The sequence below is a fragment of the Pongo pygmaeus genome, chromosome 21 (assembly GCF_028885625.2).
Source record: "Pongo pygmaeus isolate AG05252 chromosome 21, NHGRI_mPonPyg2-v2.0_pri, whole genome shotgun sequence".
NCBI classification, from domain to species: domain Eukaryota; kingdom Metazoa; phylum Chordata; class Mammalia; order Primates; family Hominidae; genus Pongo; species Pongo pygmaeus.
The window spans coordinates 62,698,691-62,801,284 of record NC_072394.2 but is presented as its reverse complement, the minus strand read 5'-3'; the positions used below and the strand labels follow the sequence as shown (position 1 = coordinate 62,801,284).

Below are 102,594 nucleotides of genomic sequence, written 5' to 3'. Positions count from 1 at the left end.
TTCCCAACAGAATACTAAAGCTGTCATTGCACAGGGAACACATAGGGGAGCTGGGCATTTGCATCAGAGCATGCATGCCAATCATTTATTCAGGTTTCATCCCAAATCCATATATTGAAGACCTACTTAGGAAAGATGTTGGGAATGAATGTTTGTTCGTGTTTCTGGGGACACTGGTTATTAATTAACTTGGAAACTTGTGAGAGCTCAGATCAAGTTTTTGGAGTGCATCATTAGAAAACTCTCTAACTCCCTGAGATGGTAGCATATGTCACTTGCCTGCCTGGTGATGACAAGAATATTTGCCATGGCAGCCGATGCTTCTGTAAAATCCTGACTTCAGATAAACAAGCAGGGGCAGCTGACTTGGGACTGACCATACTTTTTATCCAGTTGGCAGCCAAGGGTGTCTGAAGTAAGCAAACTTAAGAGAGGAGGATGGCTTTGGGTAGGCAAGGTGTTCTGAAGCTCGGGACAGATGAAGCCTGCAGTGCACTGTTAGCATTTTGGCTCACAGCATCCCTTCCCGCATCCTAACAACATCTGGGTGTACTTGGAGAGCTCACCTCTGCCCCACTGTGTACAAGTTTCATGCATTTTAGTCTAAGTGCTCTGTCCTCCCTTAAGAACCAGGCTTGTGACCCAAACAAAGTTAGAAGGAGTCAGATCAGGGAAGAAAGAAAAACTAAAGGGCATCAGCTTATTTCCATTGGAAATGCCCAACAAACTCGCCCATCTGTTCTGCTCTTTGAAGGGGGCTGCCCTGGTTTCTCTCTGGGTCGAGAGCCTGATCCTACAGCATTCCTGTCCACTCCAGCCACCCAGCAGACTTTAGGCAAATTCATTTTTGCTTAAAATAGACAGAGCTCATTTCTGTTGCTTGCTACCAAAGAACTCTAAATGATTCCAGGCTTAGAAAGGTCAGTAGGGACCTGCTGTAGGGGAACCAAGACCTCCATTCACCAACTGCCATCATTACCCACCTCTTTGTTTAAGCAGACCGGTTGTTTGGACCCTCTGCCACAACTGCCATCAGAGGGAGCTGTGGGTGTCATTCTCTATGACCTCCCAGTGCCCACTGAAAGTATGAATTACTATCCCCACGTTAAAGGCAAGGAAACTAAGAATCAGCAGGAATGAGGTCATAGGACTAGTAAGTGGCACATAGATTTTGACCAAGGTCTGATCAATAGCAAAGCCCATTTACTTTCCACTCTGCCAAGACTCTTCAGCACTCAAAAGTAAACAAATTATTTTTTTCTCTTAAAACAGTTCACATCAATGTTTTAATTAACCATACCTCACCTTTTGAATTAAAGACAGAGTCCTTTTTTGTTTTCTCCACGGAAATCGTATTTGGAATCTCAAATTACAAGATAGAAGACGAAAGGTGAAAAAAGGACAGAGCCCAGCTGCTTCCCCGACCTCTGCAAAGGGTCCGCAAAACCCAGTGGTCTGACACTCAGCACAAAAACCAGCACTCTGAGGAGCAATTTGGCTTTTCATTAATTCAAATAGGACCACATACCCTGACCTCGATCTATTTCTAATCATGGTGTCTTAGGAAGCTTAGAGATCCAGCTAACTTCATGGGGCCACTCACAGTATGTCTCTCCCGTGTCCTCTCAAATATTCCATTTCAAGCTCCTATCCGACCCTTGCTGCTTAACTGAGAGCCGTTCATTTTCTTCATGTTTAGGAAACTGCAAGCTCCGTATAAATGTGCCATCCTCTGGTGTCTCTTAAATTCTGTCTGGAAGAATGCCACGGGGAAAGGGTTTAGCATATCTCCTTCGGCATTTGGGAGCTCAGAATTCACAGGGAGATTAACGCATATGCTGTAAGTCACGACGGGGAGAGCTATAAATAGAGGAGCCTCTTTCCGCACAGTTGAGGATCTTCTGATATAACCACAATACTTTATAACCCTGATCCTCACACAAGGGGAAGCATGAAAATGACCGTGCTCTGAGAGAAGATATTTTATGCATGAACTGGTTTCATTTCTGGAATCTGTAAGCTTTTAAGAGGCAGGAGTCACGGCACATTCCACACTTCTTCCACGTTACACCTAAAGGTTCATTGGGAGCACCTGTGAGCATACTTTGGGGTCATAAATCCCAAGGGTTTCTGGAAGGCTACTTCCAAATGCACTGGGCAATTTTTTTAAAGAGTGTGCTTAAAAAAAAAAAAAAAAATGAAGCTTCCAAGTTGCATTTCTTTCAATAGACAACTGAAGCAGGTCATTGGGGCTCATTTCTTTCTTCTCCCAAATCTGCCCACATATTCAGTTCTTGTGTCTCCTGTCTCCTAAAAACACCAGGTGCTTTTGCTTTTCACTATGTTACCTCCATCAGGCAGGGGCTAGAGACTGGTCTGCCGCGCTCCCCACATCAGGCAGGGGTTGGAGGCTGCCGGGCCAACCCCTCCAACTTTATCCAGTGATTTTATTTACAGGAGGTCTATCACTTTCAACAACTCAACAAAACCATGACTCAAAAAGGAAAGAGAAGGAAATCAGGCAACCGCTTCTGAACGCCAAGGCCTTGCTTAGTAAGCTATCACTTAGATCAGGATTTCTCAGCCTCCGTCATGTTGAGATTCGGGGTTGCATCTTTCTCTGTGGTGGAGCTGCCCTGTGCATGTTACGTGTCAGCAGCATCCCACCTGCACCCGCTAGATGAATGGGCACACACTAGTCTCAGCACTGCCCCCAGGCGTGACAACCAAAAATGTCTCCACACACTGACCCATGGTGGCCCTCAGTGGAGAACCTCTGAGCCAGATGTTTATTTCACACCTATAGGACTGTAATGGAAGTCATCTAAGCTGAGTGCCAAGGCCTAATTTCCTAAGGACCCAAAACTATCCCACGAGGAAGCCTGACGGTCTCTGAGGTTTCTTCAGCTCTTACTTCTGTAGCTCACACCCAGAGCCCACAACAGAGACATACATGTCCAGCCATTTCCCAGGCCTCCTTTTCAGAAAGTGCTGGATGCTTTTGAGTACTAGAAGGGGAACCTGACAGAGAAAACAAAACCCGCAGGAGGTGGCTGCAGTCACAACTGCCCCCACAAACCCGCTCCTCCAATACCCTGCTTTCCTGTTGCTAAACGCAGAGTCAGCTGTCCAGCTAGAGATAAAAGGTTTATGTTGGGTTGCCATATAGATTCTTATGGCAATAACATTTGGAGCCTTTTACTGGGACATAAACTGTAAGCTAAAATGTCACCAGATTTTATTAGACAATCTAAACTTAATTGCAAATAAGTTGATGTACTCATAAAAGATGATGTAAGACTGCCATCCCAGCAGCTGCATGGGGACTGGCCAGGAGCGCAGGGCAACGGCAAAGTGCTGATCTGCCCTCCACAACCAAAACCGTCCCCAGATTCCTGAAGTACAAAGAGGGAAGAGTTATGTTGGCAGGAAGCAACATTATTACTTAATAATAATAACACAGGGAACCAGAGGTTAAAAGAGGTCGGTGCAAACCATGTCCCAAGACCATTTTCTCTGGAATAAAATTTTCATAACGAGCTCTAAGTCTTTTTTATGAGCAGGCAGAACGTCATTGGGAAATTAATGATGGATCTGAATTATAAATCTGCTTTCATATAGAAGCGTTGGTTTTTTGAAAATATGCTTTTATGCCTCAAAGGTTGTAAATGAGAACAAGACAAGGATATATCCAGAGGGATCATTATTCCAAGCTGGGCCAGCTGTCCCACCACCTGATTTCATCAAATTTATTCTAAATAAAAATATAGATCAACAAAAATCTACTTTTTTGTGCAAGGATGGGTAATTTACTTTTTTAAAAGATAAAATATCCTTGATATTGTGAAGACATCATGGTTTACATAGGAATCTTGTGTGTTTAACATACGGCTTCAGAAGATTCACCCAGAATAACAAATGCAAGAACAAATTTTTGTGAATTTCAAAATGCTCATCAGCTTACCATCTTGGGCCATTTTTCTTAATTATTAATTGGTCAATTTGCAAAAGTCATGATTTGACTTTCCTGGGCTGCCAACAAAGCACGCAAACCAGGTGGCTTAAATCAACTGGAATTTATTCTCTCTCACTTCCGAAGGCCAGAAATCTGAAATTGAGGTGTCTATGAGGCATCTTCTATCTGGAGACTCTAGGGAGGGTCCTTCCTTGCCTCTTCCAGCTTCTGGTGGTTGCTGGAAATCCCTGGTATTACTTGGCCTTGTAAAATAACAACAGAGAGAGACTTTCCAAAGAGTTGATTCGGGAATAGCAGAGGATTGCAATCCAGGATAGCATTCTCTGGTGAGCCATAGGCACATCCAAAGAGGCTGGGACTAGCAGAAGCTTTTAAAGACAAAAGGGAGAAATCCACATTAAGTTGTTTTGAAATGAAGACCATTGATCACGGGGGCTTGTTCCAGGAGTCGGTGTTAGTTGATGGGTGGAAGCAGCCAGTGTTGGTCAAGTGTACGTGCATCCGTAAGTGGCTTACCTGGAATCCTGTGTTTTTGAGGAGTTCCTTGCATAGTTCCTGTCATAGGCATACAAGCAGGGATGTCTTGTGATAAGTCAGGCATGTGGTGGGGGGGGGGTGCATCCCATTTTACTAGGGCTGATGTAGCGACTCTATTTTTATATCAATGACTTGCAGCTATTCCTCTCCAGTCCTTCTTCTCACGGCCTTCTTCTCAGTCCATCTCTGCATCCAAATTTTCCTCTTCTTATAAGGACATTGGCCAATTAAGATCCACCCTAATCTAGTACAACCTCATCTTAACCAGTTATATCTGCAAAGACTCCATTTCCAAATAAGGTCACATTCTGAGGTTCTGAGTGAACGTGGATTGTAGGGGCGACACTGTTCGACCCAGTAGAGTGGTGAGGAGCCTATCAGTGCACATATGGGCTCAGCTTGCATTAACTTCTCTCAGGATCCTTCCCCATCTGCTGCCCGGTCAGGCACACTTCCCTGTGCTGATGCTTCCTTGCCATGCACAGCTCCACCAGAGAATCAACCTGCTTCATGTAACTTCCTGCTGACTTCATCTCCAGCCCCATTTGTCATGAAACACGGGTTCCAGGAAAGCCCGGTATTACTATGCACAGAGGCAGATACTGGGCAGGTGGGGGCAGGGGCATCTCTCCCAACCCGGAGGAGGCGCTTCCTGTTCTGCATTCAGAACACTCCTTAGGCACAGAAGTCATTGTCACTTGGTGTCATGCCCATAGGCTACTGAAAAGCATCACCCAAACACTTCTGCACTTTGGGACCCACTGTGAGAGTGACATAACTCATGCTTCAAATTCAGGCTGACCTGTGTCCAGTTGAGCAGCCTGGGTCTCCACTGGGTCAAGTGGGGATTAGACCATGTGAAAAATTTGCCAGCCAACCCTGGAGAGCCCCCACCCTCACTGTGTCTGCTTCTGCCTTTAACACTTTCTTCTCTGCACTGCGGTCAGGCCTGGGCTACCTGGCCCCCAGCACAGCCTCCTTGTTCCAGTGAGTAGCCATGCTTCTCCTGCTCCTTCTTGCCTGCTGAGCACCAGGTCACGTAGTTGACTGTGCCCTTGGCTCACTCTCTCTCCTTGCACTGGGTCTGAGGGCTTCTCTTCCTCTGCCCCATGCCTGTTCCTGGAGTTCCTTGGCGGTCTGTCCTCACTGCGCAGATGCTCCAGGGAGATCGCGCCTCCCCCACAGCCATCACTCGCTACACACAGGCACAGACTACCAGGGTATGAGCTCAGCTTGCACTCAGTCCTCTCAGGAGCCCTCCCCATCTGCCACCCAGTTAGGCACACTTCCCTGTGCTGCTTCCTCACCATGCACAGCCCCACCAGAGAGTCAACCTGTTTCGTGCAACTTCCCGTGACTTCATTTCTAGCCCCAATATATGGCAACCATTTTAAGGACAAATGTGGTTCGTGTCCTAGCACAGTGCCTAGTGCACAGTGGGGGCTCCAAGTGGCTTCTGCATATCATCCACTCATTCATTCACTTCTTTATTCAAAAAATATTTAGAGAGCATCTACCAGGAATCAGGCACTGTATGAAGCACTGGGAATTCAAATGAACAAAACAACTACCCACACCATCCCCTGGCTCCACTGGCATCACATTCAAGGAGGGGAGATGGACAATTAATAGCAAACATAAAATACATCACATGGTGTCAGGAGATATGAAGCAAGCACCAGCCAGGGAGGGGAGATGACAGGAGCAGGGGCCCCGCTGGACGCCGTGGTAAGAGGAGGTGAGCAGGCGCACTCCGGCATCAGCTGGGGAGCAAGCAGTGTGTGGTTATTTGGGGATGGGGCACTCCAGGTGGAGGGAAAGGCCACTGTGCTGCTGCTGATGCAGCCAGAGCAGGGAGCGAGGCTGAGATCAAGAGATGGGGTCAACCCAGGTCAGCAAGGGAAAGGATGGCCCATTTCTGCAACGCCCACCTGCGGCCATGATCTGGGTCTTTGCCTTCCAACCTTCCCAGCCCAGCTGTTAAATGAAGAGTCTGAAGCCCACCTTTTAGCAACGAAGCTTTGACCATTCAAATGAGCCAGATCCTAAGGGTAGCAGTGGGTGGGGAGGCTGGGTCCAAGGCCTCATCTGCAGCCCACCTGGACCTCCAAAACCACAGCAATTCTAGGTTTGAAGTCAGCCAAGAACTCACCGAAATCTGCAAGCAGAGAAGAGGGGACCCTGAGAAGGAACTTCAAACTCCACACAGCAGATTAAAGCCAAAATGGCTCTGTGGCCCATGGCACGTGTTCTACATTCACAAGAAGGAAAATTCAGGAAATGGAGCAAGAAAAGTGGAAAAGCTCCTCGCCACCCAGCCGCAAGATACAATAAATTGCTTATTTAAAATGCCTGTTTTTAGGCAGGTAAGGGGTTTTTGTCCTACAGCTGTCATCAGTATAAATGAATGGCTTCTTTCAACAGGGCTTATTTACTTAGCAAGTAAATTGGGTTAGATCATTGCTAAATTTTGCCATTTGGCACATATGATATTTATGCACTTAATAGCTTCATTAAGGAGGTTTCTGGGAGTCTATTACTGAGCAAGCCTATAGATCACTGGGCAATAAATTCAGAGAACATTCCTTAGCATTCATCTAATTTGGCCATAGTTTTAATTAAGTGTTTCAGCTAATGATTTCCATTTATGTTTAATAAAATTTATTGCGTAAAAATAAGTTATCAGACCCCAATTTAATTCAAGTTCTTCTACCTGATGTGGCTGCCCCCAGCAGGGTGCAGTGTGTGTTAATGGTTGGCCATTTCCATTTGGAGGTTTCCACTGGGCTCTGAGTCACTAGTCAAGGACACACGAAAAGGGTCCAGCTTCCTAGGATTACCTTAAAAATCATTTGCATGGAAAAAACAATGTCATAAAGTGACCCTTGACTAGGTGATACACAGAATGAGATCAACTGTAGGCAGCTACAAATAAAGGTTGCTTTTGGAAATGGTTCCAAAAACGCAGGTATGCATCCCAAATGCCACAGAACTTGCCTCGGATTATCTGGCACTGTCTTCTTACTCTAAAAGCAAGCAATCCATCTCCTGACAGCGCCCACTCTTCAAGTGCATGGGCCCCATAAAGGCAATTGTGCATTGCTCACTGCATGTGCAGACCTCACGGGCCCTGCTCTATGCACACTCCCTCCCTCAGAACCAGACCTCTGGGGCCTCAGGCTGCCCGGTGCTCATGGCCAACAGCCACAGCCAGGTTCCTACCACACACCCCTGCCTGCCCATCCCCGGGATTGCTCAAGGTCGTCAAGGTCATGCCCCCTCCCCAGGGCAACCCACATCCAGTGACTGACACATGTGGGGGTGCAGGCATCCTACCCTGTGGCCCCAACTCAGAACAGCTCCGGGCAGCCGTCCCTGCTCCAGGACACAACCCCAACCCTGGGGGCAGCTGAGGCCTTCCTTTGCCCAACCTCACTGCCTCCACTTCCCTGGCACTGTGACCCTGAGAACAGCCCCATAAACCCTGTCACAGTCGGCCTCACAGAGATGCCCTCTGGCCTCTACCCCTCCTCAGCACCCTCACTGAGGCAGACGGTGGCACCTTGCCCCCACGGGCACACACAAGGGTGTTCATCACAGCACTTCTTTGTGAAAACCATAAATCAACCTACAGACCCATCGAGGCTGTATAAAATGAGGAATATTTCCACAGCACAAACTCTCCTGCAGGTCTGCACGGAATTACCGGATAATTCACAAAGCTGTGTTGAGGGGGGAAAGAGAGGGCCACCATGAGGCCTTTTAGGTCAAAACAAAACCACTTGATCGATATTCTGTGGGAATCTAGCTGGCTAGCTATATCTATAATACAAACTCATGGAAGCATTCTGGAAGGAGACACAGAACTGATGGAGATGGTCACCTAAGAAGGGGTGAGGGCTGAGAAGGGATGACAGAGAACAGGAGGTGGGAGACGTTTGATCAAAAGGGACTTTGCCTTCATCTGGAATGCTTCCATTTCCTTTTTTTTTTTTTTTTTACAAGAGAGTGTATTCATGTATTGATAACTAAATTAAATGTTAATTACTTTTTTGGAATGTGAGCCATAATATACTTAGGTTGGTGCAAAAGTAATTGTGGTTGTTGCCATTGAAAGTAATGGCCAAAACCGTAATTACTTTCGCACCAACCTAATAATTTTCTCCAAAATGTATGGATCGGATCATTTATCAGGATGAAAAGGAAAGAAGCACGTCAGAAACACTTAGATGTCATTACGTGTCTGCTGTGTTCCTCAATTAGACGAAAATAATTGGGTTACTTGTAAAAAAGAAAGCAAACTATGAAAACATGTCTAATCCATGACACCAAGCTGTTACCAATTTACAAAAATCTTCAAAAAGCATTTCCCAAAACCTTGGGATTTTCTTATTGGAAATTTTCCATGACACTGGTGATTGTTAAGAGATGAATCAAGTTGAGACCCATCAGTGCAGGTTCCTGATTCTTGAAGCTGGGTTCTTTTCTTTTACAGTCATACATCCCTTAATGACTGGGATACCTTCTGAGAAATGCATCCTTAGGCGGTTTCCTCCTGTGGGAGCCTCATAGAGAGAACTGAATGAACCTGGAGGGTACTGCCTGCTACACACCTGAGCTATGTGGGCAGCCCCTTGTTCCTGGGCTGTAAACCTGCACAGCCTGTGACTGTACTGAGTACTGTACAGCACGACTGTACTGAGTACTGTAAGCAACTGTAACACAACAGTATTTGTGTATCTAAACATAGAAAACGTACAGTAAACATATGGTATAAAAGAAAATGGCCCACCTGTATAGGGCACTTACTATGAACAGAGCTTGCAGGACTGAAAGTTGCTCTGGGTGAGTCAGTGAGTGAGTGGTGAGCGAATGTGAAAGTCCAGGACATCACTGTTCACTGTATATACTCTATAAACACTGTACACTTAGGTTTTACTGAATCCATTTAAATTCATTTTTCTTTCTTCAGGCCAGGCACGGTGGCTCACACCTGTAATCCCAGCACTTTGGGAGGCAGAGGTAGGCAGATCACTTGAGTTTAGGAATTTGAGACCAGCCCGGCCGACATAGTGAAACCCCGTCTCTAATAAAACTACAAAAATTAGCCAGGTGTGGTGTCACACTCCTGTAATCCCAGCTACTTGGGAAGCTGAGGCATGAGAATTGCTTGAACCCAGGAGGCGGAGGTTGCAGTGAGCCAAGATCATGCCACTGCACTCCAGCCTGGGCAACAGAGACTCCTTTTCAAAAAAAAAAATGGTTTTTCTTCAATAAAAAATTAACATTAGCTTACTGTAAATGTTTTACTTTATAAACTTTTTATTTTTTTAACTTTTTGTAATAACACTTAGCTTAAAACACATTTTAACTGTATAAAAATAATTTCTTCATATCCTTATTCTATAAACTTTCTTTTGTAAAAGACAAGGTTGTTTTTGTTTTTGTTTTCGCTGTTAGTTCGTTAAAAACTAAGGCACAAACACACATATTAGCCTAGGTCTGCTCAGGGTCAGGATCGTCAATATCACCGCCTTCCACCTCCACACCTTGTCCCACTGGAACGTCTTCAGAGGCTAAACAGGCTTCGAGCTGTCATCTCCCATGGGAACAATGCCTTCTTCTAGAAATCCTCCCCAAAATACCTGCCTGAGGTTGTTTTACAGTTAAATTGTTTTTTTTTTAATAAGTAGAGGGAATACACTCTAAATTAATGATTAAAAGTATAGTATAGTAAACATATAAACCAGTAACACAGTCATTTATTATCATTATCTAGTATTATGTACTGTACACAATTGTATGTGCTAGACTTTTCTCCAACTGGCAGTGCAGTAGGTTTGAACCAGCTCACCACAAACACCTGAGGAATGTGCTGTGCTATGATGTTACGGCAGCTTCCATGTCACTAGGCGATAGACATTTTTCAGCTCCATTATAATCCTATGGGACAACTGTGGTATACAGGGTCTGTCAATGACTCAAACATCACTGTGCAGCACTTGACTGTAATTCATGGTCACTTTTTAATACTGATACAATTGAGGCAACTTATATTGAAGAATATCACCATGTCCGTAAACTTGGTGCAAGGTTGGGATTTTCATAGCATAAGTGAGGCAGACGTCATAAATCAGAGAAGAGCACAGCCGAAACATCCTTGGAGGCCACCTCACCCAACCCTGCCATTTAATGTAGAGGGAAAAGAACTAAAAGGACTAGAGAGGGCAAGTGACAAAACCACTCAAGGAGAAACTCCATCTGAATCATGTTAGCACAGACCATTGCAGAGGACATTCACATTTTCCCAGCTCAGCTATCTTCCCCTGTTTCTAGAAATAGCCCAACTGTCATCTAGCAACTAGGCTGTACGATTTGTGGGTCCTGGTGCAAAATGAAAATGTGGGGCCCCTTGTTCAACAATTATTAAGAATTTGTAAGATGGTGACAGCAGAAAATTAAACTAAGAACAGGGCCCTTCTGAGAACAGGGACCCCATGCAGCCACCCAGGCCACACACTCAAGAAGCCGGGCCAGTCTCCCCATCTCCTCCACAAGGTGTGAACAGACGCAACACCCAACCCCAAGGGCAAGATCATGTGACCCTGAGCTCACCCAACCCCTACGTTACAATTCTCAGCCATATTGATTGGTTCAGTGGTGAGCATGTGACCCAAAGACGTCCAATCAGAGTGACTCCCAGGGCTTGTGCCAGGAGTGCTGGGAAGCTGTATTCTCCTCATGTGGACTTTGGAGCCTGTGGCCCAGCTTCTGCTGGCAGCCCTCGTGTGACCGTGAGGGAAGAACTTGCCTGGAAGGAAGACAGACACAGCAGGCAGAAGAGCTAAGCAGGGAGCCAGAGAGAACCAGGCTCTGATCACATCCTTTATGCCCTTATAGCAAACTTCCCCATTATGTGATCCAATACAATTTTGTTTGTTTAAACTGGTTTGATTTAGATTTTCTGCCACTTCCACCCAAAAGCATCCTCCCTGGTAGAAGTTTCCACAGATCATTAAAAGTGTACATTTTGCCCAAGTTTGTGTGGATGGCAATTTGGCAATGTCAATTAATATTTAAAATGTTTGTGCCATTTGCCCATGAATTCCATTTCCAGGAAGTAATTTACCCTGCAGAATCCCTCACTCAATTATGCGAAAACTTTTTTAATGGTCTTTGCAGCATGGTTTATAATAATGAAAAATTGGAAACAACCATATCTCCATCAACAGAGGACTGGTTAAGTAAACAATGGTCATTTCATTGTCCTGAGTAACAGAGAAAACTTAAAAAGAATGAGGTTGGTAGGTACTCCCATAGGAAGGAATCCATGATTCATTGATAAGTTTAAAAAGCAAGCTGTACGAGAATGTTATAGTTTGATCTCATTTTGTAAAATATGTTAACAACCTGCTGCTAGCATAGATCTATGGTGAAAATGTTGCTGGAGGATTGCAGGGATTATTGGAGGGGCTTTCAGTTTTACAGGATATATAAAAATTCAAATGCTGCAGAACTCTAATGAGGATGTATTGGTTTTACACTGGGAAAAAAAAGGTATTTTAAATTCCAAAGTGCATAATTTGTCTTGAGGTATTTGGCCATAAGTAACTCTGTGACACCAGCATTAAATAAAACACAATGAGACTCATGCCTGCTGCTACCAGTGGTTCCTGAAGGTTTGAGAATGTGTGCGATGGCCATTCCAGGCACCCTGGGTTCCCTGTCGCCAATGATGCTAACAGGCTCAGAGTGGTTGATTTTCTGCCTCAGGGTCCCCTGGTGAGTGGAGGTATCCATTTTCATACGATCACCATAACATGTCTTTTTTTTTTTTTTTTGAGATGGAGTCTCCCTTTGTCACCCAGGCTGGAGTGCAGTGGCACAATCTCAGCTCACTGCAACCTCCACTTCGTGGGTTCAAGCAATTCTCCTGCCTCAGCCTCCTGAGTAGCTGGGATTACAGGTGCGCCATCACACCCAGCTAATTTTTGTATTTTTAGTAGGGACGGGGTTTCACACGTTAGCCAGGCTGATCTCAAACTCCTGACCTAAAGTGATCCGCCTGCCTCGGCCTCCCACAGTGCTGGGATTACAAGCATGAGCCACTACGCCCAGCCTCATAACATGTCTCGAATGTGCCCTTTAACTGAAAGTTGAATGTTTAAAAACATGATGAGTTGGCTAAGCACAGTGGCTCAGGCTTGTAGTCCCAAAACTGTGGGAGAGCAAGGCAGGAGGACTGCTAGAAGCCAGGAGTTTAACACCACCTTGGACAACATACTGAGACACTGTTTCTACAAAAAATTTAAAAATCAACCAAGGGTGGTGGCATGCACCTGTAGACCCAACTACTTGGGAGGCTGAGGTGGGAGGATCGCTTGAATCTTGGAGGTTGAGGTTACAGCCAGTTATGATCATGCCACTGTACTCCAGCCTGGGCAACAGAGCAAGACTCTCTCAAAAAAAAAAAAAATGACATAGTGGATAGCTCCTACATTACTGAGATCTCAAGCCATCGTTTCTCAGTGACGAAATAAATGTTTATTGAGCAGCTATTATGTGCCAAGCACTGAGGAAGCAGCACTGGAGGGTTTAGCCCCATGGATCTGTCTTCCTGGAGCCCTGTAGGGAAGACAGATATGAGGAGTGGTGGAGAGAAAGATGCAGAGGGTTGTGGCCGTGTGTCGGAGGCTAAATGCAGCTTCTGAGCAGAGACTTCTGAAAAGAGAGCAGTTTCAGAAGAAGCCTTAGATGAAGTGAGAGTCATCAAAGATAGACATGCATGAATGCCCTGGGCAAGGAAGGCAACAAAAGGAAACCCAGTCTGTCTGGAACACACAGAGTTAGGGAGAGAGACACGAGTGTGGAGAAGGAGGCACCTTGGGTTGGGCTTTACAAACCATGTTTAAAATGATGTCATTTCTCTTACGCAGGAGGCCGAGGCAAGGCAATCACTTGAACCCAGGAGGTGGAAGTTGCCGTGAGCAGAGATCACCCCACTGCACTCCAGCCTGGGTGACAGAGAGAGACTTTGTCACCAAAAAAAAAAAAAAAAAAAAAGTTGTCATTTCTCTTGAGGAAAACTTAAAGTCCCAGGGAGTTTTAAGACCCAAGGAGCTTGTGATCACATTTGCACAACAAAGGAGATCGTCTGTTGTGCAAATGTTGCCAGTGAGTGGTAGAGACCCTGAAAAATCCCCAGGCGGAGGATAGAGGCTGCAGTGGCATTCTGGAGGTGGGAGTGGGTAAAGCAATCAGAGTCCTTCAGGGCCAGAGGGAGAATCAGCCTGGCTGAGCTGGGGCCGGGTTTGGGCTGGTGAGGAGTCTGGCATGGGGAGCCCATCTGACATGGTTTGGATGTGTGTCCTTTCCAAATCTCCTGTTGAAACGTGATCCCCAATGTTGGCAGTGGGGCCTCATGGGAGGTGTTTGGGTCATGACGGCAGATCCCTCATGAATGGCTTGGTGACCTCCCTATGGTAAAGAATGAATTCTCCCTCTGTTAGTTCACGTGAGAGAGAGCTGTTTGTTTCAGGGAGCCTGGCATCTCCTTCTCTCTCTCCTGCTCTCCCTCTCACATGGGACACACCTGCTCCCCTTTTCCTTTCACCGTGATTGTAACCCTCCTGAGGCCTCACCAGAAGCAAATGCCGGCACCATGCTTCCTGTACAGCCTGCAGAACTGTGAGCCCAATAAACCTCTTCTTTTTATAAATTACCCTGCCTCAGGTTTGCCTTTATAGCAGTGAAAACCAGACTAACACAGCATCTCAGCCCAGCTCCACCTTCAGTGCCATACTCCAAGGCGGACCATGTGTCATCATGCCCTCACCACTTCCCAGCTGTTTGCTGTGCACTGAGGACCACACCAAGCCCTTCCTGTCACTTCCACAGGTGCTCACAACACCCCAGCACTGTGTGGTTCTCATCGGAGGCGTGACAAGCTGGACACGGTGCCCAAAGTGACCCCACCAGTGAGGGGCAGCAGGACAGACTGGTTGAAGGACCTGCTGCAGAACTTGCCATCCCAGAGCAGAATGAAAATGTGGGTCCTTGTTGAAAAGGTGCTGAGCATCTCAGGTCAGAACTGCAGAGAATTCAGTGGAGTGCAGGGCCCTTCTGAGCCCAGGGCTGTGCAACCCACCCGGACTAGACCAATGTGTCCAGCTCCCAGTTCAGGGTCAGTGCTGACCATGGGTGGATTCTGCAACCATATGGGTTACTTGATGAGCACTAACTCACACTGGCTGTCAGACAGAGGAATGGTGAGAGTACAACATGCCTGCTACGGTGGCTCACACACATGTTTTTTCCCAGCATATTAATGGTTTGAAGCAATCGGGGGTAAGCATTCTCCCACTTGAAAAGTAAACCTTAGTGATTTAGAAAATGCTTTCAATCCATCGAAATACCTTCCTTTAATGCAAGTAGCGGCTGGTTTAGTGGCTTGAAGAGCCACTCCACTCTGCTAGTTAAGCCACCTGCAGCATCTGTGAGTGAACATGAAGAGGCCACAGCTTGTTTCTCCCTGCTTTCAAACAATGATGAGTGCATGAAGGCACACCGTGGATGCAATTTGCTTTTTATTTTCATTTTTCAAATGATCTGTATGCAAAGTGAATATGCTCCAGGACCTACGACTTCAAGAAGGAAGCCCAGGCTGCATGTTTTATGGCTGGAAAGAATGATGTCACTACCCCGGAGGCCTCCCCACCTCCTCAAGCTGGGTCCCAGCTCCCTTTCTATGCCCCCCAGCTGGCCCCTGCTTCTCCTGGGACGGGCTCTTAAACCTCTTTACGCCTCTGTTTCCTCATGAGAAAATCAGAAGGACACTCGTCCCCACTCCATGGAATTCCAGGGCGATAAGTACCTGGTGCCGGGCCCACTCTAGGCTCTCAGTATGTGTCCAGGTTCTTCACTGGGGGTCCCATGTGTGCAGTGATTTATATAATGGCCCTGCTCTGAGCTCTGCCCTGGCAGAAACCCACCACATGTGCCACTGCGTTCTTTAAATGGGACTTATCCCAACTGAGATCGACTTTAAGTGTAAAATCCACATGAGATTTCTAAGAGTTTGTTTACAATAAAAGCAAAATCACTCATTTATATTCTTATATTGATGACATGTTGAAATGATAATATTTTGGACTTATCGGGTTACATAAATATTAATGAAACTAGCATTACTGGTTTCATTTTTTTTTTTAATGTGGCTACTAGAAAACATTAACTTAAGCACATAACTCACTTTATATTTCTTTTGGACAGGGGAGGTTTAGACCAGGGGCCAGCAAACTTTTTCTGTAAAGGACCAGAGAGTAATTGTTTCCGGCTTTGTGGGCCAGATGATCACTGTTAGACCTGCTAAACTCTGCCACTGCAGCCTGAAAGCTGCCACACAAACTATATAAGCAAGTGGGTGTGGCCGTGTGCCAATAAAACTTTATTCACAGTATCAGGAGGTGGGCCAGATTTGGCCTGCAAGCTGGAGTTTGCACTGTGAGCCCCATGAGGGCAGCAGGGACTCGCTTCCTCCCCACTCTCCTCTCTGCACCTCATAGAGGACCCAGCACAAAGGAAGTGTTCTGTAAATATCTGATGAGTCAGCAGATGAAGTTTGTCTAAATCTGGTAAAAAGTATTATTGTTTAATTGAGAAAGGGATAGACTCTGTATTAAAAGGATAAATGTTGCCCTATGTGACAGCAAATATATGATTTACAGGGTCAGAAATGTACATCCCTGCCCTTAGCTCACTAAGCCATGACTCCAGCAGACAGAGTAATGCAGTGTGGGGAGGGCAGGCCACTGTGTGCAGGAGGCTGTGTCCACCTGTGCTTGTCAGGGGCCACCTTTCCCTTCTCAGCAAGGTCCTTGCAACCTGAGAGTGGTGTGGGATGCTTCTGTCTCCCAAGCGCCCTCTCTGAGGGCCCCTGCATGGCAGCACACATAGGAGAGATGCTGTTTCTCTCCCCTTCCTGCTCTCCTCCACACAGCGTGTCCCACAGCCAGGGCCTCAGGCCAACTTCAGGCCTGTAGCCTGCTACCCTGAGGGTCTCCAGGGGAGAAAAGACTGACAGTCCAGCCTGATTCTCTCCTCTCACCCCTGCTTGTCCTCTCTCTCCTCCTTGGAAGGGCAGGACACACAGATATACACACACAGAAAGGGAAAAAACTCCAGCTATTTAGCTCCATTTTATCTGCTTCCTCTCGACAAGCAACTCTTTATCATCTCACTCTTTCTCCCCTACTGACCCTTCAAGCAGGGCTCACAGGAGCCCCCAGCCTCCTGCTTTCTCACCACTGCCTCTCACGTGCCTTCCCGCTTGCTCACTAGGCCACCAGGCTCAGCTCTATAGGCACCGTGCACAAAGGACCCAGCCACACAACACCTGCATTCCGTGGGGCTGATGCCCTGTGCAGTTATGTTAGGAGCTAGACTCCTATCCAACCTCCCCTGAGAGAGAATGCACACCTCCGCATTTCTCAGTGAGGTCCCAGGCCCCCTCTAGCATCTGCCACCAATGAAGCCCTCAGTAATTGCCTGCTTGTTTCCATCCTAATAATGAGGAACAATCGTAAGTATCAGAGCGGCCATTCCCCAGAGCTTATTCGGAGCTGGGCACTGAACTGAGCCCCCCACAGGCAACACCTCACTTACCTCTCACCGAGGAGGGGGGCAGAGTTTGCGTCTGTCTTTGGAGGTGAGTGGCCTGAGACGCGGAGGTGAAGTGGCTTCTCCAGGGTCTGCTTGTAGGAGCCGGCCATGCTGGAATGGAAACTTAGTCTGACTGACTCACAAGCCCAAGCTCTTACTTTGTTTGTAGAACTCTGAGTGTCCATGCCACTCTCACTCTTGCAAGTTCAAGATCACCGAAACGAGTGTTTCGTGGAATGCCTGAGCTTCCCGTTGAAGAAGTCCTGTGCCCATTGGCAGAGATCATCATGGCTGTTCAAGACCCATTCCCATTCTCTGTGGACAGGGCTTTACTCCTCCCGGCTCTCCATTGGACTCTGCTATCTGAATCATTCTGCTCCCCTCCCCCTGCCATAGATGTGCCACAAAAACCACTGCTAATTCCAAGAGTTTACTTTCAAAAGAATTTCATTTGGGTTTACAAGAAGGTAACAGAAGCCCTTTGATCTCAACAAGGCACGTCCTGTTTCATTCCATGGTTTATGAAACAATTTTAGACTAATTATTTTTGACAACTTGCAAATGTTTGTAAACTTCTTCAAGAAGGAAATGGCACAATTATGTCTTCCTCTGACATACAGAGAAGGAAGTTTCCTTTGTGCTGAGTGGCTGACGTCTGTTCCCCCAGGAGAATTTGGAAGCCTTGATCTTCTGAGGTGCTCTGGTTTCTGCTGAGATACAGAATTAATCAAATTGTCCTCTGAGCCGGTGTGAGTTAAATTTAACGAAGCAGGTGAAAAGCCACTGTGGTCAGAACTGTTGGCTGTGGTGACATCTTTTGTCACATGGGCGTGATGGTCTCGGTCAGATGCTGGCCTTCTTGTGAGTCTGGATGCCAGCCCTCTCTCAGCATCTGTGCTGTTTACCTGTGTCTGTGCCCATAGCCGTATAGCTGCTGATAAACAAGGCTTGCCACTAAAAAGAACCTGGATTCTTCATCTGCTTCAGCATTAAAGAAAATCATCTCAAATCACGGCTATTTGCAATGTGCCTGAGCAAGTCTGGGAGCTTGAAAAAAAACCCCAGATCCTGGAAATCATAAATTAAAAACCACAGAATTGCAGCGAGGCAAAGTGAGGCCCCTGGATTCAATACTACATAGAAGTAGATTTGGGGCGGTCCCTCCATAGCCCAACTCACGTTTTAATGCCCTTTTGATTATTGACCGTTGTTAATTCAAGGATATGCACAGCAAGCAGGTAGAAATATTGCCACACCAACCGATTCCTAATCCCTAGCTAATTCCTGGTCAACTAACTATATCCTTCCTTTATTAAAAAGAAAAGAAAAAGGCATTCCAAATCTTTTGTTGAAAACAAATTGCCAACTGAAGAAAAGAACTTTTTCTTCCCTTGAGACCAATGAGCTGACTTTTACACTCTGGCCCAATAAAAGGAATCACTCTCTGCTTCTCTCAAATATTTTTCCGGGGCACCAACAAAGTTCTCATTATTTTCAACATAAATCTGTTTTGTAATTTTTGGATGAAAAGTTCCTTTTCACTGCTGCGACTATAAGAAGAAATTCTCAATACTCACCATTAGAAGACAGTCACAAAAGCAGAAGCTTCATCAAGCTGGTCCCTTTCTAGAAAGGTAATAAAGATAAACTTCAGATTTTTAATTTTTAAAATGGGACCAGTAGAAGTGGAAACGATGGGCAGGTATATCTAGCATCACCCACTGAGGGTGCTTCCACCTAGGGAGAATCAGCGAGTGTCTCAGGGCAGGCTGATCTTTAGAAGGGAGGAAGCCCACTCACACTGGCCCAAGAAGGGGCTTAATATCAGGAATCTCATGGAATCGAAGAAGACAAAGTGGCCGGCCTCCAGCATGACAAGCAGGAAACAGAAGTCCCCTGGAGACGTGGCCAGCCCCACCTGAGCACCTGGGACTCTTCACACCCATTAAGGCTTGCAAGATGCAGCCCCTGAAACCCAACCCCAGCCCCACTCCCATGTACCAACTTGGGGGCAAATGAGGGCATCTGTCATCTCTCCCGGAGTATAGACATACATGTCCCTCCTTTCCACTTCTACTGGTCCATTTAAAAATTAAACATCTGAAGTTTGTCTTTGTTACCTTTCTAGAAAGATATCAGCTTGGCCAAGTTTCTGCTTTTGTGATTGGCTCACAATGGTGAGTTAGTTGCATGCCAGCATCACAGCTTTGACCCATCCCCTGCACAGCACTGCACAGATCACCTGCACCATCATTGACTCATTTCTTCTCTGTTGATCTGCAAATAATAAGACCATTTAACAATTAAAAAACTATGACTCCCTTAGGGAGGGCAATTTGACAATGTCTGCCAAAATTAGAAGTTAATGTTCTCTTTCACTTAGCAACGCCACTTCCCAGATATGCTCCTGTGCATGTGGGTCGATGTAAGTACAAGCTATTCCCAGCTACTCTGTTCACGACATCAAAGACCACAAGCACCTTAACTGTTCATTAGTAGGGAATGGTTGAATGAACTGTGGTACATCCAGAAAATGGAATTCTATGCAGTGGAAAAAAAGAATGAGGAAATATACAGACAGGGTACGATCACCAGGGTATACTGTTATGCCAAAAAAGATACAGAACAGTTCATAAAGTATGCTACCATTTGTGTAGAAACTGTTGAGGGAGAACATATATTTATAACAGGTTGTATTTGCATAAACTCTTTGGAAGGATGAACAGAAGTCAGTGGTAACACTGTGTGGGTAGGAGCTGGGTGGCAGGAGACAGATGGCAGGCAGAGTTTTCAATACAAACCTTTTGATTTACATTGATTTTTGAGCTGAGTGAGTGTCCTATCTGGCCAAAAATAAAGCAATTATATATTTAAAGGAAGTTAATTGTCAAATCAAAGAACATGAAAACTATATATCACTCCTGTACACGGAAAACTAATACCACTTAACTGGCGCATAACCTTAAAAATAGATGAAACAAAGATTAGCTATCAAATCACGAAAAGACAGTGGAGAAGACTGAAACTCACATTGCTAAGTGAAAGAAGCCAATCTGAAGAGGCTTTGTATTGTGTGATTCCAACTGTATGACATTTTGAAAAAGGCAAAATTATGGGGACAATAAAAAGACCAGTGATTGCCAGGGACTATGGGGATGGAAGGATGAATGGCAGAGTTCAGAGGATTTTTAGGTCAGTGAGAGTGTTCTGTAGGATCCTGTAATAGGGGATATATGTAATTTTGCATTTGTCCAAACCCATAGAATGTATGACACCAAGGGTGAGCCCTAATGCAAACTATATGTCATCCATCTGTTAATGTCAGGTCATCGATTACAACAAATGTACCACCCTAGGGGGAATCTTGATAATGCGGGAGGTTGTGTGTAGGTGGGGGCAGGAGGTAAATGAGAAATCTTTTCGCTTCCCACCCAATTTTACTGTGTACCTAAAACTACTCTAAAAATTAAAGTTTATTTTTTAAATGGATGAAACACCACTATACAGTGTTAGTAACCTCTTAGCACGTCACCTGCAGAAGCTCCCATCCTGAGGCCCACTCTGTTTGCATTAGGAAAGGGTGTCAAAGAGAAGCTTAAGACACCTAGCACCAGCAGAGACTTCCTATGTCGTCTTCAAAGGCCAAGCAAGAGCTGAAGTGCATGGTTTTCTCACCCTGTGATTCAATGTCATTTTATGCCATAACACCACACTTCAGGAAACACAGGCAATCAATGCCGCTAGTTCCTTTTTCTTCTCCTCTCCCCAGAGGTCAAGTTGCCTTAATGAATTGCAGTACTGACTTGCTCCTTGTGGCTTCTTGTCTTTGATGAACGCTGTAGCAGTTGGACACGGCTCTTGAGCTGGGTAACAAGCAGCTCCGTAAATGCCCAGCAATCTATTAAGTGTGTCACGGTCCGCTCTTCACTCTGCACCTTTCCAAGGTGAACAGAAGAGGTGTCAGCTCCAGTTTGTGATGGTGTCTCAAAGCTGTGACAGGTAAATAATTCTTATTTTATCTTATTTTTTGCAGATGTTAACAGGCCATGTAATCAGATGCATCAATCTGATTTTCACAGACAGCTGCCCCTGAGCCTGTCCAAGCCTCAGTCCTGGGGTTGAAGATGACCAGGAGCACAGGCTGAACAAGGGATCAGAGCCCCAGAGCTCTCTGGGGCCAGAGATTATGTTTTAGTTGTGGAGATCACAGAGCACTTCAGAGAGATTCCTGCGTGGGGAGCCATCTCGGATGCTGACTGCCGAGGGCTTTCTGGCAGGTGACAGCATAGGACATTTGACAAGGACATCCTTACCTCCTTTGTCACTTACCTTGTTATTCTTGATGAGCAGCTGAGTGAGCATAGACTTGGAGCTGCCCATCTTACAAACGGAATATTAAACAGAGGCACTACAGCAAGGCTGCCTGGCAAAGGGACACGTGAGTGAAAAAAAAAACAGTGGAAGATTGAATTATTTCTGGAATTTGATCTGCTAATTCATCAGCAGCTTAGGGAAGGCAAGGTATAACCAGAGTGCTTTGATTCTCTGTGATTGTTCTGGGCTTTGTCCCTCTCTGTGCATCTCTCTAACCCACAGGTTGGCCTCTGCGTAGAACAAGAGTGGTTGCAGGATCCAAAACCATGGGAATGCAGCACACCATCTGGAAGGAGTCAGAGCTTTTCTTTCCCAGCTGCTTACCAAAGACGTGGGTGTCACTCAGATTGGACCGACTGGAGGCATCTTTCCACCCCTGAACAAGGACTACAGCCTTAAGCTTATGAAAGCTTCTCCTGGCATTGTAGATGTCACAATTCCAAGCCCCCTCCCCCACACGCGCGCGCACACACACACACACACACACACACACACACACACACACACACACACACACACACACACACACTTCACCATGGGGAAGGGGGCAACAGCATTCGCATGGGAATTACATTTCATTATAATTGAGGTTTTATTTTAATCACCATCATTATCAGCAGCAGCTGACATCCACCGGGAGTGTCTATGCCGGCATTTTACTAAGAGCTTAGCATGGATTCCCTCATTTCACCCTCCCATCAACCGGAGAAATGATTTGCTCAAGGTCCTGTGGCCCATACGTGGCTGAGCTGCAATGGGAGCCCAGGTCCCAACTCCAGTGCCTGTTTCTCTGACTGCGGAGCTATGGCTACAGCCATGCAGAGCACAAGAGAGTCTCCACGTAGGTCAGTAGGTACATGTGACTTGGAGTGGCTCATAACAAAAACTCAACTCAAAGCAGTTTCAGAGAATAAGATGGGAATGCAAGGGACTCACTGGCTCACGCAAACGAGGGCTCTTGTCCCAGTTGTACCCAGAAGCTCCAAGGAGGTGCCTGGGACTCAACCTTTCTCCTTCTGTCAGTTCCTCCTTCCTAGGTTGCGGCTTCAATCTCAGGACCTTCTGTTCACAGAGAGCTCCTCACCTGCCCCCACTAGCTTAGCAACCCTGGCAGGAAGCCATCCAGCATTGCTGACTTTATCCTCATGGGACCCTGTTGGGCAAGGAGCCCAGCCTTACACCAATTACAGAGGCCAAGGGTTTAGAATATGTGAGCTTGCCTGAGCTGGGTGATGTGTGCACCACATGGACTGAGTGGAGAAGGGATATTCCCCTGAGATAAAACAGAGGATCACCCTCCAGAAATTGGGGAATGCGTCCCAGACAGAATAGAATCACAGATACCTGTACGAAAGACTTTGTCTCCCTCGGGAGAGTGTGAGCCTCTTCCTACCCAGTCTGTTTTCCACAAGACAGCAAAGCCAGCAGTCTGTCTGCCACTGTCACCTGCCCAGTCCACCCCCTGCCCTGGCTTGTGTCCTTCCTCTTCTCTCACCTCAGCAGATAGTCTGCAGAAAGGGTCAACTCCCAGAAAGTGCATAAAACTGATGGAGTTTTCCCACCTATCTGTGGACAGCATTCTCGTGCCCATTTGCCCACAGTCTTCCCATCTACCTTGTGAGCTTGTTCTCAGGGAGAGCCCTGCTATGAGTCATTCACATGTTAGTTCAATGTTTGCCAAACTTAAATCGTCTAGGGAACCCCTCCATGAATCATACCCTACCCGCATATCACCAGGACCACATTGTTTACTTCATATTTTTCTTCAAATTATCTCAGCTTTCAAATGAAAATAAATACACTTTAAAATGAAACTTGCCACACATAGAAAACAATCAAAAAAAGGAATACCATGAAAATCAATGAATATTATTATATTCTGCCGAGGTACTGCAGCTGTCAACACCTCTGGGCCTCTGGTCCATTCTCCCTGTTAAGAAAGAGAAAATGGCAAGAGCCACAGAGGCGGCTGAGCCCCAATCTGAGACACTCTCTGAGGCTCTCAGGACTGAATGGAACTGAAGAGGAAGAATGTTTACTATGTGGATGGTTACTTAATGCCGAGTCTCTGAACACCTCCTGGTGGTAAGTGCCCCTCACTCACCAGGGCATCCCTGGTAAGCACCCCAGAAAAGCCATCGAGGACCTCAACCCTTCTTCTGGAATGAACAAGAACCCCCCACAGGGAGCCATTTCTGGTCTAGGAAAAAGATGATGCCCCACACTCTTGGAAGCAAACCAATCAATACCTGCCCTGCAGTTTATGTAATGCACAAATCTTAGAATCCTTAATGTACACTTTCATGAATCCCTTCCCTCAAATCCAGACAGCATCAGCCAAGAACCTCAATGAATTAAAACAGAGAATGGCAAGCTCTCTCGGGGGTTGTTGGCCCCAATCTCCTGTGGCTCCTTCCCAAGCTGACCCCTGCTTATCAAAAAGCATGGGGACACACAGAGGACGAGGGGTTGCCCCTCTGTTGTCAGAGGGAGAACAGAGGGCAAGACTCTCAGGAAATGGGGTTTCCAAGGCAACAGAGAAAATAAGCGACTTCATGTCCATGCAACAACGTCACCTGGAGCCATCCCAGAGAGTAAGAGAATCTTATCTACTAATGTGGAGAGATGGCCAAGACAAAGCAGAGGGAGACAAGAGCAACGATCTGTGGTTTTATCGCAGTAAGCAATGTCTGTCTCCATACCCAGAAATGAGCATGTGCTCTCTCTAGGTATAGATCAGATGACATGGAGACATTTATTAGGCAACTACAATGTGCCTTGGCTCCTCTCACCCTCAGAACTTCCTTGAGGGGCAGGCATTATGATTTCCACTTTACATCAGTGGGAATTTGGACTTGGTGAAGTTAGGTTGTTTGCCAAAGTTACAGGCGCTGAATCAGGAACCTGCCCTTCTGGTGTTTACAGCCCGCACCCCTGACCATCAGAGGCCAGACTGCTTCCCGCAAGGATGCCAGCATGTGCATGAGAGAAAAGTCTGGAAGATCATACAAAAGCATCGACAGACCCTATCCTTAGGGGGCAAGATGGCAAAAAAGGACCTCTCTTTTTCCTGTTACTCTACGTACTTCTGTGTCATTTGGGCTTGACTTTACATTGAGCATGGATAGGTTTTGTATTAAAAGTGAACCAGGCAAGAACCCTGGGTAAGGCAGGGCTCCACCCTGTTTCTCCCAGTGAGTGTAACAATAAAAGCTGGGCAAAATTGCATGGAGCACTATTTGTGAGCTCTGAAAGTAGACAGTGGCAGGCAAATCCAGAAGACCAGAATGTGAAGTGCCACTGAGTGGGCAGCAGGCTCGCCATTCTTCTCCTTCTGGACCCCCAAGCCTGATATCAGCACAGCCTGAGACCTGGACATGGGCATCAGGACTCAGACAGAGAACTCAGGGGGAGGCCTCTGGTCTGGCTTGGGGAGTGAGAAAGCAAACTCCTAGGACTCTGAGGGAGTGCAGAAATCCCCACATTTTTCTTTTTTCCATTCTCTCAGCCCCCAAGCAATAATCAGTGGCAGAAATAGGTTCCCACAGGAGCCAAAATTCTGAAGGAGGAGATGCTTCCTTTCTAGTCATTGGAGTTTCAGAAATAGAGGAGAAAGAGTGCAGGGCTGAAAAAATATGTAATGAAATGATGGCCAAAAACTTCCCAAATTTCAGAAAAGATACAAGCCTGCAAATTAAGAAGCTCAGCAAACTCCAAAGGTAATAAACCCAAAGAAATCCACACCCAGACTATTTTGTATTCAAATTGTAATTAAATATTTCACTATTTTGTAATCAAAATGGTGAAAATTAAAGTAAATAATAATAGTAATCTTGAAACTGACAGGGAAATGCAATCTATTTAACCTGTAGGAGAACAATGATCTGAATGACTACAGATTTCTCATCAGAAAGTATGGAGGTCAGAAGGAAATGGCACACCACCTTTGAAGTGCTGAAAGGAAAGGATGTTCAAACCAGGATTTATCCAGAGAAAATACACTTCAAGAATAAAGGCAAAATAAAGATGTTTTCAGATGAAGGAAAACTAAGAGAATTTATTGCCAGCAAACACGTACTTCAAGAAGTACTAAAGGAAGTTCTTCAAAAAGAAGGAAACTTGAAGAATCAGGAATGAAGAAGCAACAGAAATGGTAACAATCTGAGTAAGTACAACAGATTGTTCTTCTCCTGAGGTTTATTTGTTTGTTTGTTTGCTTGTTTTGAGACAGGGTCTCACTCTGTCACCCACGCTTGAATGCTGTAGCACCATCATGGCTCACTGCAGCCTCAACCTCCCAGGATCAAATGATCCTTCCACCTCAGCCTCCTGAGTAGCTGGGACTAGAGGTGCGTGCCACCACACTGGGATAATTTTTGTATTTTTTGTGGAGATGTGGGTTTCGCCATGTTGCCCAGGCTGATCTTGAACTCCTGAGTTCAAGTGATCCACCGACTTCGGCCTCCCAAAGTGCTGGGATTACAGGCATGAGCCATGGTGCCCAGCCCAGTTCTCCTCCTGAGTTTTAAAAAATCTGCTGGATGTTGGAAAATAACAATTATAACCTCTGATGGGTCTTCACCCTATGTAGATATCATACGTAAGACAAGTATAACATACAGAACATACAGGGGGACAGTGAAGGGACCTACAACATTTTCTGAATTCTGAATACAGCACTTGTTCAATAATGACTCACAAAAATTACTCAGTAAATACTTTCTACTGGAATGCGCTATGTGTTGTCCCAAGCCCCATGATCACCAATAGGAATAGGGAGACTTTGATGAAGAGAATGGGCTTGGTCTATGAAGACTCCACGTTCTCTCAGTGACTCAATGGCCAGATCCTACCAGGAAATAAAGCAAGGAACCTCCTGCGATAGGCCCCTTGGAGCTTGGAGGAGAACAGTTTTGCTTCCCCTAAGATATCTTCCCCTACAAGCAAACTAGGAGAGCCCAGAAGGTCACACATACTGCAGAAAGCCTGGGGCCTTTTCATATACTTCAGTCATTTTTGTTTGTTTGGCAAATTGCATTTTATTTTTGAAGACTATTGGTCAGAGAGCCTCCCCATCTCACACATACATTGATGGATGAGCAAAATATATAGAGATACAACAGAGAGAGAGAAGAGAGAGCAAGCTTCTGTGGGTCATCATTTACTGCCCTCCTCAGCCAATATCGCTAGCATTGCCCCGTATGATCCTCAGGAGCCCTGGGACCAAACTGTTACACTCATGGCCAGAGCCTCCACCTCTCTCCCCTTGGGAATGTTCTCCTCGCTGAGCTAGCAGCAGCAATAAATGATCTGATTTGTGATCTGTCCCTTTGCTCTTGGAACTGTAAATGCAGCTTTAGTATGTGATGCACAGGGCCGGGCTGTTCCTGGCCTCCCAAGTAAGCAGCTACCCAAGGCTGTAATTTCACTTTATCTCTCTCCCATTAAAAGGCAATTGAAAGTGAACCAAAGAGAATGAGGGCTGCTTGCAACTCCTGGAACCCTTGAGCAGTGCTTGCTGAAGGGCAGCTGGTGGCCCAAAGTCACCTGGTGCTAAAGGAATGGAAAAAAGGCAACTATTTGCAGGATGGCAAACTCTTAATAATAGTCACAGTAATAATCATCACAATAACTGCTGCTGCTTATGGAACACTTCTGGATGTCAGGCTCTGTGCTAGGGGCACAGGTAAATGCCTTTGTTGATATCACAAGACAAATTTGCAGTAGAAGAATCTAAGTGAGGTCTAGCAAAGGTCTCAGCTTATAAGTCAGGGAGCCAGGAGCTGAACTTGGCTCTGCCAGATTCCAAAATGTCTGCTCAAAACTGCCATGTGCTCCTCCTCCTAGAAACTGGAGGAGTTAGCAGAGTCCCTCCCTTAAATTTCTGTTTTAAATGGCAGAAGAAGTTTCCTCTGAAATTACATTTCATCAATAAGCATTTGGTAGCCAATGAGCAATAGGACTCAAGATTCAGACCCCACCTCCAAATCACGTGTTCTTCTCAGCACTCCAAGGCTTTCCACTCAGGTTCTGCTGAAGCAGCTCCCGGGAAGTTTACCACTCAAAATGACCCACCAGGGGATGGGTGGGATTCCAGAGCCCAGGACACACAAACTATTTTACTCACGGCAAGAGCCTCCACCTCTCTCCCCTTGGGAATGTTCTCCTCGCTGAGCTAGCAGCAGCAATAAATGATCTGATTTGCGATCTGTCCCTTTGCTCTTGGGACTGTAAATGCAGCTTTAGTAAGTGATGCACAGGACTGGGCTATTCCCAGCCTCCCAAGTAAGCAGCTACCCAAGGCTGTAATTTCACTTTATCTCTCTCCCATTAAAAGGCAATTGAAAGTGAACCGAGGAGAATGCGCGGTGGCAGAGGGGCCACACTGGAACTGCAGGCTTGACAGACAGTATTGGCATCTTTGATGAAGATTCAGCAAATGTTAGGAGAATTGCCAATACACACCCATTCTGATAAACTCAGGCCATCCTCAGGAGCAGAGGACAATGTTTCCAAGTCAGTGAAAATCCCCAAGAAGAGGTGGAGGATGAAGGGCAGGGACTCTGCCTTCAGGGTCGATTTGCTGGGGCACCTGGCTTCTTCCTTTGTGACCTTGAGTAATTAATTAATACCTGACTGGGGCTCTGTTTTCTCATCTGTGACTTGAGGATAAAGACAGTGCCCATGTACCCTTTTGGGAGGAGCAAATTTAAAATGCACTTAAGATGCTTCACACAGTCAACGGAAATTGTTAATTGCATAGTAAACATTAGCGATACATAAGTCCATTCTTACTGATGATAACAGTGTGTGTCTTCTATCAGGCAGTGAGCACTTTCTTTTTGTTCAGTCTAGTTTTTGTGAAAACTGTGAGGCTGGTCAAGTCTAGTGGCCCTTTTTGCACCTTTTTTGCACATCTTTTTCACCTTTTTGCATTTTTCCCCCTTTCCTCGGATTCCAGGCCTATGACACACTGTTGTCCAGTCCCTAAGAAATGCAACCGTCAATGAATTTGTTCCTCGTAAGATATGTGTGGCTAAGTGCAAGCATTTCATTTTAAAAAGGGAATCTAAGAAGAGCTGTGTGGTGGACAACGGGGCACCATCGAAGCTGAGCAGGGGTGGCAAGAGCACTCACACCACAGAAGCTGAGCAGGGTGGCAACAGGAGCACTCACACCATCGAAGCTGAGCGGGGAGGCAGCAGGAGCACTCACACCATCGAAGCTGAGTGGGGAGGCAACAGGAGCACTCACACCATTGAAGCTGAGCAGGGAGGCAGCAGGAGCACTCACACCATCGAAGCTGAGTGGGGTGGCAGCAGGAGCACTCACACCATCGAAGCTGAGCGGGGAGGCAGCAGGAGCACTCACACCATCGAAGCTGAGCGGGGTGGCAGCAGGAGCACTCACACCATCGAAGCTGAGTGGGGTGGCAGCAGGAGCACTCACACCATCGAAGCTGAGCGGGGAGGCAACAGGAGCACTCACACCATCGAAGCTGAGCGGGGAGGCAACAGGAGCACTCACACGTTCTTGCCATTGTAGATTGCAGGGCTGCTGACTGGGGAAGGAAGGAGAGCCCCCCTCTCATTTTACGGGAGAGGGTGGGAGATGAGGTCCACAGAAGGAAGTGGATTGCTCAAGGTCAGTTAACAAATTAATGCGAGATGTGGGCACAGGACCAGTTTCACCTGAGAGCATCGCATGCCCTTCCCACGTCATCCCATTGCCTGGGTGACTCCTACTGTGAGGAAGTGAACAATATCTGTTAAGACTCTTCTGCTGAGCGCGGTGTCTCAGGCCTGTAATCCCAGCACTTTAGGAGGCTGAGGTGGGCGGATCACGAGGTCAGGAGCTCAAGACCAGTCTGGCCAACATGGTGAAACCCCGTCTCTACTAAAAATACAAAAATTAGCTGGGCATGGTGGCACGTGCCTGTAATCCCAGCTACTCAGGAGGCTGAGGCAGGAGAATTGCTCGAACCAGGACCTGGAAGGCGGAGGTTGCAGTGAGATGAAATTGCACCACTGCGCTCCAGCCTGGGCTACAGAGCAAGACTCCATCTCAAAAAAAAAAAAACAAAAAAAAAACCGACTCTTCTGTTACAGGTGATAAAATCCCACGCAAACTGGCTACTGGCTTCTGTTTAAAAAGGAAGTTATTGGCTTGCATATCAGCAAAGCTAGGGAGAGGAGCTCTGCCTTCAGAACCAGCCTTGCTCTGGTGGCGTTGCGGGGACGCCGCTCTGCCTCAGCATCTTGTCACCGTGTCACAACATGGAAGTGGACAGAGAGAGGCAGCCCCTACTCAATTCGAGCAAAACACTCAAAACACTCAGAGCTCAGTCCCATTGCTCATGATTGGCTTCATTAACCCACACGCCCTACCCTGAATCAGTGGCTGCGAAGAAGGCAGTGCAGGCCTTTGATTAACAGGCCTGGGTCACCTTCTGGCCATCTGGAGGGTCCACGCGTCAAGGTCTATTCAGGGAAACAGAACCCACCTAGGTCTTCCTTGCCTTCCAGCCTTTGAGTTGGTCAAGCTGGGGTGGGGGAGACCTTTTGTTTCCAACCTCCGCACCTTGCTGTCCTCTCTGCTCTTCCATGGCTGGTGTCATAACCTCTAGAACTAAAGAAGAAATGACAGGAGGGTGACATTGCCAGAACACAGACGCCAAGGCCATCCTGCTGAAGGTGGAGTCAAGTCAGGGGTGTGCTGGCTGGAGTGGGGAAGAAACGGGGAGGGGCTGTGCTACGGGAGTGGTGAGGGAAACACACCAGTGCACGAGACCCCCATCCCAGGCCACAGGAGAGAGGAGCAAACACCCTGGCTTCTGCCCTCCTCCCTCCTTCCATCAGCGCTCCACGTCTTCCCAGAGGCCTGTCCTGGCAGCACCCACCCACCCAACACAGAGGGCTTGCCCAGGGCGAGAACTGCACGCAGAGGTCTGGTAGCCGCGGCAGGACCCAAGCCTCTCCTTGCTCCTCCACGGCTGTGAGCTCCCCTCTCTAGGCATACTCAGGTCAGAAAAGCAGTGACAGCTAAACCTGCTGCCCTGTGGGAGCCCCCCATCCCGGCTGGGCTGGCCGTAGCCCCGAGCTTTATTCCTCCTTTAATCCCTGCTGCCAAGAGCAAGGCTGTCACCACAGGAAGCTGTCCCTGTCCCAGGAGAAGAGACAGACTCAGCGGTTCAGAGCAGGGCTCCACAGCCTGATACCTGGGTTTGTCTCAGCTCTGTCACTTTCTCATCAAGTGAACATGAGTAAGATATTAAACAGCACTGGGCCTCAGCTTCCCCACGGGTAAAATGGGTAGCAGAATATCTGCGACGCTGCTGCAAGGCCCAATGAGATAACCAATATCAGCTCCTACCTTGGCACCCTAGCAAAGAGGGTGCCCACAGCAAGAAAGGGCCATTGTCATCTGAATACACTTGGTCTAGGAGGAAGCATGCAGCCATCCAGGGAAGTCCTAAAAACCAGGTGTGCCCTAATTTATTCAATCTCATCATAAAATCCCATTAAATCAGTCAACAAATATCAACTGAGGACCTACCTACTAGGTGCCACCGCCTGCCCCAGGCTACACACTAGGTTACATAGGTGACCACCAGGACAACAGAGATAACACTCCAGCATCACAGCTCTTCATGACTGATCCGTTTTTATGAGTCAAAACAAGCCTGGGGGGATGGTTGAGGTACTGTGAAAATGCATTATTACTGCCCCAGGCATCCAATTACATATATAAGTTGCATGTTCTAATTAAATTTTCCTAATGTCATGTCGGCTTTGCCCGCTGCTATTAATTATTGAAGCCACGTTCAGCTTAGGTGGATTTTCCTCTCCTACCTCACCTCCCATTCCCTCTTCTTCACTCCTGGCTGCCCTTCAGCTGGCTGCAAACTCCCTGAGGATGGGTCCCCTTTGAGCAAAGGCACCCACCGTGAGGCTCTCCTGTTGGACAGAGGAGGAGTCACCCATAGGAGGAGAAACAAGCATCACCAGGCTGCTTCATAAGGAACATGTTAAGCACAATGATGGTAACGGAAGGTACTCCAAAACATCAGCGCGCTTCCCTGCACCCTTCTCCCAAGAGGCTTGTTTGCTCTCTTCTCACCATCACCCACCCCCTGACCTAAAAAGGTGGTAACTACTCCCTCAGAAGGTTAAAGACTGTGGTCAGATCCCAAGACGCAAGCATGCAGGTGGATCTGGCAGAGGGAAGTTCCCAAGCCCCTGAAATCAGACTTTAAAATGTGCTGTGGATGAAGGAAAGGTAGGGACCAGAGAAAGAACATGGAAAGGTAGGGAACAGAGAAAGAACATGGAGCCAGGCCTGGAGCTTTTTCTGCTGGTGGCCATCCTGGGAGCTGCCCCAAAGCAGCAAGCCTAGCCCTTCGCAAAGGCTCATCCTGCAGCAATGCACCCGCCATGCCCCAGACTCTGCCATTGCTCTCACCCACAACCAGCCCTCCTTTTGTGCTAAGCATCCAAGATGTGCATAAGCCCTATATGTTCCTGAGCCCTGGACCGTGCTTGAGGTGTGCCAACAAGCATAGCTGGAATGAATTCCTATTCACAACATTAGGAAGAAAGACATGCCACATTCCTTATTTTCTTTAAGCCAAAGTTCATCTGCAAATAACCGCCACTATCCAAGAGACAGCAAATTCAACTGCATTCATTATTACTCCCCGGCCCCCATGGTATCTTTAAGGGCCTGGACTCATACGTAGTGGACACCCCACAGAGATGGGGCCACGAGGGCGGGGATCTCAGCCCAAGTCTGCTGCTCTACATGCCGGTCCCCTGAGCTCAAGCAGTCACTCAGCTCCAGGGAAAGGGCTCAGGGCACCCCTAGCTGCAGTCCATTCTAGTACAGAGTGACCCGCAGGACCCTCTCAGCTGCTCTCCAGGCCATGGGAAATAGTGCCCAACTGCCCAACCACCCACAGCAGCTTCTCATCAGGCATGCTGCAGCCTAACCCCATTCCTGTCCTCAGCAAGAGAGGACGCCCACTGCCATGGTGTCTGCCAATTCTTACTTTTGCAAAAGACAAGTCACTAAAACCTCCGTTTTCTAGACACAGAGGCTTAGACCTGCACAATGAAAGCTCGGCGGCCATCCATATTGGGAGTGGAAGTAGGGAAACAACAACCAAGAGGTAAAGTCTTCTTCAACATACGACTGTATCCAAACACCTCATACGGGGGCATCTCACCTGCCACATGCAGACACTTTTGCTCTCTGCCCCCAAATGAATCTGAAACACACTGGGGAACAAGAGTGGCTCCAACAGCTGATGTGCTCAGGGAGAATTTTAATCTTTTATTCATTCAGCCAGAAAACATCTTCATGAGTGCCTGTGACATGCTAGGCATTGTGTAGGCACTGTGGACACACCCGTGGACAAGACAGACACAGTTCCTGTCCATGTGATGCTGTAACTACAGAAGGGAGAATAATGCCGCATAAGCATTAGGGGTGCAGTGGAAGTGAATTCCAGGCTACAGCAGGTACAACTCAGCATAGTCTGGAGTCAGGGTGTAGTGATTAAAACACAGACTGGGGAACCAAGATGCTTGCATTTGAATCCCAGCTCTTCTACCTTGCATGTAACCTTGGACAAGTTCATTTATCTCTTAGTGCCTCAGTTTCTCCATCTGCTAACTGTAGACCATATGTTATCTATGTCATAGGGTTATTGTGAGGATTGAACAGGTTAATCTATGTAAAGGCAAGTATCTGGCACATAGCAAGAACTTTATTAATATTTGCTTATACAGTTATTCAGGGAAGTCCCCACTGAAGAACTGAAACTGAGACCTGGAAAATAAGCAAGATTTGGCTAGGCAAGATGAGGGAAGGATGTTCTTGGCAGAAGGAATAGCATGAGTGGACGCTAGGCGTGGGGAGGCGTGGCATTAGAGGAACTGGAAGAAGATAAGGAGGCAGGGAGCAGGATGGGAGACAGATGGAGAAATTCGTTGGGATCATACCCCAAAAAGCTTTAGGCCATGTAATGAGTTTGAATGTTGACCTCAAGAGCCATGGAGGTTTTAAGTAAAGGTTAAGTAGATGTCATTCCAGCTACTACATGGAGAATGGATTAATGAAGGTGATAGCAGGAAGACCAATTAGGAGATTGCTGAAACTGCAGATGCAAGAAATGGTGTTGGCATGGTCCAAGGAGGTGTTGGTAGAGACGGAGGGAAGTGGACAAATTCAAGAGATCGTGAGAAAATAGAAGAAGCAGTGCTTGGTGAATGATCTGGTATGTGGGGCAAAGGAAAATGGAAATTTAAAAATGATGCCAAGCTGTCACACTTACTTGGAAGACTGGGTAGACAGTGACACCATTCACTGGACTTCACATAAGATAAAAAATTCTTGAAGGGGACATTATGTGTCCTGTTCTGGTCATTTGGCATCCAAAGGGAGAAATTGATCAGGTAGTTGGATATGGAGATTTTGAACTGAGAGGAGTGGTCATCACAGTGCCTGAGATGCCAAAATTCTACACAGACAAGGTCCTTTATAGAGTGTATTTGGAATCAGCTCTCACTGGACCAGCTCCAGCTAAGTGTCCTGTGAAGGGCACTAGGATTTCAGAGATGAATAAACATTGTCCCTGCTGCGGGGGGTGACAATCTCATTGACCCTGCAGTCATTCTCAATCTGCCTTTATGGTACGGCATCTCTGTTCACCAAAAACCCCATGGTTTGAGCCCTGTGATTTTGCCTGTAGAATGCTAAAAGACTTTCTCTACTTCCTTATTGTGACGGACAGATTCCATTAAAGCATCCACAACCCTGAAGCTCTGTTTCTCCCCCACTGCCTCCCCCCAGGAAGTAAAAGAGGATGATTATTAAAAATTACAAGTGCCACCTTCCACACTCCATCTCCCAAACTTCATTTCACAATGGCTGCTGACATCAATAATGTCAGACAGGATAATCAAGTTTGCATAATGTAACAGTTGTCCAAGGGTCCCTCTGCACAAAGACCCCTCCCAGCCTGCATATAGGGAAACAGACCTTAGATTAGGCAGAAAAGGCCCTTAGACTGTCAAACACAAGAGTCCTTCCTCCACATGCGATTTTACAGGAGTTAGCCTCCATCAGAAAAGCTGACTTCTGATTCCAGTTTGACTCTTTATTGGCAGGAGGACAGGGGCAAATCATTGAATCATCCTGTGCCTCAATTTTCTCTGCTTTAAAGTGGAAATAACTCTGTAGTATTCTAAAAGAATGTCGATGTTGAATGTCATATATGTACCATGTAATTGATGAAGTTTATTAAGAATAAAAATATGGTGATAGTTCAATAAGTTACTTTGTCAACTTAATGATATTTGTTAACATACATTGCCAATAATTTATTTGGAAAATAACTAATATTTAATAAAATAGAACAACAGAATTGCTGGCTTCTGGTATGTCTTAACATGAACTCTAGAAAAAATATTAAAAATTCAAAAATCAATGACACACTTGGGAAAATCGGGTTAAAATGAACAATAAATTAAAACAACTTCTTGTGGCCTCTTGGTAAATTTTACTTATAACATGTAATTATTTGCAATTTATTGCAGATAGATAGGGTGGGCTGTATGCCATTTACATTCAGTTTAAGATATGAAACACAAAAGGACACTTGATAACAAAACAATACATGTGAGAAGATCTCCACAAACTTGCCATGTTTTTCTGAGCCAGGCTTTGACATACTGGGTGCTTCTGCCTTGCATGCCTCCCTCCACCTGCCTCCTGACTGTCCTCGTAACTACTTCCTGTTCATCCTTCCATAATCTTCTTACATATTATTTCATCTGGAAACTATGTCTGACCGTGCATGCTGTACCTCCACTGCCCAACACAGTGCATGGCACAGGGGAGTGCTTATGTACATTCCCTAAATGGATAAATGAAATGATTGAGGCAATCATAAAGCTTAACAGTTAGTGAATGGCTGAGGCTTAACATGCATGACCAAGGCCTCAGAATCCTACTCTAACAGCAAGCAGGAAAGGTGAACCCTTAGGACCAAGACATTATAAAATTTCCTTTGGGAGGCCGAGGTAGGTGGATTACTTGAGGTCAGGAGTTCAAGACCACCCTGGCCAACATGATGAAACCCTGTCTCTACTAAAAATACAAAAATTAGCCGGGCATGGTGGTGTGCACCTGTAGTCCCAGCTACTCAGGAGGCTGAGGTGGAGGATCACTTGAGCCCAGGAGGCAGAAGTTGCAGTGAGCCGAAATCATGCCACTGCACTCCAGCCTGGGTGACAGAGGGAGGCACTGTCAAAATAATAATAATAATAATAACAATAATAATAATAATAATAATTCGTGCCATATCTTTTTCAGAGGGCTTGGAAGAGACTCAAAGGGAAAAATACTTGCAAAAACACTCTGTGGACTACAAAACACTGTCTGCCCTGTGATGAAATATTTCATTTTGCAGAGGATGTTTAAAACACATTTGCAATTTGCACATATGCACACCAGTGCCCCATGTGGCCCAGTCTTTGCATGGAACAACATTCAAAGACACACATTCCAACAGCTAAAAATGATTAGCAATAAATTACCATCTTTTCTTGCTTCTCTCCACAGACATTAATGGGAAACCTATTCATAACCCAAAGCATCACTTCTCCAAATTTCCTTTCTTCCCCAATTACCTTATATCTTCCTGATGTCCCACCTGCCAAACCCCAAAATCAATCTCCTGATATCCAAAGTGATCCTCTCTTCCCCTCCTCCTCCTCCACCCACCCCTTCAGTATGTCAACTGCCTGGGCCTCTCCCAGCTTCCTCTTCATGCCACCCATAACCCAGATGTTATAAAGAAGAGAGAGCCTGGATGCTATTCCAGCCAGTATGAATCCCTCCATCGTCTTTCCAGTGGGCCCTGACTTTTCATCTCTGAATCTCAAATCTTAGACAGAGGAAGAACTGGGGACAGCAAAGTCAAGGTCTTCTTAATGGTTTGAGGGTCCTGCGAGGAGGTGCCTGACAATGCCCAGCCATTTATCAGTCCTGTCTCTCTGGAATCTCTGCTTCTATTTTCACAGCATTTTGCAGTTTACAAAAATGTTTCCTTTCCATCATCTCCACCTTTCTTTGCCAAACTGGGAAGTGATTCTCCCTCTGCCTCGACCTTTTTTGTTTTTATGTTTTCCATATGAGGAAACTGAGGCTTAGGTAATCAAAGGGACCAAAGAAAAGTCACACATCAAGTAGGGAACACAACGGAGCTGAAACAACACAACCTCTGACTGTGAGTGCACAGATCCCAGCTCTCCTTAATGCTCTGTGTACTAGCTATCAGGCATCACACTCTAGTGAATGGATATGATTGCAATCATCCTCACTTTACAGATGCATTAACTGAGGCTTGGAAAGGCAGAGTAACTTGACCAAAGTCTCACAACCAAAAACTGGCAAATTTGGCACTTGATCCCAATCTGATTAACTCTAAGATCCGTGTTCTTAACCACTATGACATCTGCCCCTTAGATGTTTGTCCCATTAAATATCATAAAAAATGCTAATAGTTCCTCACTTCTTTTTTCTCTGCTTGGGGCATAGAGCTCACCCTTCAAATATTAATGAAGTCAAATAAGCATGTCTTTTGTGACCTTTCTCAGCACCCCCTTCCACCGGTGCCCCAGGACAGCAGCCTCTCACCTCCGGCTGCACAACTTGCCCATTCCTACTTTGGAGGCTGCATCACCTGGATCCTGTCAGTGAAGGGCTCTCTGCAGCAAGCTGTCAGAGAAGGAGCTTGAGTCCACAAGTGGAAACTGTGGGCACCTCCACCAGCAATAACACCAGCTCAAGTTCAAGACCAGGACTGTTCCCAAAGGGCTGTCTTTTACTTTATTTTTATAACCTCAGATAATTCTCTAGGTCTTTGGGGGCTTTTATTTGGTCAGGGAAGAAAACCGAGCAAGAAGGATTTTTCCCTTAACCTCAGTACCAGAAAACTGTAATGAGCTTGGCCCTCGGGTCAGACAGACTTGGGTTCAAATTCCTGCTCTTTCCCTTGCACCCTGGGGAACCCAGGGCAGCTGTTTAGCCTCTGAGGTTGAGGTTGGGTCTGTCTGCAGTGAAATGGAGATGAAGCATATTGAAGACCCAGGTGAGCCTCCCTGTGTGCTGTACCCCTATCCACAGAAGCCAGCACACACAGTACTTACCTGGGGGACAGAGAAGGGCTGAGTTACATCAGATCCTTTCTGTGCACCATGAGCCACATGCTCTCCCTCCCACTCCCACACCTTCGCTCAAGCCTAGACCCAGGGGCATTGTACATCTCGGGTCTCTGCCCTTCCACCCCTTCCCTCTCTCCGGTTCCCATTGTGCTATGATGTCTCTGAAGTGTCAAGAAAGTCTATTTTTTTCAATTGAAAAAGGAGAATTCTTACATCTTAAGTCTGGGTGCTGCCTTGAAAGGTCGCCTGGTACATACCCTTGACTTTAGATGGGGTCACTTTTAACTAAGCCAGACAAAGAAGAGCTTTTTCCCCACATTTGCTTAAAAAGGACACTCCTTTCTCTTTTTGTGGTTTGGGAAGAAGCTAATTTTAACACATCAGAAGAGATATTTAAAGGGCCGAGCAATATGCAGTTAAATGTGCCAATTATACCTTTGAGCCATTTGGGCGACTGCATAATGAGTGGGCCATTTTTATGGGCAGCCGTCTGGGCCAAGGCCTCATAGGGGCTGTACGGTCAACCTTTCTTGTTCTTGGTTTTGTAAAAATCGAACAGGGATAGCGTAGACATGCAGATAAAGACCTAAAGTCATGATGAGTAAATCGGGACAGATTAGTTCACTTGATCTATAAGTGATAATTCTGGAAAAAATCAGAGCATGATAGCTTCCTAATCAAAAGCCCTCACCTGCTCAGCCTCCTGAATAGAGGACTGCCAGTCCCTGCAGCTGACAGCCTAGGCTTTGACATATTTTTTATCTTATCATTTGAATACCTCAAGAAAGATAATCCAATAAAATAAGGAAAATAATATTGGAGCTTCCAGCCAAAAGAAACAGGCATTCGTTGAGACCCAACACCAGCTTTAAAGGGAGCCAAGGGCCTGGGTGTTCCCGGTGAGTGATGAGACTTAGAGGGGACAGTGCTGATCATGACAGAGGGGGAGCCCTGTCCCCGTAGTCAGAGCCTCCACCTGTGCAAAACGCAACCCTGCAGAGGAGGAGGCACCTCAGAGACGCAGGCGGGATGGATTCTGCATGCAGAGCACCCCGAGGCTGAGAGCAAGGCCTGGGCAGAGCTCACACGGAAGGGTCAGGGGTCAGGTGAGCAGGGTCTTTGATAGGCTCCATCAAGGCCTCTCAGGGGCTGACCACCTGCTCTTCAGTCACACCCTGACAGTCTGAGCCTCGTCTGCACCTTCCCGTTTCTCAATGGGTCTCAACTGGCAGCGATTTTGACTTCCAGGGAACATTTAGCCTTGTCAAGAGATGCTTCTGGTTATCATATCTGGGGAGGGAGTGCTACCGGCATCGAGCGGGTAGGGGCCAGGGTACCGTGCACAGCACAGCCCCACGACACAGAAGGATCCTGCACAAAATGTCAACAGTGCCGAGGCTAAGAAACCCTGCCCTAGAGCCTGGGTGGACATTTCGGAAACGATCATGCCGGCTCTGCAAAGTGCTGAGACGCTGCCACTTTGGGAGACTGTGCTTGCGGAGTGAGCCCTTCCCTGGTTCCCTGTCGCAACTCACAAATCAGATGACGGTGATGGGGAGGGTGGCTGGGAGGCTGCTGCCTGCTGTGTGTGGAAGAACAGTGAGATGAGACAGGAAGGGAGCCAGGCCCTCTTGCTCCCCGACGCAGGGCCCAAGACGACACAGGTGGTAGCAAGGACACGGCCAAGTGGAAGAAAAATTGCTCCTGTGCTTGGACAAGATGTTCTCCTAGACACGGGGCCGTGGTGATTGCATTATCTATTTCTGTGTGTTGTTTATCTGCAATGTAATGAAATTGGATGAATGTGACTTGGGGAGTGTGTGCAAGGCGGGGCAAGGGTGATGCATGTATAATCAAGACGGACAGGGAGCTCTCACAGACATGCAATCGTTTGATTAAACCAAATCACCACTGGAAGGAGCAGACAGAACTGATTGGCCTTGTTCCAGCACAAAAGGCCAGGGAGGTGAAGGTTGGACTATTCTGGCATGGAGCAATCAAAAGCATTTCCTCCCAGGCTTAGCTGCCAGGTGTCAGCCCTGCCACTGGGGCCTACACCAGTTTAAAACAGAGCCTCGGGGCACAGGAGTTGCAAAAGCATTTGTGTAAGGAAAAGAGAAGTGCCTTGAAGGGCAGCTTCATCAGTCCATTCACTGCTACAAAGCCTGAGCCCCACCCAGCCCACAGCCTTGTGCAGGTGCCATGCGAGAGGCAGCAAAGGAAGGAAACCTCTGCAAGGAACACACAACCAACTGGCCTTGTCCCAACAAGAGAAAACTAAGGTGCACTCCTCCAGCCTTAAATGATACTAACAGTAATTAACACGGATCAGCCACTTAATAAATGCAATGAACACTTTATGTGGTTTTATCACATCTGATACTCTTGAAATTAGGGTAAGTGCTATTATTATGCCCATTTTACAGATGGGGAAACTGAGGCTCGGGGAAGTTAAATGGCTTAACCAGAGTCACATTGCTGAGGCACTAATTGAACCCAGACAGTCTCCAGTCCAGAGCCCACCACAGCATAAGACCTGGCAGGCTCAGGCACTCTGCAGAGAAGGAAAAGAACGTGCATGAATCTCGTTCACTTGTTCATCCAGCAGACGCTCAGCATTGCCGTCCCTGTGGACACGAGGTGCTGGGTGCTGGGAAAATGGAGACAGAAAGACAACATCTGTGCCTGCAAGACATGTGCCCTGTGGGGAGCTGAAGGGAAGATTTCTGTGGTAAATGCCACAGAAGAGAAGGGAAGGGTGAAACCCATGGGTTGGAGACACCAGGAAGCTCTGGGCAAAAGGGAGCCTCAAGGGGGAAGACAAGAGTGACAAGAACCAGGAGCAGGAAGAGTGTTTCAGAGCAGTGGTTCTCTGAGTGTGGCCCCTGGGCTGGCAGCATCAGCCTTACCTGGGAGCTTGTTAGAAATGCACATTGCGGGCAGAAACTCCAGGGGAGAGCGTTTTAGCAAGGCTCCCAGGTGATGCTGATGCCTTCCCAAGCTTCAGAACCGCTGTTTTAAGCAAAAAGAAAAAAACGTACAGAGAAGATGGGGTCTGGCATATCTGAAAATCAGGGAGATCTTCTGGGGCAGACCCTGCTGGCTGCCTGCCTTCTTCTTGATTCTTAGAAATCTATGTTTGAGCAACAATGTGCTTAGGAAACGTGGATGAATCTCGCTTGGCCTAATCCATGCATCTCCTTTTGGTGATTAAAGAGAAAAAAGAAAAAAAAAACAGAAAAGAAGTCAGCTGGGCGCTTCCAGGGAAAATTTTGCTGATCTGTAGTCGTTTGAAAGGTGCCCCTCAAAAGATACATCCACATCCTAATCCCCAGAACCTGTGACTGTAACCTTACTTGGAAAGGAGGCCTGGTCTTTGCAGATGTAATTAAGGATCTTGAGATGAGATCATTCTGGATTAGAGTGGGCCTTAAATCAATGACATGTGCCCTTAGAAGAGACAGGAGAGAAGAAGATGCAGACACAGAAGGCTGCATGAGGGCAGAGACAGAGATGGGAGTGATGCAGGTAGGAAGGCCAGGAGATGCCACCGAAAACCAGAAGAGGCAAGGAAGGAGCCTACCCTAAAGCCCCTAGAAATAGCACGGCCCCACCAACACCTGGAGAGAATATGATTCTAGTGACTGAAGCCACTGAATGTGTGGTGTTTGTTACAGCAGCCACAGGAGGCTAAGACACTGCCTACATGGGTGGATTCCCTGATGCTCTTATTTCCTTTCTGCTACACACTACCATCTCCAAGACATACAGTTATCTGTTTGTTTGGTTGGGTTTTTTTTCCTGTGTTCCTGCTGGACTGGGAGCACTAAAAGGGCATAATCTGGCATGATATCCAGCACATAGTAGATGCTCCATAAATAGTTGTTAAATGCATGCATGAATGGAAGCAGGTGGCATAACAAAGATCCCTTCTGACTTCAAGTAATATTTCCTCCTCTACACATTAACAAAATGACAATGCAAATGAAAATCTAATCAGTCATATCATGATACTAAGGTGCCTGGTGCTTGTTACATCAGACCACATCAATGTAAAATGCATGCCGTCTCTCTGAAGCCCAGCTGTTGAAGCAAAGTGAGGCATATCAGAGTAAAATTGGCTCATTGGGCCTAAGGCAGAGTTTCTCAGCCTGGGCACTATTTATACTTCAAGGATAAGTCTTTGTTTAAAGGGGGGTGTCCTGTCCTGTGCACCTTAGAACACTCAGCAGCATCCCTCGTCTCCACCACTAGATGCTGGCAGCACACCCTCCCAGTGTCCCTGCCCAGCTGGACGACCAGAATGTCTCTAGACATTGCCAAATGTCCCCATCATGCAAAATCACCCCAAAGTAATATCCACGGACCCAAGGGATCCACAAGTAGACTCGTTAAGTCAGCCTTCCCTGAAACTGGGGAAAGCACACCACCATGCCACAACGATGGAAATCCACCAGAAGCAATCCAAATCAGGTCAAAGTGAAAGGTGCAAAGGAGGTGAGTCACTTTAGCTCATGGACAAGTAAGAGAAGATGTGAGAGTGGGGCCTGGACCACAGGTTACCAAGGAGAAAGAGAAAGTGTCTGCCTGGGCTGGTGCCCCACCCTAGCAGGTCAGGGGAACAGCAGGACCCAGGTGAGAAGGGACAGCCCTGTCATTTTCACTAACTGGCAGGCAGTCCTGAAGCATAACCTAGGAATCAGTATTGCAAGTCAAAGGAGTCAACAAGGGACATACATAGTGTTCCCGCCAAGCACAGGGGCCTATGCTCCAACTTCCCAATGGGGCGCCATGCCCACCTCAGCCTGGGAAGAGCTGGGAGCCAAGGGGGTTCACCTGAAGGGCACTGGCTTCACACCAAGGCAAGGGAACAGAGGATTTGGAGGGATGCACACAGAGCCAAAGTGTCCAAGAGGATGATGACGCCATCCAGCGCTTATTGGACACCTGCCCCATGCCAAGCACTGTGTTATCTAACTCAAAGTATCTAAAGAATAACAATTGCCAGTGTCCAGCCTCCGTCTCCAATTTTTAAAAGGAAGATGAACAGACAGAATTGGTAGAAATACAATAGGAGCCTTTGAAATACCTCTCTAATCCTTAATGGAGAAACCAGATAGAAATTCATAAAGACCATAAATGAAGTGTGGTTAATATAACAAATATCCATGCCCCCCCACACAGCTTTCAAAGATATCATGTGTTTCTGTATTTACAACAGACCTTTTTTGGTTAATGCGTAAAATACTACAAGACGTTTGAAGCTCCATTTCTCTGTTACCATTTTGTCTCTGCTCCCTCCCTCCACAGGGGAAATCCTGATTCTTGAAGGTGATGAATACCCCTCTCTTCTGTACTTTTGATGATATATGTATATATATTATCCACACTTAGGCGCACAAAATAATACATAACACTGTTTCCTGTTATTTGTTATATAACAAAATTATATATAACATTATTTCCTGTTATTTGTTATATAAAAAAATTATATATAACATTGTTTCCTATTATTTTTACACAAATTGTGTCATGATGAACATGTTCTTTTTCACTTTCTTCTCACTGTCTCCTCCCCCATACTAATTTTTTGAGAATTTTCCAGGTCGGTATCAGTAGACCTAATTTAATCATTTCATCTGTGGCAGAGTAATCCATTGCATAAATTACCTAATCCAATCCCCTACTGATGAACATTTAAGTCATTTCTGATTTGTTAACCAGTAGGAACACTGCAATGAAAATTCGGACACATACCATTTCTTGTGCATGCATAAGAGAGTTTCTCTAGGGCAGGGCTCCCGACCCCGTGCCGTGAACTGGTACAGGTTAGGAACCGGTTAGGAACTGGGCTGTACAGCAGGAGATGAGGGGCCAACGAGTGAGCAAAGCTTAACCTGTATTTACAGCTGCTCCCCATCATTTGCATGACCTCCTGAGCTCTGCCTTTTGTCTGACCAGCAGCAGCACTATATTCTCATAGGAGCATGATCCCTACTGTGAACCGCACATGCGAGGGATCTAGGTTATGTGCTCCTTATGAGAATCTAAAGACTGATGATCTGTCACTGTCTCCCATCACCCCCAGATGGGCCCAGCTAGTTGCAGGAAAACAAGCTCAGGGCTCCCACTGATTCTACATTATGGTGAGTTGTATAATTATTTCATTGTATATTACAATATAATAATAGAAATAAAGTGCACAATAAATGTAATGTGCTAATAATAATAGAAATAAAGGGCACAGTACATGTAAGGTGCTTGAATCATCCTGAAACCATCCCCCACCCAGCCCACTCCGTGGAAAAATTGGCTTCCACATAACCCGTCCCTGGTGCCAAAAATGTTGGGGACCATTACTCTAGGGCCCAGATAGAGGAGTAGAGTTGTGGGAGCATAGGGTACAAGTGTTTTGACTTAACTAGATATTAACAAAAGACTTTCCAAAGTGGCTGAAACCATTTATATTCCCAACAGTGGGATAGAGGTTACTGCTTGCCAGAGTCTTATTTCTCAAATCTTCAAGGAACTGATTATTTCTGTACTATGGAAACAATTCCAGTACATTGAGAAAGACAAAAAGTCACTGAATGGTTTCTCCACAGTCAGCATAACCTGAATGCCAGGACCTGACACAGACTCCCTGCAGAAAAGGTAATTAGAGAAAGTTCATGCAAAAAGCTTGAGAAAAGCGCTGGTAAATAACACACCATGATGATGAGGAACTCATTTGCAAAATCCAGGAGCTATATGGTTTAGGAAACTTTAAAAAATATTCTCAAAATGTTAATAGGACAAAGGAAAAAGAAGTATATGATCATTTCTTATAAGTCATAAAGACATTTGATAAGATTTAACATCCATTTCTGATACTTGGAATTATCAATAACTCCTTCTTATAAGATTTTGTTCGTTTGGTTGGTTTTTGATTTGTTTGTTTTATTTTGGAGACAGGCCCTCACTCAGTCGCTCAGACTAAAGTGCTGTGGTACCCATGCCATCTCAGCTCACTGCAACCTCCACCTCCAGGGCTCAAGTGATCTTCCCACCTCAGCCTCCTGAGTAGCTGGGACTACAGGTGTGTGCCACCATGCCTGGCTAATTGTTGGGTTTTTTTTATTGTTGTTTGGGTTCTGTTTATTTGTTTGTTTTTTGTAGAGACAGGATTTTGGCATGTTGCCCAGGCTGGTCTCAAACTCCTGGGCTCAAGCAATCCACCCACCTTGTCTTCCCAAGGTGCTGGGATTGCAGGTGTGAGCCCCACAGAATTTTTTTAATGCACATTCCAATCCAAAAATTATCATCAAATTTACTTGTAAAAGTGCTATCAGCATCCTATGAGAGTCACAAGTTAAGAGTACCCTTTATCACTAGTATTGCATGACTTTATTCTAGAAGTGCTGAACAAAGCAATCAGACAAGAATATAAAAACAGTCATGAACATTAGAAAAGGCAAAACAATCATAATTTGTAGATAATAAGGTTGTATTCCAGGAAAACCCAAAATAATAGAAAAACTATTAAAACAATAAAAATACAGTAATACGATCAGTTATAAATAATATACAACAATGACTATCTCACATGTAAATTATAACAAGCTAGAAAATACAAACTTTAGAAAATCATTTCCCCTAAAATACCTAAAAATAAATGTAACAATACATTTGCAGGACATGTGAAAAGCCAAAAATAAGTCTCAGTGAAGATTTCAATACATGGAAATTCATATCTTTTTTATTGGATAAGAAGACTCAATGCAATAAAGACATACTTTTTTTCCTGAATTAGTCTGTACATTCAGTACGATCTCAATGTGGGATATATTTTAGAGTGATTCTAAAGTTTATCCAGAAGAATAAACATCTTACAACCACCAGAAAAACTCTGAAAAAGAGTGGCATTGAGAAACTTGTCTTGCTGAGTATTAAAAATGTATAAGATGATGACAGTTCAGTAAAGCAGTGTGGTTTGAGAAAGGAATCAAAAGATAGCTCAAAGAGACGAACTGAGATTATAGGAAGGGACCCAAGTATGCAGATATTTTAGAACATAATATAGTGGTCATTTCTAATAAGGGAGAATATGGAAATGGAACAGCTGAATCACCATTTGGGAAACATAAAACTGGAAGCCAGCCCATTTCTTACTGCAAAGTAAATTCCTGAAAGAACAAAGGGTTACATGAAAAGAAAAAAAATGCTAAGAGCAAATATGGGAGAATATTTATGTAATCATAAGTTGGGGTTGCTTGACCATTCTAAACATATGAGCATCAGAAAACACAAAATAAGACATAAATTTAACAACATATACATTTACAACATCTCTGAATGGCTTTAAACTTGATAAGCAAAACTAAAGACAACAATAATTCCATAATTCTGATCACAAAAGCTAATATTCACAATATACAAAGAGTTCTAACAAATCAATAAGAAAAGTTAATATATGAAGAGGAACATTGACGAAGGATAGAAACAGATGTTTCATAAAAGAATAAATGCAAAAGGCTAATGGGCACGTTCAAGCTCATTATCAATCAAATAAAAATTAAATATCAATATCATTTTTTACCTATCAGATTGAACAAGAATTAAAATGTAGTTGGAAACCAGTCATAGTAAGCATTTAGGAAAATGGGCATTTTCATGCAGTCTTGGAGGGAAAGTAAAGTGAGCATCATTTCTGGAAGGTAGTTTGACATTATTGTATAAAAATGTAAAATGTTCATGCCTTTGAACCCAGCAATCCAATTTGGGGAATTTATTTTAAGGAGATCATTTCAGAAGTGGGAAAAATGCATGCCTGAGAAAACTTTCTATTCCCACCAGTGAGTGACTAAGAAAAATGCAGTATGTGCTTGAATAAGTGCCCTGCAGAAATTAAACATGATGGTGAAATATATTGATTGATTGGTAATATTACCTTTGACATTTTCATTAAGCAAAACAGGCAGGTGCCAGCATATAATGTAATGTCAATTACATAAAATTATACACATGTATCTTTATTTGTATGTATATATGTCAAAGGATTTTTCACTCTAGCTCTTTCCTAAAACCATCATAGCCCCCAAAGTTTGCATGGTTCATTCTGCCTCGTTGTTGACAAGATTGTCTCAAAATAGACAGCACCTGGAGCTCTTTTAGCACATGGTAGTCATTATCAGCATCTGAAAGTACCTGTGTGTTTCTTCATTTCCTCAATGACTTCTGTGTAGCCTCTCCCATGAGAAGTGACACCATGGGGGTCAGGGCTGGCTGGTCCACCTCCAGAGCCTAGCACGGACCTGGCCCAAAGTCCCTGCTTGGTGAATACCTGCTGGATGAATGCACAGTGTTGTGAGACCAGTGTTTTTCAGAGCACACTCTCTAGAAGAAATGCCAGCCTGTGTTATGGACTAAGGTGTCCCACGGGCAAGTAGGTTTTGGAAACATGGCATTGGATCAAGCCAATCCAAGGGTTTATTTGGTGCAGAACTTTTCAGAGCCTTTAATACCCAAATGCACATTGTGACTGTCCAAGAGTTTCCCAGCTCTCTTGACTGCAGAAGTCCCTCTATCTTCAGCCCCTTGGAGCATCTTGTGTCATGGGACAGTGTGGGATGGACTATGTTCAGAAGAATATTCAGCAACGCATTAAATTGGGGGCTGAGATTAGAGCTGATCTCCAATTTGTCATTGTACTGTCTATGTTGTTTGAAGTGTTGACACTGAGTGAGCACATATCATTTCATAAATATATCAGTTTTTCAAGATAAAAGAATAAACATTAAAAATGCACTTATTGTCTGAATCTCAAAATCAAGTTTATTTTCCAAAACCATGAATTCCATTGAAGTTGTTTTGAAAGAAGGCAGGCTGGTTTGAACCAAATAGAAACACAGAAAGTAGCAGAACCAGGTCTTCTGTATTCAAATTCTACTTTCACCATATACTTATTGAGCATCTTTGGGGAAATCATGCGAGATCATAGTCTGTAAAATGAACCCCCTCGTAAGCTGTGAGGATTCAGACTAAAAATCTGAATTTAAGCCCCAATAAATACTTGCTTTTTCCATATTAGCACTGATAAATCTAAATTAAGTTGTGCCATCCAAATATGTTTGCATTCCACTTATGTCAGTCTGCTCAAGTCATGGACTCCTATACCCGAACTCTCCAGAGCCTAGAGCTGCCTCCATTTGCTAAGAAGTCAACAGACAAAGGTTTCGGGTGGGTCCCATGTTTATTCCTGTTCACTATCAGGAAGTTCTGTGCTGGACTCACCTTCAGCCTGTGGCTGTGCCGGTAGCCGTCTGCCTGCCAATAAGGGCTGTGCTGAAACAGGGCAACCATCTGAATCCAGCCCCGGAACAGCCTCTGCTGGGATGAATGCTGAGAAGCCAGTTCTCACAGCTGGGTGTTCCTTTTGTTTATGGAGTGGTTATTGCAGTAACATCTGGATTCCTTAACCAACACTAGGGAAAGGCAAAGATTATGTTTAGCTGCCTGCTGTATTTCAAGGGCTGTAGCTTTTATTCTGCATGATCAGGAAGTAATTAGCAGCTTAAACTTGATGCCTTCACTCAGTGTTGATTCCAGGCCTCTCTTTCAGCAAGGAAAGCACTGGAATTCATAATTAGTAAATTCCCATTGTCTACCCCAAATCCTTAGGGTAGGTGCAAACAGAAGACCTGTCCGTCCTTCCTTTGAGTAATTTACAACTTGAGCTGCCTTTTTCATGGGGCCCCATTTCACTGGGAAAGGTGAAATGGAAAAACTACCCAGCAGCCTGATTATTCAGCAACCTTTACCAAAACCCAGTCATGGCTACTGTCCACCAAGCAGCGATGGGATATAGCTGGGGGTGGGGAAGTGGGGAGAATCAACCAGGAAGAGAGACTGAGCTTCAAGCGTAGCGTGGAATGGAAGGATTCAGGCTTGAGATTGGATTAATCTGTCTGGATCCTATTTCCGCTGCGTGACCTCCATTTCCATCTGGAATTTGTGCTCTCCTCATCTTCAAAGTGGGGAAAGTGACAGTACTGGGAGGTCAATAATACAGCACACACAAGGGGCTTTGCACCAAGCTGGGGACAGAGTGTCACACTTACCTAGTGGATTTACTTCTGAGGAGCGTGGCACACAGCATTTCCACTGAACAGATAAGCACAGGCTCAGCAAGTGGGCAGTTGGAGGGTCGGGAGGGAAGCCCTGCAGCCTTCTGGGAGAGGTCCCTGTGTCAGCTCTGGGTCTGAGCGGGCACACCTCCACCTTGTGATTATTAACTGAATGTTCGCACACACCTTTCTCCTCATATGTAATGGTCCATGGTTTTATACATTTAAAAAATATTTTTAAAAACAAAGCTCAGGGAGCTGAAGTGACTTGCTCAAGGTCACACAGAGAACTGGAAGGCAACGTGCATTTGGATCCCATTTCTCGAAGTGTCACCACTTCTCGTGGCAGCCCCAGGCACAGCCTCCTCCTGGGCTGGAATTCTCCATTCCCACACGTCACTTTCTTTCCACATGTGCACACACACACACACAACACACAGGTGCACATGTACACGCAAACACACACGTGTGCACACACACACATGCATGCATACACAAATGCCAGCACACAGTAAGGGTTTAATAAGGGCAGCACCGATTTCATTGCTGACATAATGACTCAAGGACAGTCTTAACAGAACGATTGCCTCATCTGTGTGATGGGGACAAACCTGGGAAGCACCTTCAGGACTCCGTGGAGATTAAATGACAGAGGGCACTCGCAACACTTAGAATAGGGCCTGGTACCTAACACAGGCACAATTAATGGTTGTGATTATCATTGTTATTGTTAATATTAGCCTTCTTTTGACTTATTTTCAAACCAAAATATGTCAAATTCTCTCCATCTCACCCTTTGGAATCTGCATGTTGTCTCTGAGCAGAGAAGAAATCTTGCCAAGCAATGCTTTTGTTCCTGGTCTGTAGAAAACCCAGCCCTGAGCTGGGCTTTGCACCTCTTCAGCAAAGGCTTCTCTGCCTAAGTCGGGACTCCACGCCCCTCCTCATACAGAAAACTGGCACCAACCAGCGAGACCATCCCGAGGTAATACAGCTCCTGAGAACCTCCAGATCCCCAAAGTGGATTCTTCCAGCTTTCTCCAAATAGAAAGGTTTTTAACATATTTTAAAACTGAAACTCATTAGTTTTAAACCCCAAAGTGTGATTGTACACATTTATTTCCCTGGAATTATTTTTGAGATCAGGAAAAAATACAATTTTCTTTCTTGAGGAAAATCAAATTACATGTGCACTGACTTTCTCCAAGTAATACAACCTCAGCCCTATAATTAATATCACCACCTTCCACAGCCTCATAATTAAACATGAGATGCACGAGACTGGGAGGAAGTCACGGGAAGACAGGAGGTAAATCACCAGGCTGGTCTCTGCCACCCATTTCTTGGGAGCCCACAGGAAGGGGGGAGTTGGCATGGGGAGCAAGGGCGGCCCTGAAGCAGGCTGGAGGTCACCTGCGCCCACGAGATCATTGATTTCCCTTGGTGGCCCATTGTCCCAGGGCTGTCTGCAGCATGGGGCCAGCAGTGCCTATGAATGGCTGTGGAGTCTTCACGCACTGCTTGACATGTACACTGCCGGGCCGACCAAGACACAGACGCTCCAGCCCATGGGCCAACCTAACCTGAAAGGAGACGGAGGGTTTGTCCTGAGTCTATGCCTACTGTTCTCACTGAACATGAGTTTTGAGAAACACCTATGCAGGGATGATCTGAAGGAAGCTGCAGAGTTTATTCCGTTGGTGTTCTCCCTGCTTCTTGTCATCTCCTCCCACCACAGACCTCGGGCTGTGTGGCTCTTCCCCCTCCCCCCTCCTCCCAGAAATGCCCACCCAGCATCCTTCCTCCCGGCAGTGCCCACCCAGCGTCCCTCCTCCCGGCAGTACATACCCTCCTCCCAGCAGCGCCCACCCAGCATCCCTCCTACCCCCTCCAGCTGTGCGGTCCTCCTCCCTCCCCACCCTTCCTAGTATCCTTCCTGCCTTCTCTGTTCCCCACTCTCCTGCAGGAGGTGGGATCCATAGGACTGGTCAGGCAAATGGGCCAAGAACAGAAGTAAGCCTGTGGCTGCCAGGCTGATAACAGCTAGTGTGTCTCCATTTTCTCCTCTTTGGCAAACCTCATAGGCCACATATTCCAGGTAAGGAGACTAGGAGGTGGAGAAGGGTCTTTAGGTGGAGTGGGGAGAGCAGAGGTCCATGCCCACCTGCTCTGGCTGAGTCACGTGATCAAGAAATAAACCTTTCTGGCTGGGCACGGTGGCTCACACCTGTAATCCCAGCACTTTGGGAGACCAAGGTGGGGGGGATCACCTGAGGTCAGGAGTTCAAGACCAGCCTGGCCAACATGGTGAAACGCCGTCTCTACTAAAAATACAAAAATTAGCAGGCCGTGGTGGCACGTGTCTGTAGTCCCAGCTACTCGGGAAGCTGAGGCAGAAGAATCACTGGAACCCAGAAGGCAGAGGTTGTAGTGAGCCCCAGGATTGCACCATTGCACTCCAGACTGGGTGACAAGAGCGAGACTCTGTCTCAAAAAAAAAAAAGAAAAGAAAAGAAAAGAAACCTTTCCAAGATAAGCCACTGACGTTGTCTGGGTTATTCACTGCTGCTGCTTGTATTAATTACTCTACTAAAACCAGCACATTCTCTGTGCCGGGCACAGGTCCATGCAACATTCAACAGCCTCGTGGAAGAGACAGGAAAAACAAATATATATTTAAAAGTGTGATCAAGTCCATAAAAGACATCAAGAAGATAATGTCACAGACAACAATAGGGTCAACCTACCTATGTATCTGGGCTAAAGAAGGCCTCTCTGAAGAGTGACATTTAAGACAGGATGATTAATTTCTGGGAACAAGCCAAGTGTGGGGAAGAAGGGCAGGTGCTGCAGGCTGTGGGAAAAGCTTGTGCAAAGGCCCTGTGGGAGAAGAGAATTTGAAATTCTTTGAAAAGCAGAAAGCAAAAACCATGTGGCTATGATTTGGTGCATGACAGGACAAAGTGAGGGGGAGGAAACAGGCAGGGACAGATCCCCAGGGCTCTTGCTCTAATTTTCACAGTGCAAGGGAGCCTCGGAGGATTTTAAGCAAGGGAAAGACATGAATGGTTGACTTGTTAAAGGATCACCCTGTGTGGAGAACAGGCTGCATAAGGGCAAGACATGAAGCAGGGAGATCAGAGAGGAGATGTGGCTGTCACCCCGGTGGGAGACAGAGGCAGCTCAGGGCAGTTTTAGGAGACAGGGAGAAGGCCACGAGCTTGAGAAACTGTCACGTGAATTCCTCGTGCACCACTCAGTTCTTAGGACATTCTTCCTCACCCCAGATGCAAGGTGTGCACTTCCATCCACCCAAACCCTCGGTGCTGAGGGTCTTGGCCCCTGCCAGCAGCAGCTAGGGCTTCCAGCTGGTCCCCGAGGTCGAGCATGTGCATCCCATCAGAGGATACTGATGTCAGGACTGTGAGGAAATCTGAAAGGTCCAAGGGGGGACATATGGAGAAGGAAGAAGGCCTTGCAAGTGTCTCCAGAGCTCAACACCCAGAAAGGTATGCAGGGTCACCAAATATGCCTTTTCATAGACTGACCTCGGCGTAAGGACGCAGGCTGTGGCACTGACCTCCCGGCATGGAACATTCTATCTGCTGTCCCTTTGTTCCCTGACTTGTTAGAACGTTGGGGAATGGCCTCCCCAATTTTCTGCACTTTCCCTTCTTTCAAACAGATTTTCTCTTTTTGGGAGGTATGCTTGGCTGCACTGGAAAGTTAGTCTCAAATATGATTCTGCCTCAGTACTACTTAGGAAAGCTTTTCAAAAATACAGACTCCAGGGCCCATTGCAGGACTATGGGATCAGAATTGTTCAGGAAGGGTTCCAGAAGGCTCTTCTTTCTAAAAGCCCCCTAGACAATTCTGAGGACCAACCGCTTTAGACGGGGACCGAATGGAAATATAGATGCAGGGATGCTTTCCTACTGTTCCCCAGAACTTGCTTTAGGGACTGCAATGCCATCCCAACACACAACACCCAGAACTGGCTCAGACATCAGAGGCCAGGCACAGTGCCCACAAGAATTTCCAGCTAGGAGCTCCAGGCTCCCCAGAACTGGCACTTCTGTCCAACTGGCCAAAAATTTGGCATTTCCCACACCCCCTCAGGTTTCATAATTTGTCAGAATGACTGGCAGAACTCAGGAAACTGCTGCAGTGACAAGATTACAGTGTTATTATCAAAGGGTGGAAATACAGACCAGCCCAGTGAAGAGATGCATAGGGCCAGGCCTGGAAGGTTCCATGGCATCACCCTGTGGATCGGGACATATCACCTGCAGGCACCTTGAGGTGTTCACTAATTGGGAGCTCACCTGAGCCCATGTCCAGAATTTTTATTGGAGTTTCATTACATAGGCATGATTGATTAACTTACTGGCCATGCAATTAAACTCAATCTCCAGCCCTCCTCCCCTCACTGAAGGACTGACGTCATGTTGGTCAAAGCCCCAAGCCTCCAATCACCTGGCTGACCTTTCCGGTGTGGTAAGCTTCCATCCTGGTAATTTCATGAGCATAAACTCAGGTATGGTTGGAAAGGCCCACCATGAATAACATAGATTCTCCTATCACTCAGGAAGTTTCAAGGATTTAGAGGTGTCCTCCAAGAAACCAGGGCCATAGCCCAGCCAAATCCTTTGTCATGGAACCGGGAGATTTGTAACTGGACTGACGCTGTCACAGAAGAAAGCCATTTTGGTCTGGCCTCCAGCAGAATCAGTTGACAATAGCCTTGAGACCTCCACCTCCTTGTTAGTGGCCTGAGACGCCTGGAGTAAAACAAAGACAGTAAGGGCTCTGGCCATTTATCATGGGGCGTGGGTTCTGTGGTGATGACAGTTGAATTGGAGGAGGATTTAGAGAACATTCTGGAAGGAGATCTGTGTGCATTTCAAGGAAATTTCCTCTTTAACTTGTGCTTCCTTCCAGAACATTCTGGAAGGAGGTCTGTGTGCATTTCAGGAAAATTTCCTCTTTAAGTTGTGCTTCCTTCCGGAATATTCTGGAAGGAGGTCTGTGTGCATTTCAGGGAAATTTCCTCTTTAAGTTGTGCTTCCTTCCAGAACATTCTGAAAGGAGGTCTGTGGATTTCAAGGAAATTTCCTCTTTAAGCTGTGCTTCCTCAGCACCAGAGTGCCCGGGGAGCTCTCCCACTTCCTGCAGGGTGGGCTGGGTTCTGTGGGTTCGTGCCACTCCCGGATCACAGGCAGGCAAAGCTTCAAAGGCAAAGGGGTGCAGGACCAGGCCACATCCTGGCACAGGAGACAATGTCTACACCACAGTCCGTGACACCAATGACCATCCATCCCATAGTGGCTTCTAGGCATCATGCTTCTATAGCAACTCCAGGCCCTCCACCCCAGCCTCATTTCTTGTGACTTTCAATGGGAAACTAGAAGGAGAGAGAATTTTGGTTTTTCTTTAAAGAGGACCACAATCAAGGGAATTAAATTGCACTTATTTAAGGCTGTTCTCTCCCAGTCCTAAGGGGAGAGGTAATTTCACAAATTAGCCCAAGAACCCAGAGACTGAGTTAGGTCCGCTGAAGCCAGAGTCCTATTCCCTTCACTGCAGAAGGCTTGGGCCTGCACATTTAAGATGTTTTCTGCCACCCCCAACTCAGAGAACACCCTCCCTCGGGCCTTTTCAAATCTCTCCAATTTTTCTCCAAGCAGCCAGCTCAGTCTTGGGCTCCAAGACCCACCCACGTTCAAAGCAGCGACTTTGGCCAGAAAAAAATGAAAGAAGGGAATTCTCTGTGTGAAATAATGGACTACAGATACAGCCACTCCCCCGTCACTGCCACCACTTTAAAATGAATTTCCAATTGAAAATAGCCATCGGACTATAGATAGCTTGGCACAGAGATGGCCGGTCAGGCTGTACTCCCAGATGCCTGGGTCAGCAAATTCCAAAGCACCTACTCAGCAGTTCCACATTCAAGAAAGTTCAGTTCTCTCCCTCCTCTCAGCTCTGGGACCCAGGGGCTAGAGATGAGGGTGGCCACCCCCACGCTGTGCTGATGCCAGGCACCTCTCCCCATGAGGACTCCAGGCACCAAGTTAAGTAAATTAAATGAAACTATTTGAGCTTATTTATGGCTTGTGGGTTTTTCTGGTCAGCCTGACCTCCGTGAGCACCTCCAAAATAAGATTTCTATTAGGGAAGATGACTTCAGCATTTTTAACTTTTTTCTTGCCCCCAAAGTCATGGTTTTAATTAACAGTATCACCGAGTGGCTCTCCCTGGCAGACAGTGGCTTGCAGGCCTGTTGAGGCCCAGTGAGGAATGAGCCAAGCAGATTCTGTTTGCGTTAATCCTGCCAGCGCAGAAGCTGCATCTCAGGGTAGAGCGACTACAAAATGAGCTTTCAGGCCACGAGCATCTTCCAGCAGAATCTGGGGGTGTCAAGGCTGCCAGACACAGCAGGCATGCCCGCCTGATCCCACGGTGGACAGGCAGGGCTCATGGCTACCCCAGCTTGCTGTGGGGAAGGCTGCAGAGAATCCCAGCTGCAGCTGGTTCCTGACAGGCCAGGCAGCACTTCGGCACTGCAGATTCATCGTCTTCTCAGGCACCCAGCGTGAGTGCCAGCCTTGAAAGAAATCAATCAGCTGTGGCTCTAATTAATTATAAGCTCCGAGCACCCCGAACCTGTGCCATGAGACGGTCCGAGCTCTGCATCCTGGCTTGGTGGAGCCCGTGGATGTGACCAGCCTCCTGCTGCAGTGTGGCTGCAAAACGCCTTCCCCACTGCCATGGGTAGTGTGGCTGCTGCCTGACAGCGAGCAGCGAAGCCCTAAGACAGGATTGCCATCAAGCGTTCATGGTGCAGGGTTCTTTGCGGGCATTTATTCTGTCTCTTGTCAATCGCAAGGCAAGGCAGGGATTCATCATGTCAGACCCTGTTCTTCCCGATTCGATTCTGTGTTTGACCTTGCCCGATCATACAAAGCTATCCCCCTCTACCAGCAATTTAGGTCAAGGAAAGTACAGACACCCCTCATTATCCAAATATTGTCAATTCCTGGAAACACTTTGGAGAGCAAATTTTCAGACATCAGGGCTTCATCCCTTTATGTGAACTGGGAAAAAATAATAATACATTCCCAGGCCAGCAAAAAAAAATCCCCAACCAATTTTCCAAATATCTCTTAAAACACTCTTAAACACCTATATAGCAATATGCTAAGGATGCTTGCACAATGCAAACACTTAGAACTCCTGCTTTCTGATGAGTCTACATTGGATGAACTTCTGGATGGGGATGTTCACATGCAGTACTTAACTGCACTGAATGGAGTCAGATTAGAATTATATTTTCCTTCTACACTGTAAAGGATGTGCATAAAATGTTAACTGCACAAATGAGGTAACAGGTAAGAGACAGAAGCTAGGTTACATCCAGCTTGGGAGGAGCAACATGGGAGCTAGAAATGGCTAGACCCCAAGGAAAGGGAGGGTGGGGAGGAGAGTGGCACTGCGGAGCTGCTCTGAACAACCTGGCAGGATCCCCGTGGGCGGAGAGCCAAGATGCCCACTGCTGTGTCCCCACCCTCTAGTGGGCACCTCTACACACTTTCTTATTCTGAGTGAACTTGGGTAAAATGTTAACACATTGTTAAGGTAGATAATTCAGATCAAGAAAAACCGGAGTGGGCGGAGTGATCAGTACTGGGTTTTCCCTCCCAAAATGTAATTGGACAATGACTGTGTGTGACAGGGACAAATGCATTCGGGCACTAGAGATTCAGCCCTCCTCTTCCCCCTACCCACTAAAGAAAATGTCATGTTTGCCGTTTAGCATGTCTGCCTCATGCTAAAATGTGGAGCAGAAAACAAGGCCAGAGCCGTGAGGGCTGGCTCTCTGGAGCCTCTGGGAAAGAAAAGGGCTCTGGAAAAGCTCTGGAGTGAGACCATGGAGGGGAGAAATATGGGGTGAGATAATCGGAGGGAAAGTCAGAGAGAGATTTCTCCTTAAAGGGTTTGGATGAACTCAGGTCGTTTTTCCAATCGCTTTGAGTGTCTGTTGCTTCTCTTAGTGGGATGCTAAGAGCAGGGCCGATGGGGCCCCAAAGACATTGAGGTTATGCTAGGACGTTCAGTTCAGTCTGCTCAGATTTAATTTGGGCAGCAGCATTCACTTTTTAAGGGTGCTATAGGTGCCACCAGAAAGTCTAGTGTTCAAAAGTGTGCTACAAACACACGGAGGCTGAGTGCCACCTTGTGCCCCTGTCGCAATACGTGGTTACCCGTCCACCCCAACACACCTGCGCTTCCCCAGGGCGGCTTCATTCACAACCCCTTGCTCTCTGGTGGTGTTGCAAGCACTCCATCATGAACATGATTCAGCTGAGTCTTCTTAGTGTTGACGAGAAACTAAGCCCAGAGGGAACAGGCAGTTCCCCCAAGCTCCCTCAGGACATGGTGAGTCTGGGATCTGGACCCAGGCAGGCTGGCTCTGCAGCCAGGCCCTTCACTGCAGCTGCCCTTCAAAGAATGCCTGGCTGTGCAAAACAACCCTGAACACCTCCTGTCACCACTCATGAGGCCTGTCCTGCCCCTGCATGGCTCACACTTGCCAGTCATTGTCAGGACTTACCTGTTAGAATCACACAACCTTGATTCTTGACCTGGTTCTGCTATGAGCCTCGCCTGTAACACCCCTCAAATCTATAGACCTCCCCAAGCCCCAGATTCTTCCTTGTCAAACAGGGGTTGTTATGAAGGACCCATGAGGCAGCAACTGTGTGGAGGGTGTGGTGGCCCAGGGCCCATCTGCGATCACCTGCAGCACAGGTCCCCAGCCTCTGCCTGTGGACCCTCACTGGCCCCAGGAGCATATGGCGTGTGCTGGGCAAACTAGAAGCAGCAGGAATTCATGGCCAGGAGCAGGAATTGGTGGTCAACACCCAGTTTTCCAGTCCTCCAGAGGGCAATTCTGACACATGACGCAACACAGTGGCTTAGACACCCCCACTGGAGAAATTGAACCCCAAGGTCCTCAGTGATGGCCTTGTTTGTGGTCACCCTAATCCCCAGCCTTGCTCCCTTCCAGGTTTCAGCCCCACTTCCTCACGGTGCTGCTGGATCACCGTCCATGTTAGCCACTTGCACCCGAATCCTCAGCTCGGGGTCTGCTTTGGGGCGACCTTATATTAGGAGAGCAGAGCGTGGCACCTAGTAAATACTAAGCCCTCAGCAAAAGGTACATGTGTGATATAGAGGGAGAAAAGATTCATGCATACACATATGTATGCATATGTGTACCAATATGCACTTGTAAATGTGGAAATCTATATGAATGTACATGTGTTTGTCTATATGTATATATGCGTGCATACAGATATGTGCACATATGTGTATGTCTGATATTTGTCTATATCCACATATGTGTATGTATGCATATAGATGTGTGCATGCACGTATATATGTGGGTGTATCTATATTATGTGTATGTGTCATGCATGTGTGTCGATGTCAGTGCGTGTGTGTATATGTACATGAATGCACGTGCATGTATAGTGTGTATATGTGTGTATATATGCATGCATGTGCATAAATATAGCTGTGTGTATATGTTTGCATTGGTGTATGTGGGCATGTATGTGCATATATATATAGGCATGTGCATATAGATGTGTGTGTTTATAGACATGTGAGTATATATCTATGTATATATCTATAGGTGTATATATGCATTATACATATATGTAGATGTGGGCATAAGTATTTGTGGGTACATGCATGTGTACTGTATATGTACACATCTATAAGGATGTACATTTATGTATCTGTAGGTCTATATGTGCATGTGCATGTGTGAGTGTACATGTGTACATGTGTATACATAGGTATGTATGTATATATGAATGTGTGTCTGTATATGTGTATTCATGTGTGTATATGTGTGTGCCCATGTGTGTGCATGTGTTCCTGTGTGTGCATATGTGGACATATGTGTGTGTCTACAGCTGGGTCGTGAGAGTCACACAGCAGGAAACAAGTGTTCCCTGACTGCGTCCCCAGAACGTATTCTCCAAGGACCTCTCAATGACTCTCTGCTGGCCTCACTTCCAGGCCCCCACGCTGGGCCTTATCCCACCTCTCCCTGCCCTGGGCTCCTTCTTTGCACAGGTTCCCATTCACCAGAGGCCCCGGCTTCCTCCCCACACCAGGTTACCTTGGGAGGTGGGAAAGCCGGAAGAGGAGACCTCACAGCAGAGCCCGCCGGCAGCTGCTCAGTGGCAGGACCCAGGGCGGCTGCAAGGAAATGAAATCCCCTCTCACTTAACAGCCTAATAAGGATTTGAACCTGAGTCTGCCAGGAATTTCAGTTTAACTGCTTTCTCAGATGTGAAGAACATGTCTGGGCTTTCAAGCATGCCCCAGGGAGGAGCCGCGACAGGCTGAAGGGGAGGATGGCGCCTCTTGCTCAGGCTCCACCTGCCCAAGCTTCTCTGTGAGGCCCCAGAAAACAGCACAGGCCTGGCAGGGGAGCTAGATGTGCAGATGAGAGGGGGCAGCCGCCCCAGGAGACCAGCGCTTATGGGGGGAAATGATGTCAGCAAGACGCAGCCGCAGCACAGCAAGGAGTCACTTAAAGACATTTCCAGCTGCCCTGGGCAACCTGATCCTCCTGGGAGAGGGGCCCACAGACTCAGAGGGGCTGCAAAGCTCAGAGCCCAATCCTCAGGGCTGCGCACTTAGCCTGACAGGCTGAGCTGCATGAAACTGTTTTGTCATTCACACCGGGCCATTCACACTCTCCCAAGTGGAGTCCTCACCCCTAATCCTGCCGGCTGGTGGCCAGGCCCAGGGCCCCTCACTTCCTCCTTCCGCCTTATGTGTCCTGCTCAGCCACCTTGGCCTCCTTCTAGTTCTTCAACAAGAGGCTCATCCCCCCTCCCAGGGTTTGCTCCCTCTGCCTGGAGTGCCCGTCCCAGCTCCTCACAGGTGCGGCTTGTTCTGGGCAGTCAGGTGCTTCAGGTTTCCCTGCCCCCCTGCCACCAGCCTCCTATTTAATCTCATTCTTGCAGCTGGCCCTTTTCTACTTTGTCTTGTTTAACTCCCTACCATTTATTTTTCTCCTCTCTCCCCGGAAGGCGAGCTCCCTGGTCATCGTGGGCCTTGCGTGTGTTTCTCATGCTGCATCCTCAGAGCCTAGAGGCATAGAGTAGCTGCTCACTAAATCCTCACAGAATGAATGAATGATTGACCACACCCATCATATTAAGCCTTATGGGATTATTATCAAGAACGCCCTATTTAATGATGGGGACATGCTGCCCCACTTCCATCCCCGGGCCTTGGTGCACAGGCCAGAAAGCCCAGGACAGACCACCTGTCCTCCCTACAGGGGACCAACTTGCACAAACAAATGGGCATCAGCACCCACTGGGAGCAGCCGTGACCCCTGGGTCCTCGGTACCAGCCACAAAGCCAGTTCTGAGTTTGTTCAGAATCCTGCTTAGAATGAAGGATGCTCCTACACTAGAGATCTCTTAATACGACCACCAAACACCACGGGATTTTCAAAGGTAGCTGCCACAGCCGCAGCACGCAAGCTCTGTTCCTGGCTTGCTTCTGCCATCTGCTGGCCACTTGATAAAAGGCACTGGGGGTTATTTTCCAGTCTCTCTGAGGCTGTTGTTTCCTTGTGGGAGGAACTCATCATCACCTTTATCTTCACAAGGGCTGCTTGGCAGATCTGTCCCATAAGATCCTAGACACCTTGTGGGTAGGGCAGTCATCCGATCCTGCATCTTATGACTTCACACGTTACAAACGTTAACTTGCTAAACACTCAATGTGAAACCTAGGAGTAAGGGACAATTATCTTTACTATCTACAAACAAGGATGTTCAGGCACAGAGAGGCTAAGTACATTGTGCAAAGTCACACAACTACAGAGCTGTGAAGCCGAGATTGGAACTCAAGCAATAAGGCACTTTGATGGCAGGCACCTTGATGGGACACCCTTTACCAACTACCATGCAAATGGCCCAGGTGCTCCTGCGACCCCTGATCCCAGGGGCTCCACCAGAGCACCAGAGAGAGAGAGATGTGGGAAAAGCAGAGGACAGAAGAGGACACGTGCATCTAACCACTCGGAGGACAGGAGAAGGCACTCTAACCTTCTGAGCCGCCATCTTCCAATCAGGAGGAGGCGAGCACTGGATACATAATCTCAAGGCTTTCCCTACAGTTCTCTCAACAGGACAGAGAGGCAGAGAAGCACAGTGGTTAGAGCACAGGCTTTTTTGGTCAGACAGAACTGGGTTAAAGATCAGACACTTCCACTCACTCTCAATGAGTCCATATCTGCAAGCCTAAGCTTCCGTCCTCACACATGTTGATTACAAAAAAAAAAAAAAAAAAGGAGGCCAAGTGCAAAGCTTTTAGCGTTGTTTCTGGTTCAGGGTATGGACGTAATACATGTTTTCTATCATTATAACCACATTAAAGGCTCTGAGAAGTCCTGCAGGAAGGAAAACTACTTGTCTTTATCTCAGCCATCCCCAGGCTAGCTGCCCACAGAGCCACCATGGAACCCGCAGCTCTGTCACCCCACAGGGCCCCTGTGCCTGGCCCATTCAAACTTTCCCTCACATGGGAGCCTCAGGCCCCACTGGAAGCAGAGTCAGGAGACAAACCCAGGCCTCCTGCTCCCAGCTCCCCGCTCTGTCCTTCTGCTTCTACATCCAACTACCCTAAAAGCAGTTTCTACAATCCATAAACAAAAGAATTCAGAGACAATTCTCCAGGGCTCCCAAGACGACATATTTCATCTGTGGCTTCTACAGTGCTTATTTGTCAGTTTTACAGACCAGAGGCAACTAAGAGTCTAAGGCCGAGAAGGCTGTTTTAAATAATTCTGTCATTATTCTCAATTTTCAGCACCACCACACATGAAAAACCCATTTCCAATTCCCTTAAAGGTGTTAAATGGTTTTTGCACTGTGTTGCAAAAGTTTGCCGTCAGCCAAACTGCTAGGAAGCGGGCTTGCAGCGTCCGGTCCTGAGCTGTGGGAACGACTTGGTCGGGCCTGATCCCGATCCGCTGGAGCCCAGCTCTTTCCCCAAGTGTTCAATTCCCAGCACATGTCGCGCGGGTCGCTGTGGATTTCAGGGTGGACTCACCGCGCTGCTGGGTGTTGCAGTCCACGCGATTTCCCAAGACTCCATGCAGGGCACCTCCACCCGGCTCAGGCTCAGGCAGGATATGAACAGGAAACCACTGTTTCCTGCCGGTCAACACCCAGGAACTGATGAAGTAACCCAGTGCCCAGCCCCTCTGATAGCCACGGAGCCAAGAAGAGGGAAGTGAGGCGGCATCCAAGGCGGCCCCTGCAAAGAACTAAGCAAGGCAAGTTCAAGGGGTCCAGGACTCTGCAGCAGCTGATGAGGGGCAGGGAGGAGCATTCCGTTTTCAGGGCATTGAAACAGTTACCAATAACAACTATGATAAAGAGATGACTTTCTGTGGCTCCCACTTGCTGCCCTCTGTGTTTCTAGGCGCATCACAGAGAACTCTTAATTTTCATGAGGCCCCATAAGGACATCCCTATTACTATGATCCTTATCAATATCCTGATGTTACAAATGAGGGAACCGGGACACAGAGATGCTGAGGAACTTGTCTGAAGTCACATGGTGGGGACATAGCCTGGGACACAGCAGTGAGAGGGACAGACAGGCCCTGCGCCTGTGCACCAAGCCATCTGCTGGGGACGCAGGAATCAAACAACTCATGGCTGCCCTTGTGCCCGGCGCTGTGGGCAGGAGCGAGCTGCTTTGAAGAGACAGCGTGGTGACCTGCCCTGCTGGCCCAGGCAGCATCACACAGCAAGAAGGCGGGCTTTGAAGGGTTTTAAACAGAGTCGTGTTCTCACGTCTGCAGTGAGAGGGCTGCAGGCCTTTGTGTTTTTCACACGGTGTTACACGGCGTTGGGGTCCACAGACCTACCTCGGAAGCTGCTCGTGGGCAAATGGACGACCACAGGTGGGGAAGGAAATTTCCCCCAAACACACACATGCTTCACCCAGAGCAGCCAAGCTGTTTGTGTGTTTGTGTGTATGTGTGTGTGTATGTGTCTTATGCCTAATGGTTCATTGAGTTTAAGGATCTCTCAGCTGCCTTGCCGCACAAATGTTTCATAATTTGGTGGTTAGCGCACAGTGACCAGGCAATACTCGTTCATCACAATGCACCAATGAGACAGAGACAGGAGAGGATGTTTTGGCAGCAAACAGACATCCAGGAGGCACAGCACACCCCCATCCCCCGGCCCCAACCTCAGAGAGATAATCAGGTTAACAAAGGGCATTAGTATGAAGTGACCAAAGAGACTTACCAAGCAACATCAGACTCCCTGCAACACGTGTGCTGATGGGACAGAGGGGGAGTTATTTTTATACTTAAGAAATAACCAAGCATTCTGCATGCCCAAAGCCAGTCTGGGTTTTAAATACCTTTCATAATTTTTCTGACTATGGAGGTAATACATCCTCAGGGCATAAAATTTAGAAATTATAGAAGAGTATTTTTAAAAATCCAACCATTGAGCAATAACCATTATAAAAATTTTACTGTTTTCCTTTCTTGTCATTTATCTAGGCTCATACAGATATTTGGGGCTTTTTTCACAAAACTAGGAAAATGTTAAAAAATATATTCTAATATTATCTCGATTTTATTATTAGATTTATCATAACCATAAAAGATTTGAACACTTTTAACGACAGCATATTATTCCATTTCCATGGAATTACTGTATTGAATCTCCTACTGTTGGGTTTCAGTTCTTCCAAATTTGAATGTACATAATTTGGGGGCAGTTCTCATTCCATCCATGGCAGACTAGGTTGAATACAGCCGAGGTTTTGCAGGCGCACACTATGCCCAAATTAGAGCCACAGCCCAGGCTGTTGGCCGTGGAGTGATGATGCTTTCAACTGTATCAACTCTTGAAGTTGGTGAACCATGGCTTCTCCCCTTCAGGTGCTGGCAGACCTTCTCCTCATACTCTTGGCCCTTTGCTGGGCTGACAACTCCCTACTTGCCCTGCAGGCCTTCCCTGAGCTCTGGGGTCTTCTTTCTGCCCTCTTCATAGCTCCCTGTGGCTGCCGCATCTCAGCACTGACATCCTACGTGGCTCTTTGTCCACATCTACCTCCCTAGACCATGCATGCACCCCTTGTGAGCTAGGTCTTTGTCTTCCACATGGAAGTTCTCACTAAACACTTGAATAAAGGAATGAATAAACAAATGAATGAACAAACAATCTAACAAAGAAGGAGCACATGGGCTGACCTTGCAGGGCTCTCACTCCAAATCCTGGAGGTGCCTTCTGCAGCAGTTTCTGTCTCCCAGCCAGTTCACCTGTTGCTCAGGCTGTTCCTCAGAAGTGGCGCGTACAGGAAGCACGTGCTTGTTTGTACTGGCTCCATGTTTGTTTGCATTTAGGATCACGGAGTTTACTCAATTAAGAAATAGAATGGAGAGGAGGCACTGCCTCTGTTTGGCAGACAAAACAAAGAGAGGAGAGGGGAAGATGTCCAGGGCAGATTTCTCCCGCTTTCAATCTTAAATAAATAACCAGTTTCCCAATGCTAATTTTTCCTCTTTATGATCTTGTCCATCTGTGCACAGACGATGAGGTCTGATCCCTTGTGGTCCCAAACACCACGTGGCAGTGAGTTTCCAGGCCATGTCCCTATTGCAACAGAAGAGCCCATGTGTGTCTTTGTGAGCATGTTCATAGTTAACCTTGTTGATCATCACATGAATGTATTTCATCCTTACAACATGCCTGGGAGATAGGAACTCTTACTGTCCAAATTGCACAGATGGGGAAGCTGAGACACAGAGAGGTAATGTAACTTGCTCAAGGTCACACAGCCAGCAATGGCAGAGCCTGGATTTTAATCCTGACAATCTAACTTCAAAACCTATACCCGTGATCACCAGCTAGTCCTCAATAGCCAATGTGCTGATTTCTAAAGAAATTCCAGCACATTCCCACCGATCGTCAGCCTGTTACTCCCAGGGAATATAAACGCCTTGGGTTTAATTTAATGAAAGCTGTTATTGGAAAAGATACACCAAGATAATTAATTCCTTAAACAATGGAAACGAGGCTGCAGTTGTGTACGACTTTGTTTTTAATTGGAGGTCTCCCACCTCTGGAAGAGGGTGTGCTAGAAAGCTGAGAATCCCAGGAAGAGAGTCGGTAGGTGAGTCTGGAGGCTGCATGGCCTCAGGGTGATGGAAGGCGTGCCAGTGTGTGGGTGCCAGACCCAGAAGAGGGTGCCAAGATCACCTGGAGCAGAGCATCCAGGGAGCTGGACAGAGCTCTCAGAGATCTTTTCCTGCTTTGAAATGAGATAACCAATCCAGGGTATAAGTCCATGCTGGAGCCATGGCAGAGAGAGGACTAGGACCCAGCCTGCCAGCCCCTTTTTGAGGCTGGGACTTCTTGTTACCTCTACAGGATAGTATGATAGAAGGCTCCCCTGGCATAGGGCCAACTGGCATATAGTAGGTAACTTCTGCAGCTTCTGAGGTTAGTTTTAGCCTTCTTATCCTTTATGATGGCACCCTGATCCCCCCGCCCCAACTTCCTATTGTGTGAATCCTGCTGGGTGGGACTCTCCAAACAAGGATCCCACCCTGCCCAGAGGGGAGGCACGTAATCTGAGCAGATCCACTGGACTCTCTTGTTCAAGGTCCCCACCTTTGAGGAGAAGACCCCCAAAAGAGTAGAAAAGGTGCCTATGTCTTCTGGCCACAGCCCTGAGGCCTCCCGGACACCAGAGTGCCTAGGCTCTGGTTCTTTCTAGGTCCATTTCTCCAGCTTCTCCCCTACATTTGTGCATCCCCTAAGCCCTTCCAGCAAACTCCCTCTCTGCTTCCCTGTTATTCTGGCTGTTGCCGACACTCAGGGCCCCTGGCAAAGCAGATGCCCCACAGCTGGTTGTGGAGAGAACAAACAGCATCTGAGAGTGGGAATGTGTGTCCTCTGCAGCACCCCACGCCCTGGTCAAGAACTTTGCTTTTGTTTCACTGCCAGGAGAGCTCGGGAGCATCTCTGCACCCCTCTGAGCCTCTGTGTCCCCTGTAAAATGAAAACCATAACAGTTCCACAGGGCAGGAATGTGGAGAGAACAAGGTAATGAAGGTGAAGTGCCAAGCTCAGAACTTGGCACGTGGCATCTGGTACAGAACAATGATGTTCTATCTCAAGAGCCCTGGGCTGGAATCCCCCTTCTTGAACATCCTCTCTCTGCAACCTCTTTGAGGTTCTGTTTCTCTTCAACTCTGAAATGGACACAACAGAGCCCAACTTGAGGAGTGAGAAGCATGGGAAGTGAAATACATGAACACCCCTGATGCATGAGACACAGACCTCAGTGATTTTTTGAGGTATACCAGTAGAGACATGATGAGAAGTACTTTATTTTTTCTATCTGCCCTTCTATTTCTCTGGTTACATAAAAAGTCTCAGGTCAGCACTCATCTCTATTAAAGACCCCATCATAATAAAGAGGGTGCAGGGCTCAGCTGGGTCCTCACAGACAATACTATCAACCAGCATTTAGTTTTATGTTTTATGTCATATTTTGTATGGTTTCTTCCCATTCCTAGAAAATCTTACTAGTTTTCCACTTGGAAAAGAGTTGGAAATCTTACTTTTTTACTTTTTAATTTATTTAATTTTTAATTTTTGGGGGTACATAGTAGGTATATATATTTATAGGGTTCATGAAATGTTTTGAGCCAGGTGTGCAATGCATAGTAATCACATCATGGAGAATGGGGATATTCATCCCCTAAGCATTTGTCCTTTGTGTCGCAAACAATCCAATTATACTTGATTAGTTATTTTTAAATGTACAATTAAGTTATTATTAACTAAGTCACCCTGTTGTGCTATCAAATAGTAGGTCTTATTCTTTCTAATTTTTTGTACCCCACTTTAAAAATACATTTAAATAAAAAATTCAGTTGATTTAAAGAAAAATCTGAAGTAAATAACAGTATCAGTGTGTGAGAAGAACATGGCCAAGACCTTGAAGGTGGCACATGCTAGATGGCAGGGAGGCTGGAGATAGTGGATGTAACACAACAGGAACATGGCAGGTGTGCTGTCAATCCAAGCTGTCATCATTATTATCATCAGCCCCAGTTAGCAGGCCTGGTGTGAGCAAAGGGGCCGGCCTGCACTCACCTCCTTCCGAAAGCTGCTACCGTATGGAAGAATAATCGGCTCTGAGGGCAATAGGGATAATTACACAGGGGATCCATGCCACTGTGCCTGGTGATTAATCACCAGCTCTCCCTGACGCTTCCAAGCAACCCCGGCTGATGGGCATAATCAAACCCTGCAACTTGGGTCCTCCCACCAGCCACAAAACTTGCCCCTTGTGGCTCAGACAGATGTTCCTTGGGTTTCAGACCATGGGAAAATAAATGGGCTAATTCATCGCTGCTCCTCTGAAGAACACAGTCCAACCCTGCAACATCCACCAACTCCCTGGTGGCAGAAGTCACCCACTGCACTAGAGACCCCAAGAGACAAATGGCATCCTTTGCCTGTGATTGCTTAGTGGACTCCTGGGGTGCCAGACCCAGGCATGGCCAGCAGGCGGAGTTCATTCTCAACCCCACCTCCAGGTAACACTTTTCACCTGAGAGGCTCAGCCCCAGCCAGTAAGCCCTGCTGTCCTTAGCTATGTGAGCCACAGGTAGGAACTAGAGACAATGTTCATAATACACCTGGGCAGGGGATAAACACAGGCGGGCTCTTGTGATGGTTTGCTTGCATAAAAATGAAAATGAACCAGGCAGAAGCCTGCAATATGAAATGTGGCTCTGACTGCAGCTGAACAATATTTGACCCCCTCATCCAAAATGTCAACATCACCGCATCTTTCTCCTAATAGAGCAGTGTGCCTATGAGCCTTGAAAGATCTGCATTATAATTTGTAAATGTCCAGGAGTCAGTATGTCAATTATCTGAGGACTCCACGGATATGATGAATGGACAGAAAGACAAGGACAAAATTGGGATCCAGGCTAGGAACTAGGAGAGACAAGGACCCTAGGGGAGAGAGGAGCAAGAGGGTGAAGGAAGGGAGTGGGAGGGCAGAGAAAGGAAGGAAGAAAAACAAGAAAGAAGGAAAAGAGATGAATCATGTATTACTCAGGACCTCTTGATTGGAAGTCACAACAACCTAAAATAAACTGGATTAAACAGAAGTAGAAGAATATTGACTCATGGAACTAAGATATCTAGCAAATTAAAAGACTTCAGGCAAAACCGGATGCAGGTGTCGAAACAATAGTATCGGCACCCATTGTCCCTCCATCTCTCCACGCTACTGTCCTCTGCACCTCAGGAAGGCAGGTATGGAGCAAGGCACATGCTAGACGGTAGGGAGGCTGGAGATAGTGGATGTAACGCAACAGGCACATGGCAGGTGTGCTGTCAATCCAAGCTGTCATCATTATTATCATTAGCCCCAGTTAGCAGGCCTGGTGTGAGCAAAAGGGCCGGCCTGCGCTCACCTCCTTCCAGCAACTTCGGATTTTCACCACCTTACAGACCAGTAACCCAGAGGCAGGAGAGAAAACCTGCGTTTATATCGAGTCCCCCTCCCCGAAAGACTCTCATTGGCTTTCCCAGGTCATGTGCCCACTGCTGGGCCAATCACTGAAACAGGAACAATGGAGTATTCTGATTGGTCAGTTTGGAACATGCGATTAACAGTCTCACTAGCAACATGGACAGAAGAGGAGAGAAGTTCCCAGCATGAGGGGTGTTCGGCAGATAGAAAAGGCAGAAAGGGAAGAGAAGGAAAATGAAATTTCCTGGACACCTGCTATCTGTCAAGCACAATTGAAATAGTTGTTTTTTTCCAATTTAATCCTCATCATAACCCTGCCAGATACGCATTTGTATCCCCATTTTACTAGTGAGAAAATTGAAGCAATGTCAAACTTGGCCGCTTCCAGCTGTGCAGACATATCAGACACTGGGATGTGACAGTTGTGGATGGATTCATGCAGCCCCACCTCCACCACGCTACCCAGGACTGATGTGTTCATGAGACCACCTGGGCTGCTGGCCCATGAAACTTCAGCTCCTACCTTGGCTGATCAGTCAGGCAGCAGCCCTGGCTCCAGTGCAGCTCATGGAATCGTCAAAGACCTTTGTTACTTTGTTACTAAGCAATCATTGGCGCACTTACTCACTCATCATGTAAAAATACTTTCGGAGTCCCTACCATATACCAGCTGCTGTAATAGGGATCAGGAACACACAAATGAGTAAGATACAACCCAGCCCTCAAGGAAAGACAGGCAATCAGCAAAATCAAAAACAAACATTTGTAAAAATATTCTGAAGAGGCAAATGCAGGAAGATCTTGATTATGAGGAATACTCCAAAAATTTGTCTAATTTGGGGGGTCAAACTTTCTAGATAGCTAAGGCCTTAGGTTTTTTGGGGGTTTTTTGTTTGTTTTCGTTTGTTGTTGTTGTTGTTGTTGTCGTTGTTGTAGTTTTTTGAGATGGAGTCCCGCTGTGTCGCCCAGCCTGGAGTGCAGTGGTATGATCTCAGCTCACTGCAACCTCTGCCTCCCTGGTTCAAGCGATTCTCCTGTCTCAGCTTCCCAAGTAGCTGGGACTACAGGCACACACCACCATACCCAGCTAATTTTTGTATTTTTACTAGAGACGGGGTTTCACCGTACTGGTCAGGCTGGTCTCGAACTCCTGACCTCAGATGATCCACCTGCCTTGGCCTCCCAAAGTGCTGGGATTACAGGCGTGAGCCACCGCGTTTTAGGTCTTTAAGAATAAAACTGGCTACAGTGAGCTATAATTGCACCACTGCATTCCAGCCTGGACGACAGAGCAAGACCTTGTATCTAAAACAAAAACAAACATAAAATAGTGAGGGTCCTTCTAGAGTAGAAATATTTCTTAACTGTAGCACATACTTTTCCTGACTACCTGAGTGGCATCTGCTGCACCCAGTGGAAACTTCCTTGATGACTTAGGGTCTTTATGGTCAACATGAGTGATGTAATGAATTGAGTGGCCTCACAGTGGACCTGGCTGCCCAGGGGCAAGTACTGGAAGCACTGGGGGAGAGGCTACATCCCCATGTGGGTGAGATCTTGTAGGTAGATGGAAAAGAATGTGGGATTCTGCAGAGATTCTCAACAGGGGGCGATTGTGTCCCCCAGTGGATATTTGGCAAAGTCTGGAGACATTTGTGGTTATCAAAACTAGGAAAGGAGAGGTTGCTACCAGTGGGTAGAGGCCAGGGATGCTGCTACACATCCTGCAATGCACATGATGGACCCCTACAATAAAGAATTATCCAGCCACAAATGTCAATGGTACTGAGCATGAGAAATCTCAGGCTAGATGGAAATTGGTTTGTTGACAGTTTGAAGAAGTAATCCAAGTAGATGATTTAGTTTAGTGTATGGCAAATAAGGAGCTGTTAAAATGTATTGAAATATTCGCTGTTATTATCTTCATCACCACCATCATAACCATCACCATCATCATTATTATTATCATAATTTTTTTTCTTATAAAGGCACTTCCAACCTCCTGTATTCCACTCGGGCAATGGTAACAAGGATTGCTGGGTGAGACCTGCATCGTCAGAGCACACACATTGTTGTTCCATCACTGACTCCTAAGATGACTTTCAATACATTAGCCTGATCCTCCTAAGGAGCTCAAGATGCTCACCTATACAATGGGCAAACTGCTGTCCTCTTCATATGATGAAGACAGAGCTCAGTGCATGTTAAGTTTCCTGCTGTGAATTACTTTGAATGTCACGATGAAAAGCCAGGTTATACATCCAGGAAAGTGGATTCCCATATTCTTCCATGGCTGTCAGTTTCACTGCTGGAAACACCACAGCCGTGACCCTGACTAACCTTCAGCTGCATTCTTCTCTTGCAATCCTCCAGCCCTTCAGCATCCAGGGAAAATAACTTCCCCCCGCCCGCCCCCTGCAACACACGTAATCTCCGTGGACTATCTGGCCCCCTCCCGAATATTTCTGAAGATTCTAAGAAGTGGGAGAAGGAGGCCCTGGGCTTTCCAATGGTCACCTCGCCTGTCTTCTTGCTTTGCTCAACGTCACTAATGTCTTATTTCTATTGTGGCTGCTCCATTCTGTCCCAAATGTGACAGCGCCTCTGTTTCTCTTCCCAATATACCACCTGGTACAGTTTACACCAGGTGAACCTTACCCACCAAGTTAGTGGATATACAGTCTCATCACGAATTGGAGTAGGAGGGCTGTGGAGAGCATGATGAAGGCAGATCAGAGCAGAGAGCAGAAAGCAGCTTCACACCAGATGCCAGAAGATGCCCAATGATGCTGGCTCAGCCCCTCAGCCACAGCCCATCATGGGAGCCCCAAGCTGCTCTCTCCTCCAGTGCCAGCCCACCCTGCCACCCTCTCTCACATAGGGCCCATTCTTCCTTGTGGCCCCATGCCCTGCCTCGAATCTATCTTCAGGGCCTACTCCAAAGAATCGTGTTTAGGACTACTTCTCAGAAGACTGAGAAGTGTAAACTAGAATTGAGGAATATTTCTGTCTCAAAGAGTGAAAAACATTTCACACTGGAACATGGAGGACTCACATTTACTTTATTGTGTAGAACGATGTGGCTTTCTTTGCCAATATTTCCCCATTCCAGGCAACACTAGATACTTTACCTCTCATGACAAATAGGCCTAACAAATGTTTTCCTAGCAGAATGGCTATTTTGTTAGGCAATAAATTTTCCTTCCACTTCCTCATGCAACCAGCATGTGTTATGTCTAGTTTTTAAAAGAGGAACTTCTCCTTGTCCTGGTGCACTCTCTTTCAGAGCTACATCACTGTGGCACCCACTTTCCACTGGGAGCAGTTCTGATCCCCTCGGGCCAGCCTTCCTCCTGGGAGACTTCCCAAGAAGCTGTTAATCCCCTTGATCTTAGCCACCAAATCCATCATCTACTGGATCGTTCTTCCTGGAAAGCATTCAAAATGTGATACATTTTAAAATCACTTTTCCTTTGGTGTCCAGTAACTTGTGGGTCTCATAGAGCTTATTCAAAAGCCAGTAGAGGCTGTTTGTTTTCCTTCTCTTTTGCTATTCAATATGGCTTTAAAGCCTTTCCCCAAAGTAGAGGTAAAACCCATATGTGTATTATACTTTCGACTCAAACTCTATTCTGCCATAAAACACCAGAATTTATTCATCCTATTTAACTGTAACTTTGTACCCATGGCCAATCTGTCTGCATTATCCTCTTCCTCCTACCGTCCCCGGCCTCTGGTAAACACTATTCTATTCTCTACTTCTATGAAAGCAGCTTTTTTAGAATCCACAAATGAGTGAGATTATGCCTTATTTGTCTTTCCATCCCTGGCTTATTTCACTTAACAGATGTCCTTCAGGTTCACCCATATTGCCACAAATGATAGGATTTCATTCTTTTTATGGCTGAATAGTATTCTATTGTGTGTGTGTTTGTATGTGTGTGTGTTTCTTTGTCCATTTATCCATTGCCAGACACTAAGGTTGGCCATATCTTGGCTATAGTGAATAGTGCTGCAATGGACATAGGAGTTTGAATCTCTCTTAGATATACAGATTTCATTTATTTTAAATAAATATTCAGTGGTGGAATTTCTGAATCATTTGATAATTCTATTTTTAATTATTGAGAAACCTCTATACTGTTTCCATAATGGGTGTACTAATTTACATTCTCACCAACAGTGTCTAAGTGTTCCCTTTCTCCACATCCATGCCAGCATTTGAAACTTTTTGTCTTTTTAATAATATAAAATCCTTCTAATTTGGGTGAGGTGATATCTCCTTGTAGTTTTTATTTGCATTTATCTTATGATTAGTGAAACTGAGCACTTTTTCATGTACCGATTGGCCATTTGTATGTCTTCTTTTGAGAAATGTCTATTCAGATCCTTTGCCCATTTATTAATCTATTACAGTCATCCCTCAGGATTTCAGGACCCCCCTCAGATGCCAAAATCCTCCGATGTTCAAGTCCCAAAAATACTACATTTTCAATCCCCATTTGGTTGAATTCACAGATGTGAGACCCTCAGAAAGGGAGGGCCGGCTGTATTTGCTTTTTGCTGTTAAGTTGTTTGAGTTCCTTATGTATTGTAGATATTAACTCCTTGTCAGACTCATAGTTTGCAAATATTTTCTCCCACTCTGTAGGTGGTCTCTTTACTCTGTTGATTATTTCCTTATCCTCTCAGATCTAGAACAAGACAAAGATGCCTACTTTCACCACTTTTATTTAACATAGCACTGGAAGTCCTAGACAGAGCAATTAGGCCACAGGAGAAAAAAGGGGAGCCTCCAATTGGAAACGAGTGAGTCAAATAGTCCCTGTTTGCAGAGGACATAATTGTGTATATAGAAAGCCCTGATGACTCCATCAAAAAAAAAAAAACTGTTAAAACTAATAGATTCAGTAAATTTGCAGGATACAATATCAACCTATAAAAATTAGTGTGTTTCTACACACAATAGTGAACATCTGAAAGAGAAATCAAGAAAGCAATCTCACTTATAATAGCTACAAAAATAAAATAATCTACTTAGGAATACATTTAACCAAGGAGGTGGAAGACTTCTACAATGAAAACTATAAAACATCAGTGAAAGTAATTGAGGAAGACACACAAAAATGGAAAAATATCCCATGTTCATGATTTGGAATAAATAATATTGTTAAAATATTCATACTACCCAAAGTGATCTACAGATTCAATGCAATTCCTATCACAATGCCAGTAACAGTCTTCACAGAAATTTTTTAAAATCCTAAAATTCATATGGAACAACAAAAGATGTTAAATAGCCAAAGCAATCTTTAGCAAAAAGAACAAAGCTGGAGGCATCAAACTATCTGGCTTCAAGATATAATACAAAGCTATAGTAAGCAAAACAGCATGGTATTGACCTAAAAATAGGTCAATAGAACAGGATAGAAAACATGGAAATAAATCCACACACTTACAACCAACTGATTTTCCACAAAGGCACCAAGAATACACATTGGGGAAAGGACAGTTTCTTCAATAAATGGTGCTGGGGAAACTGGATATCCACATGCAGAAAAATTAAACTAGACCCCTATCTCTCACCATACAGAAAAATCAACTCAAAATGGATTAAAGACTTAAATGACTTAAATATAAGACCTGAAACTATAAAACTACTAGAAGAAAACATAGCCATAGGGGAAATGCTCCATGTCATTGTTCTGGGCAAAGAATTTTGGATAAGAACTCAAAAGCATAAGAAACAAAAGTGAAACTAGACAAATTGGATTACATCAAACTAAAAAGTTTCTACACAACAAAGGAAATCAATTTTCATTTTCTTACATCAATCAAAGTTCGCCCCATTGCTGCTATGGGGTTGATGGGAGGTGCCAGGCCCTCTGGCTCTCCAATGCTCGCCTGCCTGGAACTGCTACTCTTCCCTTCTGGGAAAAGACTCGGGGAAAGCTTGCCTATGGCATGGTCATAGCTCCCCCTCGACAAATGTAAACCAGTGGTTCCTCATCTTTAGCATGCATCAGAAATTACCAGAAGGGTGTGTTAAAATACTGATTGCTGGACGACACTCCCAGGATTTCTGATTCAGTGGGACCTGATAAGTTTTTATTTCTAACAATTTCCAGGTGATGATGATGCTGCCGGTCCAGGGACCACAGAGAATAAGTTATGTCAATAGTTCCAAACTACCTCAGTGGTGTTTAGACTTTTGAATATACAAGCATCATCAAGGAGTTATTAATGATGACGATTTTAGATCATCAAGAGAAATAAAATGTAAGCCACATATGTAATTGTAAGGTTTCTAATAGCCATGTTTTTAAAAATCAAAAGGAAACCATGAAACCAATTTTTAAGATATACTTTATCCCAATATATTCAAACTTTTATCATTTCCATATAGTCAATATCAAAGTGATTAATAAAATATTTTCCTTATTTATACCAAATTTTCCAAATCAAGTATGTATTTTGCTCAATGCAGTTTCAGATGATCCATAACAACTGGCGGTTCATAGCTCCCTCCCCAGACAGTGCCGTTCTAGGGCCTTTCCTTGGGAAACTCTAGAAGCTGCTCTTCTAGAAAGCCCTCCCTGCCTCCCTCCCACACCGAACTTCCCTCCAGCACCAAAAAATTCATACCAACTTTCCCTGATTCAGTGCTTCTCAACCCTGGCTGTGCACCAGAATCATTTGAGGGACTTTAAACATCCTGAGGCTTGGGCTTCACCCATCTGTGTTCTGATGTCAGTGGTCTCTGGTGCAGCCCAGGCAATGGGATAGTTTTAAATCTCTCCAGGTAATCCTAATCTCCAGCTCTAGTCATCTCTTGGAAGCTCCCTGACCCAGCGGGACTGTTAGCTCCTGAAGACAGTGTTCCTCACCTCCTGGGACCATGCAAGATGTTCTCAATCCCAGGCCCCATCCAGACCTGCTGAGTTCAATCTGGTGTTTTTATAAGATTGCCAGGTGATTTCTCTGCATATTGAAGTTTGAGAAGCACTGCCTTAAGGGGAGTAATTAAGAAATTAATCGGGCAAATGTTTCACATTGTCTATGAGAAAGCCAAATACATCTTCTCTACCCTCCACGCTGTGGGCCAGGCCTAGTGTAACGCTTCAGTAGAAAGATGGAGGTTGTGCAAAGGGTTCTTGGAGGGGATGTGGCTCTGACTCCAGTCCAGCCGTTACACTTGCTGTTCTATGTTTGGAAAACCACTTGCCCTCTCTGAGCCTCAATTTATATAGCCATAAAATGAGGGAAATGGGCACGATAAAAATGATAAAAGTCTAGTTTACAGATGTGGGGAAAAGAAAGAGAGATCAGACTGTTACTGTGTCTATGCAGAAGTAGCCATAAGAGACTCCATTTTGTTCTGTACTAAGAAAAATTCTTCTGCCTTGAGATGCTGTTAATCTGTAACACTACCCCCAACCCTGTGCTCGCAGAAACATGTGCTGTGACTCAAGGTTTAATGGATTTAGGGCTATGCAGGATGTGCTTTGTTAAACCAATGCTTGAAGGCAGCATGCTTGTTAAAAGTCATCACCACTCCCTAATCTCAAGTACCCAGGGACACAAAACACTGAGGAAGACCGCAGGGACCTCTGCCTAGGAAAGCCAGGTATTGTCCAAGGTTTCTCCCCATGTGATAGTCTGAAATATGGCCTTGTGGGAAGGGAAAGACCTGACCGTCCCCCAGCCCGAAACCCGTAAAGGGTCTGTGCTGAGGAGGATTAGTAAAAGAGGAAGGAACGCCTCTTTGCAGTTGAGATAAGAGGAACGCATCTGTCTCCTGCTCTCCCTGGGCAATGGAATGTCTCGATGTAAAACCTGATGGTATGTTCCATCTACTGAGATAGGAGAAAAACGCCTTAAGGCTGGAGGTGAGACATGCTGACGGCAATACTGCTCTTTAATGCACCAGATATGTTTGTGTATGTGCATATCAAAGCACAGCATATTTTCTAACCTTGTTTATGACACAGAGACATTTGTTCGCATGTTTTCCTGCTGACCCTCTCCCCACTATTACCCTATTGTCCTGACACATCCCCCTCTCCGAGAAGGTAGAGACAATGATCAATAAATACTGAGGGAACTCAGAGACTGGTGCCAGCCTGGGTCCTCCGTATGCTGAGCGCCGGTCCCCTGGGCCCACTTTTCTTTCTCTATACTTTGTCTCTGTGTCTCTTCCTTTTCTCAGTCTCTCGTCTCACCCGATGAGAAACACCCACAGGTGTGGAGAGGCAGGCCACCCCTTCATCAGAACCATTTTTCTTGGTTAATAATTTTCAAAAATCAAATTGGTTTCTACCATTTAAAAAAGGGAATTTGACATAATATCCCCAAATTCTAGTTTATCCTAAAAAATTCAGAGATGTGGCATCCCCGGGTCCATATTTATTCTGGCAGACAGTTAGGTAAAGCAATTAACTCTCCAGATGCTTACAAATTCACCCAGCCCCGCCACTCATTACAGTACTCACCTAGCCCAGGAGAAGGTTGAGTTTGAGAACTTGTACTGCAGCAACAAAATCTAAGCTGGAACTGTGTTTCCCAGAATTCTTTCTGCCGTATGTTTCCAGACCAAGGTTGGCCACAAAAGAAACCTGTAGTGAATTGGAAGGCAGAAGTGAAGGCACATCCAATAGGCTCAAAAGGGCTGGGTGATGTTGAAGCACCTGCTCGGTGTTGCTGATTAGGGGCCAGGCCGGCAGCTCTTCCAGCTCTAATGAGTCCTGGGCCAGGTGCGCGAGCAGAGCAGCCTCCTGGCAGCTTCCTTCTGCGGGTCACCTGTGACAGATCTGGGTTATTCTTGTCCCTTGTGCATTCCAGGTTTTCCTTATTCTCCCCTACTTCCTGTCTCCCGGACTCTCAGCCCTGCTGATCTATGGTCAGTTCAGGCCAACCACCAGGTGTGGAGACAACAGCCTTCCATAGACATCTTCACCATCTTCCATACCTGCATAACGTGTAACCCTAGAAGAAATCTCTCGCTCCAAATCACTCACAGGGATTGATCAGGGAAGCAAAACCTTTTATCAACACAGCGCTGGACTTCACAAGTCTCCAAAGCAGCGATTACATTTTGTAGTCACAGGTCAATGTGAAAATCACATGAGAACTCCGGGATCCCTCACAGACAATGCAAAACATTTTGCCCAATGGATTCAATAGACCAGTGGGTCTCAAACCTTAATGTACACATGTATCACCTGGGGATCGTGGACTCTTTTTGAAATGCAGATTCTGGTGCAGCAGGCCTGGGGTGGGGGCTCAGATTCTGCATTTGTAACAAGTTCCCGGAGAATGCTGGTGCTGCTGGTCCAGTGACCACACGTTGAGTAGCAAGGTGTTCAAAGGTTCATGAACCCCTCATAGAAGACCTCCTCTAAGGTCTCTCCTAATTATAATGTGCAATTGTTTGCCCTGTAGTTTGGTTGAATAGATTGCCCAAACTGAGAGGCAAGTCCGGGGTGGCCTGAGCAATGTCTGCTAAACCTCATAATAAATTTCCCCATGGATCCCCACAATGAAGCTGCAATGAGACAGAAAGCCCCTCGCACCATGGGCTTTGCAGCTGTTACAGGACAGCCCAGCCAAATTTGGTCAGCACAGCCATGCTTCTGGAAAGGAGATTCTTGCCTGCCCTGGGCAGGGAGTGAGTTCAGATAAAGACCTTGGCGATGGGGTACTCTCTCCCCAGCACCCACCTGCCACCTGTGGTGAAGTGAGGCCTTCACCTTCTTCACTTTCTCATTGAGTTATACAACCCAGAGCCTACCAGACTGCGGGTTTCTGTGGACTCTTGTCATCCCTATTTGCCTTTTTCTCTAGCTCCTGGTCCTTCCTGATACACATGGTAGATGCCCAATAAATGTATGCTGACTGAATGAATGAATATGCAATTTTCACAATAGTCCATCTGAAATTAGGCTCCCTTGGCCATCCAGACCTTCTAGGGCTTCCCACATGCCTCTCACTGTTTATTTGTGAGCGTTCAAAGTCCAGAAGCTCTTGTCACCATTGCCCTCAACACAGTAGAGTTAGAAAGGTAAGACAAGACTCAAGGTCACAGGCATGGCTTTTAGAGGCAAAGAAGAAAGGTTAAGAGCAGAGGTTCTCAAATTTCAGCAGGAACTCCAGTCACCTGTGAAGAGTGTTAAAAATGTAGATTCCAGCCAGGTGCGGTGGCTCACACCTGTAATCCCAGCACTTTGGGAAGCTGAGGCGGGCGGATCACTTGAGGTCAGGAGTTCGAGACCAGCCTGGCCAACATGGTGAAACCCCATCTCTACTAAAAAAGTACAAAAATTAGCCAGGTGTGGTGGCAGGCACCTGTTATCCCAGCTACTCAGGAGGCCAAGACAGGAGAATTGCTTGAACCCAGAAGGTGGAGGTTGCAGTGAGCTGATCACACCACCACACTCCAGCCTGGGCGACAGAGCGAGAATCCATCTCAAAAAAAAAAAAAAACCAGAAAAACAGATTCCCAAGGCCTCAGCCCAGACCTGCTGAATGAGCCTCTGGAGGTGGGACCCCAGTATCTGTATTTTAACACACTCCCCAGAGACTTTGGTGCCTGGTAGGTTAGGTTCCACCCCTCACGACCTACTTCTGTCCTGCAACCACCCTTTGTTAGCATAAAACAGCAAAGGGTGTGTTCGTTCACCCTTTAGTGCAACATACATTGACAAAGGTTTCACCTCTCACCAGCACTGTGTTGAGTATGGAGGCTACAGAAGAAGATAAGACACATCACTGGCCCCCGGTGAGCTCGCCTACAGCCTAGAGGAGGGGCAGACAAGTCAGGAGGCAGTGTATTCTCCAGTGGTTCTGTGAGGCACTGCAGGGATCAGAGGAGAAATCTGGCCCAGTGACCATCCCTGCTGGCACCTGAAGGCTGAGAAGGAAAGAGCCAGGAAAACCTCAGTATGATTGGGACACAAAATTCCAGGCAGAGTGAAGAGATAGGCTTGAGGGTGTCAAGTGCAGAATCTGGCCTTCTGTCCTGGCGGCAATGATGACAGGAATGCAACGTGTGAAATCCACACTTCACAGTTAAACTCTCATGCGATGGGCATGGAGTGCCCACAGAGTGCGAATAAGAGGTGAGGAGGAAACACCTCTCCTGGAAACACCATCCACTCTTGAGGACCTAGGTGACTGTCTCCCATCTGAAAAGAGTCTGCAATAAAATAGTCTTTACAGTTATTCAGAGTTTTCCCTGATCCTGCCAACCTCCGTACTTGATTTAAAATCTTTCCATCTGGAATTATTAGTCCAGAGCAGTTTCTCAAAGAAAAGATGGATGGTGCAAGCCGACTGCTGCTAGCATTCAGAAAAACGTGTTCTCTCTCTGCCATTCAGCGAAAGTTCTTTAATCACGGTTGATTGGAGGTTACCAACCTTGAATTATTAGTTAATGGCATCTCTGCAAAGAAATGATTTATTGGGTGAGTAAACTTTGCAAACAAACACAGATCCTCCATTGCTGGCTAATTCATCGGAAGCTGAAATGTGCATTATTTTAACTGTCTTTCTAGTGGAATCAAAATCCGAAGCAGAGGCTAATATTTAGCCTTGATCTCAGATTTCTCTGCCATCGAGATGTTAAGAATACAGAAAGCCAAGGCACAGAAGAATCCCCAGATGTTCTGTTTCCAGGGTTCGCCTGTGCTCACAGGCTCCCTTGCAGCTGGCACCCCACCTGGGGGCAGCCTCCCTGTTGAGGATCACCATCGGGAGAGGAGCCTGTGGTTCAATGGCTGTACCTCTGTCACCTTTCACCAGGACCCTATCCTGAAACACCAGCCAGGGCCAGCACCACTCATTGCTGGAGGATCCCTGCTCTGCCACCTCTCCTTGGTCCATTTGTTCTCAAGCAAATGACATTGGAACCAAGAAAGGAATGTGCTCTGTTTGTCAATTGTCAGGGAGGGGACACATCTTTCCTTTCTTCCCTCAAAGAGGGACTGGTTCAGCCTCAAACCCTCTGAAGGGCAAGATCAGCGGAAGCAGGAATGCTGGAGCTTTCTCAGCCCTCTCCCCAGCCGTGTGAGTCACGGGTGCACCAGGCTCCCTCCTGCTGTCCCTCCACTGGGACACTGCCCCCTCCAGTTCGCTGTTCATACTCACAGGCAGCTTGGGCATTTGCGGGGCTTCCCCAACCCCCAGACTACGTCAGACCCCTGGGGATACACTCTCCTGACTTACAAACCTTTTGTGTAGCACTGAATATAGTTATGATTGCAATTTTTGTGTGTAATGATTAGATTAATTTCCATCTCACCTCTTGGGAGGCTCATTGTTTTTGCTCCCTTCAGCATCCCTGGTGCCCAGTGTTGGAGCTGTGGTTGGTAACTAAGAATGGCCAGTGGTTAGAATCACTTGAGAGAGCCAGAAAGCCCAGGGAGGTGGTGGGTGGAGAGCAACCTTTCCGCTTCATTACCCAGAGGAGGCGGCTGACTCGGGCATGTACCTCATGGGCTGGCCAGCCCTTGCTGCTCCCTATGCCACCTGCAGCCAAGTCCCTGGGCAGCTCAGCGTCCTCAGCTCTTTGTTAACAACTCTGGAGGAGGTAAGCAGAGCACCAGCAGCCAGGGGGAGATAGAGCAAAATCTCTGCCACGATGGCAAGAGGAGCAGAGCCCACATGTGACCTCGGGAGATAGACAAGGCTCCCTGTGCGAGGACCATCGGGGCAGCCAGGAAGGCTGGTGGAGTTTCTGTAGATAGGGGTGGGGACAGGACTCCAGGATGAGGGCACAGAGTAAGCAAAAGCCTGGAGGGAGGCCCAAGATGGCCTCTGGGGTACAGATCTGTAGCTGGGGTTTCGGGCTTCAGGCAGAAAAGGCAGGCTCATGGTTCGGAGGCCATTGAATGGAAATTCCCAGGCACTAGGGAGCCACTGATGGGTTCTGATCCAGGGAATGTGTGGCGGGGGATCTTCTGGGGATGTTAGTACCCAACAGATGAGAGACACTGAAGCAGGGAGATTTGTCCAGAGGCTGGGGGAAAGGTGGCAATGGGGACAAGACAGAGTTTGAGGAGGTGACGCGTGTCCAGCATGACTTCGCAGCTTAAAGGCTAAGCAGGTAGGAAACAGAGGTGACAGTGACCAGGATGAGAGATGGGCCATCAACACACCACACATGAAACACACAGCCAGGTCAGGTTGCTGTGTTCCGGGGACAAGTCTGGTTTGGTGAAGGAAGGTGCAGAAATTTCTTGTCACCTACTTTTCTCACCATTCAGAAATCAGTGTCCTCTTAAAGCCATAAAGAACAGTGATATATTTGACTTCATCTTTTTTTTTTTTAGTTTTTGCATGGAAAAAAGATATCAAAAACCAAAGGACAAACTGAAAAAAAAGTAACATATATAACAAACAGAGCTAATATCCTCACACACTGTATTAGCCTGTTTTCACACTGCTTTCAAGAACTTCCCTGAGACTGGGTAATTTATAAACAAAAGAGGTTTAATTGATTCACAGTCTGTGGGGCTGGGGAGGCCTCGGGAAACTTACAATCATGGCGAAAGGGGAAGCAAACATGCCCTTCTTCACAAGGTAGCAGGAGAGAGAGAAGAGAAAGTGAAGCGGGGAAGAGCCCCAAATAAAACCACCAGGTCTCGTGAGAACTCACTCACTATCACAAGAACAGCATGGGGGAACTGCCCCCCATGATCCAATCACCTCCCTCCCTCAACACGTGGGATCACAATTCGAGATGAGATTTGGATGAGGACACACAGCCAAACCATACCACATACAAAGCATTCCTACAAATAAATAAAAAGGACCGCCAATCCATCAGAAAAAAAAAAAATGGGTAAATGACAAAAACAGGCAGTTCACAGGAAAATAAGTGGCTCATAAACATAATTTCATATGTTCCAGCTTCATTTATAATGAAAGTTATGGAGGTTAAGACTAAAATTACAGACCCTTTTGAAGTTATTTTACTTAGGCTGGTAAATATTTAAAAACTGATAATACACACTGCTGGTGGGAATGTTGGAAAACAATTTGTCAGTAGGTATTAACATTTTAAACGTATGTTCCCATTCCTCTAGGAATTTCACTGCTAGGACTGTATCCTAACAATATGTTCATGCATGCATAGAAAAGTGCGAATTAGAATGTTCTCCGCAGGACTGTTTGTTGTAGCAAAAAGCCAGAAATCACCTGAATATTCTCAGCAGAAAACTGCTTAAGTTATAACACAGTCATACAAACAATGACATAAAAACTCTAAAAAGTACAATAACTATACCTATGTTGACAGGGAAGGATCTCTTAGGTGGATTGTTAGGTGAATAAATTAAAGTGTGGTTCAGTTTACACATTGGTATTAACATTTTTAAATGATATGCATTTCTATTTAGAAGATACTATGAACCAAAATCACCTCTGCGAAGGAGAACCAAAGAGCTCGGATCTGGGATGGGAAGGAGTCCAGCTTTGAGCTGTTGGAGCTTTGGTCCTGTCCTTGTCAGGCCTTCTGAGCCACTGGCCTTCCCCACCTGTGCTGGAGTCTCCACCATCAGGTTAAAGCCCACTGCTGTTGTTTGTGGTGTTCAGTCGCCAACCCATCCATCTCTCAGACCGGCTCTTTCAGAAAGTAAAACAGACAGGGCCTTGGCTCCAGTCTCTGACAATGTCAGGAAAACTTGCTGAAAGTGGCCTTTCATTTGAGCCTGAACACTAAAGGAGAACTGGCAGAAACGCCCATCTGAAGGCAGCTGGGGGCTGGCTGACCTTTGTAGCTGGTGGGGGCCCTGGCGCCCACACTGCTGCCGGCTCTCCCCGGGCTGCCTCTGGAAAGCAGTCTCCTAAATGCAATCTCTAGGCCCCTGACCAAGGTATTTTTAGCCACCCTCCGTGGTAGCCACAGCTCTGAGGCTATGTGCAGAGACTTCAAAGGCAGGGCCAGGGAACATTCCTGAACTCTGGGTCTCTGCTCTGGGTCTGGCTTGTTCCCATGGCTAATTTAGAACTTTCCGGGCTACCCCTGTGACCTTTTGCCTCATGACCCTTCCCCCAGAGCACAAAGCTCTGGCCCAACACTTCTGACACAGCACTGTCTTTTCTTGGTGAGCAGTAGCAGAGGGACATTGCCTTCCCTTCGAACAATGCGGCTTTATGGACAAATGGAGCTGATGACACTCTGTCTTGAAGAGCAGCACTTCTAAGCTGGAATGCAGGGAGACACTCTCTGTCCCAGGGTTCCTGAAGCTTCAGCTCCCTGGGCTTCCCACCTTTGCTATATTGACAGTTCCTGGTTTTCCCTGTGCTGCTGTCTGCACTGATTCACCCTCTTCACCTATATACTCACTTTAGTTGCATCCTAAAACATAGGATATATGATATCATGGGTTGAACATGCTAGTTGCTTTTTTAATGCATTAAAGGAAATTCTATTAGAATTTATAGAAAGGAAAAAAGAGAAAAAGTAATTCTTACGTGCATATTGGATAAGCAGTGACCAGGCCAGTGGTGAGAAACACGGTGAATTGCCATCCACAGTTTGCAGAGGAAAAGTTATTTATGACCAGGCCTTTGCACATTATTTCTTCTTCATGATCACATACACACACACACACACACACACACACACACACACACCTTGCCTACCTGGATAATTGCCACCTCCTCCAGGAAGCCATTTCCAAGGCCCTCACCGCCAACAGCAGGCCCATGCCCCTCCACTGTACTCTCTGCTCAGCCTGAGATAGCCCTGCAATTGTGACCACCTGCCAATTCTCCTCTGTAGTCTCCTGGGAAACATGCCTTTTTGTTAAGGGGTGATGGGGAATGTGCACTCTGGACTCAAACCCCACCTCGTTCATTTCTCAGCTGCATAAACTTAAACAAGTGGCTCCTTTGCTTTCTCCCAGCCTTGTTCTCCTCATCTGCAAAATGGGGTGATAGCAGAAAGTGAGAATTAAATAATGTAGACAAAATGGTAACACAGGCTTAGCATTCACTAAGCACTTGATAAGTATTTGCCACGTGCATGTATGCATGAAGGAGGGCAGCCTGTGTACACGAAGGAGGTTAAACAATAACCCACAGCTTCAGATCCACCAAAAATCTTATTACAAAGACAAGTTCCTGGGGCAGAGGTGGTGGTGAGAGTAATAGCAATGACTTCTCAAAAAACCTATAAGAGGGGTGTTACTGTTTTCCCCATTTTACAGACAAAGCAATAAGGACTCAAAGTGTTGAATACACTTAATCAAGCTCACACAAGGTGAACAATAGAGCTGGTGTTAAGCCCTGGCTTCCTCCCAAACCAAAGCCAATGCTCTAAATGCCCACATCACATGTCTTTCATACACTGTTTTTTGATCCTCTGTGAGACACCAGGATTGGAAATGTGATTCTTATGTTAGGCCCACATTCAAGTTCTTCATAATTCCATCATCTAAATTAGTTTTGAGTTTCATTTCTGCCTAACAACAGTAGAAATCCGTCTTACATTGGTAGAGGAACCACATGCTTTCAGTATCTATGCGTTCATTCGCATCTCCTCGTCTCCCTTGCAAATAGATCATGGCCACAGGACTAGTTCTGGCCAATAGAATTTAAGAGCCACTGTGCTTTCTTCATCTTTCCTCCTGCCACAGCCAACCTACAGGCCCAAATTGTGCACTTACTGGACTTTGCCTGAATGAGAAATAAACCTTCATTGGGTTAAAAGCCTTGGTGGATTTACCTGTTTCAGCTGCCAGCACTAATTTCTCTGACTAATACACAGGTGAATTTCAGGATGAATTTCTCACTCAACTTCCCCCACACATTGCAAAGCTTGGGCTTTATGCCACCATTTTAATAATGATAGTTATTGAATTATAATACTGTGAGATTATGATTTTTCTTTACTATTCTTAGCCTGTTTGGTTTTTGAGAAACAACTTGGTGTCATTTCATATTAATAACTGACTTAAAGAGGCAGGCCTTCCATGCAGTGTCACCTGTGTCGTGAAAGCTAACAGAAGCAAACAGCTGCCTGTTGGAGTCTTGATTTACAAATCGCATGACAGATGAAGTCCATAGGCTTCCAAAGTGGGAGGATGAAAACTTTAAAAAACAAAACCGGAAACTGGGAAAGCGAAGACAGTGGCCGCCACCCAGCTCCGTGATAAACTCCCGAGAGGCTGTGAGTCAGCGTGGGAAGAACACAGCCCTCTCACCTTTGGCCCCCCAACTCTCTCCCAGCCTCTCTATAAAGAACTTTGCACATCACACAAAGCCAATCATCAGCAAAATACAACAAAATACATCAACTGCTCTGGAAATTACAAGCAGAATTCTGTGAAGATCATACTCCTTTCATCTGAAGAACCTGAGGACATTTTTACAAATAATTAATTCAATTGATTTAATTCTCAAGGATTAACTTGAATGCCTGAATTCATAACTGAATCTTTCTTAAAAGGAGAAATCTCGTACATGCAAAAATATAGAGACTCAAACTTTCTTGTGGTCATAAAGAACTTTCTTGAAAGAGGGTGTTCGGGCCAAAGCCCCGTGTTTCCATTTACTAGGCTGCATTAGTCTCCGTGGCATCATCTCCTTGTAAATGACTTGTGGCAGTCCTCACCCAGCTGTGGCTGTTCCCTGAGGGATGATGCAGCCCCTGCTGAGGCTGAAGCAATTTCTCACTTTAGACTACACAAAGCAGGTGAGAGGTGCTCTGAGAAGATTCTCCTGGAAAGCTGGACTTCCAGTTCTTCCCCACTGCTACATTCCCGCCAGCGCCATGACAGTTTGTAAATGCCATGGCAACACCAGGAAGTTACCCTACATGGCCTAAAAAGGGGAGGCATGAATAACCCACCCCTTGTTTAGCATATCATCGAGAAATAACCATAAAAATGTGCAACCAGCAGCCCTTGGGGCTGCTCTGTCTATGGAGTAGCCATTCTTTTATTCCTTTACTTTCTTGATAAACCTGCTTTCACTTTGAAAAAAAAAAAACTTTTGAAGGAAATGTTTTCACTCTAGGCTGGTTTCCAAAAACTTGAATCAAGCACAAAAATGAATTCACTGGTGCAGGTAATTGTCCAAGGGGAGTCATGGCTTCTTAACTAGGTGCAGGACTTAAGCAATGTCATTAGAACCCACTCCACTCCCTCTTAGCTCACTTCCATGCTGCCCACATCTGGTGGCCCCTAACCACTCTGCCTCTTCCCCTCATGTTCTCAAGGTGGCTGTAACTGCCCCTGCACTTACAGCCTCTCAGCTTCAAAGTCCATCCAAAGAGTTGGAAAGACCCTGGGCCCCACTCTCACTGGCTCAGTTTGGGTAAAATGCACATCTCTGAATTAATCATGGTGGCCAAGGGGATGGGCTACATTAAGTAGCTAAAATCTTCCAGGATCTGCCTCTGGAACTTACAGAAACAGAGAAAGGATGAAGAGATGGGGAACTACCAAAGGAAGTCCAGATGTTTTCCTAGAAGAAGGTGAAGAGATACTGAAAAAAAAAAAAAAACAAAAAAACCACAACAACAACAAAACAAAACAAACAAAAAAAACCCAGATACTTAAAACACCAACAGACCAAAGTTTCTCTGCTGTGATTGACTTCAAATCACCCTGATGTCCTGGAATGCTGAGGCTCTGGACAGCTCAGGTGGAAAACCCTCCAGTCAAAATGAATCCTCAATTTTTCAAATAGACACTGAGGCCCAGACTGGGGAAGTCACCCAGCAAAAAGGTAGCAGAGCTCCACAAAACTTGATTCTGGTGATAGTATACTATCATATCAGATTGTAGATATTCAATATATGTCTTTTTTTATATTAACATATCAGTTATACCTCAATAAAACCAGGGGGTTGTGGGGGAAGGTGGCAGAAGGGATTCCCAGTTCAGTTTCTTTTTCCCTTCCTTGTTTTTCAACCTCAGTGAAGACTGAATCTCTTGTCTCTCAGTGACCATGTGTTCCTTTGCATTTATATATTATTTATTTATTTATTTATTCATTCATTCATTTATTTATTTATTTTTGGTGGTAAGTACACTTGACATGAGAACTACCCTCTTAACAAATGTTTAAATGCACACATATACACCATGGAATACTATGCAGCCATAAAAAAAGAATCAGTTCATGTCCTTTGCAGGGACATGGATGAAGCTGGAAACCATCATTCTCAGCAAACTAACACAGGAACAGAAAACCAAACACTGCATGTTCTCACTCATAACTGGGAGTTGAGCAATGAGAGCACATGGGCACAGGGAGGGGAACATCACACACTGGAGCCTGTTGGGGGGTGGGAGGCAAGGGGAAGGAGGGCATTAGGACAAATACCTAATGCATACGGGGCTTAAAACCTAGATGACAGGTTGATAGGTACAGCAAACCACCATGGCACATGTATACCTATGTAACAAACCTGCATGTTCTGCACATGTATCCTAGCACTTAAAGTAAAATGTTGAAGTGCATTGTTGACTATAGATGCTACATTGTTGACTATAGGTGCTATGTTGTTGACTATAGGTGCTACGTTGTTGACTATAGGTGCTACGTTGTGCAGCAGACCTCTAGGACTGATTCCTCTCATGTAACTGTAACTTTATACCCGTTGACAAACAGATCCCCATCTCCCCCTCCCCTGTCTCCTGGAAACTACCATTCTATCTTCTGCATTTTCATCTGACTCTTTTTGATCACTCACATCAGTGAAACCTTCCAGTCCTCATCCCTCTGTGTCCCACTTATTTCACTTAATAGAATGTCTTCCAGACCTATCCATGTTGTCACAAATAGTAGGATTTCCTCTTTTTGGAAGACTGAATAGCATCCCCTTGTGTGTCTATATCACATCTCTTTACTTGTTCATTTATCTGTGGACACTGAGGTTATTTCCATAGCTTGGGGACCGTGAATAACACTGCAGCGAACGTGAGAGTGCAGATACCTGTTTGAGATCAGGATTTCTATTCTTTGAATATATCCTCAGAAATGGGATTGCTGAATCCTACGGTAGTTCCATTTTTAATTCTTTAAGGAATATCCATATTATTTGTCATAGCAGCAGTACCATTTTACATTCCAATCAGCAGTGTACCAGGGTTCAGATGTCTCCACAACCTCACTTGCCATTTCAGCCTAAGACATGCTATCCTCACAGGCCAGGCTGCAGCCTCCTGATCAGCCCTGCCTCTCAGCTGTTGCCCATGCTGTGTGCCTCTGAATGTCTCCTGCCTATGAACTCCCTGCTCAGCATTTTGAATCATCTCCTTCTGCAAGCTTTTCTCTTCTTCCACTGCCCCCTCTGCATCATAGGGACTGGCACGTAAATGCTTTTTTATTTGGATTGCCTCTCGCTAAATCAATAAACATAGAGTGCCTACTTCATGTCAGGCCCTGGGGATTCAGCCATAACCAGTTCCTTCCCTCAAGGAGCCTGCAGTCCCAGTGGGGAAGACAGGCTTTTAAAAATGTGGCAGATCAAAAGAAGCCAATCTCGAAGGATTACATACTGTATAATTCCATTTATACCACATTACATAAATGAAAACATTTTTAAAATGTTTAAGGTTGATGGTCACCAGTGGTTGGGAGAGTGAGTGGGAAGAGGAAAGCAGGTGTGGTTATACTGGAGCAGCCTGGGGGTCCTGGGGATGCTGCCTTGCTCAGCACCTTGTTCAGCATCAGTCAGTGGTGATGATTACACAGACCTACCCAGGTGGCAAAACAGTGCAGAACTTAACACACACACAGAAGAGAACAGGTGAAACGAAGAAGCATGAGTAAGGTAGGTGGAGCATGTCAATATCAGTGTCCTGGTTGTGATACTGTCCAGTTGTCTGGTCAGATGTTACCCTGAGAGAAAACCGAGTGAAGGGTATAAGAGAGCTCTTTGTATTATCTGTTACAAATGCATGTGAATCTATCATTATTCCAACCAAAATTTCAATTTTAAAAGGTAGCAGGTCACCCACATAGAATATAAACTTAAATTATTTAAAATTAAATAAAATCAAAAATGCAGGTCTTCCATCTTGGTAGACACATTTCCAGTACTCAGGGACCACACATGGTGGCTGCTGTGCTGGGCAGTAATGATCATTTTCATCACTGCAGATCCTGTTGTTGGCCAGCAAGAGTCTGTACCTCTCTGGGATGTGGGTTACACAGTTGAATGCATTCATCAAAACTCGTGGAATGGTGAAGTTAAGATCTATGCATTTCATTTGTAAATTTTACCTTTAAAAGTATCAAACTCAACACTACCTAGGCAAAAGTGTTTAGGGGTAAAGTACACCGATGTCTGCAACTTACTTTGAAATGCATCAAAGAATAGGATGAAAAAAGAAGAAAGAGGATAATGAGGAAGAGGAGGAGGAAGAGGAAGAAAAGAAAAAAGAGGGATGGAAAGATGCATTGATGTGTGTTAAAGCAAATATAGCAAAATGTTAACTACAGAATCTAGTTGATAGGTATACATGACTTCATTGTACAATTCTTTCAACTTTTCTATATCGAGGGAAAAAAACAACAGAGATTAAAATGTGACTCTATGACCCTCACCCTCCCACCACTGTCCTTCTTTTTCACCTGAGCCGTATACAAGCAGTAACCTTGAGGCCTCTACTGGCCGAGGGAACAGAATCAGAGTCTTGTGATCACATCGGCACTACTTCTCCTCTGCGCAAGACCATAACCCTGTCCCCAGAGAGCTAAGTGACCACCTACTGCCCCTGCCCTCCACATGCCCCTCGACACACACACATACACACTGTCCTGGCTCCATTTGCTGCTGTGGTCCCTCGTGTCTTCTCCAGCCTTCTTGCAGGAGCCGCATACCAATAGTCGCCACATCACTCATTCACTCAGTGAGCACTTAATGAGCACCTATGCTGTTCCAGACACTGTTCCAGGCACTGGAGATGCCTTGGCAAAGCTTCCCTGTGGAAGTTTACATTCATGCTAAGGTTTGATGTCATACAGATTACCAGAAAATTCCCTGCTTAAAAGCAGCATAAATTTATCCTACAGGGTCTGTAGGTCAGAAATGTGGGCACAGTGCAATTCAGCTGGTTCTCTGCCCTGAGTTTCACAGAGCCAAAGTCAAGGCATCAGCCAGGCTGCACTCCTTCCTACAGACTCTGGGGAGAATCCACGCCCAGGCTCTTTCAGGTTTTTGACCGAATGCAGGTCCTTGTTTGTGGGACTGAGGTTCTTGTGTCCTTGCTGGCAATCACCAGTGGGGTGAGGGGATGCTCAGATCCTGGAGGCCATCCACATTCCTTGGCTTGTGGCCCCCTTCAAAGCCACTAATGGCAGGGTGAGTGCTTTTCTTGCTTCCAGTCTCTGTGAAGTCCCTTCTGCCTCACCTCCCTTCTGCCTCCTCTTCTCCCACTCTCTCTCTGTCTCTCTAACTCCAGCCAGAAAGCTGTCTCCACTCTTGTGGGCTCATAGAATTGCACTGGGCCCACCCACAAGATGCAAGATCAATGCGCTATTTTACAATCAGCTGGTATTCACCTTAATCCCCTCTGCAAATTCCTTCACAGTAATGCCAGATTAGAGTATGAGTTGAAAGGCCTCAGGAATCTTGGGAGGATGTCTTCACCATTCTGCCCCCCATATGGAAACAAACAATAAACCCCAGAGCAACCGCTGACTTCCCAGAGAGGGTTAAGGCAACAGGCACTTTGTGGGACTTCACCTTCTACTAGAATCTAAGTCAGAATGAAGCCTTTTTCAGGCCATGGGTCCCAGTGAGACCTGGTGCCTGGCTCTGGGCTCTGAGAAAGCTAACACCACAGATTCCACATAATTGAAATAGTGTCCAGCACATAAGGTCCATTTTGGTAGATTGAAAGCATTCAACACACTACGCCGGGTTCATTTTGATCAGGGGCAAGCAGCTCCTAATCACCTTTATTCTCTTTTCAGACTCTTGGTTTAAGGGTGTTTTGATAAAGGACAGTGTTAGCTGGAGTCAGTGCTTGGCAGTCTAGGTGCTGGGGAAACTGGCAGTGCCAGCCCAGAGTTGGCGATCTAGGTACACGCTTACCCCACTGCTTAATACTCCTCTCAGTTGGGCTGAGAGAGGAAGTTTTTAAAAACAGAGTCATTTAAAACAGGTATGCCCAAGGGCTCAAACCCTCTACAGGCCCATGTGGGAATGGCCTTGTGACTCAGGTAATGAGTCCATCTGCCCTTCACCACACCTGCTCCCAGCCCAGAAGGGTGTCGCTGAGGCTGATCACTCACCAGCCTACCCCTCAAGGCCCTGGAGGACTTCTGGCAGTTTCCAAAAATAAAATCCAAGCTCAAAAGGACACTATGACATTGTGAGGTCAGTGGAAAGGGATATTTAAAAGGATATGCCATGGGGCAGTGACAGGCATTTTGGAAGAGAATTTTAGGAATCTGTTAAGCAATAGTGCAGCACGGTGTAAGGAAGAAACTCACTCATTGTACAAATACTTGTTTAAACATAATGGGAAAAATCTGTTCACTGAATGCATTTAACTCACTGAGGTAATCACTCTAAGGCATAACACACGTTTATGCATCAATGGTTTTCTATTTATTGGTTTGTTGTTTTTTAGGTCACACTACTGGGGCTAATTAGTATTAAGTTTGACAATGAATGACAGAACACAGTGCCCCCACAAATACTGACTTACATTTATTTCTGTTTTGTAAAAGTTTGGGGATCCAGGCCTTTTTGGCCTGCCAGTGTGAGGGACTCAGGCTCCTTCCAATACAGGATTCCACTGTGGACGCCTCCCTTCCTAAGCTCTGCAGATAGTCCCCCTTCAGGTCTGCAGCCAGCCTGCAGGAAGAGGGAGGAGAGGCAGAGGAGGACGCACCTGCTCTCTGCAGGACTCTTCAGAACTTGCACGACCACCTCTGCTGCCACTACATGAATCCCATTGGCCAGAACTTAGTCACCTGGTCACAGCTAGGTCAAGGAAGTCTCAGAAATGCAGTGTACATTTGGGAAAGCCATAGCCCTGGCTAAATTCAGGATTTTATTTCTTATGAATAAGGAAAGAAGAGATTACGGGAGATAGTTTCTGCTACAGTCCACTCCTTTGGCCACCCACAGACCTGTGTGAGCCTTTCTTCCCATACAGAGAACACGCTCATCTCTTGCCCTCAGGAGATACATCTGCAAAATTCCATCCAATCACTGCATCTGACTCTAGATCCGGCAACCCAGGGTAAAGCACAGTCCTTTCTCTGAGATATGAATGAGGATTTTAATGGTTTGACAAACTACAAACTAAGTAATAAGTTACTTGTTCTCAATACATCCAACATAAGGGAGATGAGTAAGAACAGAAGAGCTGTGATTAAAACTCCCACTTGGTAGTTGGAGGCTGATAAACACAGCCGTCATCATCCACATACATGAGCAAATCCCAGTGGGCAGGAAGAGTGGAGTCTCCTTCTGTAGCATCACTCACCATGGCCATGGCCTTGTGTTCTCGGAGGCTCTTCCCTACTATTATCTCCCCTGCTGTACCCAGTGTGGGGGGCAGATGGTATGCCCTTCCTGAGGCTACACAGCATTCACAGTTTGCTTCTTGTTTTGAAGGTTGGTTGTTCCAACCCCCCAAAGGAATCACTTTGGGGTTAGACAATCACAAGCTTTTGCAGACAGACCAAACTGCTGGTTTCTTTGGTAAAACAGTTTTTTCAAAAACATAAAGACTTCATATCTACTTGTTTCCAGTGAGCTCTTCTGTGAAGACACATTTTTAATGCTGAAACTTCTGGTTTTTTCCTTACGGGCTTCCATGCTCTGCTGATATTCTCTCTCTCTCTCTCTCTCTCTCTGTCATCATAAAAGTACCCACCTGGAGCCATGGGAAGCAAGGGCTTGGCTGGGAAGACAAAACTCTTCAAATGACTTTTGACACAAGGTTCCAAATTGGTGGGATGGGACACTAGTTTTATTTTCTGCTAAGCAGGCTGCTTTGCAGAAACCATTTCTACAACTGATATAGTTTGTGAAACACAGCAGTTGTTTTTTCAACCCTGCAAGGCTCCAAATTACCAAGCTCTCAGTCAACTTAAATTGCAGACTGCAGGTAGAGTGCCACCATTAGCACGCTGTGTTTCCTTTCATTCTTGCTCAGGTACTGGCCAGCAGTAGCCAAAGTCCAGCTCTCTCTTGTAGAACATTGCTAAAAGCAGTGAGAAGCAGCTAATGCTTTTTTTTTTTTTTTACATTATAAATTTCTCCTGCCATTTCCTGCCTCAGTTCTTATTCAGGACATGGGCTGCTTTTCAAAAAACAATGGGAGTGGTTTTCATCAAATGCTTTGTTTCTGTATAACAAGGGTCACTGGCTCTCTAGCTCACAATATTTGAGCCCCTGCCGCCTGAACACATCCATTAAGCCAAGGCCACGTGCTTCGGTTCTGCTACTTGTAGCTCACTTCTCTTGGTCTCTATTTTGTATCATTTAAGATTAGATCTGGCCATGAATGACAGAAAATCCAAAAGAACAATGGCTTAAACAAGACATGTTTAATTCTTCCTCACTTTGAGTCTAGAGGAAGGTGGTTCAGGAGTGGAGTGGGGCTCCCTGGTGCACAGGCACCTCTGCCTTTTCTATCCTGCACTACACTGTGTATCAGCTTTGACAGCAATGACCAGGATGGCTGCCCCACCTCCAGCCATCACATTCTAATTCCAGCCAGTAGAAGAAGACGGAGAGGAAACAGACACATCTCCACCCTCTTCAAGGACACTTCCTGGAAGTTGCCTCCCATTGGCCAGAATTTAGTCACTCAGCCATGCCTAGCTGAAATGGAGGATGGGAAACGTTGCTGCCATTGTGCCTGGCAAGTGCACAGCAAGAATCAGGGTTCTTTTACTGGAGAAGAAGAGGTAACACGTTTTAGGGCAATCAGCAGTCTCTGCAGCCTCATACTTGCATAAAATTTCAGCAGTAGAATGCTTGTGCTGGGAACAGTGAAAGGACCGTTTTCATGGCTCCAGAATTCTTTATCCTTCTCCTTCTTCATAGCAGATTTGTTTGGCCTTTGACACACACATTTCAGAGAAGACAATGACTAGACAAGGGTTGCAGTCTCTGCCACACAGAAAAACTCTCTGATGAGAGGAAACCATCTTAGAAACTCAGTGTATCGGGCACTGTCTTGATATCCTTGATGGCTGCCACAGGTCATCTTTGAGGGGACCGTTGCTATGCCTGCTTCACAGAAACATAAAATGAGGTCTCCTTGGTCAGTGTTTCACTTGGGAAAAGGAAAGTTTTAACAACTGAGGTATCTGCTGTGTTTAGTAAATCATAAAAGTAAGCACAACGAGCATCTTAGATGAAAAGCTCCACAAAACCAATCAGATTGTTATTGCACATAAAAACCAAAATTGATGAAACGCAAAATAAATATTTAACTTCTCAGACTGCCGCTATCTTTGGACTCCTGGGTAATTTGGAGGCAAATGTTCATAATAAAATCACATTTTCTCTGAAAATATTTACTATTTCTGTTTATTGCCTTATTCATTGCCGTTAGCAAGAATTAGTTTAATTCATGAGTATATGTGAATTCCATTACAAGCTAAGAATTTTCACCAAAACCTCCTGGTGCTGATGTTTCTAATGGATGCTTTTTTTAAGCATGTAGGTAGACTTGAGAATGAACTTGGGAGGAGGACCAGCAGACATCCAGGAATGTCTCCTGCAGACATCAGTTGGGGAAGGTGATAATTTACAATATAGACTTGCATGTAAAGGGAAAGGCTGAAGTATCCTATGCCAGGGGTACTTCATAAAGATGCCAACATGGCCATTTTCTTCACTGGACACTGTAATTCCAAGACCGAAAGGCCTATGAAAAGAGTCAGGATCTGAATATATATATATATATGCACACACACATATATATATACACACATATATATATACATATATACACACACATATATATACAGACATATATATATACACATATGTGTGTGTGTATATATGTGTATATATGTATATATGTGTGTATATATATATGTGTGTGTGTGTGTGTACAGATAAGGATATCGGCTTCAAAATACACAAAGAAGACAGCAAACTAAAAATTCATAAATGTCTAACTAAATATCTACAAAACGTGACATTTTGTTACCTCATTAATTGTTAAATTTGTTGTTCATGAATATTGCATGAATATTTTATTACTATTGAAAACAATTTGTCAGAGAGCATCTCATAATGCAGGAATTCACAAATAAGCGAAACTGCTGACATTTTGTAGCCAGTAGTAAGTTAAATAAGTTACCCATAGTCAAAAGCAAATGTATTTAAAACCTTTCAAAATTTGTATGGCAATGTGTTCATTTTTAATGCAAGGTATGAATACATCTTAAGATGTTTGATATGATGTAGAGGTTCCAAATAGAATGCCCCAGAGAAGGAGTCAAGCACACTTTTTCTACGAAGAGCCAGAAAGTAAATATGAAGGCTTTGTGGGCTATGGGGTCTCTGCTGCAATTACTCAGCTCTGCTGCTGGCACACAAAAGGAGCCATAGATATGAGCATGATTGTGCGCCAACAGAACTTTATTTATAAGAACAGACAGTGTGTATATTTGACCCGTGGCAGTAAGGCAAATCTGGAAGGTCTAATAACCACCTATTGCCCTCGCCAACAATTCAGACTCAAAAGTATATGTTTCTGGGAGTGACATCAGCAAGATGGCTGACTAGAGATGTCTGTTGCTCTCCTGGACCCCCACCAAGAAAGAATCATGGCAACAAATAAATAACTAAGCTTTAACTGGAGTGTTGAAAAGAGAATGCTGTCATGCAGCAGAGGAATGGAGAAGGACCTGTGACAGCTAGAAGCCCAGGAGGGCAGTGTAGAGGCACCGTGCATCTGCACCCCATCTCCCCTGCCTAGATCAGATCAGCCCAGAGACAGGAGGGACTTTCCACTGCAGGAAAAAGGTAAGCAGAAGATCCCTAACAGTCCCTATTGCCACTGCAAACACCTACAGTCCTTACATACGAGACTCCCACAGTCCTCACAAAGCCCTGAGCCCAGTTTGGAGAGCTGATAGGATTTCACTGAACTGCATTGTTCCAGATTAGTAGCACAAGGTGCTTACCCCCCGCACTGTGAGCCAAGCTGTCACCCACCCATACCCACCCACTGTGAGCCAAGCTACTGCAGGACAGCACCATTCTGAGACCAGAGCCACACTCTGGAGTGTGTTATGCTCTGGAGATCAGTTGCAACTGTACCTCTATAGCACCAGGGCTCCATATTCATTCCACCAAGCCCACATGAGTGTCTGAATGTCACAACCCCAGCTGTGTAGATTCCAGGCCCAGAGTTAGCTGTGACTCAGGATGAGCCCAAAAAAGAAACCCACCCTTCACCACCCACATTTCCAGTGGGACAAACAGCCTTGCAGTCCTGCCCAGGGTGAACCAACTCTTAAGCCGGCCAAACCACTGCATGCCCTACCCCAAGTGGGAGAGGTAACTGAGGCACTAAGCAGCTGATACATCCCCAGGCCAGCTGAGAAACCATGTGCCCCCATCTCAGGCCAGAAAAATAGCCCTGTGGGCTGCTGCAGGAAGATACCTTCCAGGCTGGCCAAGACGCCTTGTGCCCCTGTCCCCGGCCTGAGAAATAGCCCCTTATGATGCCCCTGGCAGGCATGATCCCAGGTCAGCCAAGCAATTGTGTGTCTGTGCCCTCAGCCAGGGTAATAATCCCATGGTCCCAACTCCAGAAAGCCAGACCACAAGTTGGCTCACCCACTGTGTGCACACATGTGTCCCCGACCTGAGAAACAAACCAATGAGCCCACCTCTAGCAAAGCTGCACCACCACTGCCATAAACTCTCTCAGCCCAGGCCCCTGAGACAAACATCACTAGCATGGATTACAGTTGAAGACACTACATAGAGACTACGCTACTGTGTCCACTTAGAATCAAAGCCAATGCACCCCATCAAACCAACACCCCAAAACCCATCTATATGAATAAGTTTTTCCATATGAAACCTACTCCATAAAATTGGAAGAGGTGACTGTTTCACCAGATATGTATAAATCAATGCAGGGACACATCAAACACAAAAAAGGCCAGGAAACATGACGCCTCCAAAGGAACACAATAATTCTCTAGTAACAGACCCCAATCATAAGGAAATACACAAAATTCTAGTAAAAGAATTCAAAATAATAATCTTAAGGAAACTCAGTGAAATATAAGAGAATACAAATAAACAATTCAGCAAAATCAAGAAGCAATTTCTGATCTGTACATGAAATTCAACAAAAAGGTGGATATAATTAAAAAGGATCAAGTGGAAATTCTGGAATGGAAGAATTCAGTGAATGAAATTAAACAATATAGTTGAGAGCTTCAACAAGGGACAAGACCAAGCAGAATAATAAATTCCTGAACTTGAAGACAAGTCTTTTGAAATAACATAGGCAGACACAAAAAGAATGAAGAAAGACTACAGGATTTATGGGACACCATTAAGTGACGAATATTCACATTATGAGTGTTTCAGAAGGAGAAGAGAATGGAAAAGGTGTATGAAATATATTTTATGGAATAATACCTGGAAACATCCCAATTCCTGTTGAACAGATAGGCACCCAGATCCAGGAAGCTCAAAGAACTCCAAATAGATTCACTCCAAATAGATTCTCTCCAAGTCGCATTATAGTCAAATTGTCAAAAGTTAAAGGCAAAGGAATAATTTTAAAAACAGCAAAGGAAAAGCATCAAGTCACATATAATGGAATCCCCATTAGATTGTGGATATCTCAGCAGAAACCTTACAGGCCAGGAGAGAATTGGATGATATATTCGAAGTACTGAAAACAAAACAAAACTTGCCAGCCTGTAATATTATACCCAACAAAGCTATCCTTCAGAAATGAAAAAGTAAAATCTTTCACAGACAAGCAAAAGTTAAGAGAACTCATCACAACTATTCTGACCTTACAAGAAATGCTCAGGGGAGTCTTACATCTAGAAGTGAAAAGAAAATAACCACCATAATGAAAACATGCAAAACTATAAAACTCACTGGCAAAGCCAAAAACAAAGGGGAAAAAAGTAATAAAAGCTTATCACTACAGAAAACCACCCAATTGCAAAAAAAATAAAATAAAAAAATAAAAAGCAGTAACAGAGGAAGTAAGAAACAGAGGATATACAAAATAACAACGTAGCAATCAATAAATCAATAAAATGACAGGAGTAAGCCCTCACCTATCCATAATAACCTTGAATCAGATTATATTCCTCATTTAAAAGATAAAGACTGGCTGGATGAATTTAAAAATAACCCAACTATATGCTGCCTTCAAGAAACTCACATCACCTGTAAAGACACACATAGACTGAACATGAAGGGATGGAAAAGATATTCCACACAGACAGAAACCAAAAGTGAGCTGGAGTAGCTATACTTATATCAGACAAAGCAGATTTTAAAGTCAAACGCTGTAAAAAGAGACAAGAAAAACATTAAATAATAATAAGGGGAACATGTCAGCAAGAGAATATACCAATTATAAATAAACATGCACCCAACACTGAACCACTTAGATCTATAAAGCAAATATTATTAGATCTAAAGGCAGAAATAAGCCCCAATACAATAATAGTTGGGGACTTCAACATCTCACTCTCAGCACTGGACAGATTATTTAGATATAAAATCAACAAGGAAACATCAGATTTAAACTGAACCTACTAAATAGACCCAGTAGACTTTACAGAACATTTCACTCAACAGCTACGGAATACACATTTTTTTCATCAGCACATAGAACTTCCTCCAGGAGAGGCCATATGTTAGGATACAAAACAAGCTTCAAAAAGTTTTTAAAAATCAAAATTATAAAAGTATCTTATCTGACCACAAGAGAATAAAACTAAAAATCAAGAACAAGATGAACACTCAAAACCATACAAATACATGGAAATTAAGCTACATGCTCCTGATGACCAAGGAGTGAGAAAAGCAATTAAGAATGAGATTTTAAAAAACCTTGAGGCAAATAAAAGTGGGAAACACAGCATGCCAAAATCCATGGAACACAGCAAAAACAGTCGTAAGAGGCAAGTTTAAAGTAACAAAAGACTACATTAAACAACTAGAAATATTTCAAATAAGCAATTTAATAATGCATCTTAAGGAACTAGAAATTCAAGAACAAACGAAACACAAAATTAGTAGAAGGAAAGAAATAAGAAAGATCAGAGCACAAATAAACAAAATTGAGACCAGAAAAACAATACAAAAGGTTAATGAAACAAAAAGTTGATTTTTTGAAAAAATAAACGAAATCAACAAACCATTAACTAGACTAAGAAAAAAAGAGAAAAGATTCAAGTAAATAAAATTGAAACAAAAAAGGAGATGTCACAATAGAGACCACAGAAATACAAAGAATTATTAATTACTGCGAACAACTATATGCCAGTAAATTGGAAAACCTAGAGGTAATGGATAAATTCCTGAACACATACAACCTACTAAGATTGATCCAAAAAGAAATAGAAAACCTCAATTGACCAATAACAAGTAATAAGATTGAATCAATAATAAAAATTATCTCAAGAAAAGAAAGTTCAGCGCTGGATGGTTTCACTACTGAATTCTGCCAAACTTTAAAGAAGTATTAATACCAACTTTTCTCAGACAGTTCCATAAAACTGAAGTAGAGATAGCTCTTCCTTTCTTACTCTATGAGGCCAGCATAATTCTGATTCCAAAGCCATACAAAGACACACAGAAAAAGAAAACTACAGGCCAATATCACCAATAAACATAGATGTTAAAATCCTCAACAAAAATATTAGCAAACTAAATCCAAAAATATATTAAAAAGATAATAGATCATGATCAAGTGGAATTTATCCCAGGAATGCAAGGGTTTCACATACCCAAATCAGTACACATGATACATCACATCAACAAAATGAAGGACAAAAACCATATGATTATCTCAACAGATGCAGAAAAAGCCTCTGATAAAATTCAGTATCCTTTCATGAGAAATTTTTTATACCAAAAAATTAGGTATAAAAGGAAAGTGCCTAAACAAATTAAGGCTATATATGACACACCCACAGCTAACATCATACTAAATGAGGAAAAGTTGGAAACTATTCCCCTAAGGACTGGAAAAAGACAAGGTTGGCCACTCTCTCTTCTTGTATTCAACATACTACTGGAGGTCCTAGCTAGAGCAATAAGACAAGAGGAAGAAAGAAAGGGAATTCAAATTAGAAAGGAGGAAGTCAAATTGTCCCTGTTTGCAGATGACATAATCTTATATATAGAAAAACCTAAAGATGTTACCAAAAACTCTTAGAACTGATAAATAAATTCGGCAAAGTTGCTGGAGATAAAATCAACACACATAAATCAGTAGCATTTCTATACATGAACAACAAACTAGCTGAAAAATCAAGAAGGCAATCCCATTTACAATAACTACAAAAAGTTAAAATATCAAAGACTAAGTTTAACCAAGGAAGTGAAAGCCTTCTACAAAAAATGATTACAAAATACTGACGAAAAATCAAAGAGGATATAAACAAATGTAAAGACATTTCATGCCTATGGATCAGAAGAATTAATGTTGTTAAAATTATCACACTATGCAAAGCAATCTACAGATTCAATGCAATCCGTATCAAAACACCAATGACATTCTTCACAGAAATAGAAAAAAAAAAATCTTAAAATTTGTATGGAACCATAGAAGGCCCTTAAGAGCCAAAACAATTCTGAACACAAAAGACAAAGTTACAAGCATCACACTATCAGACTTCAAAATATACTGCAAAACTATAATAACTGAAACAGCATGGTACTATAAAAACAGACACATCAATAAATGAAACAGAATACAGACTCAAGCAATTAATACACATATCTTTAGCCAACTGATTTTTGACAAAAAGACCAAGAACATTCATTGAGGAAAAGACAGTCTTTCCAACAAATGGTGCTGGGGAAAGTAGGTATCTATATGCAGAAGAATGAAAGTAGACTCCCCTCTCTCACCCTGTAAAGAAATCAACTCAAAGTGGATCAAAGACCTAAATGTGAGACCCAAAACTATAAGACTATTGGAAGAAAACCTAGGGAAAATCTTCAGGAAATTGGTCTTGTAAAAAAATTTATGAGTAAGACCTCGAAAGCATAGACAACAAAAGCAAAAATAAACAAATAGGATTATATCAAACGAAAAAAGTTTCTGCACAGCAAAGGAAACTATAGAGTGAAAAGTTAACTTACAAAATGGGAAAAAATATCTGCAAACTATTTATCCAATAAGGGGTTATTATCCGGAATACACGAGGAGCTCAAATATCTCAACAGCAAAATAAAAAGAATCCAATTTTAAAGTGGGTAAATGATCTGAACAAATGTTTCTCAAAAGACATAAAATGGCCAAAAAATATATGAAAAAAATGCTTAACATCATGAATAGTCAGGAAAAGGCACATCAAACCCACCATGAGGTATTGTCTCATCCCAGTTAGGATAGCTACTATCAAAGAGTCAAAAATAGCAAATGCTGGGCCAGATGCAGTGGCTCACACCTTTAATCCCAGCACTTTGGTAGGCTGAGGTGGGCGGATCACCTGAGGTCAGTAGATCGAGACCAGCCTGGCCAACATGGCAAAACCCCATCTCTACTAAAAATACAAAAAATTAGCTGGGCATGGTGGCTCATGCCTGTAGTCCCAGCTAGTTGGGATGCTGAGACAGGAGAATTGCTTCAACCCAGGAAGTGGAGAGGTTGCAGTGAGCTGAGATTGCACTACTGCACTCCAGCCTGGGCAATAAAGTGAGACTTTGTCTCAAACAAAATTTTTAATTAAATTAAATAAAGAAAAGAAAGCAAATGCTGGTGAGGTTGCTGAGTAAAGGGAACCCATACACTGTTGGTAGGAATGTAAATTAGTACAGGCACTTCGGAGAAGAGTATGGAGGTTCCTCAAAAACTCTACAAATAGAACTACAATATAATTCAAAAGTCCTACTACT

At 45.4% G+C, this 102,594-nt stretch overlaps 1 long non-coding RNA gene across 3 annotated transcripts; it reads right to left on the bottom strand.

Annotated features, from left to right (window-relative positions):
• Positions 1-17,182: 17,182 nt before the first annotated feature.
• LOC129022110 (uncharacterized) lies at positions 17,183-62,104 on the bottom strand. 3 transcript variants are annotated; one of them, XR_010125122.1, is made up of 4 exons: positions 62,037-62,104; positions 46,963-47,098; positions 19,294-19,450; positions 17,183-18,799 (listed from the first exon to the last, which is right to left on the bottom strand). It is a non-coding gene; the product is annotated as an uncharacterized LOC129022110 (long non-coding RNA). The 3 variants fall into 3 exon arrangements; XR_010125121.1 differs by lacking the exons at positions 46,963-47,098; positions 62,037-62,104 and adding exons at positions 20,849-21,108; positions 21,503-21,859; XR_008496228.2 differs by lacking the exons at positions 46,963-47,098; positions 62,037-62,104 and adding an exon at positions 20,706-21,544.
• Positions 62,105-102,594: the final 40,490 nt, after the last annotated feature.